The following is a 138,853-nucleotide window of genomic DNA, read 5'->3' on the forward strand; positions in this document are numbered from 1 at the left end:
TATGCGTTGTGGTATGCGGTATTATTTTGTTTTGTTTTTTTGCATAACTTTTCACGTACAATAGTGAAAGAGCGCCGGATTTTTTGGTTGTTGAATCCGTGGATATCTGCCAAAGTTACGCATTCCCACAAATCTATCGACCAAAAATGTTAGTGCGTCCTTTCATGAAGACACAAATGACCATAAATTGCTCATATTTTTACCAATTCGAAAGTTAAAGTTAATCCAAGACAGACCCCCTATCCGTTAGAAATTAGTGCATTTCTAAGCAAAAAGGTCTACCGACAATTAGTGCATCCAAAGGATCATCAAAAAGTCCGACTTTTAGACTTTGAGGTCTCGGACAATGCACTAATTTGCCTTAACAATGTGCTTCAAAAGATAAGTTTTATAATACTTGACCTACCTAAACCCAAACGCTAACCAGCACCCTAACCCAATAATGTGCATTGAATTAATAATTACATAAACGCTTTAGGCTCCAATACCTCAATTTGTGACGTAACAATCCTATGGTACCAGACGAGAAACTATCTTATGGCTTATGCCCAACCGAGTTTGGGCTTTTTCACCAGCATTCAAATAATTATTACATTAACGCTCATTATTTGAGTTAGGGTTCGGGTTGGCGTGTGGGTTAGGGTGGGTCAAGTGTTATTAATGCTATCTCAGACTTTTTGTAATCTTTTGTGAATGTTCAGCGAATATTTTCAATTTATCTACGCCGGGAGTTTACCTAAAGGTCCAAATTAGTGCATTGCCAAGACCTCAAGGTCTAAAAGTCTAGACTTTTCTGCCATTGGATGCCCTAATTGTGGTAGACGTTTTTGCTTAGAAATGCACTAATTTCTAACGGATCTGGTGACAGACCTGTCGATAAATTTATTTTTCGTTATCATGCCCCTTTGAGATTACTTGGCTCGGTGACAAGAGAACATCTTTTAAGGAAACAACAATAACGAACAGTGAATACTGATTAGAGCATTAGGCGGTGGCAGCGATTTTTTCATTGCCAAGTGCAATGTTGCCTGTGTAACCTCACAGCAATCACGGTTTAGTTTTGGTGATCATTATTGACTAAGATTTCGAGAGGGTTGTCCAGACTTCTCGGCGACCCCATGCTACGGTCCTGGATATACACATCCCCAAATGACACAAATCAGTTGAGAAAAACTTGTTTCCTAATTTTTTTTTGGTTTACCCTAATTTTACCTAAAACAGGGTTACTATTGAGCAAATGGATATCTTAGAAATGTAATTTTTGCATTGAAAGTAACACCTCTCCAAACTAGAACTTTACCCCAATAAATGAACTGTGTTTTGTTCTAAAGTTATTTCTTGAGTTTTAACTTTGCGTCATCATGTTTTGACATAACTTTGTGGATGTAACTTTGTGATGACATCTCTAACGAAAAATTATTATATGCTCACCCAAGTTTGTGCTTATTCCCCAGCGTAGCGTTTTAAATCAACACACATTATTTGAGTAGGTTGGCTTTGGGTTTGGCTGGGTCAACTATTACTATACATATTCTCCCAGCTTGAAATTTTAAGTTTGTCGACTGGTTCTGTTACTGTACTTTTAAAATAAAGTTATGTGATTCTCTATAGACCAGCACCAAAAAATGCACCTATTTTGTTTTTTTTAGCTAAATTTTACTTTTTAAAGCTGTTTTTTTTAAGTGTTTTGTGTAAGTGATGTTATCTAATATTACTGTTCGGAGCACTGTTCTCAACACTCTGCCATTTGAAGTTTTCAATGAACTTTGTGAAATATTAAATGTTGAAGGACCATGTAATTGGAAAGCTCTTGTTGAAATTCTGCAACACTCTCAGCATTTTTTCAGGTCTGTTAACTTAAGTTGATATTTCTGACACTGCATAAATCACTAAGATCTAATCCCCAATATTTATGCAAATACCTAATCAATCAACATAAACAAACTTAATTTTGTGTCATAGTTTGGTACACAGTTGAATATCAACATGATGTTATTTTAGTGCTTGAATTGTCTTTCTGAACATAACAATAATGAACATTCATTGTGTTGATCCAAGTGATAATAAATGAATGTATAAATACTAGATAGGCCTATATATTTTACTGATAATACTAGCAGGTATTTTGCGCCACCAATTTTGGTTTACTACAAAAATATGGTATAAATTTCCTGAAAATTAAACAAATATCCTACGATTTTTGGCTATTTTTTTGTATGCAAAGTACGACATATGGGTATAATTAATGGTGTTTGTTTTTTTCTTTAATTGATTTTTAGACTATATTTCAGGTATAAATAAAATTGGTTTTGGGTATCGGTTGGCAAAAATGTGAAATGCCGTTTATACTGGTTATTGTATGTGAATCCAATTTTATTTTGAATTTAAGGATTCAATATTCTATTTTAAACTTTCAATATGTTTTTCCCATGCCTAATAAGATGTTTTTTGCTTAAACAATATTTCACAATCTATGTAATAGTGAGTCTTATAAAAAAAAGTGTGCCACTTATTTTACCTCACATTTGCAAATAAATATATATAATGCTGTATTGTAACTCTTGATATTGGGTCAGGATGGTCAAGTGACGTTTTAATTTATATATTTTATTTATAAACAAATAATTAATCATTTTCATGGAAATACAACAGTTTAGAGATACTGGTATGCATTTTGTTAATCTAAAAAATATTTGTAGTGTCAATGACTACCAAGTTTTATGCAAATCTTCATTGGACTCAAAATTTATTTTGAGGAAAATTTTAGAAAGACAAGTTACAATTGATTTTCTGCTTTTGCATTTGGATAGGCTTCCATGTCAATGTGCATCAACCGCTTTTTCAAAAAGCCTTGGTTTGTTTTTGTGTCGTTCTTACTTCTAAACTACAACTAAACATATAACTTAAAATACAAGTTGAATTTTGTTTGAAAAAAATTGTTTGATAAATATTTTACTGATCAAATGAAGGATGGTCCATAGAGTATTTTTTTGTATTTCAGCAAACTTCTTTAATCTCAATTGCCAACATCCCGAATATCAACAGAAAGTAAGTGACTTTTTAATTGGATATGTTAAATACAAAGCTGTTTAGTGGACATGCACAAACATTTGGCAACTTCAAGAAGCCAAAGCTATATAAAATGTCCTGTCTGGGTTCTGCAATTCTTACAATGTCTTTCCAGCTTTTTATCAGTCTTTAATGACTTTGTTCTCAAATTTAACTGTTAAAATTAACGTATTATTATGCTTGTCTTGTGTAATTTTATTGACTCCTCCTTATGTGATGTTTTGTTTTAAGTTGCCAGTAATTAAGGTTTTGGAACAACCACAAGATCAAGAACTTCAAAAAGATATTGGATTGCTGAAATTTCGAATTGAAACTAATCTTTCAGATGTATGTTATCAATGGTATCACAACAACAGAGCTTTATCTAACGCAAATGAAGGAGTGTTATTTATTGAGGATTTAAGCTCCAAAAGTATTGGACACTACTACTGTGTTGCTAGTTCAAAATCCTTAGGAAATCGTCCAGGTGGTTCTGTCAGATCAAGAACAGTCTTTGTGAATATACGTGAGTTAGCAGATCTAATGTTTGTTTTAGTTTAGGCATTTTTATATTTCTTTCAGGGCAGTGATTCTCACTAGAGATAGACTGATAATATTGATGGATATTTGGCTCCCACCGATATATCGGTATCGGTAAATTTAAGTCGATACTTTGGCTGATATTTTAGTATGAAATATGATATAATTTTTCCTATACAGCAAACAATTTACCCATTTTTGATGAAAAAAATTTGGGTTTTCGTATCATGCCAAGTAAATATGCAAAATAATAGTTTAATACTTAATAAAGGTATAAACTAAAATGTTATTTAGATTTTTATGTCAATTAATTCTAGTTTTGAACTATTCCAATTTATATAAAAAAAAAATTGGTACCGGTATCAGGTATCGGCTCACAAAATTGTAAACAAACTGGTATCGGTTATCAGTCCAAAAAAAGTGATATTGCTTGATCTCTAGTTGTCACACTAGGGTGCAAACCCCTAGCGTTATATAAAGCTTAGCCAACCCTCTAGGGTTCTTTGTAGTTTACAGGGGTGTGCTAATAGCTTGTATAACTGTTTGAGTACTGATTTATTAATTGCTTTTTAAAATATAAAATTTTTAAATGTAAGCTTTAAGTGTCCAGAGCATTTTGAAAGCCCTGGATTTCTGGCAGGGTGTCAAAACGCTCTGCAAGTTGACCAAGTTACATGCGCAGTTAGTGGGCAAATTTCACTTGTGAGAAAACTATAATAAAGACACACGGTAGTTGAAAGGTTTGGGTTTTAGGTTTTAAATAATTTGCGAAACTTGTGGAAGTGTCAATTCGCACCTACACTGCAGATCTATAAACCGAAGGGATGAACTCGCAACATATTGCCTGCCAATATGCAAATCATTCGGCATATAACCTTTTACAAACTGGATGGCTAGCCATTTCCCATATATATGTTTTCAGGTACTTTAAGTTATATGTAAATGTATTTTTACTCTTCATCTAGTAAGTAGCTTTTTTGGGTTTTTTTCAACTTTGTATATCTTATTGCAGTTGACCGTTTTTTTTTTAAATAGATCATTATTGATTCATAACAATAAATAGTCAGTTAAAATGTAATACTGGCGGTTTTAGGTTTGGCTTTGACAGTTTAAAAACAGGTTGACAAACCTAAAGTAAGTCTATAGGCCCGTAAGTATTTTGTGTTTGGGGTTAAACTTTTTCTGGTAAAATCAGGACCAACCAATCAACTTTGTCTAAGTATATTTTTAATTTGTATATCCCTGTTAGGTGGTCAGTGGTCACAAGTAAAACGGTTGTCTAGCACTGTATGAGAAGTTATGCATGTAGTGCTGGTCATTAGACTTACACCTGGCAATGAACTTACAAAAGTGCATTTTTAGAAAGACCTTGATCTTTTCTCAATTTTATGTTTAATTTATTATTCATATTTAATTTGTTTTAATATATTTTTTTGTTAGCCACCTTTGTTTACTAGGCAGCCCACTCTTTAAATTAACAATTATTTGTAGATTGTCCAATTTCACAACATGTATCAGAGTATAATGCATCAGATAAAGTTGCACTTCTTATTGGTAATGACCAATACCAGCATAACAAACAACTGCCTGCGGTGTCCAGGGACATTCGAGTACTCACTAAAATTTTTCGTGTAAGTAACAGAATTTGCTATATCAACTTATTTTAGTATTGTGTTCCTTTAAGGCACACCGTTTTGCTTAACATTTTTAACAACATGTGCAAGAAAATTAAATGCTTTTTTTTTTAAATTCAATCTCCAATCTTGAGGCATAAACATGACCACTATTTTGTAAGGATTAATAAATATATACATTACTTTATGTACCCTATGTTTACCTCACCTATGTTCCAAATAAGTGCCCTTAGTTTTAACCAACCTATGTCAGACAAAATAATGCACAAATGAGTTTGATTTGGGCTACAAATGTTAAAAACTGCCCAAATGACTTTTATTAGAGCTGCGTATAACAAAAAGTGTCCAGATTAGTTTAGACAAGCTAAATACAACCAAAATTGTTCCCAAATTAGTTTCAATCATGCTCCGTGCTCAACTAGTTTATCTGCCAAAAAACAGCTTGGACCTCTTTAAAGTAACACCACATAACTTTCAAACCAATTTTTTTGTTATATGTAAGGCCTAAAGTTTCATGACTCCTAAAGTTAGGACATAACTTTAAATTGCTATGTACGTCCATGATACTTTGTCTTAAATTTATAAGCCACATCTTCCCTGTTTGTAAGTTACCACAAATTCAGGCTGCCTGTTGATTCTGCATAACACTTTTTTATTATTTTGCCTATGAGCGGTTTACCTTGGTGGAATTTGCACAGACTATTTTCTAATCGTTTCTTAACATACCTGAAATACTTTTTCCCTAAAATGTAAAGAGTACTTTTGCTTTTTGGTTAACTGTTATTAAAAATTGTTATGCTAATATTTGAATGGTATCAGTTTCAGCAACTTTACAGTGAAATGGTACAACAAAGTATGTTACAGTAATTAAAAGGCTTCAAGTGGTTTATTACAGTTTGTTTAAGCACACAAATTGAGATGGAGTCTGTTTAACACAACTTGATTTGGAAAACATTTCACCCAGATGATTTGTGATGTACAGTTGTACACCCTTTTCTGTCTCAAAATTGCAACTGCACAATCGTATGTCTTATGTCAGGCAATAAATCAACTTTGTTCAGAACTTAGTCATTCTCCGACTCCACAACCATGCAGTAGGCGGGGAGATTCAATTTTTTTTATACTGAGTTTCATTACATTTTTAACCTGCACTACCAAGTATTTAGTCTTGTATGTAACATGTCTAATCATTACTTTACCTTTTAATTAGGATAGTTATGTTTAAGTAATACTTTTTTAATTTAAGGAGAACTTGCACTACAAAACATTGTCATTTCAAAATTTGAGCTTTTCTGATATGCACCGGGTGTTGTCATTATTTATTGATCTTTGCTTGAAAGGCTGCTACTGTAAGTATACAAGTTCATAGATTTAAATTTGTTATTACACCGTTAATATGCCAATATTTTAAATGATTTGTTTCAATATGTAATTAGAAGTGATAATTATCAATCCGCTAATTCAATCCTAAATTTATCTGGTGCAGTGTTTTCTTTATGCAATTACTTTTATATGTTGTTTAACCCTTATTTATTTTAACATTAATTTTTTATAGTTGAAATTTAAAAAGTGGGCAACTAGCACACATAACTTAAATATGTATTAGGTGACTTGGATTTAGTACTTTAAATGTGAACCAGGCTAATATGATAAAATTTTTTTTATATTTATGCATTAAATTTTTCATAACCTAATATTTTTTTTCTAATATTTTTATGAGTTTGTCATGTGCCATTTTGATTAATATTTTAGAATTGTTAGGCTCTATTTCTCATGAAAGAAAATGCAAATACATTGGGCTTGGCAATAAGACAACTGTGGAGATAGTTGCTTTTGTCACAATATGGCCATTAGTCATAATAGCAAGTTCATAAGCTGATGGTGTGGTGTGGTAATAAAGACCCTTTTCAACTATTATCTTCGAATTTTAAATGTTATTGATAACATTTATTTTAAATATTACAAAATTTAATGAAATGCCATAGCCAAGGTCCTTACTTGGTTACCTCCCTACAGTCTAGTTTTTTTTGTCTGACCTAGCTTGCATGAAAATCCTTAATTAATCAACAGATTCAGTTGGTCTATTAAAGGCTAGTGGTATTGTTGTTTTTTAATAGCTTATTTCTAAACCAACAAGCCATTTAAAAGTAATTTATTAAAGCACGTTGATTGTTTATACATGTTTATTTGGTGAGAGTAGACCAGTGGTCTTCTACTTGCATTCGCAAACCCATGATGTACCATGAAAGTAATTTTAAGGGTCCACACACATCTTTTCAATACACCAATTACATTAGAGAAAAAACATGTTTCTCTTAAAGTTTTAATAATATAATGAATATTTATTACAAACCGCAAGTAGTTTGGACCATTGAGTTGTTAATAGTAATTGTTACTTCAAGACAAATTTAGGTTCCATATGTACACTCTTGACTCTTGCTTAAATATTTTTTGACGTAACCACGCTTGGTTGTTAGGTGTGTTCTACTTTGGTGGCCATGGATATGAGAATGATGGTGTTTGTTACCTTGTTCCAACTGATGCCCCAAACCATTACAGAGCAGATGATTGCTTGCAAGCCCAGCTTCAACTGGAAGATATACAGAGAAGATGTGAACCAAGCATGATGCTTATTCTCTTGGATATATGCAGAAAACGGTACTTAATGTTGTTTTCATCATTGCTTTCTATGTGATTTTAAGCCTAGATTATGTGTTTTTATAGTTAAGCTGTGTAAAATATATTCCATCGTCTTATTTACCGTAGTAAAGAGTTGAATTAATTTGTATTACATTTTAAAGATAAACATTTTATGTTTTTTCACAAATATTTATTACTTAAGGGTCATTATGTTTTACCAAATACTATTTTTGTAACTCTTTTTTATAGGGCTCAATCTAAATTTGTATTGCCTTAACTTTTTAAAATATAGTAAATTATTTCATTGATTTTGTTGTAGAAACCCAAAAGACACCCATCGAAATTTTTCATCTACAACTAGATTCATGGATAATGTGGTATTTGCCTATGCAACGTAGGTTTTTTTCAATTAGATATATTTAACGTATTGTCAATTTTTGCACAATTTTACACAAATTAAAGTTTGCTATTGCTTGATTTAAAACAAAGCAAGCTACTCCTAAATTATTTCTATTACTTAAAAGGTAAAATATTTTCCATTACCTAAAATAAACTATTTTAGTTGTAATATAAAAAAAGAATTTGTCAAGATTTCAGTTACATGGTGTTTAAAACTTTATTTGTTAGTGGTAACAGTCAGGTCATTCTAAACACTATTAAATTAAGTGGCATTTATTTACATACTGTGTATTTTCCTAAAAAAGGTCCTAAATAATAATGGACCACTCAATATTATTAAAATCAACAAAAATTCTTAATGTAATAATAAACAATGTTTGTTATTAACTTTTAGAACAGAAAATAGAGAAGCCTTTGAGGAAAATGGGGAAACTTATGGAATTTTTGTTGATTCGCTACGAAAACACCTCACAAAGCCTGTACGGGTTAACCACATGTTATCACCTGTACAAGACGACGTGAGCCGAAGTGTGGTTCAGGTATGTTAGTAAAAAATGTGAAATCTTTACTAAATTAAAATATAAATACTCATTCAAGTTTAGGTTGTTATCAGGCCTAAAGCCAACATATGCAGGTTTTAAACATGGAAATATGTTTTGTTTTTATTATAAAATCTATACATAAATGAGAAGGTTTGTCATTCAGTCATTTCGCTTCTGGCGCACTTCACTAGACTTCTCACCTTGGGACTAGTGGTGTAAATCGTTGCTGACCAAAAGGAGCGATGACGTCAAACTGTGTGCTCGCTTTTCCACAGGCGCGCGCTACTTCTCGAAAAAGCTCTTGACGTAACCGCGCAAAACTTTTTCAAACAATTTTAGCGCAATTACCTGTGTGACACATCGCCTTGGTCAAAATTAAAGAAATATTGTTGCTAGTTTAAGACTTTGTCTAACGGATTATTGTGTATTTAAACACGCAAAATTTAGGCGGAGTTCTTAAAGTATCGCGTGAGCGGTTTTACCATTAGGCAATTTTTATTTTTAAACTGGTTGCGTTTTTTCTCACATTATACGCAGTTTCTGCGGATCGTAATTATAAAATTTAAGTCATGGCTTTTGTAACAACATATTCAATTACAGTGGTGGTTTTTCCAGAAAAAGTATATTTTTGCCACGATTTAATGATGCGTTTTAGCCTGATAACATGCGGCTTCAACGAACTTACTCTTTACTGGTAATATGTTAATTTTTTGTTTCCTGAACATGTATAGCCAATAGCCATGTGAAGTAATGTAAGGGCGATATACGCTGGAGGCTTTTTGCGTTATCGGTATCACATCAGTCGAATCAAGAGTCTCGGAAAAATATTTCATATTATCACACTCAAACATAAGTTGGCTACACCTGTTTTATTTAGTCGTTCCATTTCAAATAAGCACACAGAATTGCAAATTGGTTTCATGTTAAATTAGCAAATTTGTTTTTAATCATCAGCTGTGACATGCGTCTTCAGTAAACTTACACAAAGACACAAGGCCACTGATTGATGGCTATAACTAAAATTAGAACGTGCGCATTTGCGTCTCCCATGTTTATAAAGGCATAAATGCAGGCTGCTCATTTAGTCGATCAAATTCGGGCACAACACGCTACATTGCTTTCTAGTTTGTATGTTAATTTTTATTGTATACTGTTTTAGCAAAATGCAAAAAATTGTGGGAGTTTTAATTTACGAAGACGAAGAATCAGATTTTTTTACGTCATGCAGATAAATACGATAATTTATAACACTCCCTTAATTTAATGCCGCTTTCCTCTAATTGTTGAAAAGCATTTAGTTCGCCGATTTCTGACAAAATTAACGGCAAACAGAATAGGGACGGCCAGCGCCTTAGCTGTTTGGCAATGTAGTCTAGACGCCTTTCGATCTTTGCGAAATGCATAAAAGCACATGCACATTTTTTTTAAATTTCTATTTTACGAACTTGTAGCGCCACGTGGTGCAACATTTAGTCATAAGTAAAAATGTTCGGCCATTTTATAAAATCTTTTTGCATTATTTGCCCAGTTAACAAAAATCGTACGCCATCTGTAACATTACTTTTAGTTACATGGTAATTAAGTTTGACACATTCATTTTTTTAAATCATGGACTAGCAAATTTAGACAGAAATTTTAGAACATAATATGCGATTGTTATGGAGAGCTCACGGCATGATGGATTGTTCATTTTGTTTACCCACGGTACTTTCATATAGATTTCGCAAATCACCGTGCTTATTGGAGGTGTATTTAATTTACATCGCCGCCACAACTACATTAGTTATTTACCAACCAGTTAAAATTAAACTCGTAATACTGTGTGCCATGTTCAATTTCATTAAACTATTAAACAATTGTTAACTATTGATACTATGTGTTTTCCCGAAAAAAAAAGTTTATTTTTGTAATTAACTTTCACCAGTTATTATTTGTTTTAGTTTATGGAGGTAAAATCGCTACTTTCTACTAACCGATGTCTCACTGATAGACTAGAAAGAGGGGAAGGATATGCTGAAAAGTATTATAAATGGCAACTGATTCATGGTGAGATATGCTCTCTGTAGTGTTACCTTCTAAAATTTAAACAATTACCTGAAGCACAAACTTTTTTGCAAATAGACCAAAGTTCGGGCTTTTAATCCTAAAAACCCGTATATTGTTTGTCAATTTAATATTTTGAAGGGTCACGTCATACATGCAGGTAAATCGAAAGGGCATGTCACTAAATAAAGTTTAAGAACCCCTGTCTTAAGGCCTACAACAACAAACTTGTTATATAATGATCCAGTGTGAAACCTAAATTGATTTTTTTAATTACTGCATGTTAGTTTTTTGAACAAAAACTAAAGAAGGCTGTTTTTCTACGGAAACATATCGATTTCTGTTAAGTTTAAGGTTTAATTCGTTACTTGTTTTTGCTAAACAGTCTAATTATCTGCGGGAGATTCCGTATATAAAAGTGTTTTAGCTTTAATACCCTAAAATATGTAGATATCCCCAATCTGCCAGTTTTGATAGAATGTGTGGATATCGGAGTAAGCTTTGAGGTTTGTTTTCAATCAATTCTGTCCAATTGTATTCAAGTATCGTCTGCGATATGCAAAGGCGATTGGGAAGTATCAATATTGATCGACAAACTGAAGGTAATGGAACGGTCTTTTTTGTTTTGACTTGCGCAAATGTGTGTTAATTTACGATTTATTAAGTTAATATAAATGTGCAAAAGGAGTATTTTGGATCTGAAAATCTACAATATGCGCATACCAAGTAATTTAATGAATTTAACCATTTTTAATGAATTTAACCACCATTAGTCCTCGCCCAAATTGTCTGTGGATTAGTTTGTTAGTGGTGGTTTTTCTAGAGAAAGTATATTTTTGTTACGTTTTAATGATGCGTTTTTGGCCTTATACAATATTTGCATACCCGGTAATTTAAATAATTTTGCCACTAGTCCTCGGTCCTCGCCCGAATTGTCTTCTCACTCCAAAGTTTAACTAAACCAACCAAAGCAAAAATAGCCTTTGATTTTACCCAGATACATGCTATTTTTACAAAAGTAAGTAAGATTTTTGTGATTTAGGCACAAGGTGTCGCTGTTTACAACGATAGTGGATTTATACCTGACAAAGATATTAAAGCCAACAGCATCCAGATATCTGGACTTCAAAACCTTCAGGTAAATATTGCCTCTGTTGCCTTTTTGAAGTGAGCCTTAGCCATGTGTTGTACCTTAAGTTAGTTGCCATTCAAATTTTGAAACTTTGCTGTATTTTTTTCAGTCTACGGTTCTAAATATTTCGTTTCTTCTTCACCAATGCGCAGCTGGGGACCGTGTTTTCAGAAAAATCTACAACTACCCTCTTGAACTTGCTTTCCTGCAAGCGTGGAAACTACAGCGAAAGCGCGTGTTTTTATAACCTCGTATTGTATGGACCGAAAATTTATTTTCGGGACATATCTTGTTCCTGTAGAATTTTAATGTATTCTATTTTATGGTGCACTTAGGCAAAGTACGACCTATGTTCTTGTCGCAACCAATCGACTTTTCAGTCATAGCATGAGCGATTTTTAAAAACGAATGATGTTTTTAAATTTAACTCTTTTCCCATACAGCGTTTTTTTCTCCATTTATGACGCCTAAATTGAGACAAAAACCTACATGTTGTTGGCAGTGGCTGATCCCATCGAAATCGTATTTTTTGACGATTTGTAAACACAGATATTTCTCGCATTCGTTTTTATTATATTTTCACTACGTTTTTACTATTTATCTGTCTTAAGTAATTATTTTAGCCCCGAGGCTTTCTGTGGCATGCCGCGCCGCGTCACTCGTAAACACTTTAAAGTGCAATTTCTGTTAAATTTGACTATATATACCGTTATTTTGAGCAATATGCAAATCATCATAAAAAGTTTTGCCATATACTAAATAAACACAATTACTTGATAAGACTGTGTTTAGCATATTTGCGCATGAAGTAAATAAAGGAAAGCGATGGTTTTAGGATTGATTGTTTTATGAAGTGACGTTATCACGTAACTTTATGACGTGATACATACGACTTTATAATGCTATGTCATTTTAAATAATACTTCAGATCTATTGTTGTCCCAATCATTTTTTGATATCATCAGCTATTGCAGGGGTGTCAAACATGCGGCCCGCGAGACTTAATCAATGCAAAACATTGTTTTGGAAAGAGCTCTAATTGTTTTTCATGTTTTGCGCAAATCAAGCTTTCCCTTTTAGGAGGTTTTTGCTATAAAAACCCCGTGAATTTGCACATTCTTGACACTGTTGTCGTGCGTTTTGTCAATTATCAGTAAAAATACCCCTATTCGTTTTTATCCTGATTTTGAGTTTTTTTCTTAAATTAATTATACTTGTGAGGCAATCTCATTTTTCCGTATTTCAACCAGCTTGTCAAAACAAGGCTATTTACATATTTTTACGACAAACAATCGTAAGTTCATTTCAGTTTCTCTTTATGGCACGTCTCGCGAAAGTATATCCTGTTTCTCATGCGCCTCTCAGCAAAAAATAATGCCCATTCTGATTTAACATGCTAAGCAAAATATTTCGTTTTTGTGGGTTTTGTTTCGCATATAGCTTGAACTTAATAGCCTTATAGCTTGAACTTCATAGCCTTTTCTGATTTTTATGCCCCATACATAGGTTTACTGCACAATATATGAGTGTCGTTTCAGGATATTTTATTACCCCTTATTCCGTAAATCCACATGGACTGTAGCTTTTGAGATAACGGGAATTTTTTTTAGTGCCGAATAGATATATCGAACTAAAAGTAACCTTAAATATCCAATATGCGTATATTTGGGTCGAAAGTACCTGTATATGATTTTTTGGTTGCCTCTCTGGGAACAATCACGCATTTAACTTCGTAGATAACTTCTACATTACATCGAAATCCAATCCACTTTTGTTCGCTTGCTTCAATTGAGTCCATGATGCAATAGTTCGCCCTGCTCTTCACCAACGTCACCACGGTTTTTGGGCATCTATTCAAGTCCCTGTTTCTTAACCTATATGACCGAAAGTTAGGTCGCCGACTAAAGTAGTTCACCTGATTAGTTTTATTCAGATTAATTCTGAGCAAGATTTCAATAGCCTACTTAACAAAATTAGAAAAAGCAATAGGCCTACCAAGAATTAAGAAATCGCTCTGTAGATGCTCGTCATCCATAACAAGCAATCGTCGTGGTGATTCCGGGGTTCCCTAGTCGCTTTCGGTTTAGGTTTTCCTTAATTTCATGCTTTCTATTTATCGTCCAGCAACAAGGATGTTTCAGTGTAGGAGTCTGGAGTTCTGTTAATATAGGCCTACCAGTTTCCTGCCAAAGTAGGCCTGTTGAGGTGTATTGGTGAAAATATGAACATTGATGCCCCGGTATTAACATTTTAACAATATTTTTAACTCAAAGCTGCACTCATATTTAAATGTCCACTTGTGATGTAGCCTACTGATCAAAGTTGTTTTAATTGATTATTTCGTTTCATACCTTACCGCTCGCTATATAGTCCAGTGCATGTCATTTGAAACTTTCTTCAATACTGTTACAAATTTAGTGTTTCCGTTTTTGTCCGGACTTTGATATGATTGATAAGTTTTACCTCTTTCCCATACTGTGTTGGGCCTGTTGATCCCCTTCCCCGGGGATTGTTACTGCAAATTATATTGTATCTGAACCGGAACTTTATGAACCGGTTTTGAAATAGCGATGGTTGAACCGGAGCTGAACCGGAACTTTTAAATTCCTCTGAACCGAAACCGGAACTGAACCGGATTCCGAAAAATCCTTGAACCCGAACCGAACCTGAACCGGAAAAGTCAAACGGTTCGACTCCCTGATTTAATCAGACTCGCGCTTTAGTTTTCATAAAACTTTTTGTAAAGCAAAAGTAAACCTTTTTGTTTTTTACATAAATTTTTTAATATGTTATTGAACATATAATTACACTCGTAGGCAACCTTGGTTTTCGCTACAATTACAATGTCAAAACAATCCTAAACTTTATCTCAGTTGCTTTTAATGTTCAGGCCCGCAAGAAAGTATTGTGCTTCTCATCCAGCCTCAACTTAAAAATAATGGTCCACATCTTGGCTAGATTAAACCGAAAGCTCCTAATAAACGTAGCACCTTGATTTAAATAAATTAGCTTTTTGATATGATAGTAAATTTGTTCATTTAATTCGTAAATAGAGATTTTTGTTAAAAATATTGTAATATGCAATGAGTGGTGTTTGTAGTTTGCACGAAATATTTTAATAGAATATAATTACGTAACAAAGATATGACGTTGATTCGTTGTTTTGGTTTCTTTTGTCCACTCAGTGGCTAGAATTGACTGAGGTTTATGTCGTTTTATCATTTTAATGGTGAATGGTTGGTGGCGATCGACACTTTCTATTGTATTAAAGAAGTTAAATGTTAGTTTCCGTTTAAGGAAGAAAAACACGAAAATATTATTCGATTTATGAAATATTTTACTGATACCTGAGCTTAAGCTGTTCCATCACCATTCTAACCGGAATCGCGGTGTATGTCATTGTAGTTGGTACTATCCCAGCTGTTTTATCCGACATCAAAAATTAAAACTAGGGAGTATGGTATAGTGGTAAAATAATGTTATCTAGAAGATTATTTTATTCTAAAAAAGCACTATTTATTTAAATGAATATTTAGCCTTTTGTGTTTATAAAATTTAAAAACACCAAACAATTTTGTTAAAATATATTTTTAACAAAGTAATTTGGTGGTCTAGAATCCTACCAAAACGAACATTGTTTGGGTTAGGGTGCAGGTTGGCGTTTGGGCTTCGGTAGGTTGAACAATACTATTAAATATTATTACTTGCCCCACCCTCACCCAAATACTAACCGACACCCAAACCCAAATGCTAACTGACACCCTAACCCAAATATTGTGCTTTGCTTTAATACTTTGTAACGCTGTAGTAGGATTTTAAACCAGCGCCAAGTAATTTTCTATTTCAGTTGAAATGCAAGGCTCTGGTCTGCACAAACATTTTTCTTTGGTTCATTAATTAATAACAGCTGTCCAACAAGTCAATCAGTTGCCAAATTTGTCTTGCAAGTAAAATAATACTACAAGGTAAATTAAGCGTTGACAGTACTTTTTTGTTTGTTGGCACTTGGGATTAATGTACATGGTATATGCCTTCTCCACTGTGCAAACCAAAACTGCACACCGATTTTATGTTACACTAGTCTAGTGCAGTGTTTCTCAACCTTTTTTACTTGGGTTGGGCGCACCTAGAGACATATGAAAACCTGGCGGCGCACCTTGCGAGCGAGCGCGAAATTTTTGAGGTGTACCGGCATTTGCTTTAAATTGTTGTCAATTTTCATTATATAGGCTTTATAATTGCAAATCTTTAAAGGATCTCCAGCCTTGAGACCAAAATTGGAACAACATCAACCCTCGGAACAAAATACAGTTAGGAATAAGGCGTAAATAGGACTAATACCTAATAGTCGTAATAATGACGAAATCGGAATTAGACCTAAATGGCAAAAATAAGGCCTATACCACCTTTTATCTAACCCCAAACCCCACCCATAACTATCACTAACTTCCCTGATAATTTCAACCCTAATCCAATTGAAGCCAAAACAGGGGCAAAAAATCAAGTGCCAAAATAGCGGCGCCCAAATGGCGACAACAAACGGCCAATGCCAGACAAGTGGCCCCAAACATCCCATACCGATTCCCTACAGTCTCAGCGTTATTTTGTTTATTTAAGTCTTATTTAGATTAATTTGGGACTTACTTTGACAGGTTTAGGCCTTATCTAGACTATTTTAGATCTTATTCTGTCGTGATTACTGTGAATTTGGCGTTATTATGTCGGTGGTCTTAATACTATGGTAATATAGATTAGTTAATTAAGATAATGCTACTTTGTAGGTCTTATTACGTTTTCTACTAGGAAGTACTGTGAAATCAATGAGCTAAGCTTAATGGGAAAGTAAAATATATACATATATATTTTAAACATATTTATTTTTCTTCGTTTTGCTCGCGGCGCACCTGGTAGCCTTCCACGGCCTTCGCCGCGGCGCACCGGTTGAGAAGCGCTGGTCTAGTGGGTGCACTTTTTACCATTAGTGCACGCTCACCCTATTTTTTTCAGCTGTACATCTGTAAGATCTTGTTGAGATGTGCCATATGATGCCTTTTTATTCAGAGTAGGTTGACTCAGTTGAACCATAATGCTAAAATTGTATGTAAACTGATTGCATTGTTTAACCAGGTGTTTTTCATTTAGTTTTGTTACCAATTAGAATTCCAGAAAGTAGTTTTTAATATGTTTGACAGTTTTGCAGCCTTAATATGTTGTATTTAACCTGAAACCAAATTGATAAAACATTCAAGTTTTATATAAAGGGCAATGTGCCTTGATGTTTGGGAATCACACTATGGTATTTGATTAAAACTTAAAAAACAGTGGAAGCAAATGTTACAATTCAAAATGTACTGAAAACTCACTTTAAAACCTGTGTTTTTGTTAAATTTTGTTGTTTTTAGGGTTGTTTGGTGTACAATATTTGGACGTTTCTAGAATAATACTTTTTTTAATCTACATAAACAATCTAGATATTAAATCAAAGTATACCATTTTAATATTTAAAAACTTATTGCCTCATTTCTCTAACAGGCTAAGGGGCTGTAATGAAACACCCCCAGGTTAAACATAAAGTTGTTATTTCTACTGAAAATATAAAAAATCTTTTTTATAGTTGTACTTATTAAACATTTTCTATTTTGTATCACAGAATCATGACTGGTAGTGCAAATAAAATTTTACAAACTGAATTTAAGAAACTGCAACAACAACCTGTTGAAGGATTTACAATTGGTTTAGTTGATGATAGTGATATATTCCAATGGAAAGTTGCACTTTATGGACCCCCAGACACGTTATATGCTGGTGGATACTTCAGGGTTAGTATAAAATAATTCTTTTTAAGATATTAATAAATGGTATACCAGGTGTTTTCAAATTAAGTCTAAGTTGTCTGTGCTATATCTGCTAAATTGCTGAAATGTTGTTAATCATAGTATTCCCATCTTCATTTTTATGTGATTAACAACTACTCAATTTACATTCAAAAATTATTTGAACAATTAACCATGTTATCATACTCTTTACCTAAGAATTGCCAAACAAATTTGAAGTTAGAGCAGTCAAGTTTCCAAACTGTGTGCCGCGTCACACTAGAGTGCCTTGAGATATTGCCAAGTGTGCGCAAAAATTTTTGTGATTTTTAGGTTATTTGCATTACCAATGGGTATACACGCAGAGTATTTTAGACTTTAATATGTACTATCCAATACAAGTTAATAAGATTAAGACATATACATATAGTTTGTCCTGTGTTAAGGGCGATTGTAAAATTACTTTATTTCTGTTAACTTAAAAGTGTGCCACAAAATATTTAAGATTTGTTTAGTGTGCCACGATCCATAAAAGTTTGGGAACCACTGTGTTAGAGGCTTATACTTTTAGGGACAAGGTTAATGGATGTAGCTGATAAAATAAACTTGTTCATTCTTAGGTCATCTCTTTGGAAATGTGTAATGAAAGTGGTATAAAATACGTTTGTTAAATGTAATATGTGTAAGAAACTTTTGTTTGATCTGATCAAAATATAGTATTTAACAATCGCTAATATAAATTATTTAGGCATAGTTTTCCAAAGTTATTGTTCAGGGTTAGTTTGGCAAACCTTAAGGGTCTGTGAGCTTGAAATTTTTGCAAAAGGGGTCAACGACTAAACAAGGGAGGAAAACACTGCTCTTAAGGAGACGGACTGTGTGCTAGGTGAAGTTGTTCGACTTGCGTAATGGTTGAAGAAATATGTAACTCTGTTCCAAGCCACATCCAACATAAGAAACATCCTTGATTAGCATGGATAAAAAGTTTACCATGGTTAACTTTATTGAGTGTTTGGCTCGCCTTTTGATGCGCTCATGTAGAGAGGCTTTTTAAATAAAAATTTTGTTGGTGTAAATGTTTCCAGGAAGACGAAGCGAACTTTGTTTGTTAAATCCATGGATGTCAGACAAAACTTATATTTCCACAAATCTATTGAATAACTTGTCGCACCGAGGTTAAAACTTGCCAAAATGTTAGTGCCTTATTTCATAAAGACACAAATGACCATAATTTTCTCGCATTTTTATCAACTCAAAAATTTAAGTTAATCCAAGACAAACTTGTTGCCGATAAATCGTACAGGACTACTATACCAAAATGTATGTTCGCTTCCTGTATGCTAACGTTTTTTTCTTTGCCTCACAGTTGATGGTTGTAAATGATGCCTGTTACAACCACGACTGGCTTACGTCCCTTTTGCCAATGGGGTTAATTAAAACATTTAAGCGGTGACCAGCTTGAGGCTACTAAATGTGCACCAAATATTAAATATTCCAAACATAAGATTGTACTAAACCAAATGAAAACAATATAATGATTTTGTATTTAATTACATGCCTGGTTTCAATGTTGTTGGCAGGCCATTTAATCGATAACAAGCCGTGATTAGGCTGTGGCAGTAATAAGCACTGGTGTGTTTTTAATGCCAGGTGCAATGTTTCCAGCTTAACATCACAGCAATCACGGTTTTAGTTTTGATGATCATTATTTACTAAAAGGGGGTGTCAAGACTCCTAGAAGCCCCCCTCACACCACCCAAAAAACGATCGTCTACGGACCCTTTTTGGGCATTTTGTGCAATGCACATGGTAAATAACTGGAGGGAACACTGATGCTCATTCTGTATTTCTTTTAGGCAATAATGAAGTTTCCTCTTGATTATCCATATGCACCCCCAACATTTCGATTTTTAACAAAGATGTTCCACTCAAACATATATGAGGTAAGTACTAACTACTAATAATGATTTTTTGTAATAGTGGTAATTTTGTTTATCTACATGCCCTACAGGTTTAATATTAAATTAAAATTTTCCAAATTTTTTTAGTAAAATTCACCTTAAATGGAATAACATGGATGTGGGGAAAACATTCATGCCTAAAAATATGTAATTTGTATTTGGAAATCTCATTTTCAAGTATGTTTGTTAGTTTAAAACAATTATATACCTCAAGTTGTTTATACTTGTGAAGATATCATTGTGAAGGTATCATGTTTATTTAGCAATATCTTTTTTACATGTTATCTTACAGAATGGAGAAGTCTGCATCTCTATTTTACATTCTCCAATTAATGACCCACAAAGTGGAGAATTGCCCTCCGAGAGGTGGAACCCAACACAAAGTGTACGGTGGGTCATTTGTTTCATTCATTCGTTTAACTAACGTTTTTTTTTTTGTTTTTTTTGAACTCTTGCTCATTGGCTGTTGATCCTAGTATATTTTAGCAATGGTCATATTACTCTTCTGACACAGCAAAGTAGAGAAACCCTTATTGACAACCAATGAGTTGTTGAACTTTAAATTGGTTCCAAATGGTTTCATAAAGTATGATGGATTAGTGGTATCCAGTGTTGTGCCAAATTCTACCACATAAAATTAAATCAAAATTGACACACGCACTGTAGTTTGCTAAACAAGTAAGTATAAAGTGATGTAGCTTTTATAACTAAAATTATATTTAAAATGTTAAATGCGAAGTTATAAAATCCAAGACTAGTTATTAGTTATACTGCATCTGCATTAAATATCAAACTCGCTATTGTTTTAGTTTTTTCATATTGTTGGTTGGAATATAATTTTGGTAGCTTAAATGTTACCAAAACGATTGTTCGGTCCCTATAAAGCAGTGGTTCTTAACCGGGGATGCTCCCCCCCCCCATAGCAAGGCACTAAGAGATTCTTAGGGGGACACAAGTTCTATTTAATATTTGACTTTTTGTAGTGATTTTAATGATTTCATTTCATGTTTATTCTGCATCTAGGATCCTATGCTTTGCCTTAAAATTACACGACAATATACATGTGTAGTTAAGTAACTGAAAAAATAGTTTATGTTTTTGCAATTCGCAAGCTCTGCTATATCAATTTGTGACTATAATTGCTACTTTTTGACTGGTTTGTGCTATGTCTAATCAGAACAATGTTATGTAGTTCTAGGTTATGCAATTGGATTGGGCACCACTTCTACATCGTTACAAACTCTGTTCTTGAAACTGCAAAATTGTTTCGCGCTACGCACATTTAGAATTAGGCCTATTATCGAAAAAATAACAGCCCGATTTAAATTACAGTTAGGCTAACTTATAGATAAACAATAAAAGTTATTCCCCTCACTAACTATTTTTTATCAATATTTTTTTTGTATATGAGACGGCTAGACTCAAACTTATTTGCACAAATCTATAATTTTTTTTGGCAATATTGCCGTTGTATAGTGTGTCATACTCGTTACACCTTTTGATTAACGCAATGGTTAATTTTTGCGCTTCGGCGACATTGTTACGTGGTTTCTACGTGGTTTCTACGCAGCTGTACAACTGTGGAGTCAATACCCTCACAGCATGCTTGTCAAAATAAGCTTGAGAAACCGCGAAAAGCCTCATGTATTACAGTTTAGCCAATTGAATCAAATTACCTTAATTATTTTCAAACAACACACTTTACTATTTTTTATGTTGTCTTACTGATTTAAAAAAAAAACGGAATTTAAAAATACTGAATTTTGTAGGGGGCGAAAGGCATAGGATAATTGCCTAAGGGGGTGGGTGAAAAAATGTTAGGAACCACAGCTATACAGGGTTGGGATTTTGCACTCATCTGTATTGTGAAAAATGGATTGTTGCTTTCATACCTTTTGGAATAAATGTGTGACAAAGCATGTTTAAATGCCACAGACTAAAGGGCATTTATTGCAGCTACAGAACTTGTGTGACTACATAATTAAAGAAGCGCATTAAACATGGTAAAAATTCTTTTGCATTTAATAGTCTGATAAACATTCAAGGGCAGCAGTATGAAGACTATGTATTTCATACCCAAAATAGAACTAAAATAAACAGCAGGTTAAATTATTGAAAAAACAATTTCGTAGGACAACAATTCGCAAACAGTGTGTCAACATTTTTGGCAAGTGTAATGTCATTCAGGCGAGTGCTGATAGGGGCGAGTGTAAATTTTAACTCCATACAAACCCTGCTACATTAAATATACAGATAGTGTAAATGTTGTTATTACTCACAAAAATTAAGTTTCAGCTTGAATAGAATGTCTCTTTTTCCTAAGCTAAGGTGAAACTAAGACTTTTTTTTATGTATTTACAGCACCATCCTACTAAGTGTAATTTCCCTGCTAAACGAACCTAATACATACTCTCCAGCCAATGTGGATGCCTCAGTGATGTATAGAAGATGGAAGGAATCGCATGGAAATGATAAAGAATATGAAAATATTATTAAGTACGTTTCAATATTTATATTTTCTGAAAAACAAAATTTCAACATAGTCTGTTAAAAGCGATGACAGAAATAAAGTGTCATGAAAATAAGAGGCTTTTTAAAATTTCTGCAGGCCCACTTTACCTTGTGAAAGTAATCGAAAACAAATACAATATCATAAATTATGCCTTGTTTATAATAAAAATTTGACATTGCTTATTATAGACAAACTTTGTTAAATTTTTAATGTGAATATGTCATAGAAACACATAGATAAACCTACTGATGACTATCAAATATCAGTGATTTCATAGAAGATTTACCATTAAAAATCACCCTTAAACTTAACAACCCTTAATCATAAAATTTGTTTCTTGGCCATGTATAAATTATTTCAATATATTAAATGGTCAGGTGAATGGCGAGCCTTAACTGTTCAATTACCATGTAAGCTTTGTCTAAAATATACATGGTTTTAAGTAGTTATATATTGTGGACAAAAAGTACTGCGGTTCTATACCAATTGGCATCATATCATTATTATACTGATACAAGCAAGACAGATAAAATTGTAAAACTCAATATAGTTTTTATTTTGGCACTAAGTCAAAATGTGCTTCAGCGTTATGAAGTTCAGTTACCTCCAGTTGTTAACCTAACGTTTTTGATAAATCGTTGGGCACTGTTACCATCCAACCCCGAAGTATTGGAGGGGTGCCGATACTACCACTTGGCAGTAGGTATCGGTAACGATCCAACTCCTTTGTCAGGACACATGACATTAGCAACTCGTTGTGAACTTTGGTTTAGTAATTCGCCTTCCGAAAATGGCTTCCATCGTTTCTGTCACATCACAACTAGGAGGTGCTCTTGTATCAACAAATCATTTAAATATTGGTGAAAACTGTTATGTTGTTCAGCTAAACATCTTTTCAAGTTTACATTTGTCTTTTGTAGATCAGTGCTCCACAATCGATGTGCTGCAGTTTTTTGTCAGTTTCACTAACAATTTTGTTTTTAAAAAATGTGTTTTAATATAATAATTCTCACGGACCCTGATTGCTATGCAAATAAAAATGAGTCAAGTTATACGCAAAAAGTCAGCACATGCGACATAAAAATTGCGTTTGTTTGGTTTATATTAGCGGAACGTTAATTTAGAAGCAACTGCGATGCATTGTGCTCACATAAAATATACATATATTTCTTATACTTTTTAGTTATGTTTTTATCATTAACGTTCGAATACATCCGCTAAAATGAAATGAAAAGAGTTTGCGAATTTTTCACTGCATAGAATTGCATGCTTTTCAATAATTTCCACAGAGTTTACATCTTTAATGTACACTGGAAGAGTTTTAATGCGTGCGGATTATTTGGGCTGAGGGAACTCACTGAAAAAACGCAAATATATTTCACAAAAACTTAAGATTCGTACAATTACAACAGTTGGTCTAGCCTCGTGCCCTATTTGCAAAATAGGCCGTGGGCCGACTAAACTATATTGGTGGGCCGTAGTTTGCTGACCCCTGGTTTATTCAAGTCACATATGATGCGTTTAAAAACACGTTATAAACAATAAAAATCTAACTAGCATTTATCGTAAACCCGTAAACACGTTAGCTTCGCTTCCTAAAGTAACCATGGTAATAAGCAATTGACATAATTCAGCCAAATATGAACTAATTGGAATAAGTCCTAAATTCTGACGAAGGCTCTGTGTGGGCCATAAAATAATAAGAAAAACGTTGTCTTGGCTTTTGATTTAAATGTGTGTCAATCGAGGCCAATAAAAAATTGTCTACCAGCCAATAAATACTTTCTTTTTACCAAATTTTACTGCTTGTTGTCAAATAATAATCCTATAAAGTGTAAATACAAAAAAACTGAAGCTTTCAATTGCAGTAAGCAAGTTGAAGACTCCAGAAAAGATGCTGAGAAGGATGGCGTAGTTGTGCCTACCACTGTCGCGGAATATTGCATAAAGACGAGACTTCCCAGTAAGGACTCAAATGCCTCCAATGACATTACCGACATATTTTTTGATGACGATGATGACGATTATGGCCTGAACGACGATTACGAAGAAGATGATGACGATGAAGATGACAATGAAGATTACGGCGATGATGACAGTGGAGCGCATGAAGAGATGTAACGTTTCTGCAATACTTTTTATTCTACTTTTGACAATGTTATAAAAATAGCATGTAATATATATGTCATATTTTTTTGTCCACCATGTTACTTTGCAAGTTTTAACCCTATTTCTCTTACCCCGTGTGTGGACAAGGGGGGGCCTACATGCTAATGAACTTTTTTAGTTCGCAAAATGGATTTGCTGAAATATATCAAACTAAAAACGTAAATACGTTGGCCATTTACAGAAGTTTTATGCAATTCCGTGTTAAACTGTACAAAACATTTTTTGTTTTTTTTATTATACAAATTGATATCAGTATTTGTTTTCATTACAACATTGTACAAAAATGACAGTAAAGCCTATGTTGTTTGATTTCACAAGTCTTAACGGCGGGTAAATTTTTCTCTAAAGCTTTGTAAAAAATAAAACAAGTTTGCTGCGTATCGATTTTACCAAACCTTGACAAAGTTCTAAGCAGGAAACGTCATAATTGTCTTTTAACGCAGATAAAGTGCTTTGCGCAATACAAATACCATTTTATAAGCTTGTTTTCTAACTAGTTAAATTCTGAGTTTGGTAGGTTAGAGAGGGTGTGTATTTAGTAAACTTTATTTCCTAAAATTGCTGCTTCTACTCTTTTTGAATTTTTACATTATTTTTACCAAGCATGCGATACTTGCTATCCATTAAATAACTGATTACACTGGTGAACACATTTTTTGTCAAACATTTGACAACGTTTTTAGACTGATTAGTAACCCTATTATAAGACTAAAAGGGCCAATCTGGCAAAAAATTCAACATAAATGTCTCCAGTGATTCGGGGTCTATAAAGCAAACAAAATATGTTCCCACCTTTTGTGGCAAGGACTAACCCGCAATGTTGGAAGGCAAAATGTCCAACAGGGTAAATTCATCAGATCAGGCCATGAGGTTCATGGTTTTAGATTCTCAAAATTGTTATTAAATTGCTTAGGCCTTAGGACAAATCTATCCAAGAGGTGTGTGCTTTTGAAGTTACAGTAAAATTTGTTGTTTACTAAATCAGACTAGTTGTTTATTATAAACGATGTTACAGAATCATTCTAGCGTAGGCTACAAAAAACTAATTTTTTTTATTGAAAAAGCTATGTTGTTATTTTGCTACAAATTGTCTTGTTTGAAACATATATTATATCTACTCTTCATATATGGTTTAATATTTGAAATGTTGTTTGTTATAGACGTTTTGACCCGCGTTTGGATTTTGGAATAATTGCATCTAAATTTCCCAAGGGTGGGTTGTAACTTGTAATTGCTGATTTACCTACATAAGCTACAGCAGAATTTGGGGCCACATTGGCTACAGCAGAATTAATTAGCCTACTTAAAACAACCATGGTATACCGACTAACGACATTGTTAAAACAAATCTAACATAATAAAATAGAAAGTTTGTGAGTCGGCAGTCGGCTGCATTTTCGCGTTTTAGGGAGACACAGACAGAGCAACGTGGCTCATATTAGGGAGAGACAGACAGAGCAACCTCGCTCATTCTGCCCCTCTTAAGCGAGTCGCCGAGCAAGTGGGAAAAATAGAAAGAAACTCGTATGCTCCCAGACAGAAAAAAAATTGTTTCTTTCTATGAGAGAAAGTCTCGCATCTTACGCGAGCGCCGTCGCAAACCGATCACGGGTGAGCAACTTTTATTTTTTTGGCGTTTGTTAGCAATTCTGGATCTATAAATGTCGCTACATATTTTGTTGCTGTGTATAAAAAAACGTGTGAAAAGAGTAATTTAATTTTAATCCTTATAAGTCAAGAGACGACCAGCGCTTTGGTGTAAACAATAGGCTCACGTAAAGGCAAAAAAACATAACATGTTATGAAATTTATTGTAACCGAACGTGTGCAACGTTTCAAGTAAATACTTAAGTTTAAAACTTTTAGCAGTATATTTAACCACGCAAAATTTAGACAGAGTTCGCAAAACATCGCATTTGTTGTCGCAGTTTGAACACTAAGCAGATTTTCTTTTCAAACGACGTTTTCTTTCGTTGGACGTTAAATACTGCAACCACACGGATCCTATACTAAACATACTTTGAATAAACATCAGAAAACGTACACGGTTATCGTACAACAAGCCTTCCCAGCAATATTGTGATGGTGATTCAGGCCAAAGCCTAATGACTTCTTAAAATGGGTTTATCCACGCAATACTTGGCAGAGGTCGCGAAATATTGCGTTCATTCCACCAGTTTAACATTATGTATTTGTTTTTTTCTATACATGTGTTTTTTACGTTTCACGCAGTTTAGTATCGGAATTACGTATTTGCTTAAATATTACGCTATCAAGCAAGTCTAAACAAATTGCTGTTACAACCTGAAGTTTTACGTTTGAGAGCTATTGTCCATTGACAAATGTCAAGGGTTTTCGTTACTTAAAATATTTATGACATGCTTAGCTCAGTGTTGTGTGCTATAGTCGATTGTTTAGTCGTAGGCTACCATTCATAAACATAACACAATAGTGGTAGCATGTTAACTCGAAAGGGTGGGCGTGCGACTTCTCGCAAAACCTCTTGACGAAAAGGGTAAAGCGTTTTCACACATTTATAAGGCAATAACCTGCGTAAAGTACATTGCCTTGGTAAAAACAAAGTTTTATTTGGCAAAGTTTATACTTTTATGTTTGATAGCTTTTTATAGTTTGTTTAACCACTTAAAAGATAGTCTAAGTTCGCAAAATATTGTGTTAATTGCAGCGTTTTCCTTAAGATTTTATTGCAATAAGACACTTACACAGACAACTTACAACAACCCTAACAGAGTTTAAACTACGCAACGTTAGGACCATGTTAACCAAATATCGCGTTTATTGCAGCGGTTTAAATACTAAAAAAAACATTTTTAAACGGGATTTTTTTCATTGGATGCAGTAGGGAGTAGGGTATTTACCGTGATGAATCATTTGCTTGAATTTCACGCGATTTGAACAATTAGTGACCTATTTCAGACACAAAACTGCTTTTTAGGTTATACGGTAATATTTTATCATTAGATTGTTTTAACTTAACCAAATGAAAAAGTACTGGGAAATTACGGAGACATAGAATTAGATCTTTAGAGCCACGCAGATAAGTCACAATAAATACACGCCGTTCCACTTTCACATTAATGCCGCGTTAACACAGGCTGTGAGTGTAACTCTGGTTGTGGGGAAGCATAGGTTAACCGATTTTAGACATACGATATGACCTGATTTGATATTTTTATTTAGTAACACGCAGTACAAACGTTTATTCATAAGCAAAATTGTTATGACAATTAAAAAAATATGATTGCATTATTTATGCCACTTACGAAGATCTTACGCTATCCGTAATATTACTTTCGGGTTGTATGCTGATTACATAACTTAGCTTCCATAATTATGGGCTATAACATGGGGCGATCAGTTTAACATGTTACAACGTAATGTGCAATAGTAATAAAGAGCTACAGTATGATGGATTGCTTCATTTTGTTTAACCAGATAAAATTCAGTTAGACTTCGTACATTATGATGGTTATTGTAGATGTAATTAAATTTTAACCAGTAAGAATAACTGATAAATATTCTATTTAACCTGGGCAACGCAGGGTATTTCGTCTAGTCTATTATATAAAATGGAAAAGTTTGTGAGTGGTCAGCATGTTCGCATTTTAGGAAAATAGACAGAGAAACGTATGGCTCATATTGCTCCTCTTAAGCGAGTCGCCTGGCAAATGGGTAAAATAAAAAGAAAGTCTTGTGCTCCCAGACAGAAAATAATTTGTTTCTTTTTATGAGAGAAATTCGCGCATCTCAAGCGAGCGCCGTCGCAAACCAGTCACGGATGAGCAACTTTTATTATATTTTTTAAGGCTTTTGTTAGCAATTCTGGATTAAAGCCACGCAGATAAGTCACATAATTAAACACGCCATTTCGCTTTAAAATTAATGCCGCTTTTACACGACTGTGGGAGTGTTGGGTTTTACTCTGTGCGGAAGCATTAGGTTAACTGATTTTAGACACACGATATGACCTGATTTGAATTTTCTATTTAGTGACACGCAATACAAACGTTTAGGCATAAGCAAATTTGTTATGACATTTAAAAAATGTCGGGTATTTCGTCTAGTTTGCAATAACAGCTGAAGCAGAATAAGGCCTAAACTCGCCAGAATAAAAGTAGGCCCAAGTCTTAATAAGGCCCCTGGTTTAATCTATTTTTGGTCTTAATTTGTTTTGTTGGTATGTTGATATTACTTTAATTTTGGTAGTATTGCTAAAAATAAAATGGCAGCAAAATCACGAAGAAAAGGGAGATAAAATGTAGCCAACTCCATACTTCTGTAACCGGGCCTACGAGGGGATTATATTTAATCAAAGCAGTACAAACAAATTGAGACAAAAAACGCTAAAATGTGGTGGGGTTTTCCGGAACAAAATTGCATAGCCTGCACCCATAGCCATACACTCAACACCATTTAATTCCACCAGCTTTGCGCCGCTGCGCATCTCTTTTCGTCAGTCTACGTCTTGACAAACGTGTGCCTGCGGAATGTGACGCTCGCTTCATTTTGTTGCCTTTTTCTATTTATACTCTTTGCGCCTGCACTTTTAATCATGGTGGCAATTGCTTTGCTCTTACTTTGTTTTGATGAAGCACAGTTTTGCGAAACCTTAGCAATGTTTTATCTCAATTTGTCATAAAACAGTCACACAAATGTTTTTTTACGTGATTTTTGTGCTGATATAGCTGTGGCGTCAATGGCCTTCACAAATGGGCAAAGTCATCTTGATAAACGCTAGGAGCAAGTATAGCGTCGAATCTTGATTGTTTGAGTCACGTAGTCTATTTTTTTCAACTTACGCGTTTTGCCAATTTAATCCAAGCAAAAAGATTATTATCTCTTTGATCCAAATTATCGTATGTTTTTTTTCGCGCGACCGATTTGCTTCCATATCCTTGGATGTATTTAAACTTAATTGCAGTTGCACATTTCCAAGTTTACCCGGGAACATGAAGTTTCTTGAGAATATTTGTTTCATGGCGTCACGCTTTGTGTGTTTTACATCATTTCTAAATTTTTTACGATTCACCCTTATATCCCTATAAAAAACATTGATCTGCCCCGGGCCCCAGCTGCTAACTCAGCGTTAAAATATTTTTGCTCTAAAAAGTATTCAGTTTACTCAGTACAAAATGTTTTTAGAGGTAACTAGTACCAAATTTAAATCCAAGCAAAAACGCTCAAACCCCCCAAAAAACACATTTCAATTATTTATTTTAATTAACATTTGTAGTATTGATAGACATTTGAAACCAAATCAAAATTTAGGGTTTTAAATAAAAGTTAATTTGTTTCACTTTAATGATTTTATAAACTATGCTGAACACCAGTGTTCCCTCTAAGAAAATTTTCTACTGCGCAAATATTTTTTGTAGTGCGCAAGAATATTTTCAGGCTGCGCTGGCTGGGATCCGCGCCAAATCGTTGTTTTTTGTATTGAGGCCAGGCGTAAGAAACTTAAAGATGACGTCACAAAGCGTGACGTCATGAAATAAATATTTTTAATAAACTTGTATGTGCAACTGCAATCAAGTTAAATATGTGCAAGGATATGGCAACAATGTCGTCGCTCGAAAAAATATCCGAATATTCGGGTTAAATTGACAAAATGTCTTTAAAAAAATAGGATGCGTGCTGCCCTTAGCGCACAATCAAGAATTACGAACTATTCGCTCATTTGCATTTTTTTAAGATGACTTTGTCAATTTTGATCCCACAACTGTATCTGCACAGGAATCGTGTAAAAACTGCAATTGTGTTAAAAATTGTCGTCCTTAATAATGCATTTCGTTTTCATGATCCCGAATTATTGGTCAACACTCCAGTACTGTGTTCGACACTATTCTAAACTTCTTTTTTCTTTAATTTCATGAGTAGACATTTTATTCTACGTGAAATAAAAAAACATACACAGCCGATTAGACAAAGTAATTTATTACGTCACAATCGTCAATGCGGATTTGATTTGTTTACTTGCTTTTAGCTACAAACATCAACGAAAAAATGGCCAATGCGAAATGCTCAAACTGTCGTGGCAAAAAGTTAAATATTTAAGTTTTAATTTGAGAACGATTCAAATGCGCAAAGCAAATTTTACTGCGCAATTTGCCTGGTGTGGGTGTGGCTGCGCAATTGCGCAGTTGCGCACCTGATAGGAAACTCTGCCCATGCGGCTGGCGAGTCGCGTGTTGGCCACCCTTGGCCTACAATATAAGCACTGATCATATAATTTATAACTAACTTCCCCAGCCGTTATATGCCGCATGCCGAAATAAATCGGGGCAGAGGAATGAGATTTTTTATTAATATTGAACGGCTACAGTTTTGCAATAATGAGTTTAAATGCACACGCAGTAGAATAATAGTATCTGGATTCTGGAAGCATTTCATTACTACAGTTAAGTTTCGATAGGTATTATTTCGCGACGCCCTTAAAAGATTAAAACGACGCGCCACTGTGTCGCGCCGCAAAGTTTGTGAACCTCTGCATTAGATAACAAGCAACTTGTACAACTCAAAAACAACAAATTTTTACGAAAAAGGCCACATCTCCAGATATAGAAAATATTTGAGTAAAGTTAAAACGGCATTTTTCTCAGCACACTTGCTTTAGAGTCTATGTATTTTAATAACAGTTTTGGGAAACTTTAACGATTCGTAATATTTAGGGTTATCATATATTTTGCCTTAAAATCGTGACGCTTTCAAAGATCAGCATTTACTGTGACCATTAAAGCACGACGTCACAAAAAACGTCAGCGTAACAGCGCAAGACATGCAACTTAAAGAGGAATGAACAAGAAAGTTTTTTTGTGCAATAAAATTTTCAGGCAACTTACTTTTCTAAACAAAGCTGAACGAACACAACAATAATAACTATGCCGTACGTAGGCCTAATTGTGGGATAAAAGAAAGGAAGCCAAACTTAGGTTAGACCTATGCGCGCAAAGTGACATTACGCTATGATTAGTTGTTCATTGAAGTGATTGCAAGCTTTGAGTTGAATTGTGTATTGTGACGTTATAGTGCTGCGTTGCGCTAATGAGAATTACGTTTTTACAGCTTGGTGCGCTGCCCTGTGGGCTGTATGTACGGTCACGGTTTTGAAACTGTTTGTGATTGCCTCACTCAAATCAAGTGATTTCGTTAGCGTTACAATCCTAAATACGCAACAAGCCTACAGACTACAAGTGCACCCGTACCATTTGATACCATTAAAAATAGCGTGTTATATTTTTGGAAATGAGCAGACCTTCCGGTTAGGATTTCACAATGGCAAAGGCCTCTTAAGTCCAGTAGTGGGATTCAGCCGGTTCGCACCGGTTCTATAGAACCGTCTCGCGGAATTTGATGAGATCAGCGAACCGGTTAGCATTACTGGTTACTGTCAATGAATCTTTGCTTCTTATTGCATACATTGACTTTTTAGATCCTAGTAGCTCGCGTGTTTGTTTTTTTCCAAATGTGCAATGGTCAAGTTCTCACGTAACAGTCATCCGTTGTGATAACTTTTATGATTGTAGTACTTTGCCTTTTGTGATTATTTGTCCGAAAATTTAAAGTACAAGTCATGAGACGACTGCTGCTTTTTAGTGTGGCTGTTAGCAGTGATGGGATTCAGTCGGTTCGCAGTTCGCAACATTCGCTGGAACCTGGGGTTGCATCTTGTTCTTTCAAATACTCATTTCCCGAAAAATATGACTTTTTGTAACAGAACCGGCTGAAACATATTACTTTTGTGATAGAACCGGCTGACAAAAAATTTGAATCCCACCACTGCTTAAGTCTATTTGCAAACTGGTTTTAGCTAAAGGCGCCGCGCGTCTTATCGCACCCTTGATAACAAAACTTTGATTTGAAGGCGTTTTATTGCTTTACGCGAATCGGGAAAGTATATAACACCTCTTAAACCTTCAACTCAAACAAAATAAACGGATGTGCGGCGTTCTTAATGTTTATTCTTTCTGACGTCACGTTAAGGTATTACTTTGTGATGTCACGTTTTTCCGTAACTTTGTGACGTGACGTCTGAAAAAAATGTTATGCCCCCCAAAACAAAACCTGGATTCCCACCTGGCTCAGATATAGCTATCAGAGTTTCTTTGTAATTCCTAGAACAGCTCGAAAGTATGCTCACAATGAATTTACAAAAGTTAGTTTTACCAGATTTTTTATGCATTCTACGATGAAAGTAAATACATATCATTTAATATTTAATTGGAGCATCATTCATCATGCATCTGTAAAACCTCAATTTGATGTTGTTTTATTTTCTGAAACAGATAAAATCTGGGTCATTAAAATCCTTGTTTTTTAGGGGTCTTGTGAATGCAGTATACAGCAACATATTATACTAAAATTTAAGTTTCAGCTTTATTTTATATCATTTAAACGTGAAACTGTTTCTTCTCCTGTATTTTTGAAAATTTCATTGATTGAATGAAAACGTTGCTTTTTTTGCACCTTTCAGTTGTGGTAAATATTACAAACACGAATACTTTATAGCTGAATTTCTTCAGGCAGGACACGAGATACAAAACTAGTAGTTGTTTTTGGTGTCGGTTGGATAAGTGGTTGTAATTCTACATTTGGGGAAACGTTTTATAGACTCTGGTTTCAGTGGTTTGAATTGAACACTAATCAGGCCGCAACAATTTTATTTTTTTATAATTAAAAACACGGACGATAAACAATTAACTCGCGATGGCTTAAATAAATATATCACAATCAAGTTTTTCCAGGTAAACTCAAAATTCATCCTGATGGGGAATTCCCCCGGATCGAGAACTTCTGTTTAGTTGGTATTGTGTGTTTCCGCGTAGGACGTAGGTGCCCTACGATTAAAAATTAAGTTGTTGTGCTTGCGGTAATCACGTGGCAAAGAATACCGCAATTGGACACAACACCCCAATTATTGCTACACATTGAACTTTTTTGAGGTTAAGTCCAGTGACGTGCTGTGAGGTTTCTAGATGGTGAGGCACAAATTTTTTCGAGTCACGTTTTTCTTTAACAACCACAAAAAAGGTATCGTAATAATAAAAAATTAAATAAACTCACATTTCAGAACATTCAGAGATCAAAACCAAAACAACTAAAAAGTAGTAAAATTACATTAATATAGCTAACGTATTAATGACTACATCGTTTATGACGTGACAGTTCCTGACAATTGAAGGTGTGGCACGCCTGTGATCGACTGTTGTGGTAGGTTACTGCTCATAAAAGCTACAAAACAAATTGTTATTAAGAGTACAATATTTATAAATTTTTGGGTGGCCATGGCTCCCCTGGCTACGCCTACGACAGCTACACATATACCCATTTTTTGGTTTTTTTAACCAATCTCTTTGAAAGTTGCGTGCTATTTTTTTGTTCAGTCGTCTGATGCAAAAGTTTAAAATTTGCAACAGGTCTGCCTTTATTTATGACTTCAACTTTAGGCTTTACACTACAAGAAGTACACGTACTATGCGGGCATTTAACCTGGACGAAAAAAAGGTTTCATAGCTGGAACGTCATAATTGAGGCATGCCTCAAATCATAGCTAAATCGTTCATCATGTTTTCCGAGAGAATTAGCGAAAGAAAAAGGCACGCATAATGCAGTGCATGGCACTTTTGTGATCTGAAAAGAGGCACGGCTTGGCGCTGCCTCGCTTAGCGTATATCAATGATTTTTACCGCGTGAACGCTTGATATGAATAACACAACAGAAATAAAAGAAAAAATAAAGCACGCTTTAGGTATAGAAACGTAAAATTTGCGGTAGAGATATAACTTTTGCTTGATATATATTTTGCTTTGCCAGATGTTGACAGGTGAGGCGGTGCCTCACCTGCCTCCCCTGACTGCACGTCCCTGGTTAAGTCAGCACTATTAAAAATTTGGTTATTTTGGTACCAAAATCTAATCATATCATGGGTCATTGACACTTTAAATGTTTCAATGGGCCGCAAAACCTATTTAATTTAAATTTCATGATAATGGTGACATAAAACCAGGGGTGGAACCAGGATTTAAAACCACCCGCTCTTCTCAAGTAAACTCGTGCGCAAATATGCAAGTAAAAATCTCCGGCTAATCGCGCCAATTCCTTTTTTTTTTTTTTTTATACTAATTTATGTTTCGAGCCATAAATACGTTTGTTATTGTATTTCTCGCATATGGTAATTTTATTGATACATGTGGTAGGACTTATTTTATTGTCGAATACTTCCGTTACAAAATATTATTGCTGCTTTTTTTAATGATTGACTACATGATAAAAAGAACGATAATTAGATACGTAAAATTAAAAAAAAATATTAGTCATTTCCTTTTATAAAGCATTAGCGTTGTCGCCATGTATTTTTAATTTTAAGATGTTTGTGATTTGGCAAACCATAGAATACTAAATTTAGTATTCTATGACTAAACCAAGCGTATCGACGTTTCTTAGCAACTTCTCAAGCCCTTCATGTTTTGTACTGTTTGACCTTTTGTTTTACGCTTTATATTTGGTATTGTTTTGTTTATCAATAAATAAATAAATTTACCAAGTTGCGTGTTAGACCTACTGAAACATGCGATAGTAAATCTTTGGTAAAACTTTTATTCGAGCTAAGTCCTGTCGATAAAATTATTTTTATGAATTGAAACAGTTCTTCATTACATTTATATATATACAAAACGTAGAGTGGTAAATTAAAACTTTATCATATCCTCAAAATTCAGTGGTTTACAAACTTTTTTAATGCATGCAGAATTTTTGTGATTAAAGATGAACCCAGTGCCATAAATGTTATACATTATATTTCAGGCGCACACACTTGAGTATGTAAACGCCCAAAACTTGTGTTAATTAGGTGCATTTTGAGTAGTCTTGTACAAACCTGACACATATTTTACATTTGCTCTTTGTTTTAGACAAGATGAACCCCAGATTACTTTTAAAGACTGTAAATAATGGTTTAAGTTTAGTATGTATATTTTTTAGTTTACTTATAATTATACAATAGGCAATCCGTATTTTGTTCTTAAAATTAATAAAAAACTATGCCTATGAATATGTTCAGTGTGTTATTAAGTTTTTGGGGGTTGGTAAATTTTAACTATCAAAGCAAATTTAACAGACATCATAAATACTTATTTTTTAATGTTTTTTTTCCATGCAGAAACTTAAATTACAATAAATGTTATATTTCAATTGCAATCATGGACATACAAAAAATCAAAGATGAAGAAGATTTAGAACAAGATTCCAAAATAGAAACAACTTTTAGTGGACTAACTGCATCTGAACTTTCAAACATACCGGTACCTTTAGAGAATCTTTTTACAGAGAAGCAAAATGCTGAGACTGATAGTAACGTCTCTGAAAGTAGTGAACCACAAACTCAAAACGATATTACAAGTTTAGCATTGCAATTCCACCAATCACAAAATATTTCCATTGCTAGTCACCAATCATACACACACAGCGCCGGAGAACAAGATCCAACTTTCCAAGAATCAGGTTAGTTGGAAATCATGAAGGTAGAGTCTAGTTTATTATCTCCCTAATTAGCTTATAAAATACTTGTTAATATATATTAATATTTATGTATACAAGAGAGAGTTTATATATTTACAGAAAGAAAAACAGACTTGTCCTCATCTGCATTGGAGGTTCCACCAATTGTTTTTCAAGGCGAACATTTAGAGGAACCTGGTGAAGTTTCAGGTGAAATTCTGAAAAAAGATGAAGATGTTAGTTCTGTGACTTGCGCAAGCCCATCTAGAAAAAAGAAGAAAAAGAAAAAAAAGTTAGTTATACAAATTTTATCAATAATATTTAACATTCAAAGAAAACAATATTGACATGTTTTTACATGCTTCTCAAAGCTATAATCATACTCACCAACTTTATTTTACTATTGATATACAAATCTTAAATCACCACTCGGTATGTTTACCCAACTACTTCCTATTGCCCTGAGGTAGTAAACTTTTCTAAATCCCCATTAAAGTTTTTGTACAGTAGAATTGGCCTATCGTGACATAGGCTACAGTGACAACTTGCCTTTTGTGACATCTGTTGCAAAGTCCCGTTTTGTATGTTTTGCATGATGATGGCTGTGCTTATAGTGACTTTGTGTAAAACAGCCCTTTGATTATAGTGACACCCCTTTTACGTCCCTTTAGCTCGAACTTTTCTGTGTAAGGTCACTTGAAAGTTTCTGTAATAATGTATACTATATATGCAAGCAAGATGGTTAAAACGTTTGATGAAAAGGTTTGATAATTGTGATGTAATAAAAGTGTAAGCTACTGTGGCTGCTGGACATTTTTCAAGCTATTTATACCTGTGCTTAGTTATCGTCGCACAAGTCAGGTTGATTGGCATTGTGTAGTTGATGCCTCTAAACCAGGGGTTCCCAACCTTTCACCAATCCCGTACCACTTGGATATTTTCTAACGCCACGCGTACCACTTTCATGTATAACAGTGGTTCTTCACCTTTTTTCTATCGCACCCGCCTTTGGTAATAGTTCTGTGCCTTGCGCCCCCCCCCCTTAGATATTAAACAACAATAATAAAGGAAATTTGTAGTGTGAAGCGCGAAAGAAATTGCGTTTATTTGGTTAAACCTTAATTTTCGATACACACAAAAGCTGCTCGTGCTCGATACATTGGTTTTCATCGAGCTAATTTTGACAAATATGTTGTAAAAATTGAAACATTGCGTTAATCGTGTTTTAAAAGGGGTGATGGCACACAATTCAAAGGCTATAATATACTGCGAATAACATTACAAATAGGCACAATAAAGTCGGAGTTCCCCCCAATTAGTGATGCGCAAAAAGTTGTTCGTAGTTTGTGCAAAGCGCAAAATTTTTTGTAGTTTTGTTTTTAAAATTGGCAAAACACAGTTTGTGGATAGGGTGGCATGCTGCACAACTTAGATCTTCTTCAACCATATCAAACTGTTCTGAATAAACATAGCCCCAAAGTTCGCAAATCGCTAAATTAGGATCGTGTTTCTTCAGTTACTTTTCCAAACATGTGTAATTTTGATGTTATGTATAAGACAGCATACAAGCAGATTTAGTAACTGAAGCAACATGGAACTGATAAAAAATTATAAAAAGTTAAATATTGGAATAGAGCTTGCGCCCCCCTAAGATTTGCTTGGCGCCCCCGGTTAAGAACCACTGTTGTAGAACAACTATTTTGATCGAATCATATTTTTGCCTATTTTTAGCTTACAACTAGCATTGTTCAATGCTATTTGTAAATTAAGCTATAAATCAGTAGATGATATCTATCAAGAGCAATCGTTTGACATAATTCACGCCCACCGTTCAACAGCGTTGTACGCTTTACAAAGAAACTGTGCTCCTTGTCGACAATTGCTATGACCTGTCTTTTGAAGAACGTAATGGTACGAAACAACAGGAATAATTACGTAACAATGAATAGGCTTTAGGAAATTAAACGGAAGGTACTCGCGTACCACCTGGAAAACTGTAGCGTACCACAGGTTGGGAACCCCTGCTCTAAACAAAGAAAAACATGTTCGTTGAAGGAGGAACATGAAGTTGTGAAAACTGAAGAAAGAGAGTGTAGCAAAAAATTCTGTTGTTAAGTGCTTTTTTAGGAATGCCAAGAATGTCCATTGTTAAGATGAGCAAAAACTCAGATGTGATTAGACCAAAGCATGAAAGCGGTTAAAACGCTTAAATTAAAATTCAGAGAGGGCACAATATTAAGGAGACAAAAGACGAGCATCTCATTTAGTGACTTTGAATGGCAGAATATAAAAAACTAGTTTTGACTGGGGAAATGCTACTTCATATTTAATAAAAGCTATGCAGGATACAGTAAAACTTACAATTGGACAAAGATATAGCGGATATCTGTATACAACGAAATAATTCTCCGTCCCTTTGAGGAAAAACAATGTACAATACCCTTTATATAACTATTGCATATAACAAATTTAGCATATTGCATATAACAAATTTGCACATAACAAATTTGGCCATTGCATATAACAAATTCAGCTGGTCTGTTAAATGTAAGTGCTACTGTAGTGATCTGTGGCCATTTACCTTAACATTATCTATAACAACACTTTTTCTGTCCATTTGGGTGTCACCATGGGCAAATTCTACTATATATATTTGCAAACATTTTGTCATTGATTTTTCACATTGTGCAACAGAGATGTCTATGAAAATCATACCACTTGCAGACAATTGAGTTAACACAATAATAACTGTTATTTTAGATGGATTGGAATATGTACTTCAAATTGCAAATATGAAAGTGGTAAGAAAAGTGTAATCTAATATAAATAGTTGACTATGATAAGTTTAATTAAGAACTTGTAACTTGTATTGCTTTAATTCAAGTTCGCAGAATGAGTAGAAAGTTTGGTATGAAGGAAATTGGGGAAGATGAAGACTGGACAGTGTTTTGGACAGATTATTCTGTGTCATTGGAACGTGTTATGGATATGAAACGTTTTCAGGTAAAACTATGCTATTTCGTTTTTCTACAGAGATAGATTTGTCGGTATGCTGTAAACAATAAATGTAACTGTTTACACAGAAAATTAATCATTTCCCTGGTATGAATGAAATTTGCCGCAAAGATTTCCTAGCTAGAAATCTAAATAGGCTTCACAAGCTTTTTCCAAAGGAATATTCCTGCTTTCCAAAGACATGGTGCCTTCCTGCAGAGTAAGACATGTTAACTTTTTATATAACAATTTGCTTATTGTTGATGTTATTTTAAAACTCTTTGCTTATTTAGTTATAGTGATTTTCAAGCATATTGCCGTTCAAAGAAAAACAAAACTTTCATATGCAAGCCAGAAAGTGGATGTCAAGGCAAAGGAATTTTTTTAACAAAAAATCCAAAGGATATTAAACCAGGAGAACACATGATTTGCCAACAGTATCTTAACAAGGTGAACATTTTTTTGCAAAATTAAAACATGCCAATTAAATTTAATAAAACAACCTAAAAAACACCTCGAAATACTAACCAACTCAATACAGGTAAGAATGGATTTGTTTGTATGTATTTTATCTTTTTATTTAAGAAACCGTGCTGTCTAAATCTGACACAAAAATGGTGACACAAATGTTTTAAACCAATAAAAATAAACCCAATAAACTACTTTATTAAGAGTGTAGCAAAAATTATTTCAGAGTTTTTTATACAGTTGCTAGTTGATGCTACCAATCAGACTTGGACAACTGGATAATTCTAGTTTTCTAATTCAATGAATTAGAGCAAAATGCGGCTAATTATAATTCTCATCTAATTTGTAAATTGCTTGTGCGCTCTAATTCTAGTTCTAATCTAATTTGGATTTTACCAAAAAATGCTACTTTGTCCAACGGCATTTTTATTCTTTTAGTCAAAAAAAATATTTGAATTCCAACTCTTTGGTTGGAACGTATTTTTCACAGTCTGAAAAGCATATTCTATGCTAAAAGGCATCCAAATTAGCACACACATATTTACCATTCACTTTCTTATTAGAATAATTTGCGATTTACTGAAACTGATTGTGAATATTCAAATGTAATTCTAGTTCCAGTTCTAGTTCAAATTCGTTTATTTTTAAGAATTTGGTAATTCTAATTCTAATCTAATTGGAGAAAACCCAAAATGATCTAATTCTAATTCTAATCTAATTTAGAAAAACTGAAATCCTCTAATTTTAATTCTAATCTAATTTTAAAAAGTTAAAATAAATCTAATTGTCCAAGTCTGCTACCAATAGCTCATACATTTTAAACGGCATACTGATGTTGCAGTGCCACTCCATATATATATTTCTCCAACAGTCTTTTTGTATTTAGAATCTGTATGAGAAAACACAATATTGCATTTGCAAGATAGATGGACATTTTTTTACACTGTTTTGCTTTTAGTTTGTGTGTATGTTTATCTTACTCTGTGAACACAGTAATATTAGGGCAGCTTTATTTACTTATTTTTTTTTATTTAAAAAATATTTCTTTTATAATATAAACATATAGTTTAATTTAGTTGTGAAAGGCCTATTCTTTCAGATTAATGAAATGGTTGGTTTAGATTAGGAGTGATGAACCTAGCCACATGAATTGCACAACATTACCACTGCAATCCATATGAGTCTGTTGCATGTTAGTTCATAAAAGCAAGTTCCTTGAATTGTTAAATAATAATCGCCAATATTGCAGAGGTCAACTCAAGGGATACTTGTAAATAAGAATCTGATTTTTTATAGCTGTTTTATAACACTTACAGAATTGAATGCAGACTGCATTAAATTGTCAAATGGGCTGTACCGATGTTGAGCGCTTGTGTACTACCTTTAACCCACAACCTAAGTTACATTGATAAAGCACAGATCACAGTTTATATACATTGTAAATATGGTTTACCTAATACATACATTATTCTCTTATTTTGCAGTGTCTTACTATTGATGGTTTTAAATTTGATTTCCGTCTATATGTGTTGGTTACATCTTGTGATCCACTGAGAATATTTATTTACAAAGAAGGTTTGGGTCGCTTTGCCACCAAAAAATATATTGAACCAACTAATCATAATCTGGTAAGTGTTATTTATTTGCTACAAGTGCACAGTGCAACTTTTAACCAGGGCTGCGGAGAAGGTTAAGAATAACCCAAGTCCGACTCTGGCCAAAAAATTAGTCCTGATCTGACTCTGGCCAAATGTGAGATTTCTTCTAGTCCGCCTCCGCCTCTACAGCTTGTATTTTACCCATTTTAGTAACTAAAATAAGGTGGATATTCAAAACAATCATAGGGGTATCGTATAATTTATTCACCCACCATACATAGTGGGAAAATATTCAACCATATATGTTATTTCCACCTTTACAATTTACATCAGTTTCGTAATTTGGTATTGCGCATGAGAACATTGGACTCTAAACATAGTAGTTTACGCAGTCTTACTATGGAGTTCTGAGCCGGTTCCAGCAAAACAAACCGACTCCGTCGAATCCTAAGTCCGACTCCGCAACCCAGCTTCTAACTGCCTAAAAAAGTGGGAAAAATGGTCCTTATTGTTTTTGGGGGAATAAAAACATATATTTTTATATGTCTTTGGATTGAAAAAATAATTACCCCCTGGAACACATAGGTTATTTTGTCTTAGGATGAAGTTTGTATGCATCTCACTAACTACGCGATAAACAAAAACAGCGATGACTTTATAAGAGACGATGAATGTGGCAGCAAGAGAAAACTGGAAACTGTTTGTAAATGGCTGGAAGACCATGGTTATGATGTTCCCAAAATGTGGAGCAATATTGAGGTTGGTTTTATATCTTATATAAATATTCAAATTGTTTTACAAAACAACACCTAAATTTGTCCCCTATACAAAAAAGTGCTTTGCTAAATTATTCTGGAAAGGTTGTTGGTGGATAGCTTGAAGCTTGTACTGTGCATAGAATTATAATAATTTGCAATCGCCGGTCCGGAAGAAATAACTATAAAATTCATATTTACTGAAAGTGTGGCGTCACATATAGTGCAACGTTAAGCATAGGAAAAATTTTCTAACGAAAAAATATTTTCGCTTTGTTTGTTATTCTATAACATTACTATTTGGTTACGTTTTAATCACCGCGTTCATTTTATATTCATCGACTATAGCACGAGGCTAGAAGACTTACCAGACATGTTACAACGTAATATGCAAAAGTGACAAAGATTGTTACAGTTTGTTTTACCACGTAAAATTCAGGTAGTAAACTATGGACCTTTTTACAGTTGTAATTGATTAACAACGCCGGTACAATTAAGTAATTTGCTGCAAAAATACGAATTGTCCCATATAACTACATGTAGCAAGCAAATCACACTTTGTTTTTTAAATGGAAAGGGGATAAAAACGGAATGGTGAAGAGAGCGATCTTGCCAGCAATAAGACATATTAACATTGTTATCTTGTTGCTAGTATTTTTTGTTCACTTTAATCGATCTTTATAAACCACTATTATTAGTGAGCCTTTGTTATGTCATGACCGCAACGCAAAATTGTTAAACATAGTTTGTTAATTTTAAGAACTTTTTTGTTTAAGTTAGGTCTGATTAACAACGACCAATTTTAAGGTCGGGCGAGTGGATGTCAATCAACACTCGCCCGGAGGGAATTGCACTCGAATTGGCGAGTGGGGAGTGTAAAATCCAAACTCTGCCTGCCCTTTAAAACGTACAACTGATGTTGGCAACATTCTCTTATAGGCACGGGTCAAAGGGCTGTAGCCTAATGAATTTTAAATGAAAAATTTTATTAATAAAACATTTAGTTTTTAACATCTCATTAAAGCAACTGTTTATGAGGTTTTAAATCACTGATAATGGGTTTAATCACGTTTAAGAAGAAAGCGGTAAAGCATTCACATAAACATAAATTGTGATTGTTTCGTTTCAAATTTGACTTCACATTGCGTTATCCATGATCACAATTTAAAGGTATAAGAAAAATACTTTAGGGAGACACGTGGATGTAGTTTATCTTGTAATTTAAATAGCACTGTTAAACACTCCTGTTTAGTTCATATTAAATAGACTCAATGAATTCGTCTAAGTTGATGAACTTCCATTATTTATCGATGGTTTCTGGTTATGCTGTTGCTACTTATATTCCTTTTTGCTGAAAAGCTTTCCTCCAAACGCAACATACTAGATCAGGGTTTTTCAACCTTTTTTTGCTCATGGCCTACTAAATTAGTAAAAAATGGCGGTGGCTGATTTAACGTTTAATGAAAAACATAAAGTTTCAACGCCACAATAAATTAATAAAGCTTGTACATTATTTTAAATGTGTTACGTCGCCCCAAACTTAATGACGTGGATTGGGACCACCCAGGTAAGTAGTTCAATATATAAAGCGGGGCAGTAAATATCATGGGCAGCCAATATGAAAAGAAGTAGTTTATAATAAAATGCGCCAAAGGCGCCGGAAATTTTAGGCATTACATTCCTTTATCTTCTGATTTTGCGGTTTTGCAGACTTTCTGAAAATTTCTAAAACCAGTTAGAGTCCTAAAAATAGTACTTCCTTGCAACAGCTGACGGAAAACAGAGGGCTTTTGATAGCAGTGGGAAAATGAAACCAGACATTGGTGCTTTACATTTTGCAACTTCAGATATTTTTCGAAACAACTCCGAAGACTAATTATAAAATGCCAGTATTATTTTTACAATGATATTTTTTGGGTTTCGAGCGCATGGTTATTCTCCCATTCCACGTTGGTGTAAAATTTTAAAACAATTGTTCTATTTTTATACTCCTGGTAGTTCCTGGTGGTTAAGTCAGTATTCGATTTATGACGATAGAAGGTAACATAGGTTTTAAAAAAGTTTTAATTATTATTGAAGTTCATAAATTTATACCTGAAATATTGCATAAGGTCAAAATACTTACAATACGACTAATTGAAAAGTACCCTGAAACACAAGTAGGCCTAACACAACTACGGGAACGTCGCGGCACACCGGTTGCGCAGCACTATAAACGTAGCAAAGAATAATACGAAAGCAAGGCGATTGCCATTGTAAAAAGAAATGATGTTACAAATATAACATAAGGTGAGGTTTTGTTATTTATCTGTCGGACTCTTATGTGTTCATAATGACATGCTTTTTGACATCACTGTATGCAAAGCTCTGTGGCCCACTGAAAACAGCGTCATGGCCCACTACTGGGCCATGGCCCATAGGTTGAAAACCTCTGTACTAGATGCATAACCAAGTTAAAAAGAATTGTCATTCTTGTAAAAAAGCCAAAAAATGTGGGAATGGCCTTCTGCCCAGCAAAAGAAGTGGTAGGCCGGATGATTTGCATTGCGGGTCATAACCAGTCTACGGGCAGTAGATGCCAACCATTGACCTTCATCAATCCTACAATTCCAGTAGCTTACTTGACAACTACACTGACATTTTTTGTATTTTAAAGATTGTGTTATGATTGCAGATGTAAGAGCTGTTTAAACAGTGTGATATCATCTTTCATCACCTATATGTATATACTTAAGAATTTACTTTATTTTTAAGGATGTCATTATTAAAACCTTGATATCTGCTCATCCAATCTTGAAACACAATTATCGCACATGCTTTCCCAACCACGTGCGTGGCAGTGCCTGCTTTGAAATTCTTGGATTCGATGTAATGCTGGACAAGAAACTAAAAGCTTGGATACTAGAGGTTTATCCAAAATTTCTATAACAAATCTAAACCATAAACACCTAAATAACGTTACTCAGTGTGTGTGTGATTTACAGCGGTGTAATGACTAAAGTCAATTATGTTCACCGTTTTCAATTATGTCACTATTTTTTTTTTCTTATAGGCAAAATAACTTAACTTGACTAAAGTCAATCGGATAAACGACTTGACATATGCGGAAAAACGACTTGCCTGACACTTGACTAAATTTCAAATGCTCTAATTGAATATAGGTATCTGTAAAATAATGATATTTTCGTCAATTATCAAATTTAGATATCTTAGTTGATATTTTGTTTCGTTTTTGGTGTTCGCGTTGCGAAATATCGCTCAGAATGGAAGGTGTCCGTTTTTTAGGTACACCCTTTACTTTGAATAACAAGAAATAATGCGACTTATTATGAAAATGACTTGAACTGGGGGACTCGAATCGGATGACCAATTGAATGAATTAGACTTGACTTGCTATTTGTTGAAAACAACTTTACTTAAACAAACTTTACTTAAGTTGTTTTGCGAATAACTTGACTGGGACTTAAGTCATTGAAAAATGACTTGTTGACAACGCTGATGATATATGTAAATATTTTATTGGTATATTGGTTTCAAACTACTAAATAATAATTTATTTATAGTTTGTTGAATGCTGTGTAAAAACGAATGTGATAGTCACGTGTTTTGCAACTTTCGTCATCAAGGTAAACCATTCCCCTTCGTTTCACACTGATGCGAAGTTAGACAAAGAAGTCAAGGAAGGCCTTTTGCTGGACACCTTTAACTTACTCGACCTACGTGCTGTGGATCGACGCAAATGTATGGAAGAGGACCGAAGGAGAGTTAAAGAGCGTCTGATGACAAAACCAAAATCGCGGGAGTCAAGGTACTTTCGCAACCTATAGTCTACTTAACGTGCACGTACTTAACGACTTTTTCTCACGTGGTTTTCTTTCTTTTTAAAATTATCTTTAAGAAAACAGTTTTCCTATTATGGTATTTTTTCTAATTCCGACAAGATAACAAATACTATAATAGCTTTATGGCAGGTTTCTGCTATTGAAGCCAAACGTTCTTAAATTTAGAAAATCAGTACTTAAAAAAATTGATAAATCAAGTGCCATTCTTGGTAGCTTCCCTTGTTCATTAATTCACAGATCTGTGGTATTTACAATTTCTAAACCAGACAGAGGTCGTCTATCAGTTTTACCCAGATTACTAATTGAGCCTATACAGTTACTCTTAAACAGGGGTCGGCAACCTACGGCCCCAGTTTAATTCATCCGGCCCGTCGCCTCTTTGAAAAACTAGATACGCGTCCATTTTACATACTTTTTGACAATTTTAACTACCTAATTCGCGCGAATGATCTTTATACATCCCGTTTGTTTAGTTTTGATGCTGTCTTTACTATAGATCAGCGCTTCTTTACCGTTGCGGCGTGGCTGACAGACAAGGGCGTCGCTGACAAACAGAAATCGTATTCAAAAATATTGCACATATCTTTTTTAACATTTTACTATTATCGGCATTGTAATAAAAACTTGTAAGAAATTTAAAAGAAATGCCATACCAAAAAAAACGCGCTCGCTTCGCTCGTCAGGTGCGCCCGGACTTAACAAACACTGAACAAGTTTAACCATTGAAGTTATCGCATTTCCTCAAAGTAGTTTTATTGCACTTTTCATTAGTAGTATGAATGACGACGTGTGAACTCGAATTTTAAACCAAACAAACGCTTGTTTTGACGCTTTGCAAACACAAAACACGTTTTTAAGTGCAAGACAATCCGAGGCTCGCCATATTCACAGTTGTTCTAACACTTTAATAACACAATTGTTAGCTAAGATTTTGTGCGGCCCGCAAAGACCTTTCTGAGGTTGTTTTTGGCCCGCGACTAGAAAAAGGTTGCCGACCCCTTCTCTAAAACAACCTAACAGTTTAAGCAAATTAAAAAAAATATGACATATTATATTTACCTTTAAATTAAAAATGTACATAAATACATTGATGACAAATTATTTTGCGTTGGAAGAATAGACTAACTCTCGATTTTATCATCAGACTGGAAGAAATTAAAACTACTCAACAACAATACATCGAATCGCTGGAAAAATATGAGAACGAGCATTTGAGTGGCTTTCGTCGAATCTATCCGGTGGCGGATTCTGAACGCTACGAGCGATATTTTGAAAACAGTTGTTCGCTTTTTCAAACAACTGCTGCTGCAAAGGCCCGAGAGGAAGCGGCAAAGTAAGCTATTCGAAATTTATTTTTGCCCAAACCCGTTCGCGTTAGTAAACAGCGAAAAGACTTTACCACATAGTTACACTTTTTGGTGACCAGGGATTGCTTATGTTTTTTGACTATGTTACTCCAACTATTGCTTTTAAATGGCAAAAAATGATTAACTATATGCGTTGTTCTTCTAATACCATTTTTTTCTTCTCCAAAACAATTTACATTTCAGGGTTGTTCCTAAGCCAAAATTTACACTCGCCAGGCGGGCGAGCGGCTATCAATCAGCACTCACCCGGACGAAATAACACTCGCCTAATTTGTTGGCACAACGTATGCAAATTTCCGTCCTAGCGCAGTCATTTCTTGGGTTATTAAAACAATGATTTTTAGCCGAAATATTTTTTACAATCTTTAATGAAAAAATTATAACCGACAATTTAATAGCTACGGCCTGCCTGTTTTTCATTTTTTTTTTAAATCCCCGTGCTCAGTGTTTTTTTAAGGTGTTTTGGGGGACCGAAACGGTCCCCCAAATTTTTCCAGCTGTTTACCCCAAAATAATAATAATTCGTTTAAGCAAATATGGCTATTTTTTGGTATTTAAATGAAACACTTGCGGTCTCTTAAAACTACTTAGCGGTCACCCAAACCAAACCTTAAAAGAAAACCTGCCCGTGCTTTCTAGGTAATATTTCGCCTAGCAGTGGTGCTTAACACAAGCTGTCCTACACCAACTAGTTAAATTTTCCGCCGAAGGCACTCGCCAGTCGGGCGAGTGGGTGTCAACCAGCACTCGCCCGGAGCGATTTGCACTCGCATTGGCCAGCGGGCGAGTGCTTAATCCCAACCCTGCGTTTTTGACGTATGTTGTTTGCTGTCGATTGGTTGTAATATCATATTGTGATGAATTGGGTGGATAACATGTGTGCAGGGCACAAAGAGAAGAAATCCGCATCAAGCAAGAGAAACGTGAAGCCATGCTTCGTGGAAGACCTTACCGTGCCGACCTGAAAAAAGAGGCCGGAGAATCGACTGGGGACAGAAAGTCCCACACTGGAGTAGTCCCCTTCAGACATCGACCTGTCACACGGCAGTTGGCTGTGCGTAAACGTCCAACGTTTCCATATAGATTTGTTCATTGTAGCTTTTATTAACTGTAACCTGAACGTATTACATTCAAACAAGATTTAAGATCGTTTGTATCTTGTTTTGGTTCCGATTTGGCGTCTAAAACGTTTTTTACTCTCTAATACCCAAATTTTAATTAAAAAAATAAAAAAAACTATTTTTCTGTTTGAGTTAAACAATGCACGTTTAGTCAAATGAGAGTTAGCACACCATTTTTTGCCATTTTTTGACATTGTGTAAAACTGGCAAATAAAAATACAACCCCGCTGCAGGCAATGTCGAGGCAATACAGTCCAGATGTGGAGGTGACGATAGATACTTCGAAGGCCGTCGACATCAGTGAGGACGAGGAACTGGAGCGAATCAGTGGATTGTTGCAGCGCGATTCCCTCATTAGGAGTCTTGGTGTTGTGGAACAAGTCCACCGACTTCTGCACTGCACACCCGGGACCACCGGAATTTCGAAAAACTGCTTACCACAGGTATATGCCCAACTTGCGATCACGGTGTTTACACAAGCAGACTTAAGTCGTTGTTTTCGAGTTTGTGTTTGAAAAACAATAAAGCGCATGCCTTTGGTGAAGTTTTCTGTTTAGCTAAAACGTTTTCATTTGTTTAGTGGAAGGACCTTTTTGTTAATGTTCATGTATTTTCTTCGCCAGAGAAATATTCAAGAAAGAAGTAGTTCCGTGCTAAACTCTACCAGCGTAGCCTCATGCAGCTCAAATTATCCAAAGACTTGGTATTTTAAGGATTTACGCATCCGAGACGGCCAGTCAAGACTAGACACAGCAAATAGGCAATTTAGATCCAACAAGGCAAGGATATTATTATTGAGAATGACGTTATGATAGGCATTTGTAATCGTAAGGGCCAAGCAGTCATAGAAAGTTGGGCTGAATTACCGTTTCCCAACTCGGGGTTGAATAAACCTTAGATATTTCGTTACTTTAGGTTAGGGGCTCAAATTTACCCGACAGATTTTGATATTTTAAGGACTCGCGACTAAAAGATGGACAGTTGCGACAACACGAAGTACAGAACAAACACATGAGCACCAACAGGTCGAGAACTGTGCCAGTTAAACGAAAACCTTCTCTCGGCTCAAACACGCGACTTCGTTTTCCGTGGTATAGTTCCAGCTTTATCGACAAAAGACAAACAATCAGTGGCGATGGCTGTAACTACAGTTCCGACCTAAATACCAGTTGGCAAAGCGATATCGCACACATAAGGGGAACAAAAACCGATAGTCTTTCTCTCTATTCGCCTTGGAAACTAAACCATCCGAGATCTGAGCCGAACAGTTTCGAAAATAGCAAAACGGACATTTGCACAGGCCAGTACAGGGTCAGGCGTAAGAAGCCATCCAGTGACGTTTCAAAGCTTGAAGCCGCATCATCACATTTTCTCAATATCACCTCAAGAAAAGTCCCACAGAACGTGAAAGGAAAGCTTAGTGAGCAAATTCTTGGCAGTAAGTATAAAAAAAGAATCCTAATCTTGGGTATTTCGGTGAATGATTACATAAAGGTCAGAGAGTTACGAAGTATACTACCTCAACTACACTGTTAAAACAAAATACTGTTAATTTTACTAAATTCTCTGGCAGCAAATTTATGGACCGAATCCGTCAAATTAAAAACGAAAATTAAAATTAATTTAACAACCGGTATTGTATATTTTGTTACATTTCTTTATGTTAATTTAAGTCCACTGCTGTGAAAGTTAATACGGTTATTGTCGTATAATATACAGACATATTTGGTATAATTTTGACTTGAACGTTTGTTAAAAATACTATGATTTCAGTTTAATGGTTTACAAATGTGTTTGGCAGCAAACTACCATGGCAACCTGTAAACTTTACAGAAGATATCAAACATTTTTTTTAAAGAAGTTTATTCCATTAGTCAAGCACACCGAATTCTATGTGATGTTTAAGGTTTTTAAAGAAATCAAAAGGGGAGATCTTCATCTACATCAGTGGTCGGCAAACTTTTTTGTCGCGGCCCAAAGTACTCTTTTTTAGAGCTATTGAAGGCCCACTACAAAACAGTGGCGGATTCAGGATATTTGTTTTTAAGGTGAAGTATTACACGGCCCCTCGATGACTAAAACACGGTCATGGCATAATGTAAAACATAGTATGGAACGGAAAACATAGGCCTACGCGCGAAGCGCGAAAATTTTGCGTTTACATATAGTTAAAGTTGCAAAAAAATTAGTTCGACGTGTAGGCTGCTTAGGACCACATTTGGCACGATTGGTCTTGAACCACGCTGTGACAATAAATTCTAAGCCGCATGTACTTTTAAAATCAATGAAATGCAAATGAATGCACGGCTAAATGAATGTACGGCCATGTGCAATGAATGTACGTCTATCACGCGGGCCACAATTCGATGATAATAACCCTAAAATATTTACAAATGGCTCCGCGGCCCACAGTTTGCTGACCACTGATCTACATCATCCTCTTCTTTGTCTTCCAGAATTATTAGTCTGCGGACAAGTCTAAGGAGCCATTGATTAGGCTTTGCTTTTTTGGACTTTTGTTGCCTTTGGTATTTATGCCAAAGTAATATTTAAAAACGATACAATTTGTTTTAAATTTATTAAACAAATCCCCTAGCAATTTTTTTTAGAAATCAATGTAGTTAATAGATTAAGTTTGGTTGAAGCAGGTAATAGTACTGAATACGGTAGTCATTAGTAATTACTGGGGCGATTATTTTTTGACCTAAAAAAAAAAAAAAAAAAACCTAAAAATTTTAATTTTGACCTAAAAATAATTTATTTTAACAAAATTTTTACCTGTTAGATATACATTGATTTAAACAACACATTGATGTTTGAAATACTGAATTAGTGTATTGACGTGGTAAACCACAGGTTTTGGAGGTTTTACTGACTACAAATCGAACATAATAATCAGTTATTTTTTCGGGTTAATGCAAAATTTATGAAAATACTTAGTTGATATTTTTGTCATTTCAAAATATAAACAAATTTAAAAATGCTAAATTAGAAAAATGTGGTGTAAACGGTTGAAATGCAACGTAAAAATAATTGCAGAAAGTTACAAAGACCTACCAATCGAAATAGGAAATGGAATAATTGCAAATCACAAGAGAAAAAAGAAATCAAATACTGTTCAATACATTTGTCCAAATCAGAGACTCCTGGGTGGTTAATTTTGCTCGCGTATACCGTGTATTGCTCTAATGAAGATATAGTACAGTAAAAAAAACAGTTTTTTTTATTTTGTAAATGAAATATGTGCATATTTATTCGATTCTGACTTGAAATAATTTTAAAAAATTTTGACCCAACTGGTAAATTTTGACAGAATTTTTACTTTTTTTGACAAAAAATAGTCTTTGAAAAAGTTCTTAAGATAACTCCAATAGGATAAGCCAAATCGAAAATACAATAGGATTGGAACATGTAATTGAAAGCATCATTAAACGACAAAAATGGTTCCACTATTTTCTTTTTAATTGACACATAAAAAGTGTGGCCTGTACATGGTGTTCCACCTGCAAAAAAAAGAAAATTGGTTTCCCTCTGACTGATTACTACTACAAGGAAAAGTAAAAATTAAAAAAAACTTTTTTACAGCGTAAAGTAGGGATGACAGTATCAGATAGGCCTTATACCAGTGGTTCTTAACCAGGGTTCGATCGAACCCTTAGGGTTCGACGCAACTTTTTCAAGGGTTCGGCGAGAACCTCCTCTGAAACATAAATGCTGTTATTTCAAGCTAAATTTAAATCTTTTTTATGTGCCAAGGTGTCATGTAAAGTTGTTAATTGAAAATTTGGCCAATTTAACCTATATAAATGCAAGTTTATAATTTGAATATGCCCAGTTTCAGTTGCTAGGAGGAAGAAACAAATACTGAGCGAAAGGGTTTTGGGGTTCGACGAACGCTTGTAGAATAGCATAGGGGTTCGACAGGTTACCAAAGGTTAAGCACCACTGCCTTATACCAATGCTATGAATGTGCATATCACCATTGGTTTCCCACAAAAGGATATGTACATTAGTTAATGCCAAACTTCACATCTCTTACAATGTTGTGTAATATTTAGGGCCATTTTTATTTTAACCTAAAATAAATTATTTTAACTTTATTATTATAAAATTTTGACTTTATTTTGACCGAAATTGCTTATTTGTAGAGGCCACAGTTCTTCCTTGAATTGGTGCCAGTTGCCCAAACATAATATTTTGTCGAAATGTTAAGATGTTTTATCGATTATAAAAAGTGCGTCGTGTTTTTGGTAATAGATTTAGCTTGCTTAGGTATTTTTGTATTACAGAATGTCAGTAGGCTATTCCTAAAATCCAAACTGTTGATCTTCGAAAAGATCACGTTAAAAAGCAGAATTTTAAAGGTCATGGTGACTAGGAGCGGATTGAGGATTTTTGTTTGGGGGGTCATGTGTTTTTTCAGAGATGACGTCACAATTTAACGTTAAAACGTGACGTAATAAGTTATATCAAAACGTGGAGCACTTTGTAATACAAAACAATTTAAACTCGCAGACAGCGTGAAAATGCCTTGTTGCCCAAACTTTTATTTTCGAGGCCACGTTGAAACGCACGCGGCGCATTCGGGCTTTTCAACCAAATAAGGTAAGACACAAAACTTAGATTCGAGCGGCGCGCGAAATTGCATTCACGTATTTTAAATGAAAAAAAATACAAAATTTTGGGGGGACATGGCCAACTGCCCCCTGGGTCCGTCCCTAAATGTGTGACAATTTCACTCCTGTTTTACCAGGAAACATCAGGATTGAAGTAGGCTAAACTGTAAAAAATGTGAAGTTTTCCAATAAAAAAAAAATATTATAAGTGTTTGTTTTAAGAGGATGCTGACTATTTCAAAACAGTCGCACAAATTTAACTGTTTTTTGTGTAAAATTTACGATTTGGTAAAAAAATTCTTGAACTCGAATTCCCGTTTTTTCTTTTACAATGTCCTTTTATGTAATTTCTACTATTTATTTGTCATAGTAATTTGAAAAAATAAAAAAACTTAACATATCCTTAAAATTTAAGTAAAAATCTGTAATAACTCTAAACAGGGCCTGTCAATAAATTAACTGTTCTTTCACATGTATAATTTACGATTTTTCCTGTAAGTCACAATAACTGTTTGTTTTGTCCTTTTTTACAGCTTTTTTTTTCATCTAAATCCGGGTACATCCTATACAATACATAGAAGCGGTCTGCATTTAAAAAATATATATAGAACGTCATGTCATCTTTATAGTGCTGTACAGTAGACGAAAATTTAAGGACACTTGTTTAACGTTAGTGCGAACAAGTTATAACGTCTGTAAGGACAAGTTATTATGTCAAGTTAGGTCAGACGTTGCATTTATCTGTTAAATTGCTTTAATAATTTGACTTTGCTTTACATCACTAAAGAAGTCCTTAGAAAGCTTGTGAAATATACGTAACACCTATCACTCCGCATCGAAGCAACTATTTTATTGTTACGGATAGTTAACAAATTGGCTGTGCTTTTAAGGTTGCTTAAATAAAAGTGTATTTAGGATTTCGACAAGAACAAGAATAACTTGGAGTTTCAACAACACCATTTTGGACAGAGGTCTGAAGATATTATCCCACCCATTGTTATCAATTCGACGTTTCGCGGACAAAGCAATCAGTATACCGTCCCTATTAACCGAAACTCCCTCTACGGACGCGTGTACAATGGAAAATCAACGATCGGCACTTCACAATATCCGATTTCATCTCTCGGTACGAAACACCATTCTGCTGAACAGTTGATTCGAATTCCGCACCGTGGCGTGAGTGACCAGACCAAGAACGTTCGCAACTATTCCACGCTGAGTGCCAAGACCAGCCACTCTTTGTCGCGGCCCACCTACATGACCAAGCCGCTTTCTTACGCTCCGGGGCTGCATTGTCGTAAGCTGGACAAAGACCACACGTTGCTCGGTCGCCAGCAGCAACAACAACACGAACGGACCAATGCCAACAACTTTTCTACGCATCATTCGCCTTCAGTTGTGAAAACGGAGCTTTCCTATTCAAACAAGCCAAATTCTGGGGTGTCCTTTATCCATGGCGTTATTGGCACTGTTTTGACTAATAAGGTCGTACCTAAGTTTCCAGTGTACCAAGCAGGGAACGGGCCCATCGATTGGCATACTAATATAAAACTACATGAGCCAAAGCGGGTTTGCAGCGCAGTTGCTGGTAAACGAACAACTTCTAGTGTCTTGACGTAATTCATCTAAAATGCCGGTATATTTTATATGGGTGCAATTATTTCTTAGCAAGTTCTTAGGAAGTAATACAACGTTTACCAAGCTTGTTCGTGTGATAATAACAATAAAGTACTACTTTTCACACGCTTTATGCTACCCACGTTAAACTTTATGTTTTGTATTATCGTTCCAACTTTGACAAGTTAAACTACATGTTCCCTTACTATATTTTTCTATTTCAGAAAAAAACAACGTTCCATGAAATATTGTGTTATTAGCTATGCAAAGTTATACCTTTGTTAACTGTGTTGTCAAGTTGTATATCGTCAGAGCTCATGGTTTTGACAAACTTCCAAAGATTACACAAATATTTATTTTCTTGTTACGTTGTAGCAATAAAAATAAAAAATAAAAAATTGATTTTAAGAAGATTCGAACAACAACATTTATTTAAAAGGTTAATCAGTAGGTGGTTTGAAAGAAATCACACAATCCTTGAAACTGCGAAATCACCGTTCTAGCGACGTGATGTATGACACGTGAAGTTGCAAGGGATAGAAATCCAAAACAAATAGTACAACGTTCATACGTTTCAGCCCTTCACACGCGATAATTAGCTTAGTACCCGCATCAGTTAGCTCCCAATTTTTGAAAGAGCTAAGAAAAGAGCTTACAACTACATCCATGAATTTGTTGAAAAGGTAAAACGATTTTCATTTTAACTACATGGTAAAAATTATTCAAAACAAGTCGTACGATAACATTTTTGTCCCTACTGAAAGCGAAGGTATCTTAATTTGGCAAACCACCACACTACATGAAGTATTACTTACGTTATTTGTTTTCTATCATGTAGTTAGAAAGTTATCAGCCAAAAAACGTTTTAGCATGTACAGTACACGGCAGGTTGATGTGCGTTTTGTGGCACAAATGTTCATTTTGTAAAATATTTTACAGGATCCAGCTTGATTTTTTCGTGTATTATTTTCCTCGTATGACTCATACACTCTGTTTTTCGCCCTTGGCAAAATATTATCTTATTGGATTCAAACAATCCAGAATTAAAACATATTTATAAAAAGTAAAAAAAATAGTTATTTTTATTTTTCGCGGCCGCAAGTAGAATTTGAGTTTGACACTCCTGGTATAGACCACATGCGATCTTTATACGGTCGAAATCTGTTTTCGATTGTTAGCCATGCTAATAATAAAAATAGCTAATTCACCCAACTGCGAACACGGAGACAGAGGTATTATTGTCTGTAAAAATGACATAACTGTGCCCGGGTGCAGACTCGTGGTCGAACTCGAGACTCGATGTAATCGTATATTGTTTGTCTGGAGTGCGCTTGCGCAGTAGCAAGTTCGAAATCAATAAGGCTAACTGTAAATCGTAAAAGTGGGAAAGCTGCAATATTTCCTCTCACGTTATGTGGGTGGGTGGGTGGGTTTTATGACAACCCTGTTAGTGGATTGATATCCGCCTTAGTTTTGTTGGCACATAGATCAGTTGAGTTGGAGCCGAACAAGGAGATCATTGGAATGGTTAACGTAGGCCTAGCTGGGGAGTCGAACTCGGGAGTAGGCTTGGCTTGGTTTGGCTCTGGCCACGTGACTCTGGTATATGGAACATCCAGGTGTGGGACAACTGAACTCGTGCGGTACTTCGACATTTTTTGGGGGAAAGCATGAAAAGTTTTTCTGCCTTACGGCACAAAATTATGTTACAGTAAGACGTCACAAAATCATGATATGCCCCATAGAACACGTGCGCTAAAACACACAAAACGAGCCGCTAAACATTCCGTTTGATTGCACCCAAAGATTCTTGCGAAGCTTTTACTATAAGGCAAAATGTTCCTGTTGAAAAAGCTATGACCCAACAGCTGTAATGCCACAAAGAAACCACATAAAAACACCGCGCAACACGCATGAAAACTATTTATTTTATTTTTATCGCTGTCTATAAGTAAGGAAATGTTTTTGCGAAGCGATTTATTAAATGTAACCAAACGGGTCTTCCGGATCGAATGGACACTGGACCTAAATTTGATAAAAAAAGGTTGCTTGACTGTTTAAGGCAGTGTTTCTTGACCTTTTTTTACTTGAGGGCGCACTTATAGAGACGTATGGAAACGTGGCGGCGCACCTTGCGAGCGAAGTTAGCGCGAAATTTTTTAGGTTTACCGGTATTTCTCTTATATTGCTTGCATTTTTTTATTATAGGGTTCATAGTTGCATATCTTTAAAGGGACTCCAGCCTTGAATCCAAAATTAGAACTACATAAAAGACGGTTAGGAATAAGGCTAGTCGTAATAATGACGAATTTGGAATCAGACCGAAATGGCCAAAATAAAGCCTATACAACGTTTTATCTAACCCCAAACCCCAACCATAATTATCATTAACTCTCCTATTTTTTTCAACCATAACTTGATTGCTAATACCACCAACTACCCGCCCCTAACCCCAAACAGAGGCAAAAAATCCGGCGCCAAAACAGCGTTGCCCAAATGTCGACAGAAAATGGCCAATGCCAGACAGGTGTCTCCCAATCACCCCATTCCATTTCCCTACAGTCTTGGGCGTTAGTTTGTCGATTTAAGTCTTATCCGATTAATTTCTTATTATTTCGACATGTTTCGGTCTTATTTAGACTACTTTAGATCTTATTCTGTCGTGGTTATTTTTGCGAATTTGGCCTTTTTTGTCGGTGATTTAGGTATTGTTGCTTTGTAGGTCTTATTGTGTTTTCTACTTAAAGGTACTGCGGGATCAATGAGCTTAGCTTAATACCAAAGTAAAATATGTATATTGATTTATAATTTTTTTCCTTCTGCTCACGGCGCAACTAGCAGCCTGCCATGGCGCACCGGTTGAGAAGCGCTAGTTAAAGGTTTAAGCCAGGGGTCGGCAACATTTTTCTAACGCGGGCCAAAATCAGACTCAGGAAGGTTTTGCGGGCAGCATAAAATGTTAACTAAGAATAGTGTAAATAAATTATTAGAACAACTGTTAATCAGGCGGGCCTCGAATCTTTTTTGCACCTAATACGTGTTAAAGTACATTTAACGAGGCAGTAAATTGTTGGCGCAAAACGCGAAAAAAATGCTTTAGTTTGGTTTTAAACTCGAGACCACACATTATCATTCAAACTCCTAATGAAAAGTGTATACCGGCATTTCTTTCAAATTTTTTGCAAGCTTTTATTAAATTGTCGAAAATTAAAAAAGTTAAAAAAAATATGTCCAATATTTTGAATTTGTTTTCCGTTTGTCCGCGGCGCACTTGACAGCCTTCCACGGCACAACGCTGATGAAGCGCTGATCTAGATCAAAATAAAGCTTTAAAAAACAAATCGGGCGTAGAAAGATCATTCGCGCGAAGCGCGAAACTGTTTTGCACTTACGTAGTTAAAATAGTCAAAAACTATTTGAAATGGACTCTAATCAAGTTTGTCAAAGAGGCGGATGAATTACATTGGCGGGTCGGATCCGGCCCGCGGGCCGTTGGTTGCCGACCCCTGGTTTAAGCTATGCTTCAGTCGGGAACACACAATAAGAGCTACAAGGCAACAATATCTAAAGTGACACATTTTATATTCTATATTATCATAGTATAAAGAACAACGACATAATAAAGCCAAATACACAGCAATATCCACGACATGATATAAATCGTCTGAATTAGACCTAAATCTGTCGAAATACGTCCTAAATTCATCGGAATAAAGCCTAAAGGGTCAAAATAACGCCTGGAACTGTAGGTAAGAGCGTATGGGACGATCGAGGGCCGTCGGTCTGGCATCGGCAGTATTGGTGTTGACGTTTGGACGCCCTAGTTTGACTGCGTTTGGCACCGGATTGTATGTACCTGTTTGGTTTAATGGGGGTTGTGGTAGGGGATAGAAATTGGGTTAGGGTTACAATTATTAGGAGAGTTAGTGATGTTTTTAGGGGTGGGTTTTGGGGTCAGCTAAAAGGTAAGGGGACTCTGACCATTTATGTCTTATTCTGATTTAGACTTTATTTCGTCTAATATGTATGAGTCTTATGTTGGCCTTATTCGGAATTGTTTTTTGTTCCGACGTTGTTGTTGTTCTTACTTCGGTGTTATGGCTGGATTCCCTTCAGCGATTTATCCAAAGCAAGCATGATTTTAACGTCATAAACACGATTCGTTAACTAATGAGCCATAAAGGCACTTTTTAGACTTGCGCAACGGTCGGAAACCCATGGCTCGCGAGCCAAATGTGAATCTTATGAAGTAATTATGAAGGAATTTATATACCAGCTTAATCTAAGCTGTTATTTCTTAACATGATATTTAGGAATAAAAATGCACGCAGCCATGGCCCCTTTCCAAACCGAGCTTTTTACTCATTTGAAACACGAAGTACTATTGGTTTTCGCGCCTTGCGCAAAGCTACCTTGCAAAATATTATTATATTGTCTCACGGAAATACAACGAAAATATGCATCTTTATGGCTCCCTTATCTAAAAAGGTTCCAATCCCTAGACTAGCCTATTGCTTTATGGTACTTCTAGGCCTACTGCTAATTGTTTAGTTATATTGTTTTCTTGCAATCTTTATTTTTTGACAAATGATGTACGGCGACCCCCTGACAAACCCTTGCGATCCCCTTGGGGACTACTGATTTGCGAATTTGAATGACCTATTGGCGACACAAAAATCGCACAAAAATAGGTTATCTTGGCAAAACATTTGAGTTGGACATCAAATATTCCCCAATCTGTTTATAAACGCTTAAACCACTTATGGACTCGCGTAAAGCGAATTTATTCCGTATTAACAAAAGTACGGACAAAGTAAAATGCTAACGTGGAAAACTTTATATAAAATTTTGTGTCGCAACACACTATATTCAGACCCCTGATCTTGACTTACCCCGATAAATATGACAGACCTTTGGTGGGCATTACGTTTAATTCTTTTTGTCGTGTGGCAATGTAGCCGGTGATCGAACGATTTTTTAAATTTAAATGTTATGTAAAAACAATTCTAGTTCTCATGTTTTGAAATTCCGGTATATCAAACAAACGTGTTCTAACAACACGGCGACTCAGCGAGTCTGTGCTTTGCAAGTTGCATACACTGCGATAAAACCCGTAGATGTTTTTATGAATAAATGTTTTTTGTCGTTTTCCGCGTAAATTATATCTTGTACTATTATTTTTGTTTTAAGTTCAATAATTGTAACGGCTTAAACATTCATTCTTGTTGAAAGCAAAGAATCTTTCAAAAATCTTGGTGCTTCATAAGTAATTAAGTAAAAGTTTTGGTGCTATAGACTTTTTCGGTCTGTAATTTATGTATTTTTAACCTGCATTTCTCTGTAATACTTTGTTAGTCGTTCGAAATGTCTTTCCGCTCAAACTATCCTTACAGGTTTTTTAAGCAAAATAAAAAAATACTTTTTGTTATGTAAAAAAAAACTTTTTTTTAATATTGAACTTGGTGGTTATTTGCATCCGTTAAATTTGCTATCCACAGATTTCCAAAAAATAAAACTTAATCAGCTAGCTCGCTTTTTGAGCGCAACACAAACATGCCATATAAGACGACACAAAACAACAAAACGTCAATTCATAAAAATGCACGTATATAGCCAGCGGCACAGATAGCAGAAAGTTATTTAACCGTGTTTAAATCGCTTGTCAAATAAGGAAGACAATATTTGTTTGTTGTCTGGGTTTAAAAACCTATGTCAACACCGCAAAGCGTCTGGATGCAGAGACGAACTTGATCACGCAAGTATGCAGCAGCTTCTTTCTTGTATTGCACAATCTTAAAGCTTCTGGGTTTGCAGCGTCCCCAAATAGGAGCAAAAGTTTGCTTTAAACAGATAATTGCCTCTCAACAAAACAGCACGGTTCACTGCTTGGCACCGGCGAGGATAACTGCGAAGGGCCGCAGTGTGTTTCTTCTATTGGCCGAACAATGGGTTTTGCGGCACACATTCTTCCTCCTTTGGTTTCCTGCTTGGCATTTTACCTCTCTCGTCGGCAAATTTGCCGGCAAAAACTTGCCCTGCATTCGAGCAAGCAAGTTAACCCATTTTGCTTTTGCCTATTTGAAGTTCATTCATTTTAAATGAATATATCAGACGTCTTAGTTATCAAAGAAAATTTAAAATAATTTATAATAATGCTTTGTCGTCAAGAAAGTAGTATGGCTAAAACAAATCGGCTAATGTTGTGAGTTCTAAAGACATAACTCATTGTAGCGATCCTATGTTGTACCACGCCTTGTAAAAATGGTAAAATAATACAATGTATTACAATATGCTACTTTCACGTCCACATAGGCAACGTATAAAAAGGGTTAACTATGTTTTATGCCGCCAGACGCTTGACTCACTTGTTGCGCATGGCTGAGCGGCCCACCAACATCGGGCTTTAAAGCGTTTCCTTTCATCTTGTAGTCTGTAAACCAACTTGAAAATCACAGAGGCTGTGTTTGTTATCTGTTTCATCGTAATGCTGTCTTGTTGTCGTGTAAATGCGCAGTAATCAAACATTAGTGCACCAGATTATGGCACAAACTATATCCCATAGCACTTACAGTTAGGAAAGGGGGCACACTTGTTCCACGATTGACTTTGTTAAAAAAATGCCTTCGTGGGAACAAATATATTTTATTGCCAAGAAATAAATCGGGCTTTTATTTGCAATGGTTTCTTTCCAATGTCATTTCCTTTTTTCAATATTACATTTATTTATTTTCGATTATTTATTTTATTCTAGTTTATATTTTGTATAAGCTTCTAAATAAATATAAATCTCACAGGAAAAATATATAGTTAAAGTGTTTCTTGCCAAAACGGAAACCAGGGTCGCTTTGTGAATTTGCCAGTTATAATCGCGAGATAGAACGGTATGATTAAAGGTAACTGTCTGGTGTACTTCGCGCTGTCTCGGGATATATGCTGCTATTATGTGGTGATGTTCAGCGTAATTTCGCGAAATGCTCTACCGGAACTTGGTTAGTTGAGCTTTCGCCGAAGGCAATCGCGCTACAGAATACGTTAAAGGAGTGACCTGCTGCGGAAACTGAGGTAGATTAAATTGCGATCAGTCGTTTTTTGAAGTAGACGCTTAGGAGAATGGAGACTTGCCGTGTCTACCTTTTTTGCGTTTCCGTTTGGTTGATGCTGGAGGCAAGAAAAACTGTTCATAACTATCAGCAGGCTGCAGCAATCTTTAAGTTTTAGTTCTGAGTTCGCCAGGAGAGGATGAAATTGGTTTTGGTCCTAATTTTTGTTTTAAAGTAAACCATTGGTGTTGAGATGACGATTTAACACCCAACTGTTATGTAATCCCGGTCGGTGTAATTTTATTTTTTAAGTATTTGATTTCTAAACATTTCGGGTAGCTGCAACCGTTGCGAGTTTAAACAGGTTAACACTAGTTGAAAAAGTTTTACAAGATTCGAGAAGTTCATAAAACCGACAGTGAAGCAGGTGGCTAACATTGTGCGCCCGTCAGCAGATTTACAAACCAGCTAAAAATGTTATTGCAATAGGATGCATACAGCCGAATGTTGTTTTACTTTGATTTCATAAATATTCTCTACATTTTAGCGTAAGTTGAGTAAAAACTGAAAGCAGTGGAGTAATCTTCAATTGCAATCAGTTTTAACTCAAGGCACTGTGTCGGTAGGCTACTTTACAGAATTACTACAACTGTAAAGCTTTCGAAATGAGTATTTCGTGTCTCTTCGGGCTGACTCTTGCTGTTCTGCTGACTCTATCGGCATCGCAACATCACCGTCAATGGCGATCTTGGCCGCAACGCCCTGACGTTCATCGGCGTCAAAATCACATGAGGGCTCCAGGAGGAATTAATCGAATACGTCGGATGGGCATCGAGTATGTTTAGCTTTTAATAAGTTATATTTTATGTATCTATTTAAAAAATGAACTCGGCAGCTGTAGTGAAGAAAGGCTTTGTTTTTGTCATTTAACTAGGAAAGACCAAAACATAATTTTGAACTACGGCTAATGTATGGCGGAAAGTATTTCTATATTTTTAATTTAAAAGCTGGTTTTTACACTTGGGCGAATATATTATTGTTTAAAGGTAATTTAATAAATCTGTTACCTTATAAAAATCATAGACCTCTATGAAGTTTATATAAATATTTATTTCATGCCCTGCGTAATTATTGTTTGTAAACGCAAATTTTCAGTCAGTGTATGATTTTAAAGATTTTTTTAGTGCGAAAATACGCGACTTCCTTTTGAAACATTTAGTACGTTTCAAATAATAAAACACGTTGATACGCCGATATGTATATTACGATTTGTAAGCGGTTTAGGTCACTTTATAATGCGTATTTGTTAACCATACGATAAAATTATCGCTTATAGCATTTATGTGCAGCCTTAGGTTGGTCAAACCGTAAACGATATCGAAAATTGAAAACTTAGTTTTGTATTTAATATAAAGCGCCTTGTTTGGCATTTTTTAGAAATTTAAATTCAATATCACTCTTTTTAATTGAAAAATTGGGTTGTTTGTTAAGGTTGGTAGGTCCACACGTTTGCGGTGATCACATATCAAACTCAAAATATTGTTGTCCGGGATGGCTTTTGGACAAAACTGAGAAGCAATGCACCAAGCGTGAGTAGAATAACTTGTTAAAATGCTGTAAAACGACCCGAGACCAATAAATCGTGTTGTTTTTAGCAAAATGTGACGAGGGAGCTTGTGCTGGTGGTTTTTGCGAAATGCCAAACTTGTGTCGCTGTGCTGATGGTACCTATCATAAGCATTGTCCTGGGAGAGACCGTGGTAGGTGTCCGTTAAGCTGTTTTGTATAGACATAAATTTCGTCTGTCTAACATAACTTGTTTTCAAAAAAGGTATGAAGTGCAACATAAGATGCCACAATGGCGGCACCTGCATTGACAATCAATGCAAATGCGAATACGGGTACACCGGACCTTATTGTGATCAGGGTAAGTTTCCTAAGTCGCAAACCAGTCAACTTTAACCATATGCAGCGGAACTCTAACAAACTAGTTTTTCGTTTCAGTCATTTGCGGCCCTGGATGCCTCAACGGTGGGAGATGTGTTCAACCAGGAAGATGTTCTTGCGTTTATGGATTTACAGGAATGCGTTGCGAAAGAGGTAGGTCAGCTTAAATTAATTTAGCAAATGTTCAGCCAAACATATTGTTTGTTTGTTTCTATATTAGATTATCGCAAAGGCCCGTGCTTCCTTACAAGGACTAACAGTACTTGTACTAATGAAATCAACAATGTAATGTGCACCAAGCTTTTCTGCTGTGCCACTGTTGGTGAAGGATGGGGTCATCCGTGCGAAGAATGTCCAGCAAGAATTGGAAATTGCACCAGTGGGCGTTTGCCTCCTCACTGCACAGGTAATTTTTATACAAAAAGTGTTTATGATTATAATAATGTAAACTCAAAGGATAACGGTTGAACTTTTTATAGATATAAACGAATGCGAGATTATGCCTGGTCTATGCAGTGGAGGAAAATGCATTAACACAGATGGATCATTTAAGTGCGATTGTCCGGAGGGTTACCATTATAATTCTATTTTACATCAATGCGAGGGTAAGTAATTTTGTATTTTTGTTACTTATACCAAGGTTTTTATTAAACACATTTACTGTAACGAATCAAAATGTATTTCCTTTAGATGTGAACGAATGTCTAACCAATGTTTGTCAGAACGGAAACTGTCTTAACAACGTCGGTAGTTTTGTATGTGAATGCGACAGTGATTACCAATTGTCTTCTGATGGCCGCCATTGCGTTTGTAAGTCGCTTTCTGTTTTTTTTAGTATAGGGCTAAGGCTATCGCTAAATTCATTTTGATGTTTCCAAATTAGCTAACGTCCCAGGAAGATGTTACACCGCAATCGAATCTGGGATGTGCGCTAGTCCTTTAAGCAACCTTGTGGTTCGCACGGCATGTTGTTGTATGCCGTCTGGACAGGAAACCTTGGGAAAATGCTTTGCCGCTGCTGGCCAGTTTCCCGAAAGGTGTGCTGCTATTGGAACACGTAAGTCTTACATCACGTTTACCAACTTGTTTCCATATTAAATCGCAACCAAATGTCTAATTTGAAAACAGCGGAATACGAGCGCGACTGTCGCGACATTGTCGTTCAACCGAATATTTGTGGCTTGATGGAGGAACAAGCTTGCGAAAATGGTGTGTGCGTGGAACAACCGGAACAAAACACCTTTTATTGCGAGTGCAACGAAGGTTATGTCGTAACTGACAACGGAAAGGGATGCCAAGGTAAGTTTACTCAATTCCTTAAAAGCGTAACACCTTTACAACATCATATATTGTTTAATACAGATCTGAATGAGTGCAGTCCTGAAAACGGACAGGTAAGGGAGATTTGTGGGAATTTTGGAACCTGTCTGAACACTCGCGGCTCCTACACATGTCACTGTCACCCCGGATTTGAAAACGAAGCAGGAAGCATGACGTCCTGCGTTGGTAGGTCACTCTCTTGTTTAAAATAAGTTGTTATTTGTTCACTTTGCTTGGTGTTGGTAGATATCGACGAGTGCAGTCAAGGTGATCGTTGTGAAAATGGAAACTGCGTTAACACGAGGGGATCTTTTGTCTGCGACTGCAACGATGGCTTCAAGTTGTCTGCAACCCAACAAAACTGCGATGGTGAAATGTTTAATAAAATTAAATAACTATTAAGTTAAACCTCATTAAAATTTTTGAAAAGCAATTTTGATCACGCAAACTACATATAGACATATGCTCAGAAGACAAGGCATTTGTTGTTGAAGTCTAATAAATATGTTTGAATTAATTTCTTATAATTTGTAATAAACACATTATTAGGTTTAACCTAAAATAATATACCGGTACACTACATTTTTGCGTTGCTGTTAAATCGTAGTAATTTGGTATTACAAATCCCCACATAATTACCCATATCACGTAATAATAATGTTTTTTATTATCTTGCTGACGACGCGTTGCGTTATATTTTTTCAAAATTTACCCTTATGAATAGGCACAGTCATTATATCAGGGACCTGCTTTCAAAATAAAGGACACACCCTTAAGTTAAGAAATCCGTCACGATTATATATTTTAAGCCCGAGTAAACCATCACGAACTAGAACCGCGTAATAACAACCTGTTGTTTTTGGAGGCCGTTTCTCAATGATGGGAAATTGCGTTTAAACTGCCGGTGTAATCAAGCTGTTGAACCAAAATCGTGTTGATTCAACTGACTAATCTATTATATCTGTTTATTATAGACATCAACGAGTGTGAAGATACAGAGGGACTTTGTGAGCATGGACGTTGTTTAAATACAATGGGTCAGTTCCGTTGCTTGTGTCATCCTGGTTATTATCTATCTCTGGACGAAAAAGAATGCTTGGGTATGTTGTACGCGACATCATTAGTTTTTTTATTATTCATTGAATTGTGTCTTAACTAAATGTTTTTATTTTTCTAATTTCGTTAGACAAAAATGAGTGCGAGGACACAAATATGTGCCTCAATGGACAGTGTGTGAACATGGATGGTAGATTTAAATGCGTTTGCCATGACGGCTATCGGCTCTTGGTGAGTAGTAATTGTGCTCATTACCGTTTTAGTTAAGTTAAAATTTATACATTCTCATACTAAACGCAGTCAAGTGGGGATAGCTGCGGCGATATCGATGAATGTGTCAACAATCCTTGCATTAATGGAGAATGCGTGAACAGCGCCGGAAGTTTCGCTTGCAATTGTCATCGCTTCCAAGTTCTCGATGATTCTGGAACTCGCTGTATTAGCGGTATGTAAATGTAGTTTTAACATGTAATTCGGTGATGATCAAAACAAACAACGCTTTTGCAGACTTGACGGAGGGACAGTGCTTTAGAAACGTTCGCAACGGACAATGTCGGCCACATAACGCACTTCATTTATCTACAACCCGTGCCGATTGTTGCTGTTCTGTACCTGGAGCTTCAAGTGCTTGGGGCGACGACTGTGAGCCGTGTGCTGAGCTAGGAGATGGTATGCGAAATATGATCATCATTTCTGTTTTACAAAACACCTCAAATAAGGTTAAAATGCTGTTTTTTTTGTGACTGGTCTCTTCGGAGAGAATGGCATTTTAGTTTAACGTAAAAACGTTATGTATTAAAAGTTAAAATTCCAATTTGTACCAATGGTAAGAAAATATGGGCGCAGTGATTTACAAATACGTACAAAAGGTTTTATACTATTTTTGTAAGACATCGATTTGCTTTGATAGTATTAACTTCCTAAGCCTGAGATTCATGTCAGTATTGTCCGTTCTGGGCAGCTCTGTTTGTAGGGACAACTGACAGTTATGTCCATCAATACCGAGCAACGGCTGATTATGAAAACCTAAAAATAACTAATTTAGTGGATTGGTTATTATGGTAAAATAAATATATTAGTAACATTGCAGTACTCAACGAAGATCTGTAAATGGTAGGGCACATTTTTTGGCCTTTGTTTTATTTTAATTTAAGGGCTTTTAAGCGCAAATCGTTTGAAACCCAGAGTTCGCCACCACTATATATGGCCCTTCTTACATTGAATTACTATACTTTTATTTTAAAGATATTGTAAATCCTGGTTTAAGTATAAATTTAAAATTTTCAAAAAACAAAAAAAATCACACATTCGAACCAAATTTAATACATGTATGTCAACCATTTTCTATTTGTATTTAGCTGATTATGCTGTACTGTGCTCCAACTTCCGAGTGCGTAACAAATGTGAGCTCATGGAGAATCCATGTAACAACGGACATTGCATCAACATGGGAAACAATTTGTTTAGGTGCGAGTGTGACACAGGATTTTTAGTGGCAGACGATCAACAATCTTGTATTGGTATGCAAGCTATTTTCTATTGAATTTCTGAAAAATTACATTTGACTAAATTTTCAAAATTCGATCGTTGATACAGATTTCGATGAATGTACCCAAAACTTGTGCAGCAACGGCGTTTGCAGAAATACTCCAGGCTCATACTCATGTACTTGTAACGTTGGATTTTTGCTCCGCGGTGATGTCTGCGAAGGTTTGAGAAAAAATGCCAATTGACTGTCGCTTATAACGATTAGTCTAGTTGACAAAATTGTTTCCACTCTTTAGATGTTGATGAATGTTTGTCTAATCCTTGCACTAACGCTCGTTGTAGAAACGAACCTGGTACATACCGTTGTGTCTGTGAAGAAGGCGCCATCCTTGATGCTACGCAACACATCTGCTACGGTAAATAAAAAGATACTTCATTGTCAGTTTATAGGATGTTAAAAGTTTTGTGTGATAACAATTTGCTTGTATTGTCGTAGACGCACGACTCGGTAGATGCTGGCGAAATTTCAATGATGGTCAATGTCAAGGAAGCGTTGGAGATACACTAATCACTGCTGAACAGTGTTGTAACTCTGTCGGCGAAGCCTGGGGTTTTGGAACGTCATGCATTGACTGCGACACATTAGGTATAAATATTTTTGAAGCCTAATTTTAAAATAATTGTCACTATTAGTTTTGTCCTAACAATATTTTATGCGAAACAAAATTCCGATGAGCTATATAGCAACACGTTATAAGATGCCGAATCGCCTGTGTTTTCTACGCTGCGTTACCGAATTTTTACAATTGTTGTCTGGTAGAATTCAAATGTACGTCTGGCTACATGCTTGAAATCAAAAGCGACCAATGTGTGGACATCGATGAATGCAAATACGGCGTATGCGATCCTGATGCAGAATGCATTAACACTATTGGGTCATTCCGGTGTGTGTGTAAACCCGGCCTTACACTCAATGCAGAAGGAACGACATGTCTGGGTATGCTTACTTTTTAAAGCATTTACTTTCGTTATGAGTAGGTATAGAAAAATCTTTTTGATGCTCAACTTCATAAAAAGAGTAAAGTGTTCTGATACTGGCTTCGTTAAAATATTTTTATTTGTCGCCATAGTGCTATTAAATTTGCAGTAAGTAACCTTTTAAGTTACAAGAAAAAGTTTTGTTTTAAATATATCGACTATGACCAGCTTCAAACAACAATGAATTTATTTATCGCTGGTATTTTGCAGTCTTGTTTCGGAGAAACAGATTTGTTTCCCACTAGGCATTTTACTACAATTCTTGACGCCTTGACTATTGATAACAGATCTGCGCGTTGGTCTTTGTTACTTGACGATAACCGACGAAGGAGTTTGTCAAGATACATCCGAGTCCAAACTGCTAAAGAAAAGCTCATGCTGCTGTGCAGTAGGACTGGGTTGGGGAGATGACTGTGAAGTATGTCCTCTACAAGGCACTGAAGAATATGTAAAACTGTGCCAGAATGGACCGCTTACTATAAGTATGGGCATTTTACTATTTCATTTGAAACTAATTATTTGTTCAAAACTATAATTTTGACTATTGTCCAGGAACCAACGAATGCATAGATTTCCCGAACCTGTGTGTAAACGGCCTGTGCACAAACACGGACAACAGTTTTACATGTATCTGTGAACGAGGATTTTCTTTGGATGAAAGCGGAAGGAACTGCTCTGATATTAATGAATGCGTCATTAGGTAAATTATTCGTTTTTCGTCATACTATTTGGACTTATATTATTTTAATTTTGTTTTTTGTTTAGTCCTGGTCTTTGTCTTAACGGATTATGTGAGAACCTTGACGGCGCATTCCAATGCATCTGCGACGTAGGTTATGAGCCATCAACTAACAACATATGCGTAGGTTCGTTACTATCAAAATTCATGCATTTAAAAATGAAATAGATACATGTTTACAACCTTTATATTGAACGTTTCAGATATTGACGAGTGCTCAAAGGCGGGTTATTGCACCGGGGGCTCTTGCATGAACACAGAAGGTAGCTACAAATGTACTTGTCCTGCTGGAAGGTCGTTAAGCGCTGATGGACTTACATGTGTTGGTGAGTGGATTGCGTTATATTTCAGTTAAATTTATGATTAGGAGTAACCATTATTTTATAAATATAACCTATGACATTATTTTTTTAGATGTCGACGAATGTGCTCTCAGGCCTGATCTTTGTGAACCTAACGGTCGTTGCGAAAACATGTTGGGATACTACATGTGTTTGTGCGATATCGGTTACCAGGCGACGGTCGATGCCCGAGATTGCGTTGGTAAGAATATACGTGGATTGTTTATTTATTGACGCAACGGGAAATCGCGAAATCTAACTTTTACCATTTCCTTTTAGATGTAAACGAATGCGAACAGAACGATGGAGGTTGTCACATGGGCTGTTTCAACACAATTGGTTCTTATGAGTGCACTTGCGAGGAAGGATTTGTTCTTACTTTTGACAGGCATACATGCGCAGGTATTTATTAGTAAAATTTTTTTTTTATTCACAAGTTTATCCCTACATTTTGTGACTTGGCTATAAATGGCTTTAACTATTTTTATACACTTGAGTCCTGGAATATTTCTGTCGTTACAAATTGTCTATGCGTTTAACAGTTTTTATTTTAACATTTTGTTAAATTTAGATAAGGACGAGTGTAGGGAACAAACAAATCGCTGCGGCGGTGGAACTTGTGAAAACACCAACGGTGCCTTTAGATGTGTTTGTTTCGACGGATACATGGCAACACAGGATTTGCAGTAAGCAGTTCAAGTTTTTCTTTCCATTTGTACTCCGTTTAATGTGACAATTATTATGACTGTTTTGTAGTTATAGGATGTTGGTCGACAAATTTTGCGCTCGTTGTTCAAACTGTAATTAATGATTTGCTTTAGATTCTGCGAAGACATCGATGAGTGTGCGATGAACCCCAACGCGTGTATGCACGGAAGATGCCACAACACTCGAGGTTCCTACACTTGTCAGTGCGATGAGGGTTACTGCGTGCCACAGGGTCAAATGATATGTGTTGGTACGAGAATTTATATCGATGTCGACTCGAACAAATAATAAGATATTATAAATCGGTTTGTTTGTATTTAGACGAAGATGAGTGCGAGATGTCGAAGCACAACTGTCACGTTAACGCTGATTGTAACAACACAGAAGGAGCTTATACTTGCAAATGTATCGATGGTTTCCACGGTGATGGTTTCATGTGCCACGGTACAATTTGTGATGAAACAATTTTATAGCATTAAGCAGTTTCGCTAAGTTTGACTTTATTATGTCCCGGTGTAATCAGTGCTTTGCTTTATTTTGAATATTTTGCCTAATATGGTTCTGAAACACACCAACGTGTTTTTGTAAAGTAAACTTACTATTATAAAGGGTAATACTTTTACAAAGGGTAAAACTCAAGAACTAAATATTTTTGCATTACTAGTAAGTGCGTTATTTTTTTTTGTAGTACAAAAGTAACATTTATAGGTTATATGTATCTTTAACATAAAACAGCCATAGTACTATGTTCTATAATAATGTAAAAGCATGTGGTCAATAAGTAAAAAGAATCACGCTCAGTATAAGACGTGTAATTGCCTTGATCGTGGATACACGCAATTTACTACAAACAGTCCATTCATGTTTAAATCAAATTTTTGCCGTAGGAATAAAGCATGCTCGTAGAGTCAATAAATTTATTTCTAGCTGACCAAGCTTCAAGTTGTGTTGTGCCCGCTACTGTATCCAATAGCCCTCTGCTAGAAAACTTTTTATAAATTGTGATAAAAGTTTAAAAGAGAACCCTAAAATTATTATTTGGGAACTTTTAAATTGATTTCTGACTAAATAAATATTGTTTTAGAGAGAGCAACATTATTACCTAACATGTTGGGTTTTTCCTCTCAAACCCTACAGTTTTACAGATTAAATAAACAAAAAAATATATATTTTTAATGGAGCTATAGTAAATGTTTTGAGAATACTGGAAACGTTAAACTTTGTTAAAGCTAGCACTCTTATGCGGAAATAAAAAACGGTTTAAGTCATTTGAGAATCACATTATATTATTGCTATGATGTAAATACATTAAAATGAAATGCTACGTAGATGACAACGAATGTGAACTCGGCACTCATCTTTGTCACGAGCACGCGATTTGCCGGAATAAATTGGGAACTTACACATGCGACTGTGACATTGGCTACCACGGAGATGGCTTCTCTTGTTCTGGTGAGTGTTATCCGTCATCAAATTGTTTTTTGTGCTAATTCGAAAACTAATCGTATACAGTTGTAGCATTTCAGTGTTCGTTGAGTAGTTTTTTTATGTTATCCTTCGTCGTAACATGTTTTTATAAAAGATGTACGAAACCGTTTTCCATCAATGTCTCAAACCTGTCTTTCTTACAAAAATTAATAAAACATCTTAGATAACGACGACTGCATCGAGGACGAGGCGTTATGTGGGCCGTTTGGGGAATGTGTGAATGTGGATGGAAGCTTTCAGTGTCAATGTTCAATGGGATTTGACCCGACAGAAGACCTTAAAGCCTGTAAAGGTGGGAAAAATCCTAATACTAAATGTTGGACATGGATTTTTTTATTGTTTGTCTATTATATATATTTTTTTCGCCTCTAGTTGCAATTATATTGCCCTGAAGAAGATTGCCCGAATAGGTAATCGAAACATTGGCACTTTAATAAAATCTTATCGGCCGAGCAATTCTACTATTGAAACAACGCCTTGTAGCGACAGCATATTCGTTGGACATGGATATTTTATTAATTAAAACCTTTTTGTATAGATATCGATGAGTGTGCTATCGAACATGTTTGTGTTAACGGAAGATGTCACAACGTCCCAGGAAATTTCCGTTGTGTGTGCTTGAAGGGGTAGGTAGTTATAAAAAATCAGTTTTAGTGTGTTGCCCACAGCTTTTGCTTTCCTTTGAGGGTTACCATATTGTGTTTTACAGATTTGAAAAAGACGAACAGGGCGCAAATTGCACCGATGTGAATGAATGCGAAGAAGTTGCAAATTGTATTAACGGAATCTGTGTCAATTCACCCGGAAATTATGAGTGTCAGTGCCCAGAAGGTTTCGAACCAAACCCGACCCACGTCGGCTGTGTTGGTAGGTTTAGCGACTTTTTTGGTAGATATACGCATCAGTTTAACGCTATGAATATAATGCACTTAAAGTGTTCACACACGACATTACACGTTTATGCCAATTGTCATTTTCTTTAAAAGTTACACTCGACAAGTAAAACGGCACCGTGTTGAAAGTGAGTGTTGTTTTAAACGTTTTTTTTAGACAATCGTGTTGGTGACTGTTTCTGGAACAAAGAAGGAGATGACAATGCCCCCATATGTACTAACGCGATTGGTGTTCAACTAACCAAATCTCACTGCTGCTGTTCAAACGCTTCAGGCTGGGGCAACCCGTGCGAGGTTTGCCCACAACCAGACACACCGGAGGTAAATTAACATAAAACAACCCGTGTTTAAAAGTTTAAAACTACAAAATATATTGTTTTTAACGTGCATATCTAACACGAATGTTTGTTTATTCTTTTATGGTTTGTTGAAATTAAAAATTAATCCCACAAAAATGAAAAACATGTTTTTTTTATTGCAGTACGAAATGCTTTGTCCTGGTGGATTTGGTTTTGTGCCAAACCCAATTACCGTTCTGTTGGAGGACATCAACGAATGTGTGCGGTTGCCCGGTTTGTGCCAGGGCGGACAATGCATCAACGTGTTTGGCTCATTCCAGTGCGTATGTAGCTTTGGCTTCGTGCTCAATACATCGTCTCGAGTCTGCGAAGGTAGGCAGGCAATTGGTTGTTTGTGAGGCAATTCTAAAAGTCAAGTAGGTAATTGCAGTTCTAGACTGATGCCTATCTTACCTTTTATCAGATGTTAATGAATGCATTGAGGATCCAGACGTCTGTGGCACCGGAAAGTGCAATAACGAAGTAGGTGGCTACAACTGCGTTTGTCCCGAAGGATACAAATCCATACAAGGAGGGCGCAAATGTGAAGGTAAACTTTTCCAGCCTTTTCACGACGCATGTTTTCACTAAAAATGAAGCTTGTCCGTAACTATTTTACAACAAAGCTATTAACAAACATTTTGTAATAATACCAAGTAACCTTTCTACAGACATACGAGAAGCCGCTTGTCACAGATATTACAACGCCACATCCGATGAATGTAGCAGCGAGCTTACTTTCGAAACAACAAAGAAAACGTGTTGCTGTATTCATAACATCGGTCGCGGATGGAATAATCCTTGTGAGGTAAATGTATAGCTTGTTTTTGGAAAGCATTGTTTCGCGCAATCTGCGAAAATTCCACTATACTAGTTCGCCATGTTTTTAGGCTTGTCCATCGCCACGAACACCTGAGTTCCTTGAACTGTGTGGCACAGAGGAGCCCACAACTCCCGAAGGAATCTGTAATACCCCAGTGTGCCGCGACGGAGTCTGTATTCAAACAGATGATGGGTACAGGTGTGAATGCAGAAAGGGCTATCACTATAACGAGGATTTGATTATTTGTGAAGGTAATTAAACATTTTAGACAGACTATAAGAAAATATAATTTGAAGTACATATCTGTTCACTTATCTTGTTAACATATAAGTAACAACTATTCGCGCTCCTGGCGAAACATATCCTGTTGGGCTCATGATCCGCCTTTTTTGGTAACAGATGATGATGAGTGTCTTGACGAAGACCTTTGCTTTGAGAACGCTGAGTGCACGAATACACCAGGGTCTTATGTGTGTGCTTGCAAGCAAGGTTTTCGATTTAATGAAGCAACTGACTCCTGCGATGGTGAGAAATACCACTTTTGTTTTATATGGATGTTTTGTCCTTTCTTACACGTCTAACATTCTTTTAGATATCGATGATTGCCTCTTGCCAGGCGTTTGTGCCAACGGGGGTTGCACAAACACTTATGGAGGTTTTATTTGTGATTGCAATCAAGGTTTCCAACCAGTCAACGACGATAAAGCCTGCGAAGGTTTGTTTGCTATGCCGTTTAATTAACCTTATGAATCTATGTTTAGGTCGTTCACATTTTAATGTTTTGTGTTTAATTACAGATGTGAACGAGTGCGAGCGCGATCCATGCGGTCGTGGACGTTGTTCGAATGTGATTGGAAGCTATTCTTGCCGCTGCGACAATGGTTTCCTACTTTCAGAAAACGCCGACTGCGTTGGTACATGACCGGATAAATTAAATGAAATCACTTTTCTGAGCAGTTGGCCTAGAGTTGATAAAAACTTTTTTCCTGTTCGCGTGCGTAACCTTGTGGTTTTTCTGGTACAGACATCAACGAGTGTTTGGATGAAGATCAATGCAGAAATGGCGAGTGCGATAACCTTCCTGGCGACTTCGCGTGTCGCTGTAGCCCTGGCTACACCGTCACTCCGGATGGCAGGATATGTATCGGTTGGTTATTTGGCGTTGTAATTGTTTGAATTGTTTTAATGGTACCAGTGAATCAAGGTTGTTTTGTCTTAATATAGACACAAACGAATGTCAGCAGCAACCGACCATCTGCGGCGTGGGTACTTGCCAAAACATGGACGGCACATTTAAATGTTATTGCCCTGACGGCTTTGACAGCCCCGATGGCAACTCTTGTCAAGGTGCATTTTATTTCGGCAAAATATTTTTTAAAAGTGTGTCAAACGTGACTGACTTAATAAAACATTTTAGACATAAATGAGTGCGATTTGGAAGATATGTGCAAGTACGGACGTTGTGAAAACACACAGGGCAGTTACAATTGCATTTGTCCGGAAAACTTCATACTCAGCCTGAATGGAAAGCTCTGTCAAGGTGCGTCACTTATGTGGTACTACTAAAATAACATATGCTTAGGTGTTTACCGAACACTTGGCTCCATCACACGTAAATCGACTAAAATCTTTATTAGTATTTTTTCTTTGTTTTTGTAAAAAATACATTATTTCGAAGTAGACATGACTAGTATCATATGTGTTTTATCTCTCAGATATGCGTGAGGAGGAATGCTTTGATGTCGTCAATCTTGCTGGAGAATGTTCCGTTCCTGGACGAAACTTGATCACATTTAGCCAGTGTTGCTGCCGATGCACTGGTGGAGGCTGGGGCTCTGATGAGCTGTGTACTGCCTGCCCTGCCATAAACTCAACTGAGTTTATCGATCTCTGTCCGAATGGCTGTGGATTTACTGTTGATGGAACAGGTCAGTAACATCATAATACTCAAATTGCGAATGGTATGTAGTGGTTCACTTCAAAAAGTTCGTATGTAGCTGCTTAAAGGACACTATACCGTGTTTCAACTTGTTAATATATTTATACAAAACATAACATGTTTAACGAAATTGTTTTGTCGAAGTTCGCAGATCATTTTTTTTATATGGATGCTGTTTTATTATACAAAAAGTTATACTTTAGCAAACAATTTCAGTTAAAGAGATTTTGAAACTTTTTAAATTAAAAAAAACAATTTATTTTTCAATCATAAAGACCGTTGCTTTAGATATTAATGAATGCGTTGCGAACGATCCATGCATAAACGCAAGGTGTGTCAACCAAGCTGGTAGCTTCAAATGCATCTGCAGAAGGGGCTTTGAGTTGGATTCAAGCAACGTTCGTTGTGTTGGTGAGTATGATGTATAACAGAATAGTGTACTATTCTATACTGTTGGATAAAATATTAACATTACTAACAACAAAACCTCTTAAACTTTCTCAGACATTAACGAATGTGAAACCGGAAATCCATGTCTGCACGGAACTTGCGAAAACACGGAGGGGATGTTTGAATGTAAATGTGACAAAGGTTATTACAATGGACCAGCGATGACTTGCCTTGGTAAATACGCTCAATGTTTAATAGCAGATTGAAAAAAATATTTGTAGGCCTACGTAGTGTGCGTTTCACAACTTTTTGTCTGATTTAAAATTTAAGGTTCTTGATGGTGTGTTCCACACTGTATTCTTACGTCGCTTTTAACGAAGTTTGAAACAAATTAAAAACAATTAGATGTATAGTCGGCGTTACCACTGTTAGGCCGAAATATCAAGTACGCTGTTCTGTGAGGACCTGGGACGGATTGAGGATACAAAGTTTTGTCATACCATTCCGTTTAACACCTGTTGTTCTCGAACGAAATCGTGGGCTAATAAGCAATTCAAATACATTATTATCCACGAAGCGCAAAAAAGACGCGTATTTGGTTTAAATTGGCAAAACTTTCTATATAAATAAAACGTGGCGCATTGGACACACAAAACGAATATCGTTCAAAATAGTTAAATTTTGTTAGAAATTTTTTTTAAAAGAGTTTGTGATACCACACTGCACAACATGCTATATACTACTATATATGGCGCATTTTGCCTGAAATAATCGGCCAAAGAATACCAATAACAAAAATAAGTTTTACTTCTCGTAGTTATTAAATCTATACAGCTCTAATTTACTTTTTCGAGATAACAATAAAGTCACCGTTATTAATTGTAGAATACATTGTTTCAATAATCCGGTGAAAGAAAAAATAATTAATTATTTGGATGAATGTTTAATTAAGTTTTTTACTCCTCAGTTAAAGTTTTCTAATTTGGAAAAACATTCTTCGTAACAAAATAAAACAAAAGCAAGCACAAAACTGAAAAATAAGCACGTTTTTTTAGAAATAGGCACATTAATATTGTCTAGGACACATGTTGTGGCTTTTATAGTTGTGCTATTGGCATCCCAATAGCAATAAATTATATATTTTTGTGTAAGTATTTCCTGCTTGCAGTTTTAACTTAAAATTGTTCAATTTGTTGTGTGCCAACAGCTAAATACATAGTTAGAGAATGATTTCTGAGAGAATCAAATCGAAATTTTACCGAGGTTTTTGTTAATATTGCTAGAATATTTGAACGAATTTTAGTGGATTATTATGTAAAATTAGAAGAGCAAATTGAAAATTAGGAAACAAAATGTTTGATTTAAGAAACGTTATACTTGAAAAACAAACAACATAAAAAAACGTTATAACTAAACCTGTATAAGCTTTATAGCCGCTATCTTTAAGTTCTTGGTTTCATTTGAATGAAAAAGGAAATTTTATTTTGATACCACATTAAATTTTGCATATACAAACGCTGCTAGGAAAGACTACTGACAATATGCAGCTCATCTTAAATAGCCACCAAAAGACTATAGAAATACTTATTAAATTGTGTGTATAAAGTCCGTGAACATTTTACAAAACATATATCCCAAATTTAGACGTTGACGAATGTAAAGACCCCGGTTTGAACCAGTGTGCTTTCCGATGTGAGAACACCGATGGAGACTTCCACTGCGATTGTCCTACGGGATTCAAAGTTCGAAGTGATAAGAAGATGTGCGAAGGTTAGTTAACGCCCTGGTTTTAGGCGTCGTTCGATATACGATTCGATGATATTTCGCTCATATGATAATCGTTACTTTATGCCCTCGTTTGAGTTGGGCTACTCTCACTGTGGCTAAATGTACACATACCTTTATTGCTTAAAAAATCATTTCAGAATTTTATTAGTTTTTCCATTTTAACGCGGAGCTTTATTGATCTTTAGATGTTGATGAATGCGCTTCAGACCTTTTGAATGGTTGTACGGCCAAGGGTATGACTTGCAAAAATATCATTGGTCACTACATGTGTACCTGCCCTGCTGGCTACAGACGAATTGGAACATCCGATATCTGCGTTGGTGCGTATCGTCTAATGACGGATAATTTTGTGTTGCTCTTCATCACTCATATATTGCAATTTTTTCAGACATAAATGAGTGCGACCAAATCAGAGTGTGCGCAAATGGTGTTTGCGTCAACGAGGAAGGGACATATAATTGCCAGTGTAACGAAGGATATGTATACGATGCCGAGCATCAGTTGTGTCTAGGTTAGATATACTGTGATTTTAGACTATGTTTTATGAATATTATGAATAACCGTTTTTTTTTCACAGACACAAGGCAAGGTCCTTGTTACGTTGCCGTTCACCAGCGAATGTGCGAAGTCACTTCCACAACAGGACTTCCATTTACTAAGGCCGAGTGCTGCTGTGGTAAAGGAAAGGGCTGGGGCGATAACTGTGAAGAATGTCCTGCTTACGGCACAGGTTTGTTATTACTCTTTGTAATACAAATATCCAGGGGGTTAGTGCATCTATGTAAAACGTTTTTTGTAAACAGGTCCGTTCCTACAACTCTGTCCTCACGGGCCAGGATTTCAACTGAACGGTAATGACATTGATGATTGTCGAGTGCTACCAGGTCTGTGCGCCCATGGAACTTGTATTAACACCCTTGGAAGTTTCCGCTGCGCATGTGATCATGGTTTCGAGCCTGCCAAATCAAAACAAGTTTGCCTCGGTACAGTACAACGCTAAAATAATACAGCTAAAACTTTCATACATAATCGTTGGGATAAAATGATAATCTAAATGTCTTATTTATCTTATTTTCCCGACTTTCAATTTTTGTAAATGCTTACCATGTATTGTCAATTACTTTTTTGTCTATTTTCGCGGGTACAGATATCAATGAATGCCTCGAAACACCATCGCCGTGCAGTTTTGACTGTCGCAATACAGTTGGAAGTTATGAGTGCGTTTGCCCCAAAGGTTATCAAGTTGATAGTGATAGCAGGTCATGCGTTGGTAAGTATAACATTATTATTAAATTACAATGTTTTTTTGGTTCTGTATTATTTAACAAAATATGTTATTTACCAGATGTTGACGAGTGTGCAACGAAACGACACAATTGTCAATACTTATGCATGAACACAGTGGGTGCTTTCAAATGCGGATGCCCTCGAGGATTCGTAAAAGAGGTATGCAATCAACATCACTTATTATTTTATGACAACCCTGTGCAATTAGGTTGGCGAAAGCCTCGTTTTCAAAAAGGTTGTGAAAGTGTAACATGTAACAATAAAGCACCCCCTTTTTTTCTTTTTTATTGATTTAACGACAATCGACTGAAGAAAACCTTTCGTCGTGACACAATTACAACAAGCTATTTCCTGGCCTGTTATTATTTTGCGACGCGCAAACATACCGACTGATAGACAAATTTTGCCAAGCAGATAGTAAAGTATTTACCAGTTTAATACAAACTTGGCCTGGTGCTTCTTAATTGCTGTTACTTCGTTTAAATGACTTGAATTGGGTACACGTAACTAATGCGAAAATCTGGAAATGACCAGGAGTGGGGATTATAAATATTGGTAATTAAATACTTGGACTAAGACTTGTTATATGTTAAAACTGAGACACATATTATTTTGAACTGATTTGTTTTCAACACTGGGTATACGAACTTTAGATTATAACCAAACTTAAATAAAACACAAGTATTTGTTTGCCTGAAGGGTGCGCAATGTGTGGATAAGAACGAGTGTGTGGACGATCCTGCCATCTGTGGTTCACATGGAATGTGCAGAAATGAGCTTGGAACTTACCATTGCGACTGCCCTCGTGGATTTAGAAAGGGACCTGATCAAACCTGTGTTGGTATGTAACTTTGTTTCTAACAAGAGATTGAGATTGGCTAGTAAGAATTTTTTTAAATAGTGTGATGCCGAGCTAATATTTAAGTTTTTTCGTAAGATTATTTTGTCTAGTATGTCAGTCAAGTAAGCCTGTTTAACTTAGTTATAAATTAAAATAATTAATTTATGGACGTGTTTTTGCAGATGTTGATGAATGTAGCATGGGGAACGGCGCGTGCATGAACTGTGACAACACTCCTGGATCCTTTAGATGTCCGTGTTCCTCTGGATTTTCTTCGACGTTGTACGGACAAGGATGCAGGGATGTTAATGAATGTGTGCACAGCCCTTGTGGTCACGGACAAAACTGCAAAAACACCAATGGTGGATTCCAATGTGGATGCGGCAGGTTGGTACATAACTAAATGACCAAACGTGATTTTGTGGTTTCTCGTTCGTTCTAGTTATTGTTGATGGAAAAAACTCTAACATTTAATTATTTAGGGGCCTGACGAAAGTCCATGGAGGATGTGCTGACATAGACGAGTGCCAGATGGGAGGAGGCAGTTGCAACTTCGGCTGCAGAAACACCTATAGGGGATTCTCATGTTCTTGTCCAAATGGATTTTTCAAACTGGGATCCGGGTAATTATGAGTTTTTATTCGTTTTGTACAAAAGCATATTAAACGTTTATAAATTTTAATGTGTAAGAAGTTTATAGTAATGTCGGTAGTAATATTTTAACATTTATTGATTTATTTCGACAGACATTGCATGAACAGCCGACGGGGATTCCAGCAACAAATTCCGCGCTACCCACAATATCCACAATACCCACAATATCCACCTAGGTATGGAATGGGTCGTCCTCGACATGGTTATGGGCAAAAGCAGCAACAAGACACAGTATGCTACAATTGTATGCCCGGCGGCGACTCAAGGCGCAGACATCGTCGTTCTGCTAGCCAACAGGGCCGCTTCATCGAGAAGCAAGACTTGCACGGAAAGGCGTCAGTCAATACCACTTTCCCGATTGAGCTGTTTTTAACTACCGATCATCTTAATCATCACACCCGACTTCTTAACCTTAAGCCGTCCATGAAACAGCTCCGTAACCATGCCCGTTATTCCATTGTGAGTGGAAATGAAGATCACCGATTCCGTTTACACACGGCAGATGGAAACACGTTCCTTCATTTCGCCAAGCACATGAATGATGTGGAAGACACCGTCATTATATCGAGCGGAGTTTACGACCTTCGTTTACGTGCAACTACCAGTCTCAGCAAAGACGAGGTGAAGCAAGCCTCTCTTGAGAGTGAGATCATTGAGGAAGCTATCGAATCCGAAGTTACGTTCGACATTAAAGTTCACGTTGAAGATCCTTGAAGTCTGAAAGTTGAAAGCAACGGCACTTATCAACTACAGCACAAACTAGTAATTTGACTTTGTTAACTCGGAACCCGAGGAGAAAACGTAAATTTTAGCTCAAAATTATGCGTTCTTATTTAGTGGAACCCTAAGTGTTCATAACAGACTTTGAAAAGTAACTTGTATACCAACTCTTGTAATCTTTCGTCATCATTTGGTTTTAAATTCCAGCATATGTTTTTGTTTGTAGGCTAATTGTGCCAATGTGTTTCTCGTTGTGGTTGTAAATATGTTATGTACCCTGCTCTCAGTTCTACACTTAACGCATGATGGTTATCCAACAAACGTAACTTCTAATAATGAACTTTTACTTTCGTGTTATTGATTCATTGATAAGTCTGGTTACTCTTTCGTATTTTGGGCCAACTGAATTATTATTATTCACGCATTATGGATTTTATAAAATATGTGATTTCGTGTTTCATGTCGTAGGTATATTTGTTGGAAGTTCCTCTTGTTAATTGCTGATGCCATTACAATTTTAGCGACATTTAACCTTGTGGTATATTTTAATAGAATGAAGTTTATAAGAAAGTGAAGTAAAACGTTTTTAGAAGCGCATCTAGAGTTTTTGTTTTAAAATATTTACAGAGAAAAGGTGGAGTTAACTTTTATAAATTACTTTGAAGGGCCGGTGGCATATTAAAATTTCGATAAAACGTGATTTGTGTGTGATAAAATATTAATCGCATGACAATTTTTTCTGAGATGGCGTCATAAAGTGACGTCACATAGTTACGCCATACCGTGACGTGACAAGGTAACATCAAAATGTGACGTCACAAAGGTACATCTAAGCGTGGCGTCAATAAGTAGCCTTATAAACACCACACAGTTTATTTGGCTAAAGTTTTAGATTAAACAGGGTTTACTCTCAAAACAAAAGCTATACTAACGTAATCGATTCATGCAAAGCGCAAAACTCTTTTACATCGTTTATAAATTGTTATTTTCGATGTTGCGATAGTTCGTATGCTGCCTTTGGGCTAAAACAATTTTATAAAATGTGCTAAGACAGTCTAGCAATGTTTCTCTTTAAAGAGCCGCATGCGTGATATTCTTCTCTGACCACATGTTAGGTGCGACACTTTGCGGTTAAACAAAGGGAAATGTGACTTTTGGTCTTTGACTGGTTGGCCAACCCTGGATGGCTAATTTCATCACCATACTTTTTTCTAGGTTTTAGCCTAATTCTGACTTATCAGCTGCAGGTAAAAGTTGGCCTGCTAACGTGAAGGTTTGCAAGTTTGGCTACTCAAATAACTGGCTTTAATAGATGCGTGTAGTATTAGCGAAAAGTTTTTCTGAAAAGTGCTAATGTCGTGCACTTCAAAAATCCTTCGAAACATTCCTTTGATTTTTTAGAATACTTCGCATAGTTGGTATTAAATTTCTATTTAAAATTAAAATTTAATTCTATTTTAATGTGGAAGAAAATTATTCCTAAATTGACACCAACAGCAGCCAGTCTGTTGCGTACTAAATCCTTTGAAGCACTTTAGCCACACTTCAACGATGCAGCAGGAATACAATTTACGTTAATCGATTTGCTTTCAAACTCAAACCTAAATGTCCTACCCCAATTTCTCAAAAGAGATACTTCTAAAGACGCGGATAACTTTCCAGAAATTTCCCTTCCGTAATCATGTAAACAGTTTTATTGCATCTAACTAGCATATACTAGATAACTAGAACAAGCGATCCGATATTTGACATTTTATTCCGATAGCGATACCCAATATTTTCGACTAAAAGTTTTGCGATATAATCCGAAACCTCCCGGTAAAAACACCCCCTCATGCGGACACCAAGTCGTATCATTTTTAGTTTTTGAACTGTTACTGATGTACTACTTTTATTACCCCTTTTACAGAAGAAAGTTTACCCCAAGCCAATATTTGATAGGTATACTGTATTTTAACTGTAGTAGCGTAGGAGTAAAAAACTAAATAACAAGTCTGCAAATATTAATTTTAAAAATCAATATAATTGGTTATGCTTACGGCGATTGTTTTCATTGTGCCCACAATAACTAGCCCAACCTTTCTTAACCTGAGGTAAATTTACCCCAGGGGGTATGCCGTATTCCGGCATTTCTTTTCAATTTCTTGCAAGTTTTTATTACATTGCCGAAAATAAAAAATATGTTAAAAAATATATGTACAATATTTCGAATGCGTTTTCCGTTTTCCGTGACGCACTTGGCTGCCTTCCACGGCGCAACGGCAAGGAAGTGCTGATCTTGGGGAAAGCACATCATCAAAACGTAAACAAACCGGACGTGGAATGATGATACGCGAAATTTTTTCACACTTACGTAGTTAAAATAGTCAAAAAGTTTGTGAAACGGACTCTAATTTGTCAAAGAGGCGGCGGGCAGTGGCGTAGCCAGCCGGAAATTTTGGGGGGGACCAAAAAGTTGGAATTTTTTGTTTAGCTTTTGTCATTGTATTAATTGCCGTAGCGAACACAAATAAGAATGCGAGCAAACCGTTTCGAGCAGCAACTGACTGAGTGCTAACGTAATACACAAAAACCACTCAAAAGAGAAAAAACTGAATGAAGTAGTAAAACTACATTATTGTATAGCAAACGTTATATTAACTACATCGTTGGTGACGTAACAATGGATGACAATTTAAGGTGTGGCATGCCTGTGATCGACTTTTGTGGTACTGCTCATAAATGCTGCAAAACAAATGATTAAGAGTAAAATATTTAAAAATTGTTTGGGGGGCCATGGCCCCTCAGGCCCTCCCTGGCTACGCCTATGGCGGCGGGCCGGATGAATTCCAAAGGCGGACCGGATCGGGCCGTAGGTTGCCGACCCCTGGTTTAAACTTTAGACCACCCTGATGAAGCAACGCTTTAGGAAGAGGGATAGATGTACGTTTTAGAAACAAATTACAGGATGCTTCGTAGGAGGTTTTGATTAACGCAATTTCAGAATAACTATCATATATTATTGCTTCATAACAATACGAAAAGCTGTTGTCGAACAAACTCGTATGCCAGGTTGAAAAGTTTGGCCTGTGCGGGGGATTTTCAGCCGCGGTCACAGCCGCGCATTTTATAGAAAATGTGTTCAGCCGCGCAAATCTGACTCGAGCAAACGCGCAAAATTTCAGCCGCGCAAACTTCTGTATGAAACTTAACAAGCACAAAAAAATTGGCGGGCCGCATACTGAAGTTGCATAACATTTTTTAACGCTAGTCTATAAGACGGATATAATATAATGCATCATAAAGAATCCCCTGCGAAACGCTGAAAAACGCACAGTACGTGTATAGTGACGTCAAATTAGGCAATATCGAGTAATATTGCATATTAAATGCTACACTATCAAACTTTTTAAATATTTAGCTGCGCCCGCACACCAACCAAAATTTGCGCAAAAGTATTCTATGAACGCTGTAAGTTTAATATAATTTAGCAATTTACAACTTTCGGTAGCCTGATGGTTTATTTTCAGCCGCGCAAGTTCAAGTCGAAATTTTATTTTCAGCCGCGCATTTTTTCAGCTGCAAAACATCTCCCCCGCGCAATATCCAAAGTTTCCAATCTGGCTCGTATACACATAAAAAGTGTAAATTGTTTCATTAAAAAAGTAAAGTAAACTTCATTTCTTTCAAATCTACACGTATAAATATTTTGTGCAGTATTTTCGTTTATTGCACGAGAGTGATTTTGTGTTTGTATTTATGGAGCTCAAATTTTAAGACTTGTCGGGTTGCTGTTTCGTGTTCTTTGATTATAACTGTGATTTCTTGAAGTTGGCCTGACCGCGTAGGGTGGCCAGAAAAACACAACCCTCGTATTTAACCGAATCACTGTTTGAATTCAGCGAACCGGTTGCAGAAATAACCTTGGCGTACTTGTCGCGCCGGATTTGTTTTTGGCAATATCCCCAATACGTGTCCTACGTCCGCCTCTTAGTAAGACGAGGTATAATTGCCGTTGAATACACAATGCCAGCAAAGCATATATAACATTTTAAGTCATCAAGTTTGGAAGCGCGGCGATTTGGGTCATGTCAGGCTAAAAATTTATACGTTAAGCAATTTCACCACAACGCCTCACTTTGTCACTTAATTGCTGAATCCAGCATATTTTTCAGGTTTAAAATTCTTACTTTTTCAAATAATAGTGACATCATTGATAAGCATCCTGCGAAAGTGAATATGTTTACTAAGTTAGGGCCAAATATGCCTTATGCTTTTATTAATAACTAAATTTCCATTTATACAATTCCTAAAAAATCACAGGCTTCCAAATTATACATTTTTTCTATTTCAGCGGTCACCTAACTACAACACACCGGTTTATATCTTCCGGCCAGCAGCATTCTTTCGGTAATGCTATTAATACTTTAACGAAGCTGTTTATCGGGTGCAACCAAAAATTAATGTAGGCCTACAGTAATTTTGAAATAAACAACTAATTCATAAAGCTCAAAATAGCTTTTTTGGTAATAATTTTAACCTAATTTAACTAAGGTCATTACAAATTTTATATTTTTATAACCCTCCCGCGATCGCCAGTCCTATGTTTGGTAACGTCTGTTCTATTTTTAGCGACCTCAACGCAAAATTGTTTGCGTTTGGATGACCGTTTACAAAATTTTAGCTAGCTGCTATTTTTAAATTAAACCAGTGTTTCGAAACAATATGCAGTGAAAACAAACTTCTTGAATGTTTTTAATTTATGTTTTACGTTTGGTCCATGCTGATGAAATATTTTCAGCCTGAAAGCGCCATGTAATATTTTAACGTTTTTTTATGTGTTTTCAGCTTAGCGATGTGTAGGAACTCATTCAAATAATTTCTTAAGATTACTTTAATTGTGATTATGACGCGAGTTGTGACGTCAAGCTCCCAATTTTTATTACTCCGAACATTTTTTTTTCAGGGAAGACGTCACCAAGTTACGTCAAAACGTTACGTCACAAAGCTTCATTTAAACGTGTACGTCATTACAATGTAACCTGAGGAACACCACACAGTTTGTTCATTTTGTTTTGCTAAGTGTTAATAGTTTGAGAAGTCTTAACTTAAATAAAAATCTACGCTACAAAGATGTTATCGATTCGCACTAAGTGAAAAACGCCATTATCGTTTTAAATTGCCCAACCTTATTTTCCGAGGCAAGATGATCGAGAATCAAGGCGTCTTTGGGCTAATCTCTTTGGGCTGAACCGAATATAACTGAAATTAAAAATGAAAAAAAACTTGTATTTACGTAGTTAAATTCTATGGTTAAATAGGAAAGAACAGTTGTGGGGACATGTGAGCCCCCTGGATCCGCCCCTGGTCATGGCCAACCAAACATATCGTCGGCCCTCCGAATGCCGGTGCGCAGTCAACCGATCCGTCAGAAAATAATGCAGTTCTAAGCTAAGAGGTTTACGGCAATTAGGGCATCCACGGGTGGAAAAGTCTGACTTTTAGACTGATGTCTTGGACAATGCACTAATTTGGCTTAACAACTCTGCAGAAGAAGATTACAGTAGCCCGGGGCTAAACCTATTTCGGATGAGTGTAACCGCAATCTAGCAGGAGCGTACAACTTTTGTTCAAAGAAAATAACAACTATGTTTTAAACTTGTAGCCTATCAGTTTAAACAAAATTTGGCGCTGGTCAAGAATCGTACCGCAGCATTTAAACAAATATTAAATCAACACACAGTATTTGGGTTAGGGTGCTGAATAGCGTTTAGGTGTGGGTGGGTCAAGTATTATTATACTTACCCAAACCCAAACGTTAACCCGTACCATAACCCAAATAGTAATGAGGGTTGTGGTAGGATTCTTGACCAGTGCCCAAAATTGTTTTGAGTAAAGTTACTCTGAAATTGTTTGTATGTTTAAAGCAGAAGTTTTGCTTCTGATGGTAACAGTACTGTTAGTTTAATGTTGACTCGCTAATGGCAAAGAGTGGCTTCTGTGCCACTTTTCTGTATTGTTAAATTGATTTTGGAAGTTAGGTTAGTTGTGTGCTGGCAAGCTCTTGGGTAACCCAAATGCTGACAGCATTAATGTATAATTACCAAAGACTGTGTCCAGGTTGGAAAGTTAAAAAAAAATCGGCGCTGGTCTAGAATCCTACCACAACGTTGAAATGATTATTAAGCAATGCATAATATGTGGGTTAGGGTGTCGGTTTGGGTGTGGCTAGGTCAAGTAATATTGTTTAACACTATTACTGGACTCACCCAAACCCAAACGCTAACCGGCACCCTAACCCAAATAATGTTCGTTGTGGTAGGATTCTAGACGAGCGCCAAAAAATCCCCTAAAATTACACTTTCAGCCGCGCCGTAGTTGTACATTTCATAAAAAATCGTAGTAAAGTGCGTTTAGTTGCAAAAAGTCTATCAAATGCCCAAAACTTCAGAAGCACTTCTATTTAAGGAAGTCCTTTATTTACAGCGGCATACATTTTATTTAATTAAATGCATTTTAGCTATGCAACCGGGTAACACTAATTTACGGAATGATGAATGGTCGGAACGCTCACTAATTTACGGAATGGTCGGAATTGTTGGAATGGAATGAATAGGGCCGAAACTAATTTGATGAATGGTCGGAACGGAATGAACTGTCGGAAGCTTCGTTCATCTCATACCGACAGTTCATTCTGTTCAAACAGCTTCGTTCATCTCATTCCGACATTTCATTCTGTTCAAACAGCTTCGTTCATCTCATTCCGACAGTTCATTCTGTTCAAACAGCTTCGTTCATTTTATTCCGAAAGTTCATTCCTAACCCCAATCCTAACCCTAAACCTAACCCTAACAGATTCGTTCATCTCATTCCGACAGTTCATTCTGTTCCTACAGCTTTCGTTCATTTCATTCCGACAGTTCATTCTATTCCGACAGTTCATTCTGTTCCTACAGCTTCATTCATCTCATTCCGACAGTGCTTCCTCATACCATTGACCATTGACGTCATTTCTCATGAAAATATTGTGTTACAATGAAAAATAGTATTTCCGACTTGTATATATATATATATAAGAAATAACTTTTGTTAGGAATCTTTGACGTTCACAAATCATGGAATTCATTCAGGCTGTGGTGTACACACAACAGTCCACACTTCTGACAGATAACTAATGTGTCTTGTCCTACCATGTCCTATTGAACAGCCCTAATTACAAAGTTTGTTTCTAAAATAGTTTTAGTTTTTGAAGACTCTCTATTAGGTCTGAAACAAGCTGTTACTTTGAAAGTGTTGTCAAATGTGATGTGTTGCTATCTTTGGTGAACCAAAATCATTTGGACGACGGATGTAAGGTGTTTTTACTCTATTATTTAAATGAATATTAATATAACTTTTCATAGTTTGTTGTTTTGTTATATATATCAGGTGTGGCCAACTAATGTTTGATTGGATCAACTGATATACTTTTTAAAGGCTCATGATCTACCAGATAAAAAAGTCACAGAAAGCAACATCACAATGTACCTTTTTTGTGTGACTGTTGTACATAGTGAATAAGTTTATATTTCAACTTATTTAACATGGTAAGGAGTAGTTTCAAGTTGAGTTCATTTTTTACCTTGAAAGAAAGGTGAGATTTGGCAAGCAACGTATTGGCCACCCCTTATATATATTATATGATTTACCTAATAAAAAGTACTGATATTCCTTTTATTCACTGTGCAGCTAGATCAAAGTGGGGATGATATAGGACACCTTTTCAACCACTGTATCATGCTATACATTCAACAACTTGGCACTAAAAATTCAATTCTCAATGTCTTTAGGTATTATCTAAAATAATATATGTATCTATATATACAAAACATTATATATTTCTGTTTGTTCTGTAGTAGGAATGCTTTATTTAGTTCTTTTTTGTTGTTATCACCTCACAAGAATGTTTAATAAATTAGCTATTTTTGATTAACTGATTTTGAATCTGCATTATCAAATTGAGTTCTGTTATGTTGTGATTGTGATGTTTAGAATTTATTATAACAATCTAGAAAAATTAAACTCTTTAAATATTTCTTTATAAAAAAATATAATGGTAATTGTATTGTTACATTCAGGACTTTTTTAAACATAGTTAGCACAATTATCTACATGGCCATAAAAAATAATAACAATAAAAAGCAATAAGTTAAACGGTTTAAGGGACGACCAACCCATTTGGTATTTTACAATAGCCCACAGGTTTCTGGTCACCTAAAATGCTAAAAAAACACATCACATGTTTTACAATTTCTATTTTCCGAAAATTATGCAATATTTTTGCATCATTTAGCCCTCTGATAAAGATGTTATGCTATCCAAAATATAAGCTATTGCTGCCAGGCATAATGTCAAGTTTGTAGAGCTCTTCTGGCAAATGTAATTTTTTTTTTTTTTTTTCATTAAAATTATATTTGCCAGAAGAGCTTTACAAACTTGATGTTATGCTATCCGTAACATACTTTTTTTTACATGTCAACATTAATTTTTATAATCATTGGCTATAACGCGAGGCTAGCAGATTTACACATGTTACAATGTAATATACAATAGTGATAAATAGCATTATGGATTCATATGTTTTCTTCAACCACATAAAATTCAGTTGGATGTTGCAAATTATCTGGCTTAATGTAGGAATAGTTACCTTACATCCAAGAGACAACACCAGTAGCCATTTACCATTTAGAATTAAACTGGTAAATACTCCATTCACCTGGGCAATGTCCGGTATTTTGTCAAGAATACAATATACTTCAAAATACACTGAATATGTGAATAATAGAAATCACCTTGACCCTTGCAAGATAAATGTCGACCTTAATTCCTGATCAGTAACAGCAAAATAATCTAGCAAAGCTAGCAATTCAGGTCAGACACATTAACCAGATCTTAAAAAGATATATATATATTTCGCCAACTAAGGCATCGTCAGTATATCTGAATAAAAACAAACGCAACAGTATAAGAAAGAGTCAGAAAACATTAAAGTTTAAATAAAACAAAGTAAAATAACTAAAATATAAAAGCTGTTAAATAGTAATGGCATCCAAGTTGTACAACCCCTGTACAGAAGCAATAAGAACGGATCGAGAGAAACGCGGCAACGCAAAATAACGGCACAAAAACGGCAAGGCAAAAAGAAAAAATGGAGTAGAGGCGTAAGAAAACGATACGAAGAAATTAACGGTCTACAATCAATCCCACCCCGATATACTTGATTGTAGACCGTTAATTTCTAGCTGTTATATTGTTCAGTTTGTTTCCCAGCCACCGTTCCACATGTTAGACATTTGCGAGGATAGATGGCTTAACAAAATTAAAGCCAGAATCAATATTCAAAAAATGGTACTGCCCCAAATTAAGTAGTTGTCTAGTTCTTATCGTTTTCTTACGCCTCTACTCCATTTTTTCTTTTTGCCTTGCCGTTTTTGTGCCGTTATTTTGCGTTGCCGCGTTTCTCTCGACCCGTTCTTATTGCTTCTGTACAGGGGTTGTACAACTTGGATGCCATTACTATTTAACAGCTTTTATATTTTAGTTATTTTACTTTGTTTTATTTAAACTTTAATGTTTTCTGACTCTTTCTTATACTGTTGCGTTTGTTTTTATTCAGATATACTGACGATGCCTTAGTTGGCGAAATATATATATATCTTTTTAAGATCTGGTTAATGTGTCTGACCTGAATTGCTAGCTTTGCTAGATTATTTTGCTGTTACTTCAAAATACTATATTTTTATAATATTGCTATCCACTATTGCTTGTGTTTAAACAGAGAACTTGCTAGAAATGTCTTATAACTACAACATATATTTGGTACCCAATAACCTGCATTACAAATTGCTACAGAAAAATAACCGTATTTTTTAAAACTGTTGAAATTTGTGTAGATCAGGGGTGGCCAGCCAATCAGATACCAAGAGCCACATTTGTTACTTAGTAAACCGCTAAGAGCCACACCTTACACACATGGAACGAAATGAATGGCCTATCAATCCATTTCTTACTCAGAACCACAAAGTGAAAAAAGTGCCTTTATTTCATTAAATTTGACAAAATTGTAATTTAGAATATAAAATACATATTTCTTGATATAATGTTGTATATCAATATTATTTGGGCACATTTTTTCCGTTTCAAAAGTGTTAGTAAAAATACAATGGCCTTAGGCAAACAGTCAGAGTCAAAACCAACAATAATCCGTAACTTAACCTAAGGAACTCGAAAAATTCCAAAAAAATCATAAGGCAACATGAACGTAAGAGCCACATATAACTGGGTAAAGAGCCGCATGCAGCGCGAGCCGTGTGTTGGCCAACCCAGGTCTAGAATATTTGCTTTGTTAGTTCATAGAAATTCACATCGAACTTTTGTCTAAGATAAAAATATTATACAAAAATTATTAGAGGTTTTATGTTTCTAGCTGGTAATTTTCGTCAAAAAATGAGGGATTTAGTTGGATCTCCATCAGCTGCAAGTAATATTCCTACTACAAACAGAGGGGACTCATCTACTTATTCCAGCAGATCCACTGGAGGAATAAGTGTTATTTCAAAGCCTGCAATCCTACACGACAAATTATCACATCCAGGTACCTAATTTATATATGTTGTTCTGTTAATAATAATCTTGTAATTATTACAGATTGAAAAAATTATGGGATTGATATACCAACAGACAGTACTTAATTAGATTACTTTATTATGAAGTGAACCTTTTTGTTTAAAAGTTTTTCGTGTTTAACGTTGCTTGTGTAGGAAATGCAACAAGTGGGAATCAAGATTTAAATCGAGATGATCTGGAATTGCTTGAAAAAATTGAGAAGCAAAATAGGTATGTACATTATTGCCAAATGCCTTACATGTATCAGAATTGTATTCCATTATTATAAGGTTTAGTAAACTAAACATTCAGACTTATAAAACTATATTAAGTGTAAGAAAACAACTCAATGCAGAATGAGATCAGTGTCATTATGCACATAGAAAACACGTTTGCTTTTGTTTATCCTAATATTTCCATTTAGAATATTGGAAGCTGATCGCAAATCATTGAAATCTGTGAGCAGTGAGGTTTCTTTAACTTCTGGAAGAGAGAGCAACAATTCCAGTTCACCTTTGTCCACTAACAATGTTTCAGTTTTGGGCGAAAGCACTAAAAGTACAGTTGTTGTGCACAATTCCAATAGTAAAACTTGGATTATGTGGGGCCAGATTGTCAATGATTGGGAAGAATTCAAAAAACGAAATCCTAAGCAGTTAAGGGTAAGTAAAAGGATAATTAATTTTTACAGATATGATTAAGGTTTGTATAGTTTTCCATGTACTTTTCTGATGATTAAATATGTATACTGTTATTCGTTTTACTGTCTCCATAGAAATGTTTCTTACCGCACTTTGCTATTTTAAACAAGTTAAGTGATACATAGTATGTTTTTGAAGTTTTACTTCATACACGCTTTGGATAAAATGAAATATGCATTTTATATATTTTGATTGGGTAAAGACATTTTTAACAGTAAAACTTGCACAAATATATTCTTGACCTAAAATCCAACAATGTTTCTCAAAAATCGAACTGGATTGCAACAGGGATCAAGTGACCGTAATTGAGTAAATGGTTTGTTGTCAGTGTTTTGCAATAGTTGTGCAAATTAATAGTATTTCCTATTCAATATGTTTTTAGTGTAATTTTCAAGTGTGTCCTTGTCCTACTCTTATGTCATACATGAGACTCCAAAGCGTTGCATCAGAGCATTGTACTATGTTACATCTAACCTATTAGCTGCAGTATAGGAAGGTGCAAAACAAACAAGCTTAGTTTATGCTAAACACACAAAGCAAAATATGTTTATCATTCTTTACTATTTGCAAAAAGTTTACTTACCCAATATTATTATGTGTTTACTTTTACTTTTTGCAATTTAAGATTCACTTAGTTATTTACCAACCCTAAAAATTTCCAAGTCGAATTTTTTAAATATATTTCTATGTGTTATGAATAGTCCAATTTTTTTTTGTATAGTTTTTTTAGCTCTGCTGAATATATTAACTTTTGATGGCCAAATATCCACAATTTTATATGCTTATGTTATAAAAACAAAAATATTTTAAGTCTGGAAAAACTCACGTAGCTTAAGATTTAAATAAAGTCGGGACTGTTGCTATACCAACTGAGCTGCACAGGCTCAAAGGGGAACATGTCGAGAAACAACAATGACAACATTGCCTGCAGCATCACTTTTGTACATACATCCTCACTTACAAGGGATCAACAGCCAGTATTTTTAGCAACTAAAATATACATATATAAATAATTCTATGAATGAGGGTAAAGAAACTGAATGTGGGTACTGCGTAGGCATTTTACTTCTTTTTTCATAGGACTCTTATGTCACACACCTGTGAATTACCAACACAAAATTAATCAATGGACTATTGCATCTTGGGGAAATTCAACTGTATGAAACCTACTTTTTCATATTTTTTTTTCCAAATTTTTTCCAAATATTAAATTAAAAGGAAACTTAACTTACTAAGTGAGATTTAAAAGCAATGGACCATAATGGGAAGTTTTAACTCGCAACTCAACTACACAGATGGCCAGAGAAATTTCCACTGCCTAAAATTTTACTTGCAACTTTAAAAGTGTTTATTTGTGGCAAGATTTTTGTGGCAAGTTCGGCAGCAAATGTAGTTCATGCCAATGTTAATCTGTCTGCAACTTATCATCAGCACCAGCGTTCGCTTTCTTGATTGCAAGACACAGGCTAAAGCAGCGGTTCCCAAACTTTTCAAAAAATTTTGCCTGGCGGACCCGTTGCAATCAGGGCTGCGGAGTCGGTTAAAAAAAAAACGAGTCCGACTCCGGCCAAAAAAATAAACCCGAGTTTGACTCCGGCTAAATGTAAGATTTTGTCGAGTCCCGAGTCCAGCTTTGACTCTACAGTACGCCCAAAAAAAAAACAGGAAAGAAAACAAAAAAAAACAACAACATTGCTTTGCCAATTGCTTTGCCAGATTATAACTTATTTTTAGCAAAATCATTTAGCCTTTGTTGTGCAACTTATCCTGTGTTTCACAAATTGTTGCACCTATTTTGGTTTAAAGGAGATGATTCGCTGTGGAATTCCTCATCATTTCCGTGGCTTAGTGTGGCAACTTCTTTGCACAGCTCATAACTCCCCTCTAAAAGCCAAATATGCTGAATTTCTTAAGCAGTCATCACCCTCAGAAAAACTGATACGCAGGGATATAGCAAGGACTTATCCTGAACAGGATTACTTTAAGGACAAAGATGGGGTTGGCCAGGAAGTTTTATTTAATGTTATCAAGGTGTGCTTTTGTTATTGTTTTATTAACAATTCTGTTTTTTCTAATGTTTTAACATAAATTCTAATGTTTTTTATATAGGCATATTCCTTGATAGACCGAGAAGTAGGATACTGCCAAGGGAGTGCATTTATAGTGGGATTGCTTTTAATGCAAATGCCTGAAGAGGAAACTTTTGCTGTGTTTGCAACATTAATGCAAGAATACCGCCTGCGAGATTTGTTTAAACCATCAATGGCTGAGCTTGGACTTTGTATATACCAACTCGAAAATATGATACAGGTTTTGTTATTTATTTTTGTGTTGTTTTATCCCATATAACTATAATGCTAAAACAATTTTAGAAAATGTATTGTACTTTTTTAACCACAAAAGAAAAATCCATGAAAATATATAGTAAAACATAGTGCATGTTGTGTTTTTGAGTTTTGTTCGACCAGGAAATATTTTAATTTTTAGGTGATTCTTTTGAAACTTTTCCCTTTGAACCACCTTCAACTAATATTGTGTTGTAGTAATTAAATCCATGTGCTTCCAGTGTAACTTTTTGCATTATGATCTTTTACTAACCTAGAGATTTCCATATCAATATAAAAGCGCATAATAAGTGCAGATATGGTTTAAGTGTAAAAATGCACATCATTCATTTTTTTGGTGATACAGGAGTTGGTGGGCAACGCCTGTCATGAAGTAAATATTTATAGCAATTTAAAAGATTAACAAGTTTATTTTTAATGCCCAAATCAAACTATGACTTTCATAACAATTATAAAAACAAAATACACCCTTCTGAATCTAACAAAGACACATGGTTAGGGTGAGGAAAAACTAAGAACCCTACGTATTGTGTCAGTATGTTTGGCAATCTATCACGCCAGCCATAAATTAGGTCAAATAAGGTTTAAACTAAATGCTGTAACCCTTAGTCTCAATAAATTTAACTCAATAAGCCCATCACATGGCCGGTGGCTAGCAGAAAAAAGGTGGCTTATTTTGCAACTTTTGGCAGTCAGTTTACATGCCTGTATTTGAGCTATGCCAAAAATTGTTTTCAAAGTTTACTTTATTTTACAACATGCACAATGCACTTTGTTACAGATGTGTACACATTGCAAATATAATTGATAGGTTAATAATTAATATATTTTAAACAGGAACATTCACCAGATTTAATGATGCACTTTCAAGCCCAGGCATTTCATACGTCCATGTTTGCTTCATCGTGGTTTTTAACTCTATTTGCAACAACTTTTAATTTACCACTTGCCTCACGCATTATGGACGTTTTTATTTCAGAGGTAAAGTATATTTAATAACACGGATTCTTTACCGAAAAACCTTTCCATACAAATTTTGCAGGGAATGGAGATTATTTTTCGACTTGGCTTGGCCATTTTGCTAGAAAGCCAGCAGCAATTAATGCAGTTAGACATGGAGGGAATGCTTAAGGTAAATACAATCTTGCACTGAAAAACCTGAATATCAAATTTATATTTACCATTTTTGTTAACAAACAAACAAACATACACTCACCTTTTCCCTCAGTGGAGTTGTTACATCTATGTAGTACAGCAACTGACTTAGTCCTACCTGTACAATCAAAAAAATAAATAAAACTAGGGTTCTTTTAAGGTAAAAAAAGCTGCATTTTTATTAGCAAAAATTTGTTAATGTAGTATTAGTATTTTAATTAGAATTAAATCTAACATATAAAATTTATTAAAATTATCTATTTATTTTTTGCAGCTGATCCAAAAGGAATTAACTGAGTTTTACAATAATAATCCTGACATGTTATTTCAAAAGGCGTACCTTCTTGTTAAATATAATCCAAAGAAAATGAAAAGGTATTTATGTTGTTTGGCATGCTTTCTCAAAAAGCCTATGTCACTTGGTGTTTGGTACAATATGCCATCCAAAGTCATTATGCTTTTTTATTTGGATGCCTATTTTGATTTTTTTAAAAGTTGTGTTAATTGTGTCATTATATATAATGTCAAAAAGTAACAATATAACACTGTAAGAGAGTGTCTGAAATTGATCCCACATTTTTATATTATTACCAGAATCATGTGCCTTGGAAAAAACATGCTGCTACTTTTAATATTCATAAACAATAAAAACGGGAAAGAAGAACTTGTAAAAGTTTTATATGAACCAAAATTGTAATATAAACAATTTTTGTAAAGTGTACCTTTACTTTGAAAACCAACAATTAATTTCATAAAATCTTTGGGTTTAAGTGATAGAAATTCGGTTTTAGTTTATCACAACTACAAATTACATTGCTAAATGTATATATTACTTGTTAGTGCTTAATTGTCTTATGTTGTAGATTGGAAAAAGATTATATGGCAATGAGAACTAAAGAACAAGAAGAACAAGTTGAAATCAGAAAGCTTCATACAGAAAACAGATTATTAAGACAAAGAATTGATGCCCTTGAAGCAGAAAATGGAGTATTGGCTGATAAACTTATTCAAGTTAGTATTTAGCTTTAAGTAATATATTTTGGTAAAAAAAATTCCACCAAATAGTTTAATGTTGTAGGTTAATGCTAGTAGCTTATAGCCATTGGTTGAAATGCATGGTGATTGGTGACCAAACTTAACTCCTCCTTTATTTTCTTGCTCCATTTTACAATTTATCCCCAGGGCATAAAGAAAACTTTAAAATCTTTGCAAAGATGTGATTACAAATTCCTGTCGATCTGGCACAACCTGTTTCCACATTTCACTGTTTGAAACAAGTGGTTCGATAAGGGTGTACCTGACAAAACCCTATGTTTGCCCAATAGCCACTGCTCGTTTTATGTTGAATGCATTTTGACGGTGACAAAATCCTTTATTTTTACTAAATCTAGTTTAAAGTGACCCTATGGCATATCTTATTAAAAAAGAAAGATTTTTGCTTATCTTTTCTGTGATTTCGAAGCAAACAAATAAATTATTATTGTTGATTGGTGTAACATTTTCCACCCAGTGACTAATCGGTGTCTAGAAAATGATTTTATTTGTTGTAAACAAACTGTTGGAACCAAAGGATGGACTATCATTGCCTAAACTAGTGGTCCTCAAAACTTTTTTATCCATAAACAACTGACTATTCAAACCCTTCTTTGTTATATTCCTCAAGTGAATAATAATTTGGAAATACGATTGTTAAATCTTATTTATTTGCTTTAGTTTTGTCAGAATGAGTTTAAATACACACGTCAGGAAACAATAAAGTCTAAAAGCATTGTTGGCTACTTTTCCGGTTAGTGAAGACATATACAAGACTTTATCTTACTGAAAACACATCTTATATCAGACCCAGGATGGCAACTGTTTTGGTTTCATTTTAATCAATAAAAAAAATAACAACATTGTGTCCTGATTAAACGGATTTTATCATCCTACTTCATAACCTAGAAACTAACAAACACTAAAACATTTTTGCATGTATCGGTGTTAATAGTATTTTATTTGTTTTTTACTGATTTACCTTTTTTTGCAGGATCGAGTGAATCGTGCACTGGAGGCAGAAGAAAAAATTATAATGGGAAAGGAGCTTAGTATTGCTAAGAGGCAAGCCAAACTCAGTCAAACTGGTTCATTGAATTCTGCAGTAGTTGAAGAAGATGGTACTGTTGTTTAACACTAGCATTATAAATTATGCATATAATATAGTTTTAAATGAAGTTAAGGCAATATCTGGTGTTTTATTTGTTTATTGCAGCTTCTTTTGCAATGTATTTTTCCCTATTTACATTTATTATTTGTGATACCTACATCAACTGCCCTTTTTTAGCCCAGTACAAACTCTTATAAAAACTCAAGATTGGTCTTGCATCTTTGATAAATCTAGCATTAATTCTTGGACAACAATGTTGTGCAAGACACACCTATGCAAGAATGAAAAATAGTGCCTTGCAAATTTACTTTTTGCACCTACATGGTGTGGGCACCCCTGTGTAATTACATTTAAGGAGTTTTAGTGAAGATTCTATTCAAATCCTTTAAAACTGGCTTTAAAGGTCCACTGGATATGAAGAAAAAGCTCAAAACACTACTAATTTGAAGTATTTGTCGCATTTGTTGTCAAACTTAAATGGTTTATTCACTTTAATTAACATGTTTAAAATATATGAGTGCTATCATTTTAGGCAATAAAGAAAAATAGAACATGCATTACCGAAGCAAAACATATATTAACATTGTTGTCTCGAAGTTAGTGCTTTAAAACAATGGTTGCTTACCTGAGGGGTTACTCCCAAATAGATAACTTAACATTTTTTTGGGTAAGTAGGATTATTATTTTTTTAGTCGATTTGTATGTGTTCATTGTCTGTTTAGTTTTGCATAACACTGTATTTTCTAACATCATAGCATCCCCGTTGCTTATATATAGGAATAAATATTTTAAACCTTTAGATTGACTTTAAAAACAGCATTAGGTTTCAATAAATTAATAAACTCCAACCTTATTGCTGTGAAGCAAGTTTGATGGACTGGCATATCTTGAATAAAATATCTCACGTCTTATATTAACAATGATATGAAATGCTGCATTTTCCAGTCAGTCATTGGATGATTGACAGTCGTTCATTAGGTTCATTGGGGTAACCATACCTACAAGGTATAAACCACTGCTTACAAAATTACGTAAGTTGAAACTGTCATGCAGGTATTGAAAATTGCAATCAATACTCAGAGACGTTTGTGCTACATTTGCAGCAAGATCTTGTTCAGGCCAAACTACAGGAAGCCGAAGCATGTTCAACCATAGGCGATTTACAGGTATGTTTTCATCCATCTCATTTCTAGTTTCTTAACTGTCGACACAGCCAAACAGAAAAAAACTTATTACTTATTTACAAGAAACTTTTGTGATTTTTGCTAAGCTGCTTTAATACTGTAAAAAAATGGCCAAAAGTATGTTGAGGTCAGGAGCTTTAAGACACCTTAGTATTCCCCTAATATGCCTGAAGTGACTTAAATAACATTCACTGGTAAATGATGTTAAAACACCTTGTTATTGTACTACATAAATTTTTGAATATATGTAGCTAACCTAATTGCTACTTTATGTGGCGCAACTAACCAAATATAGTGACTGTTATTTTATACCATGCTAAACCACTGATTTTATTGACAGGAGAAAATTTGTGATCTTGAAGAAAAAATTCGTGAATTGAAAGACCAGTCAAAAGTTCTTACTTTGCAAGTTGAACTAGAAGCTGTAAAGGCGAATGAGGCAGAATCCAAATGTGCCATGAAAGATTTAACTAATAAGCTGCACATGTTAGAAGAAAGTTGGCAGGTATTATATCATTAAGATATTTTCAGATTTGGTTTCCTTACAGGCGCTTGGTTGAAATTTAAAGTGCTGTAAAAATACATAAAAGGATCAATCTAGTTAAAGTCACTGTCAATTTAATGTGGTCCGTGTATTTTTTTTTTGTGGTCCTAAAAAATAATAAATTTTAAATGAGCCCATCGCGAATGACTTTTGCATCAACTCATGTTATTTTGTACCTGGCGATAACCTTTGAGTACAAATGTTTTTTGCGTCACATTTTAGAATGTTGGTTAGCTATTGCATTATACAATAGTTAAGATATTTTCTTCACTATTTGAAAATGCACCATGGATATGTTGTCAAATCTTTCAGAAACATTTAAATCGGACAAATTCATCACGGAGAACTATGCTAAATTCTAACAGCAAGACAAGTAAAGTTGCTTTGCAAGAACTGCAAGAAGAACTTATTTCAGCACAATTTCGAGAAACAAAGCTTGCCAACCAACTTGCTGAATCCAAACAAAGACAAACTGAGCTTGAAATTTCTGTAAGATAGATTTTTTTATTTTTCTACAGATAAATAAAAATATTTTTTTGAAAAAGAAACAAGATAGAGACAAATACATTTTTTGAACGAAAATATTTTGTTTTTGTTTAAACAGTAAGTAATACAGAATTGCAACCCCAAATGTATATGTTATGACCAATTATAAGTATACTTTATGTAGAAAAAACATTGTAGGTAGTGTTTTTAAAGCCTCATTCTACAAAAAAGTCTAAATCAATATTTATTTTGATTTTGCAGAATCAAGTGTGTTCTGGCCAGATTTCACGTGCTGAAGATAAAATGTCGCTGCTTCAAGAAAGATGCAGGGTAGCAACAGATAATGAAAAAGTGTTGCAGCAGCAGATTAATGAATCAAATGCCCGTCTGGCCCATTTGGAGAGCAAAGTAAGGGAAAGTGTTTGTTTCCTATGAGGCCCCTTTATTTCACATTTAAAAATAGAGAGTTTTAAAGTTTAAACATTTAAAAAATTTTAGTTGGCCACTTTCTGTTTTTTCAAGTTTTGACCTGTATTCCCCACGAAAAACAAATATCTGGGGGCAAAACATTATTCTGTTGATTGCGTTAAAATTCCAAGTTAGGATATGTTGTTTGGAAATTTACATTCCATTAACATCTGTGACAAACACCCCTGACAAGCTATATTATAAAACTGCACCATGCCCAATTTATAACATCGGGCAACATTCGCTTTTGCCTGTTGAAGTACCTAAACAGAAAACAACATTTGGACTATAACAACCCTAACATATTAAACTCCCAAGAAATCAGTAAAACGTCACTATACACCCTGCAGATATAGTATTAATGCACACTACCCTCATTTTAAAACACAGTAGCACCCCACTAAAAAAATATACAACAACCGTTCACCCTGTATTTTTCTTTACATGATGTAATTTCAGAATCAGGAAGCCGTTATGTCATTAAGAATTCGAGAAGCAGACAGTACAATGAAAATTGCAGAGATGCAGCAGGAAATTTCAACGCTCAAGTTTCAGGTAACTTGTTTACACTCTATAAATATTAATTTGTGTGATAATAGTAAAATATATCGTACTCTAAATCAGGTAAAAGTGATGAAAGTTTTAGTTGTAACCACTACTGACTAATGCACACCTGAAGAATAGAGTTAAGGTTTCGGTTAAGGAGTTCACATATAAAGTGGTGAAATATGCAAGCCATTCTAATTGTAAAAGCCAAATGCAAAGTTGTTGAAAAATCAAAATTGTCGGTGGTTAATCTGGATACCAATATATTGGTCTGTTGGTGTAAACTGTTGCACATCCCGGCTAAACAATGCTTTATTTCTTGAACCATTGCTTCTATTAGGTTTCATAGCAAAAAAGTTCCTAACAACTACTATTAGCCTGAATTTAATTGTTAAATATTTATATGTGTATGTTACATGTTACAGAACGCCGAGTCATGTGCTCAATCTGCGGATGTCACCTCTGGCATACAAGTCCCAGACTCCTCTGGTATAATAAGACAACTGCAAAGTAAAATCTTGAAACAGCAGCGTCAAATTACCAGACTTGGGCAGCAATATAGCGGATCCGGCTCCAACAAAAGCGAGTTTATGGAAGACAGTCATCTCGATTCTGATTCTAGTGATGATTTGGAACTTCTGTTTGATGCAACAGTTACATCGCATGACTTGTCTGATTTTGATAACAGTATTGTTAGAGGTGACCAAGTATTGCCTAAAGCAGAAGATGCAAACGATCCATTTGTCGAATCTGGCACAACTATTTCTGCTGCATCATAATGCACTATTCGCGTTTAACAATTCATTCTATTCAGTGTGCAATACATTCCCGGGTAGCACTTGTTGCCCCAGGCTCTTGAATAATTTTAAGCGTTACCTAAGCTATCAGTATTGACCCCTTCCGGTTCTACCGTGCCTTTGTTAGTGGTATGTGTAAAAATTTATGTCATTCTTCCTTATTTGAAAGGTTATATTTAGATCTTATAAAATGTTTCCAAATTTAGTATATTAGTCGCTTTATCACATTTTAGATCTAAAAATGCCATTTTTTAAATATCGAACTATATCATAATAAAAATGTAAATGATATTTGACATGATATTTTGAACAAAGGTAAAAATAAACAGAATACAAAATATTTCAATAACTTTAAAAAAAATTAGTTGGTTACTGTACTCATTTTACATTTTAAAATCATGATATACCGTTTTGTCGCACTGTTATAAAAATTGATTTGTGTTTGTTGCTAAGAACAAGGTATTTCTACTTCAATATATATTTGTGGCTAATTTGTCAATGATCTGCACTATTTCTGCTTACTATTTTAAAACTTATATTAAAAAAGTAATGATCTAATGTTTAAATGTGCTATTTTGAAAATAATCTGGTATAGTAAAATTATTTTTCAATATTTTTATTTTAGAAATACGAGACTGTATTACTTTTCTTATGATCTCTACATATTGTTGTTTTTAATTTCCCATATGGCCTTCCACATCTACGCTAATTTGGGTGAAATGTATTTCACATCATTTTAGTTTTATCAACACATTTTTCTTCCTTGCCAATGATGATATATATGTAATATGTTGATTTATGTATTTCTCCATTTGTTTGTAATAAATTATCTAATATATTGTCATTAGTACTGTAAGTAATTAATTTGCATAGAGGAAACTCGAGACACCCCAGTTTTATCAAACAGAAAATGTACAACGGAACAAAAAAAATCTTTTATTGGCGTGCAGTTACGTTTTTTAACGTTTTGCTGGTAGCAAGCAGTGACAAGTCTAACCCTTTCCAAAGTGACTAACACCAAGCAGAAATTAAAACGCTCAATAATTTTCCAGAATATTAGGTAAAAACTGCTTTAGCGTTTATAAGCTTAGTTACTTACCTACAGTTAACTTAATATGTTTTATAAGTTTGCCTTTCCAGGTAGAAATGACTCTTTTGGAAACGATAGTCATGGCTAAAAATACTTTTATTTGGTATCAGACCGGCGCTGATACTTTCCTAGAATCACTTAACATTGGGTATCGGCTCCGATCCAATATTATCCAGTATTCTTACTAGCGGCCATTAGAAAACTACAGACTTTTTAGACGGCTGTTAATAGCTAAGAAGATGTGCACCCCGGATTAGTCCTAAATGTCAGCGTCTTCAGTTAGGCTGATTTAGGCCTTGTGTAGCGTAACAATTGCATGTACAGCTGCACTTCTACACTTGATTAGTTCGCACTAATTACTGTACTCACGTTCAAGTTGTCAAAGTGGTATGTTCCCAGCTAACAATTTGACGTCGCAGCGACGTAGATTTTTGGTTTAAGTTTGGTCGATAAGACGTTGCAACCAACGTTATTTCTACGTAAAAGCGTCGACACTTTACGACCTAGATGCGACGTTGTGCAACTACGTTATTTATACGTTTATCATAAACGTTATTTTTACGTAGAAGTGTCTACTCCAGATGACGTAGATTAGACGTTGCAAATTACGATGTTCAGCGACGTTATTTATACGTTTATCCTGAACGATATTTTCACGTAAAAGCGTCGACACCAAACGATGTAGATGCGACGTTGTGCAACTACGTTATTTAGACGTTTATCATGAACGTTATTTTCACGTAAAAGCGTCGACACTTTACGACCTAGATGCGACGTTGTGCAACTACGTTATTTATACCTTTATCATGAACGTTGTTTTTACGTAGAAGTGTCTATTCCAGACGACGTAGATTAGACGTTGCAAATTACGATGTTCAGCGACGTTATTTATAAGTTTATCACAGACTTTATTTTTACGTAAAAATGTGTGATCCGGACAAAGTTCATGCGACGTTGGAAACTACGTTGTAAAACTAGGTTATTGAAAGCGTTTACATTGTTATGTTTGCGTAATAGTTTGGACTCCATGCCCTACAAATTATGTTTGCAATGAAGTTACAAATTACGTTCGCAACTACGGTATAATGCGCAAAAAAGAAACATAATAACGATGTTTTTGAACTTTTGAAACACTTATACTTGTTGTGACATATCTGACTGTAATTATTTACACTTGCAAATTCTTACTAAATCTTCTAAACAATTACCATCCAGGAAAATATAGAAATAATATAGTATTGAAGTAAAACAAACACGGCAGTATAAAAATGTTGACAATAAAGAACTGTAAAAAAGACAAGAAAACTGAGAAAATTGGTCTGTGGACCTGCAAAACACACAAATTTTATAGTGTTACTTAAATTGCTCTATTACACTAACACAGTCTAAAAGACAAAATTGAAAAAGTTTTGCATTTCACAGACTATGTGTAAAACAATGCACATTAAAACAGGAAAGTAACGTTAACAACAACAACGTATTGAAAAAATAAGAACAATACAAATCCAGCGGTGTAAAACGAAAATCCATCAGTTTAATCCGAATCTGAATGCATGTGTGATACATCGAGAGAGCTGTGGGCAAATAATATAAAAATTAGGGAATAGGGAATGTGCCATTTACTAATTTAGCCAAGCACAGAAATTTTATATCACTGTTAATGTATTTTCTTGTGCAACCTGAATTTGTTTGGTAAAATTTAGTATCAAGAATTTTTATCTCAGTTTTTTGCCAATAATAACATTTAATAATGAATATTAGTATTTTTTACATTTTTTAAACTTTGTTTTTATATTAAAAAAATATAGACCATTCTTAGTACTAGTCTATGGTATAATTTTTTCCCAATAATTCTGTCATATTATGTTTATTTTGCCTTTACTTATTGTGTGATAGCGTTTTGTGCTGTGTAGCTTCTGGTCCACAGAATGCAGACTGGTCAGAAATATATAAAATTAAAATTCTGGTGACATTGTATAACTATCACTGGTAGGTTTTGAAAAAAATTGCTGCCCAAATAAAGATATTTAAACGCAGCCAGGATACATTTTAAAGTCTTTGTTGTTAGCATCTAGGGCAATTGCAAGCATAAAACAAAACAGTAAGAGTCAAATAAATATAATAATTAACAAAAATCTTGAAAATATTAATCACTAATTTACCTGTAAATATTGATGAGCAGCCAAGTTCATGAGGAATATCTTTAACGTGTACCCTTCTTCAAATCCCACCTTGAACTTTTAATCAAGCCTTTAGTCGAGATCTTCAGTAATGAATTTTCAAGTGTTCATTTGGGGTTTTATGCACACCCAAGGTATTTACGCTGGCATGATACAAATATAAAGATTTGCATTAAAATTGTCTAAAAAGTTTGGGTGTTCACTCGCCGTAGAATGCAATTGGGCGCTGGTTTAGAATCCTACCACAATGATTAAATCAACGCACAATATTTGGGTTAGGGTGCGAGTTAGCGTTTGGGTGAGGGTGGGCCAAGTATTATTATATCTATTATTTAATACTTCACCCACCCTAATCCAAAATGCTAACCCGCACCCTAACCCAAATATTGTGCACTGTGGTAGGATTCTAGACCATGCCTGCAATTGCCCACAGAGGTAACAGAGCTTGTTTTTCTATGTTAGATGAAAATTAGTGGAGGCTTTAAAGTCATTTATTCAGTAAATCATTTTTTTTCCTACTTAAAATAAAAGTTATAAATAAAACTACAAATACAGCTTAGACTATTTAACCTGAAAATATATTTGATAACAAAGCCTTATCTTTTTATGTAACCCTAATCTTCATGGTTTAAGGAAAACAACCTAAATATCTAACAAGCACTCTAGCGCTGAGCTGCCAAAACTTATTTTGAATTCCAATGTCCTGATAGCAAATGTTCAAACTGGACTGTGATGTCATCCGCATATTGGCCAATCACGAGTTTACGCGCCGTTCGAAAACCGCGAAAAAAAAGCAGCAGGGAGCGACATTCTTGTCTATCCAGGAAACTGCGTCTATAGCGGTCGCTGCGCTAAGTACTTTTTTATGCGATTTGTTTCATGTAAAGACAATGTTACCCTTACTAAAATGCTATCTTAAATTAAGTCACATCTCTATTTTATGTAAGCATAACTAAGTATACTTCTTTACATTTTCTAAAATAGTTAATCAAAACACATTACAGAAAAAAACAAATATTTTGTAAATAGGCTACATAATCCCGACGCATTCCTTAAAAGAAAGCATTTCTATTTAACGAAAATTAAAACTTGGAAAGTTAGTTTTGACGTCGGTAAACAACGTTTTTTATACGACACGTATGACATTTTGATTCGATTGTACTTCAGCTCAGTCGAAAAAACTGTGTATGACACGCAAATTCGTCTAAAATCAGTTACCTTCAACGTAAGTAGGCTAATTGATGTTGTTTCTACCTCACGTTTAACGTTTTAATAGGGTTCCTTTGACGTTTGTATCAACGCTAAACAATATTAATGAAATGTTTTAATTTATGTATAAAATAGTCTAAAACAAGTTGACCTCGATGTCAGGTATATACCTTGTTGTATACGTCACGTTTAACGTTTTAATCCGGTTGCATTGTGGTTTGCCGTAACCTTCGAAATGACTACGATCATTTAAGATGTTGCAAATTTGGTCGCGTTTTAGTTTTTCGTAATGTCAAGAAATAAAGTTATTGGAACTTTTGAAAATAGCATTTAAAATGGTTTCAAATAAGTTATCTTCAGCGACAGTTATCATTGCTTTTTGCATATACGCCACGTATGATGTTTTGAATTGGTTATATTGAAGATTGTAATAACGTTGAAAAATAACGTTATATTAACGTTATAAATGACGTATAAAATAGTCTAATTCTAAACACAACTAAGCTTCGATGTCAGTATTTACCGTAGTTTTTACGTCACGTGAAGTTCTAATTAGATTGGTTTGTTGTTAGTTACAAACCAAAAAATAACGTTATTAAAAAGCTTAAAATCACGTCCAAAATGCTGTCAAAGAAGTAAGCTTTGACCTTAGAATTCAACATCATTTATACCTCACGCGTGACGTTGTCAGTTAGTTGGATCTTAGTTTGACGCAACGTCAAGAAATAACGTTATTAAAACGTTTAAAATTACATCCAAAACGGTCTTAAATAAGTTAGCTTTGACGTCAGAAATCACCGTTGATTGTACGTCACGTATGATTTCCTAAATTGGGTCCATTGTGGTTTCTCACGACAACGTATGACATGAAATCAAGTTTACTTTGACGTGAGTAATTAACGTTGCATGTACGTCACCTATGACGTTCTAAATTGGTTACATTAAGGTTTGTAATAAGGTTGAGAAATTACGTTATTAAAACGTTAGAAATGATGTACAAAATAGTCATAAAAAATTATCCTTGTTACAAAAGATAACGTTGTTGTTACGTCACGTTTCACGTTTTAATTATATAACATTGTAGTTAGTCAAAACGGTAAAATGACGTTATTATAACGCTTAAAATGGCGTCCTGGTCTCCAAGAAATTAGCTTTGATGTCAAAATTTAATGTTGATTGTACGTCACGTATCACGTTGTAAATTAGTAACATCAATGGTGGTCACAAAGTTTAAAAATAATGTTAGCAAAACGTTCGCTCTGACGTACAAAATAGCCTAAAACAAGTTATTAGCCTCGAAGTAATTAATTAACCTTGTTCGTACGTCACCTTTGACGTTATAATCAGGTTACTTTGTGGTGCGCCACAATTTTTTTAAAGAATACCATTGAATTGAAAAAACGTTTAAACGACGTCAAAAGTGGCTGAAAAGACGTTAGTTTTGACGTCAGTAAAAACGTTTTTTGTACGTGATTTATGACGTTTTAAAATAAGTTGCATTTGGTTTGTTTCAACGTTACGAAAGAACGTTAAACAAACGTTTGAAGTTACGTTAAAATTTGTCTATAACAAGTTAATTGTGACGTCAGAAATGAACGTGAATTCTACGTCACGTATGACGTTCTAAGCTGGTTGCGTTATAGTTTTACGGAACGTTAAATATATAGCGTCAATTAAACGTGTAAAAGACGTCTGAACCGGTCTAAAAATGTTAGATTTTACGTGAGTAATCAACGTTATTTGCATGTCACCTATGACGTTGTAAATTTGTTTCATTGTGGTTCGTCGCAACGTTAAAAAATAACGTTCCACAAACGTTCGAAGTGACGTCCAAAATGATGTAAAACATGTTAAGATCGACGTCTGTAATCAACGTTGTTTGTACGTTACAAATGACGTTGAAATTTGGTCGCATTGCGGTTTTTCTTAACGTTAATTTTGACGTTAATGCTACGTTTTACATTACGTTTTGATAACACGGCCTCGACGTATTTTCTTAACGTTCGTTTGGACACATTCCCACAACGTTTACTTAGTTTAAAAAAAAAATCCGAACGTCGAAAATACGTTGTGTGTTAGCTGGGTTACTGTACAACGATTTTTTTTATTTAGGACAGGAGTGGCCAACTAGTGAAAGACCAGTTGAGCTACATTTCCTACTTAGTTAACCCTAATAAGCCACACCTATAATGTCGACACAAATGAATATCATCCGTTTTCTTATTGTATACACGCAAACGTTTACTCAGCTAGATGTCGCTCAATAACAATATTAACAAACAATATTGTGTAGGCTACATTTGGGCGAGTTTTTATTCACACCACAGGACTTTCAAACAAATGTCATCACGCTGTCGTAGTTTATAAAATCTGTTGACTTGACTATAAAAAGAAAAAAAAGGAATATGGTCTTAATCAGGGGCGAATTCCGTAAATTTTTTTGAGAGGACATGTTAAAAATTTGTGCGCTCAAAATTGCAACGGGTATCATGCATACTTTCAAGGGTATTTGGCGACAAAAGCCTTGGCCCCATAAATTGTCTTTTTTATATCATTAAGTTATTATTCAGATCGTGGGCATTACTACGTATTTGGCCTTATTATGTTGTGGGTCAAGAGTTTTAGGCTAAAGATTTTTCTGTTTAGCTATTGTTGCTTTTTAGGTCTTATTGTGTGTTCCCGCAATAATATCTATCAGAATTATGCTTGGGGTTAGGTAAACAGCACTTACCTAATATGCTTGGGTTCGATCACCTTTTTAAAGCACATCAAATGTAACTTCACACAATTAGCCTCAAATAAACCTCCAAATAACTACTTCTGTAAAGGCATGACAAATAAAGCATTAGTAATTAAAAAAAACGCAAAACAAAACGACTAGTCGGCTACGTTTCCAACTAAAAATAAGACCACCTCGTGACCGCATGAGGCGATGTTTTTATTTTTAAATTACGCAAACGGGAAACTGTTTACAAATTCTATCACAATCGTTCAACGTTGAACGTGGCGTACGCCAAGGAGATCCTCTCTCTCCAACTTTATTTGTTGTGTGCATTGAATGCCTTGCCGCTGCTTTAAGACAGGGCCTTTACAACGGCATCACGATAAATGGCAAGGAATTTAAAGTGTCCCTATTTGCTGATGACACCACAGTATTTCTATCGGGTAGTGATCAGGATTTTACCGAAGTCTTTAGGATAATCGAAGACTTCGGCGAAATGTCAGGCTGCAAAGTAAATATGCCCAAATCAAACGCGTTTTTCATCGGGACAAATCGTAAAAACAGTCACAAACCCATGGAACAAAGTGGTCTTCTATGGCCATCAGGTACTATCAAATACTTAGTACCTGATATCAAATACCGTTGAAATTCCCACTGGCCCGAGAAACGACGCCGATCTAATTGAAAAAACTTCACACCACTTCTGAAAAAAGTTCAAATAGTATCAAATATCTGATCCGCAAGGGGTCTCTCGCTCCTCGGAAAAACAACAGTTATTAAGAGCCTCATGATCCCAATTTTAACCTTTAAAATCAGTGTTGTCCCGGTTAGTGTACCAAAATGCTTTATCTCCAAAGTTAAACGAATCCTCTTTACATTTTTATGGGGGTCCAATTGGGAGAGGGTGAAAAGAGAGACTTTGAGTGCGAGTATTGCAAATCGGGGGACAGGCATGATCAAAGTCTCATTAGTGTCTTTGCCTCATGAATTAACTTCACTTGTTCAAGGTAATGTCTTATTCAAATGGAATTGTTCAACTTGCCTTAGCTCAGAAAACAACCACTCAACCTTGCAGCGGCAACCATTCTGTGTAGCCTATTTACTGAACAAGACTGGTTATATTGATATAAGCTTTCGCAAATATAAGTTGAAAGTTTGCATGAAAGAGGAAAGGCGACACCAAAAAAGCGAAAATGATTTATAACCCGGAGTCTTTTTGGCAGCCGGGTACAGTGACAATCACGCGTTCACACAGGTGAAATATTTTAGCTGTAACGGAATATGTGTCACATTATACATTAATCATATGTGAACCAGCTGAAGCTTTGTTCGCAGCGTGACAGGAAGTGTTTGGTAAAGGCGTGAAAAAGTAGCAACATTTTTGATTGTACATTTTGAAAAGAACACAACTCAAATAAACGTCTGAAATACTCAATAAAACATTTAAATGACCGCTGATGCTACAATAGATTCCAATATAATTTTTCACCAGGATTTATTGAATATAAACGGCCAATACCTACAATATGACGCATTGGTAAATAAATTAAACTTTACTCCTAACAACACAGATTTTGTCCAATTCATAAAATTAATATCGAGTCTCCCAGAAGACTGGGATTCGGGTAGCGCAACAACGTCCCGATCGTATAGATCCCAAAGATTAAAAGTATTTATCCAGCAGTATAACTCCACCAAATCGGTTTACGAAAAAATACAAACATCAATCCTCTTTCCCCCAAAAGCTGAATTAGAAATGGCACCGGCCCTTAAGTTGCGGGAGTGTACGTCTGCCATGGGAAAAAATTTACCGCAACCTGTACAATTCAACAATCGAAAGCAAACTAAGAAGCTTTCAGATAAAGTTTAACTTGGGCGCAATTGTTTTAAATGACTCCCTTTATTCGTTTGGTAAAACCGAATCTAACCAATGTACTTTTTGCAAAAAGGCCACGGAAACCCTGTACCACTTGTTTTATTTGTGTCCTGTTCCGTGTCTATACTGGGAAAACGTAAGTGCGTCGTTAAGTACTAAACTACGAATATCGTGTGTTTTTTCCCGCGAGCAATTACTCTTTGGAGTGCACGTGAATGAACCGTGCAAAACATTTGAGAATTGTGTCCTTTTATGCGCGCGATATGTTATTTATCAATGTAAATATGCCGAAGCTGTCCCGACTATGTTAAGCTTTCTTATGATGTTATCTTCTGTGCGAACTTCCGAGCGATATTCGGCTTTAAAAAGAGGAAGTATGACAAAACACAAAAGTAAATGGTCGTTAGCTGCTTGAGAGCTTTACTATTTTGATTTGTTTTTCTTGTTCGTTTTTTAGCTATTTATTTTATTAATAAAAAAAAGAAACTGTTTACAAATGTATATTTGCGGTGTAACAAAGAGAATCTATTTGTTTTACATCACTTTGTACTGCGTTAACGTGCAAACTATTTGCATTGGAAAACAAAATGCATTTTAATTGAGTAAACGCATTCTAATACAGAAGCTCGTGGAGTGCACAGCTAAAAGGATAAGCCAAACACAATAGGCCGTAAAAAGCGAACGTATTGAACCTAAACCATTTTGATGCTCGTGTGGAATCGAATATAAAAGAGATTGATAGCTTTTGGTGGAGCGGATAAGAGAGTTGATTTGTGTTTCTTTTATTTTTGGTGGTTTTCTTTGGTAATCAAATGTCAATCACTATCCCTCGTTAAACGTTGCTCGGATTCATTTTTCGTCTAAATCAGAGGTTCCCAACGTGGGCGGTACCGCCCCCTTGTGGGCGTTACAAGGGAGCGTTTTGGGTCTTTTTCTCATTTGGGGGGCGCTAAAAGCACATAAGGGGGCGTTGCGTAAAAGTACTTTTTTGGCAAAATTTTATAAAAAGTTTACATAAAAATAGTAACAAACAGGACTGTAGGTAACTTTAACCTTAAATGCCAACTTCCGTACTGCGAACTGGCAGTAGTTTCCCGACCATTGTTACGTAATAATTGGCTTTCTTATGTAAAGTTGTTGGTTGCTGTTGCGTTTCACCGTTTATACGCGGAAAAATGTTTGTATATTTAAAGCAGGGGTCGCCAACCTACGGCCCACGGGCCGAATTCGACCCGCCGCCTCTTTGACAACTAGACACGAGTCTTTTTTTGACTATTTTAACTTAGTACGGGCAAAAAACTTTCGCGCTTCGTGCGAATGATCTTTCTAGGTCCAGTTTGTTTACATTTTGATGCTGTCTTTACACTAGATCAGTGCTTCTTTGTTACTGTTGCGCCATGGAAGGCTGTCAAGCGTGTCGCGGACAAACGGAAAACGTATTCAAAAATATTGACATATATTTTTTAACATTTTTTTGTCTTGTTTTTGGCAATGAAAATTTAAAATTTTAAAAGAAATGCCGGTATACCCCCAAAAAATGGCCGGACTTAGGGGAATGAAAATTTTTTTTTTTGGGAATGAAAATTTAAAATTTTAAAAGAAATGCCGATATACCCCCCCAAAAAAGCCCGGACTTAAGAACATTAACAAACACTGATTTACACTAATTATTTAAGGTTATATCACGTTTCCTCAAAGTAGCTCTATTACACCTTTCATTAGTAGTATGGATAAAAAAAAACGTGGCCCGCATGATTCACAGTTGTTCTAACATTTTAATAATACGATTCTTATTTAACATTTTGTGCGGCCCGCAGAGACCTTTTTAAGTTTGGTTGGTGCCGGCGACTAGAAAAGTTTGCCGATCCCTGATTTAAAGTCTTGGTGCAGGAAGTTTTTTTTTTCCTGGTTATGACATAACCTGGTGAAATAGGTAATGACATAACCTGGTAAGTGGTAATCTATAAATTCCCATGGTGAATGTATGTTAGACAACCTAAAATATGACTGACAGCTTATCGAAACGAAAGTGAAGACAATATGATGTTAGACAACGATTAATATAATACTTCACTATGAAGCAAGATGAGGGGGGCGATATGAAATAATATTCAGCACAAGGGGGCACTAGTGTAAAAAAGGTTGGGAAACACTGGTCTAAATATAAACGGAAATCAATCATAACGACATCATAGGCAGGCGCGGATCTAGGATTTTAGTTTGGGGAGGGCCATGCATTTTTTTCAGATATGACGTCACAATTTTTTGAGATATGACGTCACAAAAGTATACCATTGCGTGACGTCATAATTCAGGTAAAAATAACATCGGATGGCCGAATAAACTAACTCCTGCAAAAACATGCGAAAAACAGAACTTTTGAAAGCACGAAAAAGTAATAAGGTTAGCCTCTACAGTGGGCCAGTTTCCTAGTTTGACCCGGTATGAAGAATATCGCTGAAAGACGCTACCATGTCTATTGTCCACACATCTTGCTTTTTCCCGAAAAGGCGAGAGCAACCTCACATGCCACCGAAAAAGCGCCGAGGCCACGTCGCAATAACACCATAGCGTTGTCTGCTGCGGTCAGCTGTGGTTCTTTCATGACACTTTTTTAAGTTACTGTAGTTGGTTTTTGCCAAATAAGGTTGCTGAAATGAGCAAAACTCTATATTCAAATCCTTACACAAGGGTCGGCAACCTTTGTGTAGTGGTCGCGGGCCAAAACCAAACTCAGAAAGGTCTCTGCGGGCCGCACAACATATGTTAAATAAGATTTTGTGTTATTACAACTTTATAACAATTGTGAATCAGGTGGGCCTCGGATTTTTTTGCACTTTAAAAACGTGTTTATAATTACTTTTAAGGGGGCAGTAAAGTCTTGGCGCAAATTCGTTAAAAAAAGCGTATACTTGGTTTAAAATTCGAGTACACACGTCGTCATCCCCCCAATACTATTAAAAAGTGTAATAAAACTACTTTGAGAAAACGCGATAAATTTTATAGTTAATCTATTTTAGTGTTTGTTAACCATTTGGGGCAAACCTGGCGAGCGAAGCGAGCGCGATTTTTTTGGTATACCGGTATTTCTTTTAAATTTCTTGTTTTTGTTACATTTAAAAAAAATGGTTAACAAATATTTGTCGATTATGTTTGAATACGTTTTCCGTTTGTCCGCGGCGCACTTGGCAGCTTTCCACGTCGCAACAGTAAAGAAGCGCTGATCTAGTTCAAAAAGAGCATCAAAACGTAAACACACTGGATGCATAAAGATCATTAGCGCGAAGCGCGCAAATTTTTCGCATTTACACACTTAAAATAGTCAAAAAGTATTAAAAATGGACTCGTGTCTAATTTGTCAAAGGGGCGGCGGGCCGGATGAAGTATATTGGCAGGCTGGTTGTGATACAGATTTGCACTAACAGCACAAAAGCTTTTAATTGTACTTGGATTTAAGTTAGTTGTTATATAGTCGAGGTCAGCGTACGGTCACTTAAGCCGTCTCTGCAAATCTGAAAAACGCCGCTTTGCGCGAGTGCGCGAAACGAATTTTACAATTTTTTTGAAATATTTATTATATGGCGCCATAAGGTCGTACACCACTACAAAACCTAAAAATATGTCTTATTTTGGCGAAAATAGGCCATACTACCTAGGGAACCGGGAAAATAAGCTGCCTATTAAGTAAAAAAAATGTACATATTTTTTAGTTTGGGGGGGCCAAGGCCATATCGCCCCTGATCATGGGCTAAAAATATCAAATTATCTAATACAGGAAAATAAATTGTTTTCACCGGAACAACGACTTTGGCAGATGGAATGAGGAGAATAAATGGTTTGGTCACAACTCACACGGTACCAATCGTAGCAAGGGCGTAGCCATTTTTTTTTAAATTTAACGTATTCTTCAACTGAACGAGTAAACGGACAGCTGATCCAGGTGAAAGGTATTTGATAATACCGATCAAACTCAGAAAAAGTTTTGGATAAGTCAACAAATAATCGCCCATAGTTATATCACAATCAATTCCAACGAATGCCGCATTTCTGCGAGACAAGTGATTTTATACAGGCAAGGGAATGTATCGCGAAGGTCGTATACAACAATCCTGTAGAATACAGGATCGAATAGAAACAACTCCACAACGTCATTGTAGGTTGGCAACAATTTTAACTCAGATAACTACTCACAATGCTTTCGTGCTGAAGAAATTCTTCCAAGGGGGTAAAAAACATACTGAAAATGCAAATGGAGTTCTCTTAATGCACATCTTTTTCGCATTTTATTAGGTAAATTTGGCAAAGTGAACATAGTTTCCCAACTGCACAAGTGTAGTCTAATTTTTCAGAGATAATAATTTGTCAAAAATTTTTCTTAGGCAAAAAAGGTTTTGATTTCTATCTATGAAAATGTATGATTTTTGATCAGTACTTTTGGGCATGAACTTTTCAGAGTTGATGTCACAAATTTATGTCATAATGTGTCTTTAGTCCAAAAAAGTGGAACTAAAACGGAGTCTAAATTCAATAAATATATGACGGCAAGGCGTTCGCGTTAATAATGGCTCTAATTCGGTTTTAATTGGCAAAATTTTTAATTATTTTTAAAACAAACGTGACGCATTAAGAAGACACAAACAAAACAGAAGCTCCATATGAACGATAATAATATATAGGCAAAAATATTGACAGTTTTTGACTACACAGCCCCGGTGGCTGCACAGGCATTAATTGTGCGTATTTTTGCAAATCGTAAGCACGGGAGCCACTAATTAAGATTACATGGAAGGGGGGCATTATGCACTAAAGGTTGAGTACCATAGCTTATGGTCACATAGAAAGTGAGTAATTGAAACAATTTAAGTTAAGCCGTTCTAGTTTAAGTAGGCAAAACTGTAACTATAGGGCTGTAATATTCTCAATGTAATCACACATATAAAAGACGGTGACAGAGGGGAGCACGGCCTTGTTAATGGGAACAGTTTTACGGAAAGAAAGTTAAAAGATAAAAAAGTATTTTCTAGGTATATACCTAAAGAACAACTTTGTAGGCTAGGAAGTTCCCACAGCATTGGTAGTTGACAATTTCAGTTTTTTCCTCGCAAGGTACCGCTCTCTGGCAGAAGACATGGAATCTGTATTTGTTCGCTTAACAAATGACTGACTAGCGCCCGGTTTATGGGTAGTGGCATCTTGATTGGGTGGTACTTTATCTCTAGACCCCGCCAGTGTTTTTTCATGGGGTAAAGGGCTAGGGTTTTTTAAAGGTTTGATTTCTTCTTCTTCCGAGCTGCTTGAGGAAAAAGACAAATCTGAGTCCCTGTCGTTTTCATTTAGTTTATGTTCCCCTTCTTTAGTAGTTTGTGCGGTATCCTCATCTGTTTCAGTTTTAACTTGTCCACTCTTTATTTGTGAAATGCTGTATGCAAAAAAGTTGTTTAAAGCAAGTAATAGATTTAGATCTACCAGTAAAATACTAGTCATAGAAATAACATGGACCTTGTTGAAGTCGGTTCTTCTCCAACTTGTTGCCGAAGAAAATTTCGATAAAATCCACTCAAGTCCTTTTGCTTAGAAACATCAAGTGCATCTACAATTTAAATACTGTTTAAGTTCTACCTGTCTTTTTAAACAGAAAAGTAACATATAATAAAAGAAGTTTTATAAAATTTTTTTGTACTATTTGTGAAAGTGTTTTAAAAATTCTCTAGCTTTGGTTTCAATTTTGAATAAATACACCATAAGTAAACTGTTTTATTGAAATCGTTTAGCTTGAAGTAAAATATTTTATAGTTAAAATTTGGTTTGCGTATCACACAAGATTAGCATTGAACTGACCTTCAATGGCGGCCATTTTTCTTTCTTGTTCTTCCTCTTCTTGTCGTTCCTGCATTCGCTTCCGATATGCCGATGTTACAAAAGCTGGTTTATCATTGAACATATCCCCCTCTTGCTTTCTTTCTTTTTCAATCTTCCTTTCTTCAATTCTCTGTCTTTCCCGACTTCGCGCATCTGCAGCCTTCATAAGACTTCCAATGTATTTTGGCTAAAAAAGGTAAACAGTTTTGAATTTTACATAACATCAGATAGCCAAAAAATTGTATACGGCATAGAAAAAAGACAACCATCTGAAACATCAGTTTATTGTGAATATATGTTTTTGTCAGGCATTATATCAATTAAAGAATTGTTCTTCTGGCAAACATATTATAGTAAGGATAGGTTAAGTATTATTTTAAATGGGGTGGAAAAATATGCCGACTACTGTCATTTGCAGTGATTGTTTTCCTGCATTTCCAGTTGGTAAAAGAAAGTCAAGAGATTTTACTGACTAAATCAAAGAGAGTGATTTTACTGATTAAACACAACAGAACATTTATCTTTAGAAAACTCTGGTACTTTTGCCAATCCGCAATCGCACTCACACTGGCAAGTGGTAAATTTCAAAATCCGAACCCTGAAGAGTGAACCAAATATCAAAATAACAGCTTTCAGAAAATTAAATCATGTATGTTTTTCTTTTGCATTCCGCAATCATATGATGTGAACTGTTAAATTGTTTAAACATAGCACTTTTTAATTGTTGATTTCTATTTTTCATGTAGAATAATTGATATAAATGAATACGTATCGGAAAACCCACATTTTATGCACCCTTAACCCAGTGGTTCTTAACCTTTTTTCAGCCGCGCCCCCCTTTGGTAATTTTCTCATGCCTTGCGCCCCCCTATCAAAATATTTCGGCATTTTGCAATCAAATATCACTAAAAAACAAGAAAATAGTGAAGAGGGTTGTTGGTTGCGCGAAGCTCGAAAAATTTTGAGTTTTATTTGGTCGAATTGGCTAAACTGCAACCGAAGAGGCGTTTTGCATTGGGCACACAACATATTGCGCGAGCTCGACACATTGATTTTATTGAGCTTATTTTGACGAACGTGTTGCGAGGGCATTTACTCCACAGTTGTAAGAGTTGTATGATGTCGAGCGCAAAAAATGTCAAGCGCAAATATTAAACATTGCGTTATCGTGTTTCAAAAGATGTAACGACACACAATACAACGGCAATATTGCAAAAACAATTGCGCAAAAAAAGTTTGACTCCCCCTGTTGCTATAGCCTGTTATAATATATAAAATATGGATGAAAAATAGTCCGAAAGGGCGATAGCTTTTATCGTTTATCTATAAGTTAATTTAATAGGGCGGTGATACTGTGGATTTTCTAAAAAGAAATTAGAAGATTCGCGGGCATCGCAAAATTTTTTTTGCAGTTTTAATCTTAAAGTAGGCAAAAAACAGAGTTTGTATGTAGGAATTATGCCTAACCCAAACAAAACCATTAAAATCACTGCAAAAAGTTAAAATATTGAAGTCGAGCTTGCGCCTCCCTTAGAATTGCTTGGCGCCCCCCGGTTAAGAACCGCTGTTTTAACCCCTTTAAATTAACAGACTCAACACATTTGACAAATGCTTGCTTGCATATATTTGAATTAGAATTCATTTGGCATCACTACCAATGGTGTTATTGATGGGAGATAATCATTTTAATTTTTTTTTGCGCAAAACAGGGCTTGAATAAACCAACCCTAGGTATTCAAAAAATGAAATAAATCTGATTTAATGATTTTTAGTTACTGGCATGTAAACAGTTTCATTGATTGCTAAAGAATATATATAATTAAAGATGTATTAACCTGCAAGAAATAGCCTACCTGGCGTTTTTTGTCTGCCTTTGATATTGATTCAGGAATATTTTTTTTATTGGACTTTTCCTTCATGTCATCGTAGATGTTGTCATACTCGTACACAGTTGCATCTTCTTCAAGAGCTTTTTGAATTTCCAATTTTGTCTAAATACATTTATTTAAGTGTCAGGGTTTTAATCAACATAATGAGTAGGGCGAATATTTTTTGACCTAAAAAAATGATAAATATTGACCTAAAAAATTCAAATTTTGACAAATTTTGAACTTAAAATATATTTTTTTGACAAAATTTTGACCTATTAGAAATACATTAATTTAAACAACATATTGTTGTTTGAAGTACTGCATTAGTGTCTTGGCAGTGTCAACCGCACGTTTTGATGCTTTACTGACTATAGCGGTCGAACACAAGTCATTTATTTTTTTGGTTCATGCAAAACTCTTGAAATGTTTAGTTGACATTTTTGTCATTTCCAAAAGACAAACACTTATAAAAATGCTGTAGAATATAGAAAACTATAGAAAAACAAGATGCTGGTTATTTAGAAAAATGTTACGTAAACAGTTAAAATACAATATACAAGGTAAAAATAATTAAGACAACTAACAAAGACCTGGCATATTGATATAGGAAATAGGATAGGTGCAAACCACAAGCAAAGAAAGACGAGGCAAATACTGTTCAATACATTTGTCCGAATCAGAGATACACAAGGACTCCAGCCATAAGTTATATTTACTGAGCTAAGTTGCAAAAATACAATTATAAGGGGCCATGGCTTTTTTACTTGTACTTAATAGCAAGACTTTTCTGAAACCATATAGAGAATAATAGAGACCACTAAATACAACTTCACCTAAGTTAGCAATTTAGAAACTACTAAATTCCACCTGTTTCTTAACAATATTTTTCATTGCTTCTTTGTGTATTTGCATGTTAACATGTTGTTGTCCTTTGGTGTCTTCATCACTTGAGTCATTAGAAAATGCTGATAAACGAGCTTTTACTTTGAGCTTAGTCTTTGCTTTGCTGTTTAATATAAGACCATATCTGAATAAAATCAATGTATATTATCAATTAATAATGTGTTTTAAAAAAAAATGGTTTAGAAAGCAGGGTGGGGAGCGGGAGCCCGGAGCTAAGCATTTTCTCTGGAGCCAGAGCCGGAGTCATTTTTATAATTTTTGTGGAGCTGGAGCCGGAGCCAATTTTACTATTTTTGTGGAGCTGGAGCCGGAGCCATTTTTATTATTGTTATGAAGCTGGAGCTATTTTTCAATTTGTGGTGCTAAAGCTATGAAATTATATTTTGCTCCATCTCCAATGTTAGTTAGCCAAAATCAATTTTTAAAACTGGCCACTGGATCAGTGTTTGATGGCTTTGGAGCTGGAGCCGGAGCCAAAGGATATGAGTTTACGACTCTGGAGCTGAAGCCGGAGCCATTGGATAAGTGCCTGATGGCTCCGGAGCTGGAGCCGGGGCTAATGCTATTTTACGGTGGCCCCCAGCCCTGTTAGAAAGTTCCATATATTTATTTCTATGAATTATAGAAGCTCTTATTGTTTTTTTGAAAACAGAGCAAGCAAAAAAAGGGGGGGGGGGCATGACATTTGAAAAATAGTGAAAGTTTGAACGACCTTTTACCAATTATAAAACAGTTGTCACTGTACTGTGCATGATGTTTTATGCCTTTGGACGCGTTTTAAGTCATTATTCAAACAAGAAACATTTTAAAAGTTTTTAACAAAAATGCATTTTTGTTGCTGCCTATTTGTTTCATAACATATATTTATAATTGCTGAATATGTTATGTTGCTACAAGTAGCCTAATGTGTAAAATTTAAATGCACAGAAGTTTTACCGTTAAGAGATATTTAACGTTTAGATATGAATTAGATACTTTCCTTAAATTTACCATTTTAAATTAACAACTTAAGTTAAATTAGGTGTAATACTTTAAAAATCGTACATGTTTTTTTCTGTAGTACAAATCATTTAACAGTTACTAAATTCACTAACCTTTTCTTATTCTCCATGGAGTATTTGTTAAAACAACTACTATTGTGTTAATTTTTTAGAAATGAGGAATGCTTGAGTCTTGAGTCAATAAATAACTTTCCCTACATAAAGGGAAATCCCCTAAATTACGAAGTGAAGTGCTCAGCCGTTAACGGCAACATAAGGATTAAGGATATGTTGTAACTTGTAACAAAAACCAAACTAAATTTGTAGTTACTTGTTAAAATAACAGGCCAACCATGGAACGGAAAGCAGAACTTTGCCGTTGGCAAAGCAGATTCTGGGTCACTAAAGCTTTATAATTCAGTAACAATAAATTACGATCTCAAATATAAAAGTGTCGCTAACATTTGTTTATAAACGCTCATTTTATGCGAGTTATATTTACCAGCTACAACCGAACAGAGGTTTGTATGGAAAGCACGTATGTACGCGGCCACCCGATCCGTTAGAAATTAGTGCATTTCTAAGCAAAAGGTCTACGACAATTAGTACATCCAAAGGATCAAAAAGTCCGACTTTTAGACTTTGAGGTCTCCGACAATGCACTAATTTGACATAACAATGTGCTTCAAAAGATTAAGTTTAATAATACTTGACCTACCTAAACCCAAACCAGCACTCTAACCCCAATAATGTGCATTGAATTAATAATTACATAAACGCTTTAGGCTCCAATACCTCAATTTGTGACGTAACAATCCTATGGTACCATAGACGAGAAACTATCTTATGCCCACCTGAGTTTGGGCTTTTTCACCAGCATTCAAATAATTATTACATTAACGCACATTATTTGGGTTAGGGTTAGGGTTCGGGTTAGCGTTTGGGTCGGGGTGGGTCAAGTGTTATTAATGCCATCTCACACTTTTTGTAATCTTTTGTGAATGTTCAACGAGTATTTTCAATTTATCTACGCCGGGAGTTTACGTAATGTCCAAATTAGTGCATTGCCAGGACCTCAAGATCTAAAAGTCTAGACTTTTCTGTCATTGAATGCCCTAATTGTCGTAGACCTTTTTGCTTAGATGAAAAGGTGCACTAAAATACTTTAGGTTATGGTGTAATTTAAATTAGAAAGTTAAACTCACGCTCACGATATTAATTTTAATATTCAAAAGACGCAGACCATACTAAATTTCTAAACAAGATAAACTTTTTAGATTTAGTTAAAATAGACAAAACATATGGGGAACGGCCATCTACCCAGTTTGGCGGGCCGGGTGAATTACATTGACGGACAGGCCCGCGGGCCGTAATTGCTGATCCTTGCTACAAAGCAATACTAGTTAAAGAAGTACTATTACAATGTCTTTATCAACATGGTATTACGACCAACGACATAATAAAACCAAAAACGCAATAATATCTAGGACGGACTAATATAAGCAAATAGAAGCAGTAAACATGACGATAAAATGCAGCCGGCCTCACGTCTGCAAGCCCACGTTTTTTAATACGCACAGTAAACTGGCGCAAATATATGAAGCGTATTACACAATTTTTTACAAGTCATTTTGAAATAACTGAAGTTGCCTTCAAGTCATACGAAAAATAACTTAAGTTCAAGTCAAGTCTTAGTCCATGTCATCGGTTGCTCAAGTCAAGTCGCTTTAATTTTTAGGCGTACACAGCTTTGTAAGCGTAAACCCTTCGTAGATGCTCTTGCAGAAGTGGGAGACATTTACTTCTTTGCGCATTCGCCTTTATTTCGTGATTTCATTTTTTTTTACTCTTAATTTGATTCAATGTCGCACAGTTGTGCGAATTTAAATTGTCGTCGAACAGTACCACTTTATTTTCAGATGTTTCTAGGCCAAAATTAAGACTTGAAAGTCGCAAAAGGGCCTAGTCTAGGATGTAAATAAGACTTAAACTGCCTTGATCTGACGGGTTTTGTTCATATTCCGTCACAGATATTATTGTGCACTTGGTTTTATTATGCCCACATAATAATATATGTTTTGTTTTGTTTAACACGTAACATAACGTTTTATACGACTTGTTGCAGTTGTAATACAAATTATCGGACATATTGCAGTTGTAATTGATTTACATCGCCGGAAGAACGGTAGTCCGTTACCAGTTAGATTTCAACTGGTAAATGTTATATTTAACCTAGGCAACGACAGATTAGAAGTAAACTGGTTAATAGTCTGTTCAACCTAGGCAACGCCGGGTATGTCTAGTTATCCAATAAAAAGCTTTTAGAAAGTGAAATGTTTTATTAGTTTGCCTATGCAGGATTTTGATTGAACTTTATGAGTAAACTTGGTCTGGAAAATATTTTTGTTATTATTTGCCCAGCTTCACACCAAATACAACAATTTTGAACAAAAGAAAATGTTTTTACTTTAGATCAAAGTTGGCATTTATTCAAATTGTCGAAATAAATTTCTGTTATATACAACACAAGAAAAGTTTTTATCGATACAAATAATCAGCCTTGATGTTTGCCTCAATTTCTGTTTCCCATTTATCTCCATTTTCCAAAAGTTTTTCTTTGTTGTACAGCAATTCTTCATGGGTTTCAGTTGAGTATTCAAAATTGGGACCCTCAACAATTGCATCAACTGGGCATGCTTCTTGACAGAATCCACAATAGATACATTTTGTCATATCAATGTCATACCTACAGTACAATAAATATACATTATAAGTTTTAAAGCTTATTTTAAGAGGGGCCCAATGCTTAAATGTGTATAAGAAAAGCCCTAAATCAACCACTCACTGTACTGTATATACCACTGTAATTCAATCTTTTAAAAGGAAAAGTGCCCTCATAAATCATACTAAATAATTACATATACAGTATATATAACACATTCAAAATTTACATTAAATATTCATCTTCCGTTATTGTTGCAAAGCCTTGAAATAACATTTAAGCAAGGCTATTATTAAAAATAGTTTAAAACTGCTCCTTGATCAGGGGGTAGGCACTTCTTTTACAGCAGGTCACATGAGAAACATAAAATGTTGTGGCGGGCTGTGTCAAATGAAAATCTCAATAGACACAGTACAACTGCATACTGTGAAGTGAGGGGGGGCATTAGCCCAATAAGCATTAAAACATGCAATGCGTCATTAAGGTTTTAAGTTGCAGATGTGGTACTTAATTATACAATAGCCATATTGGCATTTATAAACTAAATTAGCTTGAAACAAATGTCAATCAGGACGTTATAGGACATTGGAAGAGGGCAATTAAATACCAAAGTTCAGTTTATATTTTAAAGATGGAACAAATTGAAGCACACAGTACACATTGCACTTTTGAGTGCCACAGTACACACTGCACTTTTCGTCTGTAAAGTAAAAAAAAATTATGTAAGTATTAAAACCTGCAAAAATACAGAATTGGCAGCATATCTGGATCAAACATTATAAACAGTCATGCTGTTTTTACTTATCTGCTTTACTGACTTTACAGTGAACATTTCAATAAAAGCTAAAATTACTGTAGGAGATGTTGTCAAAATAGAGCAGAAAATACTGAGAAAAAATGTGTAAAACGATTTAGACTGGGGACTGGATTACATTGTTTGGCAGGCTGGATCTGGCCTGCAGGCCATAATTATAAAGTCTGTCATAAATCATACTAATTATTCAATTTTTGCATGCAAAATTTACTACCTTGTTGTCCGTCTACTGCCATCTTCTCTTTCTTCTGCTTCTATTGTAATGGCTTGTGCCGGACAAATTGCTTCACACAATTTGCAAGCAATGCAACGTTCCTCTCCAGAAGGGTATCTTCTCAAAGCATGTTCCCCACGAAAACGTGGACTTAGTGGGCCTTTTTCAAATGGATAGTTAATTGTTGCAGGTTCACTAAATGATTTTGCTACTACCAATCCAAATCCTTTAAGTAATTCTGTTGCAAACGTTGAATTTGCATTAGTATCCACAATGTTTCTGATTGTAGTATCATCAAACCTAGCATTTACCAGTTTATATGAACATTGATAAACTGAAACACTTAACCTTCTTGAAAGCTGCAAGGTTGTGGTTGCAACCTTAAGCAACATACTGTATCTAAAAATAAAAATGGCAAATAAGTTTATTACTAAATTTTGTACTATTTTAGATTAAAAGATGATTTTTTATTCTTTCTTTTGTATATATAGGTTTTCCAACCTGGGTAACACCAGAAGAGCGATTTCTATAGAACCATATAATACTAAGACCAACAACATAATAAAGCGAAATACACCACGATAGAATAAGGTCAAAATTGTCTTAAAAATACTTTAACCTGTCGGGATTAGTCGTAAATTCATCGAAATATAGCCAAAATAACGCCTGAAACTTTAGGGAGAGGGTATGGGACGATCGGCAGCCATCAGCTGCTATAGTGTGACGATTGCCGTTTGGGCGCCCTAGCTGTTCTGCCACCGGATTGCTGTCCCTCTTTAAGGTTTTAGGGGAGTTAATGATGTACTTGGTTTTGCGGGTGACGTAAAAGGTTGCATAGGCCTTATTTCGCAGGCTTAGGACTTTAGGCTGATGCCTGGAGTTATATATATATTTTTTTTGTTTAAATAATGTAGTACCACCATAGAATACTAATTTGGATCTTTGTCAAAAAAAATCCAACAGCAACAAGTTTAAATCCCTCCCTGTACGAATCCGTCCATCCACCGCCCAACATTACAAGCACGTCAGAATAGTTGCTGAACCGATGGTCACTCGTAAGTAAACAACATATCTGACAACTAAATACTTGACATTTTATTTCGATTCCGTGTACCTTTACGATTGTTTGTTATTTCGGCGAAATATATTTTTTGAATTTTTATAATATTTTTTGCTGTTTACCATAACTATGGCATACTTGGTTTGAAAGTTAGAACAAAATTTAAACGTGTTCATCAACGCATTCTTGGCTGGATATCAACCGTATAATAAAAGTTAACATTACTTAACAAAATATTAGTATTCTGTACTTCAATCATCCCTGGTTAACTTGCAAAATTACCTTTTCAAGACTGCTGATGCGCAAATTATAATCAAACAAGGGTAAGATCGATTACCTTACGGACAATTTTTTTAAAAAGTACGTAGAAATGAAAAAAAAATTCGATGAGTAAAGTGTTTAAAAGATTTTCCATTTTTTGCTTTGACTGGGTTTTCGCCCTTGATTTGCCCTCGGAAAAGCTTTTAAATGGAAAATGGCTAATGAGGCGAAATTTTAACTATCTTTATGATGTTCAGTAAGGTTAAATATGTTACGTAGAGATTTACAAAAAAATGTCGGTAAGTAAAGTGTTTTAAAACTTTCCTCATTTGTCCCTCCAGGGATCGAGTTTGACTGCGTTTTCGCCCTAAATTAGCCTTCGGAAAAGTTTTTAGATGGGAAAAAACGGCTAATGAGGCGAAAATTATTACTAGGCCTATATTTGTGTGGTTTAGTGGTGCATAAATAGGTAATGGGTAGATTAAAAAAAATTGTCGGTGAGTAAAGTGTTTTAAAACTTTCCTACTTTTTGCTTCTGTTATCGATTTGGACTGGGTTTTAGCCCTAAATTAGTCTTCGGAAAAGATATTTAGATGGGAAAGGGTTAATGGGGCTAAATTTTTACTATTCTTATGTTGTTTAGTAATGTTTAAATGTGTAATGTGGAAATTTAACAAGAAGTTGTCGACGGGAAATGTGTTTTGAATCGATCTCTTTGTTCTAATTTTCATTATTACAATTTGCGCATAAGCAGTCTTGAAAAATGTGGTTTTGATAGAAAGTTAGTGATGCTTGAAAGTAATGATTACAATTATTATGTTTACTCATGTTAATTTTTACTATTTGGTGATTTTCAGCCAATAATTCGGTGAGGAACATGTTTAAATTTTCTTTTAAAATTTAAAGGTCTGCTAGAGATATGGTAAACGGTAGTAGAAACGAATAAAAAAAATATTTCGCCGAAATGACAATGGTGTTGCTCGACATCAGAGAGGGGTTGGTAGCCGATGTCGCATATACGGGCGACTGTAGGTCGCATATACGGACGGAGATGTCGCATATACGGGCGACTGTGGTTCGCATATACGGGCCAATTTCTCTACCGAACAAGAGCTTAAAGTCGATTAACCATGACGAAAAATGACAAGTTAGGATTTCAGGCAGGGAGTTCGTGGACATCCTTATCGCCCCATAGTTACCGCTATAAAATGCATGAAAAAAGTAGGCCATTGTAGGCCTACTGTTATTCCTTAGACTTAGTTGTACATTGAAAGACTGGTGTAAAAAGTGCAAATATTTTGCTGCACGTCAGTTCGAGTTATATTTTTCAATATCCGTTGTTTCGTTTTCGGTTCGAATTAGGAGTATTTAAAATTACGTTTCAGCTGCAGTTCGAGGTTATTTCAAAACCGGTTCATAACTTCCATTTCGGGTTCAATATAATACGTTTCAAGTGATAAAATACGTGTTTGTGCTATCACAAGCGCATAAAAGCTTCCGGTTTTCATAGAGCGAAGCCTAGTTCATATATGTCACAATAATATACGTATATTAGTCACTCTCTCACGGTCTGCATTGGCTGTCACTAGAAGCTACACTGCAATAAAGAGAAATCAGGACACCTTCGACGGGATGTGTTTTTCTTGCCGCCCTGTGTTGTTGGTCTACCAACTATACTAGATTTTAGTTGACCCACATGTTGTATTCGCTTTGCCTGGCAGCTATGACGTCATGACTTTATTATTTATTGTGACGTCACAATAATCGGGTGATATAGCAAATCTCCAATATACTAAGTTAATGGTATGTTGAGTTTGCATGACAGCTTATACGAGCGTTCTCATAATGTCGCATATATATGCTGGGCGAATAAGTCTAACTAATATAAGCCTACGAACACTAGGTCTGTGGTATTGTAATGGCGCTCGCTTTGATCTTAGATTCTTAGTTAACCGCGGTAATGTGTTTGCGTTGTCTGACAATTTTGACGCAATTTTATGACTTCATCGTGGCGTCACGTAGTTTTGACATAATTGTGGCTATCTTAATTAGTGGCTTTCTTAATGATTTCAGAGACTTTCCTTTACCTTTAGTCCCTTGTGACGTTGCACGACGCTATTTCACGCAACCACCCTTAATAAAAACTATGAGTTTTTGAATTTAATCAGTCCCACATTACCCACATTGAGTCCCACATTACCCAAATAAACTGTCTCCATCGAGTCCGGCTTCAACTCCAAAGCCCTGCTGGTGGTAGAAAATATTCGCCGAGCGTAATAGTTTTGTAGCCAAAACGCAGCGTCATATATTCTCTCCAGTGTCATTATATGTTCTATTTTCAAAAAAGTTTTGAGCTGTATGGTGACGAAATGTTTGATTAAATTTGGTCACCGGAAAAAAGTTTGGAAACCACTTAGGATAGAGCCGTGGTTCCGAAACTGTGGGCCATGATGCGCTTTTTTTTGAGAAAAAAAATTGTTTTGAAAGACAATAATTATTTAGCAAGAAAGGTCAAAATGTCTCCTGACAATGGGTTTTAGCCGCTGTGTTGTGGAGATAGCAGTTCAAAGTGGTTCAGTAGCAATGTTGCCAACCTTGAGTTTTTTTAATTTGCGGGTTGCTTGTTTTGGCATTGTTGATTTAGTGTTCTTCAAAAGGTATTAATAAGAATATCAAAGCCCATACAGAAGTAGGTATCATTTTGAACGTTTCGAATAAGTCTTTATTCAATGAATAATGATTGATATAGGTTGTAGTGAAATTTCAATGTTCAAACAATTTATCAGGTGTTTTTCTTTTATGAACAATGAACATGTTTCAAAGTTTTGGGAAGAAGTCACAGCTTGCATTTCGTCCAAACTTTTTATTTTCGTACAAGCCATTCAAGTATAAATGTTCTGTTTGGCACTGCAGCCTAAATGTGAATGATTTGCTAAACTGTTTACAGATTTGTGCTCGCCTTGTGATTTATCGCTGTGTATGAGAATAAATGATGTTATATTAATTTCTGTCCATATGTAAGTTTCCTCTTTGCGCAAAAAACGTCTCTTAGTCCTTAACTGAATCAGGGCCGCTAAAATCGAAGTCGGAATCGAGACTCGGCAGTCGGGTTTGTTTTGAAACGACACAGGCAGCTTCACCACTTAAGATAGACACTTGGATATTTTCCAAACTCTTGTAGACTGGATGGTCTAATGTTGTTGCTTCCAACATTTTTGTTGTCGCAACTTCCTGTCCAGTTTTAAAAAACATATAAGGCGATCCTCATTTTTGGTGTAGTATATTAATAACAGCCACTAGCCAGGTTATATTACAATCACATACAATTTGGCAAAATGTTCAAATTTATAGATACATTGTTTTAATTTGGCACGAATATCCGTATATATGCCAAATGCATGTATAAGTAACTATACAGTTATAGTTTAAGGTGCGTTTCTGTCATTGCTAATAGTCGATACCAAAAACTGTTCGATGTCACACCGGTATATATAGCTCCCATTTGTCCGAAAACCTCTTCTTACGGTTTTAAGTATTATTTCGTTGATTTAGTTTTAGGTCATATTCCAGTGCGGACGTATTCCGCCCTGCATTATTTCACCGATTTTAAGCCTTTGTTTCGCCGTGGCTATTACTCCGTATTTGACGTTATTATGTCGTTGGTCTTAATTCTATGGTATAATAAATGTTGACTTCTCAAACTATCTTGCTATGCGAGTGCGACCCGATTTTAGACCGTCTTGAACAGCGTTTCGGTAAATGAATTGTTGCAGGAACAGCTTGTACCGGTCAACATTTATTTACTTTTCACGAGACCAGATGTCACAAAATTACAAGTTTTATCGTGTAACTGCAGCCTTTGTTTCTTCGAAACTTATTTTGGTTTTTTGGTATAATTTAACCTTGTGTGTAGAAACGTTTTTAATCTCACGTTCAACACTGAAAAGGTCTGAAAAAGGATCGGAATCCACAAGTTTTGGCTTTTCTGTAAACAGCCAACAGTGAAGCGAATAACCAAACTTTACATAGCACTTCCTAATGGATTGTTTCATTTTGTTTGACCAGCCAAAATTCAGGTTGATTTCGCAAATTATCGCGCGTAATGCAGGTGTACCTTAGTTAAATAGCAGGTTTAGCTATACATTAGTCCTTTTTCTGTTCTATTTACCCTGGACAACGCCGGGATTTTCATCTAGTCTAGTGACTAAATCAATTCGTTTTCTCATCCGTTAACTGTTAACAGAATACATTTGAATAACAAAGGCCTTTGTTTTATCACCAAGAAACAGTTGGCAACAATAGTTAACTAAAATTTACTTATTGGATATTTTTATAGCCTTAGTGCAAATGTGGAGAGAGAACGTGCTGATAAAAGTTTATAAAACATCGTTCGATTTTAAGCATTCGTTGATTCTGCTATACTTCAGTAGTATATTCCAAGGAGCAGCGATGAATTTTCAAGTGCAGAACCTAGTTCTCACGAAAGAGAAAAAAATTTGCTTGGCCCATGGTTATGAGTTGAGTGATGAATTCTTGGGCGGTGGTGCAGTTGGACGTGTGTTTGTCGCGACACCGACCCAGGAAAAACTGGAATCCAGCGACAAATTGCAGTTTGTTCGCGAGAAAAATAAACAGCTTAAGGTAGGAGACTTACGATTAATTTTCTAGGCAGTAACTGGATTGATCTTATTGCTGAATACAATTGTAGTTGCAGAGCGCCCGAAAAGAGTTACTAAAAGAAAATTTACATATTTATTTGTATCAATTACAAATTTTGCATAAACGATAGCTTTGCAGTGTTAACAGGTATTTGTTATCGCAGTGCTAACAAGTATGTACCGTATAATTAAACTTGTAGATAAATTTTATTTTTTTCATTTTGTGCCTAAAGCTAAAACTACTTGTTGCCATAGCAATGGCCTTGCCATTGGTTCGCATTTCCAATTTGATTTACGGTTGCTGGCTTGGACGAGCATTTGATCACTGTGACGTAATAGATAAAATGAAAAGTGTGCTGGACAGAAATATATTTAGATTAAGTTTGTGAAGTTTTGCTAAACTAATATGTGTAGTTTACCATGTTGTAGCGCACATTACCGGGTTTTGTTAAAGAACTACTAAATAATATCATTTTGTGCTATTTAAATCTGTGTTTTTTTTAAATGACGAAGCGAGAAAGGCTTTTCATAAAAATCTATTTCATTTATAATAATGCCTTATGGGAAATAAAGATAATGCCTTATGGAAAATTAAGATGGGAATTAATAATAGTATTATTTCAATGGGCAACTACATAATTTCTTTGGGATTTCGGTCGGTAAAAGTTATACATTTTATGTATTTTTTGGCATTACTGAATACCTTTTTATTCTAAGGTGGCAATTAAGATCGTGTATGCCGACAACGGTGCTACCGAATTGGCAAGTTTTGCCAAATACCTTCCTGGCGAAATTTACAACCTACACAAGACTTTTGGACAACCAAACATCGTACGTCAAAATAAAGCATGCTTTTATAGTTTTGTAAACAAAATTACATTCTTTTATAATCGTCATCTTATATATTGAATTTTTCCGCTTCCTAATAGGCGGTTAAAAAAAAACTAAAACGTAAAATTGGCAAAACTTTATTTTTGTTTTTAGATAAAATTATTTGACGTCTTCGTCGGGTGCAAACGAGTCTTTTTGGTAATGGAGTTGGCATCCGGGGGGGATTTTAGAAATCTGTTCTGTCGCCATGTTGCGGCAAAACCCGGCAAGGGCTACATGGAGGAAAACGTTGCCAGGCATTATTTCGTGCAAATGTTACAAGGGCTTGAACAATTACACAAAAACAACATCGCTCACAGGTAAATTGATAATGTTCACTTTAATTTGTTTCGTTAGATGCAGTGTTTTTCAGATATCTATAAAGCATGAATTATATAAGAAATCAGCCAACAAACTATTATGTAGTTAAAATTGCACAGTCACTGCAACAGGCTCTTAAATTTAGGGACATAAAGCCGGAAAACATATTTGTAACCGACGACGGACAATTGAAACTGGGAGATCTTGGTCATTCCTTTCACCCCAAAAAGAAAGAGCAAGGCGAAATAGTGTTGGATTTGGGGTTTCCCCACGAGATTGCAACCTCGAATTGCGGAACACCAGGCTATGTTGCCCCGGAAATCTTTTTTGGAAACAAACCAAAATATGACCCGTACAGGGCTGATATGTGGAGTCTGTATGTGAATATATTTTGGAAAACACAGTTCACTTTATTTCAATTTGCAATATTTTTTTATTATTTAGGGGTGTCGTTCTTTACATCATGGTTAATGGAGTCATTCCGTTTACCGCGAAAACAAAAAAGAGCCTTAAAAAACAATACAACAAGCACAAGAACAAACCATTGTCTTTCCGCAATGGTATTTCACCAGGTAAGTGGTGATTTTTTTAACTATTCTATCTGACATTTCTATTTTGCTCGCTAAACATTTTTCAAAATTGTCGATTTAGCTTAAAATATGTCAGGTAAAGAAATAAGATAGCTGTCGTGTGGATTTAAAAATATTGTATTTAGACTACTTGTAAATTTTATCAAGATTGTCGATATCTGATCAACCGTATGGTTTCCCAATGCCCAGAGGAGAGACCTACAGCGTACGACGTTCTGCGGGATTTATGGGTAACAGACCAAGATACCAAGCCAGTTCATGTTAGTTTTGTTTCAATTTTATTAAAAATACCGACGTGTTAATACAAGAATTAAAAATATATATAACATCTCCTATGAACCTTTTTTGTAGGAACCAAAACAGCTTTCAACGGAGATCCTACAGCTAGTTCAAAATCCATGTAAGTCACATTATTCTAACGATCCTCTGAACATTTTTATTCCATGCTGAACGTTTGTCACATTTTGTACTTTAATTGTTTTTTCAGTGCACAAATTCCAATACAAGTACGTGATGGCCTACCTTTATCAACGGAAGAAGCTCCTGTTAGAGAGGCGGTCGTTCCTGCTAAACGAAGGAAGACAGACTGAGGAAGATCTGCGTCTTGCTGGGATCAGGATCCTACTGCCGCGGCAGGACACAAATGGTGTCAGCGTGGATGAAATATGGCGCTTTGCAAAATACGAGGGCAGGGCGTCACTGGAAATTCCAGATCGGGCCAAAGGAAGGGCCAACGAGTACACAGAAGAGCTGGACGATAACTGGGCTTGGTCTCCGGACGTTAGGAATCCAACCATGGGGATGCCGTTCGTCGAAAAGGTCGTTAAAGATTTGCCGATGTTGAAAAGATGGCGGGTGTTTCGCGACCTCGGCAAGACTGCAAAAGTGGACTGGGAGAAATGTGTCCGAAATTGCAACACCGTCGATCTTGACGTGGACAAGCCTTGGCCGTGGGTAAAACCTGTTCTGTTGCCGGTACTACAGCACATGGAAGAGTCAATAATAGAAAATAAACCGCAGTTTCATGCGCGCGACGTTCTTGTTGTGTATTGCCCCCATACAGGCGACATCATCCTGGATCCTTTAACGGAGGAAGTTGGGGTAAGGTGTAAATTTGTTTGTTTTTGAATCCCTGACGTATTTATAACTAATGGTTTAATTTGCAGTTGAATAAAACGGATAAAACCAACTCCAGTGATAAGAATTTGCATGACGTCAAGGCAATAATTAACGGAATCATCGAAATTGCAGTTACTGCTTTAGAGACGCGGATGGGTAAGAACTGTTTCATAACATATTCTTATTACTATGAAAACACAAGTATATAGTTTATTCAATGATTGTTTACAAAGATTATTTTTTAAGTTCAATACGGCGTTCCATTAATGGTATCTCTGTTTTTAAGCTTAACCATGATTTGCATTGTTATAAAGGTCTTCTTTTTTTGTTTTCGTCATATCGGTTTCTGATTTCTGCTTCTGATCTCCAAATCAATTGAGGAGCAGATTTTAAAAGTGCTGTTTGTATTTTACCGCGTCTCCGGGTGTCTTACTTTTCAGAACCATTCTTTGGTCCAGCTAAGTATCACTAAACAACACACATGAGCAGATTTAACACGATCTATCTCCTTTAGGTCCAACAGGGGAAATAAAGGACGAACATTCAACTGAGAAAAAGACTGAAATTCGCTTAGAAAGTGTTGGAAAAGGAGATTTGTCAGACAAAAAAATCAAGTTAAGAAGGAGTTTTGATGCAAGCGACGCAGGTCAGAAAATCTCTTTTTTTATATTTGGTTTACGAACCGTAGACCACAATTGTATTACCTTTAACATTTGTATTTGACAGAAAAAGGTTGTCAATCATTTATCACCAATACGAGGCGGGATAATATGTTACCGTATTCACATTTTACCAAATTACCTCTTCCCAAGTACATTGCGGAAGCAGTAAAGGTTACAATGAAAATGCAAGTTGAATACAACAGTGGAGAAGGTATGAAAATGAAGAACGTGTTTAATACTAATCGAGCTTGTAATGATTTCCTCAAATAATTTACGGTTTTTAAAAATTATCTGAAGACATGTTCTTTCGATTTTTCCTCACGAAATTTATTCTTTCGTCAGAAGTGGCAAGAAAACACGGCGTAACGAAAATTGTTGAACTTCAAAAAGAACAATCGAGTAAATTTCGGAAGATCAATGAAGAAAATAAATTAACAAAGGTATGGAAGGATTCTCACCAGCTTGACGAATTAGAGCGTTTAACCTGTAGCGTATGTTTCTTTTTCAGGACGAAGACACTGTTGTACAGACTGTTGTATCATCTATCATCATATATCATAAGTCTGAGATTGCCACTTGTGAATCAAATAAGGAGAATTTCAAGGACAACTTATCTCAAGTGCGAATTAGTTATACTTGTCAGTTTGTTTTGCATATCTTTATCCACTTACTGAATGATCTGTAACTTATTTTTGTAGAGTGTTGCACATCTCAATGAGTGCCGTGAAACGAAATCGAAAGAGTCAGGATTTTTTCAGGTAAAAGTTTGATTCATTCCACTTTTTTTCCTTTTTTTTTTTCTGTAATGAAAATTGTAATATATTATAATGATCGGCGAAAACTAACAAAAAATTACTCCTTCATTTCAGCGAATAAAATCAAGTTGTACACGAAAGATACACAAGATAAGAAAGATCAGGTCGCGCAAACAAAATGGTAAAAACACAGTTGTTTTCACAAATTATAGGAAGTTTACATTACACTAAATAAATCCTCTATATTTTTGTAGTTGAAAATGAAACCAGCTGTTCATCACCATTGACAACCTTACAAAGGCCACGCATTGCAAAACGCAAAAGTTGGTTTCCTAGAATCTTTAGGATGACCACATCTATTCAAAATCGCAGAGACGATGTGTCAGAAGATCAGTCGTTGACGATGTTTAAACCAGCAACACGTCAGCAAGAAAACGTTTCCGAGGAAATCACAAAAGTCGGCGCTGATTTTGCCAAATCTTCAAACATAAAGTTTCATTCCACTTGTGAACGTTCGAACCAAGAAATGAATATATTAGAAAGCCAAAGTTTGCAGTACGTCGAAAAACAAAACGAGAACCCTGAAGATTGTAAGCGATCAGAGGTGGATGTTCGGCAGAAACCCAAGGTTGAGGAGTTCTTAGGCAGTAAAAAAGGCGATACTTTCCAATGTTGTATGACAAATCAAATCAGTTCTTTTTCACCGAAGAAACGACTTCCTGTTAGCATAAGAGAAGCCAAACCAATTGCTGATAATTTACTGTGTGAAAATGCCGAGAAGATGACGCCTTCAGGCAAAACGCGCCCAAGCTTGTTGACGCGGTTTGCTTCTTGCATATTTTCCAAAAAGCGATGTAGGTGGTTTAGTCGAAACAAAGTGGCTCCTGCACCTTTCAACCAAAATACGTTGGTCGATATAGACAAAAACGATACACGCGAAAAAATTATTTTTGAAAGTCCTGGATGATATTTTGGTATCGCTTAAACAATTTTTATTAACAAAATGACTTTAATAGCATGAGCATTAAAAGCAGTTCTCTTTGATACGCATCTATTAAATCCATATGAACGCTATTTTTGTTTGATAGCAGTGAACTACTGTGGTCTCAACCTTTTTCGTAATTATCTCTATTTGCTTTCGTTTTTTGTAACTTCAATTTTTTTCTGTTTTTAAACCTTAAATCCTGATGTAAAATGTAACAATAAAAAATCACGTAATTCATAAATGTCGTGGAATTTAATTATAAAGATAAACTTAGGGCCAATGACGCGTAACATTTATGCAACTTTACAAGTATAACTAAAATAATCATAATTGAAAAAGAGCCAAAGTATAAAAGTGTAAAAACATCGTAAAATAACCCCCTGTTGTAATACACCTTTTTCAGAAATTTTACCACGCCAAAAAATGTGACTAATTTTACCTTTAACAATGGTTTCACCACTGATGTGGTACTTGGCTACCTGCATCGAAGTTTGCAAATTATTTGACCGAAACCTTTTTAATGAAAACTTAAGTTTATATAAACAAGATATAGATGTCATATCGCGTTTATCTAAATAAAATACAGGCCCACATATTTTATTTGATCACAAAAACGCATCACGTAAGTCCAATGATGAATGCAAAATTAAGCGAGGTTTAATCCTCATCAAGTGGGATCATTCTTGGTTTATGGAACTAAGTGGTAATCTCTAAACGGAATGCATCATTCCATTTCAAATATAAGATTTTTCCAAATAAGAAACAAACGCAAATGTTTCGAGCTTCGCGCAAACGCCCTGCCTCCTTGAGTATATTTAAAATTCATTTCATTTTCACATTTCCACACGATTTAGACCTATAGCACAGCATATTTAAATTTGTGACGTCATCTCTAAAAATTACAAACCCCAAACAAAAACCCTGGGGGTGGTCCTCACACGAAGAGGTTTGGATCGCGAGATTTACCCATATTGCTATTTTTTTAATTTTGGATCGCCCGTAAAAATCGTTGAACAACACGGGTATTAACATAACCTAATCCTAAAGCAAGACTTTTTTACATTTTATTGTCTGCATCATTTTTTCGCGCTTCGCGCGATTAAGCTACGTTTTGCGCATACAAAATATGTGTTTTATTTATTTTTTTTATGATGTTTTTCCTGAAAGCCTTGATTCAACTCCCGAAATCCTGGATCTGCCCTTTGTCATTTTTGTGGAGTAGCGTGCTTATGTTTTGCTCTGAGCAGATGGTAAGCCCTGTTGTATAGGTCTACCCTATTTTCAGCTCCCAAAAAGAGGACATATTTTAGCCGCAAGTATAAAAAGAAGTAGAATTGTCATGTTTGAGTTTGATGATGTTTTAAATTTTCTTGGTGGTTGCAGGAAAAGTAAGAGTTAGAAAAACGGACACAAAAGCAACAAATCCAAAATTGTTTCTCGAATTTAGCCCATGAATACTTTGCGTGCCTTATAATTTGTCGCTTTGCTTTATGGTTGTCTAAATTTAAACAAAACAAAAAAATAATAAAAGCAGTTGCTGAGAACTACCTGTATGCTATAAAATAACTAGACAAGCTTCTGTAAGAAATAATAACATAGCCTACCATACAGTAACACGGATAGTAGGCTAGGACTACAAAACGCACACCTTTGCTTTATTGACGGGCTTTTTCAAATGTGAGGTTCTGTTGCAACTTTCCTGGCGCAATGTTTGCAATAATAATCAAGAATGTAGGGCTGGTAGGCCAATTTGTTGAAAATACTTTTTTAAGCCAGCAATTCAGCATGTTTCACGGCTACAGTATTTTTTTGGAAATAAATGCAACGTCTCGCCTAAAAACAGGACCGGATTAAGGTTTTCATGGGCCTGGGGCTGTATAGTAGTCAGGGGCCTATGGGTCTATATTCGTCCTGTTTACTGTTCCAGCCACAATTAATATAAAATAACAGTGATTTATTCACCTATCAAACATATTCAATTAACATGTTTTCTATAGCTTTTGATAAAGCATAGCTATGGAAAAGCTGTGTATTTTTTTTCAAAATCTCGTTTTTTTTAATTGGAGCTAGTGAATGCAACCTATTCTGAACCGCATATACCAACGCATTTGGTTCTTAACTCTTTTAAGGACTGAAAATGAACGTTTGCCTTAAAAATTGGTAATTAATAGACCAAGATGCATCCTTAATACAACAGATGCATTAGAAAACACATATACATGAACTCATTTTCGCTAACAAAACTAAATATTTGAGCTTATTTGCTACTTTCGACGTTAAAATGGTGTTCTTTTAGCAGTGAAGAAAAATGAATCATCTCATCAGGAAGTGATTTTTCCAGATCATCTGGGTCAAATTCTGAAGCAAATTTTCAGCACTCTCTTTATTATTACGGTTAGACCAGACTTGGTATCTATAGTTCCGCCAAAAGGGGGGATGTGTTTTCACATTTCTCCTCGCTTACCAATCGCACTTTTTCTCTTTTCTAAATTCTTGCTTTTCATAACCACTTTCGTATTTTTTCAAATATTAGTCTTATATGTAATTTAGCATGAAACATGAAGATTAGTCCAACCGTAATACTTAAACCACATTCTAACATGTTTTTGTAACACTCCTCTGCATAACAAATTCTTTGAACGTGGCCTACTAAGGCTGGTTACCTTAAGACATGACCGCACACCACCGCAATTATTATTCGAAACATTCACGATTTTTAGGTATTGTAACAATCTGGCTGAGCTAAACATAAGTTAAAATAGCTCATTGTGGTTTGTTATAGGATTGTTTTCGCATAGTAACTTAATATGCGAAGTAACAAACACGCATAGACGTCACAAGTTCACGGGTCTGACGGCCTCAAAATAGACAAGATGTGGTAAAAATAGACAAGATGTGGTAAGGTAATCTCTAGAACAGGGATCGGCAACCTTTTTCTAGTCGCGGGCCAAAACCAAACTCAGAAAGGTCTTTGCGG

At 35.4% G+C, this 138,853-nt stretch overlaps 7 protein-coding genes across 8 annotated transcripts; 5 read left to right on the top strand and 2 right to left on the bottom strand.

Moving 5' to 3' along the window:
- Positions 1-1,654: 1,654 nt before the first annotated feature.
- LOC146140687 (mucosa-associated lymphoid tissue lymphoma translocation protein 1-like) lies at positions 1,655-13,288 on the top strand. Its single transcript, XM_083391496.1, has 13 exons — positions 1,655-1,847; positions 2,700-2,854; positions 3,002-3,048; positions 3,301-3,574; positions 5,080-5,219; positions 6,469-6,571; positions 7,700-7,880; positions 8,182-8,256; positions 8,656-8,800; positions 10,744-10,849; positions 11,297-11,448; positions 11,889-11,984; positions 12,088-13,288. The coding sequence occupies exons 1-13, from the start codon at positions 1,699-1,701 to the stop codon at positions 12,223-12,225; spliced, it is 1,761 nt and encodes a 586-aa protein (XP_083247622.1). The 5' UTR covers positions 1,655-1,698; the 3' UTR covers positions 12,226-13,288.
- Positions 13,289-17,632: 4,344 nt separating this feature from the next.
- On the top strand, positions 17,633-24,813 carry LOC146140688 (ubiquitin-conjugating enzyme E2 R2-like). The gene is made up of 5 exons (XM_083393047.1): positions 17,633-17,797; positions 19,648-19,734; positions 20,045-20,142; positions 22,114-22,248; positions 24,133-24,813. Exons 1-5 carry the CDS (start codon positions 17,633-17,635, stop codon positions 24,383-24,385), a joined length of 738 nt encoding a protein of 245 aa, XP_083249173.1. The 3' UTR covers positions 24,386-24,813.
- A 10,801-nt stretch (positions 24,814-35,614) lies between these two features.
- On the top strand, positions 35,615-54,662 carry LOC146140689 (tubulin polyglutamylase ttll6-like). The gene is made up of 14 exons (XM_083391458.1): positions 35,615-35,950; positions 36,068-36,239; positions 38,708-38,748; positions 38,832-38,950; positions 39,031-39,161; positions 39,235-39,391; positions 40,894-41,037; positions 41,608-41,766; positions 44,517-44,669; positions 45,389-45,570; positions 46,749-46,937; positions 47,857-48,025; positions 48,326-48,535; positions 53,624-54,662. The coding sequence occupies exons 1-14, from the start codon at positions 35,650-35,652 to the stop codon at positions 54,326-54,328; spliced, it is 2,832 nt and encodes a 943-aa protein (XP_083247584.1). The 5' UTR covers positions 35,615-35,649; the 3' UTR covers positions 54,329-54,662.
- A 7,254-nt stretch (positions 54,663-61,916) lies between these two features.
- Positions 61,917-81,689, top strand: LOC146140690 (fibrillin-1-like). Its single transcript, XM_083391981.1, has 59 exons — positions 61,917-62,200; positions 62,857-62,954; positions 63,021-63,125; positions 63,197-63,292; positions 63,370-63,465; positions 63,533-63,718; positions 63,792-63,917; positions 64,003-64,122; positions 64,196-64,369; positions 64,441-64,611; positions 64,675-64,818; positions 64,879-65,001; positions 65,607-65,732; positions 65,819-65,919; positions 65,989-66,133; positions 66,196-66,357; positions 67,047-67,208; positions 67,285-67,398; positions 67,473-67,592; positions 67,673-67,822; positions 67,997-68,173; positions 68,502-68,696; positions 68,767-68,914; positions 68,980-69,080; positions 69,157-69,279; positions 69,368-69,496; positions 69,574-69,696; positions 69,866-69,980; positions 70,116-70,252; positions 70,324-70,446; positions 71,332-71,454; positions 71,654-71,782; positions 72,029-72,116; positions 72,200-72,357; positions 72,541-72,704; positions 72,865-73,054; positions 73,146-73,271; positions 73,393-73,529; positions 73,612-73,795; positions 73,944-74,069; positions 74,137-74,259; positions 74,342-74,458; positions 74,569-74,691; positions 74,769-74,891; positions 74,962-75,084; positions 75,260-75,472; positions 75,772-75,894; positions 75,988-76,107; positions 77,518-77,643; positions 77,847-77,981; positions 78,050-78,172; positions 78,239-78,391; positions 78,465-78,644; positions 78,809-78,931; positions 79,007-79,107; positions 79,648-79,789; positions 79,972-80,176; positions 80,272-80,412; positions 80,536-81,689. Exons 1-59 carry the CDS (start codon positions 62,031-62,033, stop codon positions 81,155-81,157), a joined length of 8,601 nt encoding a protein of 2,866 aa, XP_083248107.1. The 5' UTR covers positions 61,917-62,030; the 3' UTR covers positions 81,158-81,689.
- A 5,745-nt stretch (positions 81,690-87,434) lies between these two features.
- Positions 87,435-102,993, top strand: LOC146140691 (EVI5-like protein). Of its 2 annotated transcripts, none has more exons than XM_083392948.1 (18): positions 87,435-88,497; positions 88,871-88,971; positions 91,608-91,775; positions 91,942-92,017; positions 92,211-92,448; positions 94,294-94,518; positions 94,597-94,797; positions 95,670-95,813; positions 95,875-95,964; positions 96,262-96,362; positions 96,851-96,998; positions 98,014-98,140; positions 99,184-99,296; positions 99,655-99,819; positions 100,171-100,347; positions 100,606-100,752; positions 101,272-101,367; positions 101,784-102,993. In XM_083392948.1, the coding sequence occupies exons 2-18, from the start codon at positions 88,962-88,964 to the stop codon at positions 102,135-102,137; spliced, it is 2,580 nt and encodes an 859-aa protein (XP_083249074.1). In that variant the 5' UTR covers positions 87,435-88,497; positions 88,871-88,961; the 3' UTR covers positions 102,138-102,993. The 2 variants fall into 2 exon arrangements, with proteins under 2 accessions (XP_083249074.1, XP_083249073.1); XM_083392947.1 differs by having other exon boundaries at positions 87,435-88,492.
- A 12,272-nt stretch (positions 102,994-115,265) lies between these two features.
- LOC146140692 (nuclear speckle splicing regulatory protein 1-like) lies at positions 115,266-121,041 on the bottom strand. Its single transcript, XM_083392112.1, has 6 exons — positions 120,960-121,041; positions 119,830-119,989; positions 118,945-119,082; positions 117,071-117,278; positions 116,732-116,822; positions 115,266-116,651 (listed from the first exon to the last, which is right to left on the bottom strand). Exons 1-6 carry the CDS (start codon positions 120,974-120,976, stop codon positions 116,285-116,287), a joined length of 981 nt encoding a protein of 326 aa, XP_083248238.1. The 5' UTR covers positions 120,977-121,041; the 3' UTR covers positions 115,266-116,284.
- Positions 121,042-123,303: 2,262 nt separating this feature from the next.
- Positions 123,304-124,990, bottom strand: LOC146140693 (NADH-ubiquinone oxidoreductase subunit 8-like). Its single transcript, XM_083391551.1, has 2 exons — positions 124,596-124,990; positions 123,304-123,591 (listed from the first exon to the last, which is right to left on the bottom strand). Exons 1-2 carry the CDS (start codon positions 124,985-124,987, stop codon positions 123,384-123,386), a joined length of 600 nt encoding a protein of 199 aa, XP_083247677.1. The 5' UTR covers positions 124,988-124,990; the 3' UTR covers positions 123,304-123,383.
- Between the last annotated feature and the right edge of the window lie 13,863 nt (positions 124,991-138,853).

The sequence above is a fragment of the Ascidiella aspersa genome, chromosome 6 (assembly GCF_963924565.1).
Source record: "Ascidiella aspersa chromosome 6, kaAscAspe10.2, whole genome shotgun sequence".
NCBI classification, from domain to species: Eukaryota; Metazoa; Chordata; class Ascidiacea; order Phlebobranchia; family Ascidiidae; genus Ascidiella; species Ascidiella aspersa.

What these genes read in the sequence shown, in the direction of transcription:
- LOC146140687 (XM_083391496.1), top strand. Translation starts at nt 1,699, where the DNA reads ATGTTATCTAATATTACTGTTCGGAGCACTGTTCTCAACACTCTGCCA. An exon ending in ATCCCGAATATCAACAGAAA is followed by an intron (nt 3,049 to 3,300) that starts GTAAGTGACTTT and finishes TTTTGTTTTAAG; the next exon opens with TTGCCAGTAATTAAGGTTTT. An exon ending in TAAATGGCAACTGATTCATG is followed by an intron (nt 10,850 to 11,296) that starts GTGAGATATGCT and finishes TAAAATATGTAG; the next exon opens with ATATCCCCAATCTGCCAGTT.
- LOC146140688 (XM_083393047.1), top strand. Translation starts at nt 17,633, where the DNA reads ATGACTGGTAGTGCAAATAAAATTTTACAAACTGAATTTAAGAAACTG. An exon ending in ATGCTGGTGGATACTTCAGG is followed by an intron (nt 17,798 to 19,647) that starts GTTAGTATAAAA and finishes TATTTCTTTTAG; the next exon opens with GCAATAATGAAGTTTCCTCT. An exon ending in TCCACTCAAACATATATGAG is followed by an intron (nt 19,735 to 20,044) that starts GTAAGTACTAAC and finishes GTTATCTTACAG; the next exon opens with AATGGAGAAGTCTGCATCTC.
- LOC146140689 (XM_083391458.1), top strand. Translation starts at nt 35,650, where the DNA reads ATGGACATACAAAAAATCAAAGATGAAGAAGATTTAGAACAAGATTCC. An exon ending in AAGAAGAAAAAGAAAAAAAA is followed by an intron (nt 36,240 to 38,707) that starts GTTAGTTATACA and finishes CTGTTATTTTAG; the next exon opens with ATGGATTGGAATATGTACTT. An exon ending in TAAAAGCTTGGATACTAGAG is followed by an intron (nt 44,670 to 45,388) that starts GTTTATCCAAAA and finishes TTCGTCATCAAG; the next exon opens with GTAAACCATTCCCCTTCGTT.
- LOC146140690 (XM_083391981.1), top strand. Translation starts at nt 62,031, where the DNA reads ATGAGTATTTCGTGTCTCTTCGGGCTGACTCTTGCTGTTCTGCTGACT. An exon ending in GGATTTGATTATTTGTGAAG is followed by an intron (nt 73,796 to 73,943) that starts GTAATTAAACAT and finishes TTTTGGTAACAG; the next exon opens with ATGATGATGAGTGTCTTGAC. An exon ending in CGATGGCAACTCTTGTCAAG is followed by an intron (nt 74,892 to 74,961) that starts GTGCATTTTATT and finishes AAAACATTTTAG; the next exon opens with ACATAAATGAGTGCGATTTG.
- LOC146140691 (XM_083392948.1), top strand. An exon ending in AACTCGAAAATATGATACAG is followed by an intron (nt 94,798 to 95,669) that starts GTTTTGTTATTT and finishes TATTTTAAACAG; the next exon opens with GAACATTCACCAGATTTAAT. An exon ending in TTTCAACGCTCAAGTTTCAG is followed by an intron (nt 101,368 to 101,783) that starts GTAACTTGTTTA and finishes TACATGTTACAG; the next exon opens with AACGCCGAGTCATGTGCTCA.
- LOC146140692 (XM_083392112.1), bottom strand. An exon ending in AAAATATTGTTAAGAAACAG is followed by an intron (nt 119,083 to 119,829) that starts GTGGAATTTAGT and finishes AAATGTATTTAG; the next exon opens with ACAAAATTGGAAATTCAAAA. An exon ending in AGGCAGACAAAAAACGCCAG is followed by an intron (nt 117,279 to 118,944) that starts GTAGGCTATTTC and finishes TACCTTTTTTAG; the next exon opens with CCAAAATACATTGGAAGTCT.
- LOC146140693 (XM_083391551.1), bottom strand. Translation starts at nt 124,987, where the DNA reads ATGTTGCTTAAGGTTGCAACCACAACCTTGCAGCTTTCAAGAAGGTTA. An exon ending in GGCAGTAGACGGACAACAAG is followed by an intron (nt 123,592 to 124,595) that starts GTAGTAAATTTT and finishes ATTGTACTGTAG; the next exon opens with GTATGACATTGATATGACAA.